Source organism: Ammodytes marinus (assembly GCF_949987685.1).
Source record: "Ammodytes marinus genome assembly, chromosome: 10".
Taxonomy (NCBI): domain Eukaryota; kingdom Metazoa; phylum Chordata; class Actinopteri; order Uranoscopiformes; family Ammodytidae; genus Ammodytes; species Ammodytes marinus.
In genome coordinates, this window is record NC_137214.1 from 15,662,320 (window position 1) to 15,781,803 (window position 119,484).

The window sequence follows — 119,484 nt, forward strand, 5'->3', positions numbered from 1 at the left end:
GGTTACCAGATTCTAAATAATAGCTTGCAGTCACCATGGCCAAGGATAGGATCCACAGGCGCAGGAATTTATGGATTTAGCAAATTGCTTTTCTATCCCCATTCTTCCCCCATTTGTCCATTTTGCCATCTCTCAGCCCAGGTGGGGGATGATGGAGAGGTGCAGGGAAATGATGGGACTGTTGCAGCCTGCTTGACTGAGCACAGCTGTCCTACGGCCACAGAGAGCGGGATGATGATGCTCCAAGGTGTACAACAACTATCCCTCCATCTGGGTCTCAGGAGGGACAGCCACTTGACAGGACACAGAGATATTTTTATTCCACCCTGAGGCGCTTTGATGCGACCTGTGGCATTTTTGTCCGACAGGAATTGCAAATGCACAAGACACGGCCAGACTGTTGTGAGTAATGTTTAAAAGTGGTTATGTCCAGGGCCAGAGCATACTGTACTAATCTGTTTATTGAGCACTGGCTTGATTACAAACAATATTTGCAAGTTTGTCATTGTCCAAAGAAACACACATGAAAAGACCAAAACCAGCTCTTAATATGAATTGAGTTCTCAACCCTGTCTTTAGCACTGAGCCCCAAGCCCATTGGTCCCTCCTGAAACCTTGAAAAGCCATACCGAGTAGGCTTTTTCGAAAAAATAAAGTATGCGGGGGGGGGGGGGGGGGGGGGGTCTGAACACAACCAACAAATCCCACACATGTACATTTAAAGATACAATTAAAATTTTGTTTTTGCTGAGCTTTGTAAGTTCAACTTCTTACATTTTTAGAGTGATGTACATGGTACTCCGGGAAATAGTTTTTAAAGTTTTTAGCAAATATAATGCAACAGAGGCAAAAAGTTAATTTGTTGTGGACTGTTTTCAGCTGTGAATCTCGAGCTGTGGCAGTAGTGTACGAAACCAGAACAGTCTATAACACAGCATAAGCTACAGTGCCTTTAACTGTAATAAATAAATAAATAATAATAAAAACAAATCGTAAAAAAATAAAACGTAAGCCCATGTTTATTGTTTTTTTTATTCCACCTCCAACATTGGGGTCATTAGCTTTGGGTACACAAACAATTGTTATTATGATCAATTCACTTTCATGGGATTTGTTGACAATAAACAGATAGTTAAAGACTATCAGCAGCCTTATCATTGCCATGTCAACTAACAAAGACAGACCGAATAATGATGTCACAATAATGTTTCTAATGTGAAAAAGTTTTGAAGATTTTAGAAGATTACTTGCAGGCGATTACATGTAAGTCAAGCATTGGTGTTATTCAACCAGAGAGTACACCAGCCAGCACTTAATTTGCTGAACCTATACCTCTAATATTGTCACAGACGTCATGCATAGTTACAAATTGAAAGATCAAACTAAGGCAAGAGGAAATGACACCACAGAGAAACTTTGAGTAAATCTAATCAACACTTTATGGGGCACAAATTGAGTGGATCATCAAGCATTTTCTAGTTTAGCAGAAGTTGTTTTTTTCACACTATGCAAGTGTGAGTCATAACAAATGCTTCTTCTGAAGGGAGGAAAATGAGCCCTGATATATGCCGGCTTTGCTGACTTTGTGCAGACTCCAGTGGGAATGCAGTACCATTAGTACTCATTATAGTTATGCAAAGAAGGGCAGCCTAAACAAAAGTCACAAACAGAAATCTTTGTTTGAATACAGAGAAAAGTTGAGTCATAAAAACTCTTTCACTGCAAATATTTAGGCAATATATGGAAAAACAAGCATTATGGTTTTCATCTGCCCAGCGCAGACCAGGTGACATCAATAAGGCTAAAGCTGGGGTCAACTGTAATTAAATTGCTTTGGCACTCTGGCTCCACGAGGTCACAACCTGTAAACTCATGGCTGCTTTCCTCCATGTAGCAAGACAATATGAGGGCACATTATTCATGATCACATTGCTTACAAGAAATAGCATTGTAACATCTGACCCACAATCACCTTTTCAATGTAAATAAATAAAAATGTCCTCAGTAAGAATATGTACAGTAATGCCACTACTGAAGTTGCTACGTTGCTAATTCTTAACGCTCGGCTAGATCGACCCGGGGCAGACTTTAACAGAGGGTGACATTTTCAGATCACTCTTCTGAATAAAAGGAGAAATGTAGAAAAGAAAAGCATGCCAGTGACAATCTTAAAGACAGCTTGTTCCCACATCACAGTATAAATAATGCAATCCCAAAATAAATGTTTAGGCTTCATCAGAGAAGACGAAAAGAAACCAGCTCCTCGCCCAAAGATTCATCTTTCACACTCCCATGGCTGAAAAGACAGACACAAAACAATGTCTTAACACAGTGATTCCAAACCAGGTTCAGCTCACTTGTATTTCAGGGGGTAGCCTTCCTGTGCAGGTGCTATGAGGTGTCTTGAAAAAGGTTGTCCACATATTAAGTGAACTGTTACCCCCTAACATCACACGTTGCAATTGTGATTGTGTAACTGAAAACTAGTTAGCAAAGAAGCAGTGAGGTCTACAGTACTGCGTCTCAAATTGGGTACTTCTGTACGTACACTTGCTATTTTGAGTGTATAAGTGCGTTCACACTGAAATCTATGACAAAATGCAGTGCAAACTTTTAGTTTTGCCACCGGAATAGGCAAGACTATCAATTCATCTCAAACTTGTGAAACGGCAACTAGGAAAAGTGTCAACAACATCAACAAGCTTGACAAATGTAAGAAGATTAATAGGCTACATGTGTATTTTTCACTGCCACTTGAAACACACGCATGTATAACCGCACGTCTTCACATGTCCTGGCCGCAGATTGTGGTGGAAAAGACAGGGAAGTACATTTACTCTAATACAATGAATAAATATACAGTTAAAGTAAAATATATGCAATTGAAGGAAAATGTATAGCCTGAAGTTGAACTCAAGTGTGCAAACCCTTGTCAAATGTTGTTCACTCTTAGTAAACTTAGGCCTCCCTGTATTTTGATAAGCTGTTGCACTTAGAGTACATTTATTTCTATGTATTTTGATAAACTGTTGCACTTTGAGTACATTTATTTCTATGTATTTTGATAAGCGTTCAAGGTTTGAAGAGTTAACCTATTGTATTTTCCTGAACTGATAAGATTGTTAAACACTTAAACAACAGGCAGCCTATGTTAATCAAATATATATAGGGATTTTTTGATAAGCTGGTGAACTCTATTTGATCAAATAAAGACAATATATGCACTCCTATGTCGTTGTAGTGTTTTACAGTATATGTAGCTATTGATGTGATGCTCATCAATTTTAGGCATTTTTTTCTGGCCCCTCATTTTGGATCATTTCCACCAACCGGCCCCCATTCAAAACTAAATTAATAGCCCTGGCCTAGAGGAAAGCGGGGCGACCAGTAACCTGATTCGATCCCCGGCACAGGAAAGGAGGGTGCTATTTGTAAACGTAGTATTGGCTGATATTATGTATCCACAATCTCTACCATTTTGTCCTTGAGCAAGACACTTAACCCCGAGTTGCTCCAGGGGCACGGCAATATGACTGACTGCACGAGGACCCCCCTCTGGAATTCATGTATGTAGTGTATTAGAGATCTGGGAGGGGTTAGCGGAAAGAAAATTTTCAATAAACCAATTGTTTAACTTACCATGTGTGAATCTAAATGTGTTAATTGACAATAGAGACTTAACTTAACTCATGTGAAAGATAAATAAAGGGCATTAAACTGGGATGATGGTGTGAGATTGAATCTACATTCTACCAAAGCTGGAGGAAAGAGTGTTGAACATGCATAACGTAAAACATGACCACAAGGCATGTAGATGGAGAGAGGCAGTGACAATGGAACATCCTCGTAATCCGTTTAGCATCTTTCACAATTATAGTTCACTACTGTGAGGAGACTTAAGAAACACAGCTTCCTTTTGCCAAATCTGGTGACAAAGAGCTACAATGTAATATGCAAGCTGCTATGGTCATCACAACGTATGCGTTCATAATTAACCATGATTAAACCCACTGTTAGCAGAATTATTCCTCTTTTCTTTTTCTATCTTTTATATTTTCGGATGTTTTGCATCAGCTTTCGAGATCAAAAGACATGCAATCCTGTCTGCATCAAATTGGATTGCCTGAAGAAAATTCAAATGTGTGCTCCGGTTAGGCGTTTGGGTTCTTCAGAAAAGGATCTTTCAGTGTAGGTACAGGAAGATTACTGTCCATGAAAATGACTTGAACTCATTTTAAATGAATGCAGCTTCAGAATGCTGAAGGGTCCTGCGGAATGACAACATAAAAATTCATATTCGAAGGAATTTCTCCGTAAGGCAGAATGTCACTTCATGGCCCATTTTAGGAAGGAAACATTATTCAGCATTTTATGGATCTTTTTCTTTAAAAAAATAAAATAAAACTCTTTCCCTGGACTGAGCCATGAGCACCAAGAGGTACTGGGATTAATGATCAAAGATAAAAGAAGACAAATGCCAGCCTGGTTGGCAAGAGTAAGGAAGGCTTTTTTTGGTGTTCAAAACTAAGATGATTAGGCTACATTGTTATGAAGGGAATTTCCCTCTTTTTTTATATGATTCCTTAAAGTGATTATAAATAGTAAACATCCGGATATAACTGTGACAACAAATGTAGGCTACAACTCACAAGCTGAAGCGATAGATCTAGACAAATTGTAATAATGTGTTACTCACAGCTCAAATACTTTGCCAGCCTCTCAGTAGGCCTACAGCCGTTAAAGAGCCATTCCCTGATTATTTTTTTGAACTCTTCTCAATAGGCTATTGGAAGTTGTATTACATTTCTTAAAGTATAGGCCTGTATTACCATTACACATCATTATTTAGCCGTTGTCTGGTGTCATCATCTGTCAAACATCATTATGAGTCAATGCAGGTTTTAATATCTTGTGTTTGAGGTCAAGGGGATATTTTATTTAGTTTAGATTTAGATTTTTTTAAACACAGGCTAGGCTACTGAGAAGCCAGATTAGCCTACTCCTCCCTCTGAATATGTATCTGAATTATCCCATGCTGCAGTGTGTTGCGTCCTGTGGAGTCTTACTGGGGCTTTAGACGCACACCGTGTAATTGTAACCATAATTACTCGCGACATGCAGGGTTCAAATCCAGCTCAACACTTGAGTTTCTCAACGCACGCCAGTCTCCGTCTATTCAAACCATAGATTGTAAAAAATCAGATTTTTTTTTTTAAATTGCAGAAAGCGAGATTTGCGTGGAAACTAGCAGAGTAATATGTGGTGGTGGCAAGGTAGGCTACCCTACTACTGGGATCCACAGAACAACCACACTTTGGTTTGATCAGTGAGGGAGCATTTTACTTCCTTTTACACCGCATTTAGAATGGAGAACTGAGGGAAATATGTGCGTCTGAGTCTGAGAGCTGCACGTTGTTCAGAATAACGGGAAAGAAAGAAATGTAAACGTTAACATAAGACGAGACTTCTACCCCCAAATGCTTCCAAAAAACATCCAATTGTGCCACTCTAGTTCTGACAGCTCCACCGGCAGGAAGCGCGCGCGCACACCCACTCACAGGCTGTAGTTATCCTGAAGCTCCTCAGGCTAACCTCCAATCCATCACACTGATGTCTCGTTTCAAAAAAATTAAAATTAAAACAGCTGCCAAACTACGAACAGGATACACAGAATCCTAACTGCAACACAACAGCAAACCTCTACAATATCTCCCCTCTACGTGCTCTGGAGTGACCAAAAGGCGATTCAGAAAGCCTGACACATTGTCAGATCACGTCCCTGTCTGTGTGAGGTTAACAGGGTTCTATTTGAACACATCTCCTGCAGTAAACACTTAGAAAAAGCAGCAGCAGCCTTGGACAATCTTACCTTTTATCTCCCCGGGACAAGGATTTGGCTCGGGTAGGACTGACAACAGCTCAGTTGGACGTGTTCTTGGAAAAACGGTTGAATTAAGCTACTCCCGCGGATGCAGTCGAGACGTGAGCTGGAGAAAGTGAGGAGAGCAGCAGCAGCAGCGCAGATAAAGATTTTAAACGGCGGAGAGGCGCAGACAGAGCGCTGTATACCGGCGGCGGAGTCTGCTTCTCTGACATCAGCGGACTTCTTTCTTTATGGTGGCTCCGCTCACTCACTCAATTCACGCCGAGGGGTTTTCCATCCGGTAGATTTAATTCATTGTTGAGACTCGTACATACGCTAGACATCACCTCAGGAAGCAGGAGTTGGATAGAGGGACAAGACCAAACAGAAAACTTCCGTGGTGCGTAATACGAGCTGCAGGCAGGGGGCTCTGCTCTGAAGTAACGGTCCAAAATAATGTCAGGAGGACATTTGGCTTAAGACTGAGAGAGCACACCCTCTGTGTAAGTCGTGCACTGAAAACTTCAATTAAAGCTGGGGTACATGATTTCTGATTGGTCAAAGTTAACATGAGCTGTACACTTTGACCAATCAGAGCGAAGCTCCGATTCTCTGTTCTTATTGGCTGTTGGGACTGTCCATTCACTTTGGCACGACGTTGTTGGTGTAGCCTACAGCGTGTCAGGGAGGGACCAAAGAGAACAAGTGGAGCGGTTGAGGTATTTGGATTCGAATCCCAACTGCCATTTCCCCCCCAAATCATATACCCCAGCTTTAAGCCTCCAACTCCTAAAAATAAAGCAGTGATATTAAATTTGGCGAAAGTACTTTTGGACATCCCATGATAATAAGAATTCACATTTCACAAATGGGAGAAATGTTTTTACATAAAAAAACAAACAAAGGAATAGTGAAATGTCTTGCCCTGAGATGTATAAATACTAAATAGTCAAGCTGAAACAATGATTCAATAAGTAGATCTGAAGATAATCAACAGCAACTGCGGTAATAGGTTTAAGTAGATTTTTTTTTAAGGTAACAGGTTCTAGCTTTTGAAATGTGAACACCTTTGGAGTTTTGGATGCACAAATATAAAAATTTTAGGGTGTAAACCAAGGCTCTGTCTGTAATTCTGTGTAATTTTTAATAAGTTCTTAGCATTTCTCATGGGCAAAACGATCCAATAGATTATTAAAAAATTGGTGTCATTGTACCGTTTACCTTTTGGCTTCCTATAGGTTCCTGTACCTTCCTCATGTGTTGATTCCACATTACAGCAATAGGAAGAAGTCAAATACAATTGTTTGGACAAATAGTTCCGGGTAACTATGTTTGGACAAAGATGATCACTGGACATACCTTGCATGCAGTGATTTCAAAAGTAACCATGGAGCCAGGGGCCCCATAACCATCCAGATGGCTCAGTTAATCAAAATGTTATTATCCATCTGGCTGAGCGACTGACACTAGTGTATAAGAATACAGATGCCATTTAATAGAAGCAAAATTCAGGTTCACATTAGGGGAAAAAACCCCAGACCCTTGCCTCGTAAAACCATGAGGTACTGTAGTATATTGTTATGACTATGAGAAGACGACAGATTGATTTTATTGTCTTTTAAGTAAAATCTTACACTTTTTTAATTAAGGTGTAAGAGTCAGGTTTTGCAGATGGCAAACTGTACAAGAATACAATACAAACATAAGCAGAAAGCTAAAGAAAAATGCATTTTGTATGTAGTAGCAGTTTCAACATCAATGGGTTAAAAAAAAATTCAATTATAGATTTATTGCAAAAAAACATACTGAAAAATAATAATTTAAAGTCCCATCAACATTAATGTCGATCATAAGCCATAAAATATTATATTTTGCTATTTAAAAGTTTGTGTGGATATTTCCCACTGACCCTAAATGAGTGTGTCTTACAATGGACCCCTTTCATTTTTTTTTTTTTTTTGCAATCAACATACTACTTTCTATGTTGAGTGTGTATTTGCTTAACTTAAATGTACTATTGACGTTGGTTCTGACAAATGGTCGTTGGGGCATTATGCTCTATTAGCAATGAATGGATAAAACTATACGTAAAAATACACAAACGCAGATACATCTATGTACACAAAAAGATACACTCGATCGCTTTCAAAATGCACACTTGGAAGAGATAAAAGAGATGAAATATGTACAAGTCCTTTTGAAAAATGGCCAGATGCAAGTGGTGGCGTTTTCCTCTCTACTGAGTTGAGTCATCTAGCTCTTCGACGTGGACAGGCTTTGCCCCTCCCCGTCGCCTGCCGAGGGCTGCCTGCGGATACTGCTCTGAATAAATTGTTGAAGGCCGTCATAACCCTGAGTGAACAAATAATCCAGGTACCAGCTCCATGGCTTCGAATGCTGAAACGCGTAACACACACAGAAACACACAGTCACAATCAAAAGACTTCTGAAGATATTTTTGATCGAAGCAATTTCTCTCAGTGTCTGAATTATGACTGATGCACATCAAACTACATGTGAGGTCCATTGCAAATGCAGGAATGAAAAAGAGACCCCACGTACCTTTATGGAGTTGAGGTCCATGTCCTTTTTCTCTGGCCAACACTGATAAAAAGAGAACATAAATATTCATTGTCAGCCCTTCCTATTAATCTCACAAGATCACGGCTGGATGTTGAAGGCAGCCCCCCCCCCCCAAAAAAAAAAGAAGGTACGTGTATTATTAAAAATGATGAAACCCACGTCTCATGCTGCATCCATTAATAATAAAGTGTCCTTCTGCATTAATGTATCTGCTATGAAAGATACATTAATGTCACATTTATCTCGTCTTGCCTGCAAGTCTATTAACAAAACTGTTCAGACTTGGTTGCACACTGATCTGCAGCTGGCCTCGTATAGTTTGAAAATAAGCAGCAGAAAAAAAAGGTACATAAGAGGAAATGTTCCCCAAACATATCAAATCCAGACATCCTGTACGGTCCACCCTCACCTTTAGGTGAAAGTCAACAGCATAGCTCATGAAGGCCGGGTGATGGATGAGGTCGAAGCGCGTCCAGTATTGTGGTACGTTGCTCTTGAGCAGCACCTCCTCTTCCAGCTGCACACCCATGCCTGGCTGAAACATCTTGGAGTTCCACAGGCAGTTGACCATCTCCACAATGTAAAGGTTGAACTGGCGGAACGTCTGACGGCTGATCTGAAAGGCCTGCTGAAAAATGGGAGGAAAAAGAAAAAAATCGAAATGAGAAATAAAGAAGAGAAAGTGAATAAAAAATAATAACTAAACCACTCGCCGTATCGGCAGGGTTTCACGCCTGATGGTTGTTGTGCTGATTAATTTGTATGCCATTTACCGAGTCCATTTTTCCTAATAAAAAGTGCCACTGACATTTTCACGGGAGCACTCTGGCAGCCTGACGTACTTGTAAATTCACATCCCGCTGTGGCAGATGTATTAAAATCAACTTTTTTAGTCCTCATCTGAGAGGAGATTAAAGGTTAGCAGCTATACGTGGAGGCTTATGAATTCCTAAAGAGCCGGGCTGAGAAATGTAAAATCTATAAAAAACTATCACAGTGAATCAAAATAAACAGTAAGGCACTTCAGAGGAGAGCAACAGCTGAATGCATGCAAAATGAGCTCTTCTAATCAAATGACTGCTAATGATTCACCCCACATCCTATGTCAATTATTTGGTGCAATGGACCAACATGTATTTGGACACTTATCACTACAATACAAGTCTAATTTCCAGAAAGCCATAGCAAGAAAAACATAATTTGCTTTTACCTCTGTGAGTTTTTCTTGACTCTTGGCTGATGTCAAGTTCACCTTGTACCTGAACAAAGAATGTTAACAGAGAAAAACAAGTGAACCCTGTGATCACGAATAACCTCAAAACACCATGTTCTCTAAGGTCTGGCAAAAAAAATACATGGCAATTACTTTTCTATTTCCCTCCGACATGGCATTTATGCTCAGCTCTGGTATAATTATTTCAGAACCCTGAGGTGTAGACAATTAGCCAACAGTGTAAGGATTTGTGTTATTAAATCCTAGAAGTTACAAATCACACTTGAATTCTCCATAAAAAAAGAGAAGCCGGCTAAAGTGCATTGCCTCTTAGCCCGTCATTATCATGAATCATGCACCATACAGTACATTAACATGCGAGTACAAAGAAGCCATTTGATTCCATTTATGTCCCGTCATCAAATATGCATACCCACATGGCATACAACATTAAGGGTGTTGCTAGTGTTTGCCTCTGGAGAGGCGTATTGTAAGTTGTCGCATATGTAGAGATGAAGAGTCTCCCATACCTGTACATAATGTAGGCTAGTCTGTCCAGGCTAACAGGGTCAGTGGCAAACAGGGCTGGGTAAAAAACTCCAGGTGGAGGCATCACCACCAGGGGGAGCCCATACTTTAGAAACGTGTCACACACCTGTGGGACGAGAGACAATGAGTAATAATACTCCATGAGAATCAATTAGTAATAATACTCCAACATATGTTTGAGTCCTTTAAATGAAGATATATTGTTTGAAATCCCCGGTAAAGCCCAGGCAGAGGTTGTTGTCTCTTGCCTGGTTAAGCTACAAAAGCAGATTAAAGCATCAGCATCAGCTCATTTACCGTCTCATAGAAGTCCAGGATGAAGCTGAGGAGAAGAGAGTGGCAGCCTTCGAGCTGGAGACCCACAGAGGCCAGCCGGCCCACAAAGTGAACCAGCTCCATCACTGTATCGTTGAACCCCGACAGAGTAATGATTCTGGCACAGAGGGCAAAGCAGACACACAGACACACACACACACATACACACAATTTAACCACAACACTATGAACGGTGCACAGTAAAAGCTGTAACACCGGTCAGCTGATTTGCTCTCGAAGCATGGAGTATATTATTGATTTGGGTCTCTGATACGACCGGAGGCAGCAACCAAATCAGACACAAAGGACAAACAATGAATCAGGGTAGATGTTTTGGGAGTGAGTACTAATACACAATTGATCATTTCTAAATCTATACTCTCCGAGTTCTACTTTGGCTGAGTACCAGAGGCGAGTTCTGAAGTGGCAGTGATTAAGAATGGATCTCCCACTTATTGTAGGTTGACACACGTGAGGATTTGAAACTGGCGAAGCCCTGGTGTTCAAACATAAACAACACCAACTAAAATCCATTCAGCTGGTAAAAAATGTAACCAGATATTAGGGCTGTTTCTGTCAGCAAGCACATTCAAATTAAATTATTTGATGGATGAAAAGGTTCAAAACAAAAGGGGAAAGTGTGTCAATACACACTCCTGCCTTAATTGCAAGTGTATAACTATTAATCCAACTGGGACACAAAATATATATTTTTTTTACTAAACTAACCGAGAGTAAAACATTTTTGAGGCAACACCTCAACACTTATTACATCTGAGAGAACTATTTGGGCATTTATTGGCACCAAAGTAAAAGCTAAAAGAGCTATAATCTTCACGCGCTTAAGTAAATTCACAAAGTGCTACAGGTGCATTGCTTGTTTACGCTTTAGGCATAAACAAGTAGCAGGAAGTAGATGTGAGACTCACATGGAGGTGTGGCTGTTGAGGCTCATTTCCAAGTCGTCCTCCAGAGCATACACTGAGTGCCAGGTCAGCCACTTCAACAGCATATTGTTTAGACACTCCATTAGTCCACACTGCATGCGCGCACACACACACACACACACACACACACACACACACACATACACACACATACACACACATACACACACACACACACAACACAAAGAGGAAAAGCAATCAGCAATGCAGTAGTTTAAAACACTAAGCTAATACAGGAACCATTATAATTGCTTCATTAAAAAAAGGCAAGGCAAACACTACTTATCTTTTCTATTAACTCATAACGGAGAGTTTTGTGATTTAAATACAGTAGCAGGAGCAAGCTTATTCTAGCTGTGCCTCAGAGAGAAATGGCCTACCTTGAAAAACAGAGAGGATGTGAAGAAGAGCTGCATGAGAGGCTCAAACAGGAGCTGTCCGATTTCTGAAGCGGGGTTGACAGAAGGTTACAGTTGAACCAATTATAGAATTCAATGCAACACAATGCAATTCCTAGGATATGGCACAATATGGTTGCAGGCCTTTTGACATGGGTACAAAAAGGGTTAGCTGGTACACAAATGGAGGGCAAGATTGGAGAGTTTAAAAGTTGTAAACAGTGTGTGTGTGTGTGTGTGTGTGTGTGTGTGTGTGTGTGTGTGTGTGTGTGTGTGAGAGAGAGAGAGAGACAGACAGACAGACCGACAGACACAAAGAAGGAACCCTAATTATATAGACGGACAGAGTTTCCAAGCAAAACTCACGGGAGCTGGGGACAACAGGAATGTTGCTCAGGAGGCCGAGGACCTCTTGGCGGAGGAGGGAACCGTCCCAAACATTGAGAAATCTGTACAGAAAAGCCTCGGAACTGGAAAACCCCTCCTGGTGGACACATTTAAAAACATTGTGAGGTCATTGTTTGACAGCAGGCGCTGGGTAAGCATGTAGGAGCAAGTTAATAAATACATGAAACAGTCGACAGCTGTGCGGTATAGAGTCAGTTATCAGGGCCTGAAGTGAAAACTGAGGCTCACCTGGAGAAAGTGCTGTGTGGACAGCAACTTGCTCAAAAACTGCAGTGCCTCTTCTGAATTCTGGTAGGCTCCTCCGTCGCCACAGAAGAAAAATTCTTAACCAGAAAATCAAAAAGGGCATTTAGTGAATGAGAAAGTCAAGGGAATAAAAAGTCAAAGAAAATAAACAAAAAAACTGAATATTTATTTTTTGTTGCATCTTCGAACAACCCTAGTCTCATATGCCAACGAGGTAATGCCTTAGGGTTCATTTCAAGGCAAGCTTTGCTTTGGAGGAATCTTCCACATATAGAAGACGTCTCCGCCGTTTGGTGGATGCTTGTCCTCCCCCTCCCTTACCTTCTTGGAGAGCGTAGCCGAGCCAGAAGTTGAGTCGCAGGAGGGCCGACTCATCCTGTACACAGTCCAGGTACAGCAGTGCCAGACTGGAGCTGAGCAGTGAGCCCATCTGAGCGGGCAGCTGGTGGAATGGGAAAATGAAGAAACACGTGCAAGAAAGTATGAGCATTCATAAATAGAAAGAAGTACAGAGAATACTTTTTTTTTTTTAAATCATATTGGCACATGATTATACTCACTCAAAATCAAATATTGCATCAAAACCAAAACACACAACAACACTGCTCAGTTTCAACAACAAAAAAATAATAAACTGATGCTCATTTCCTTGTTTTCTTTGAGTGGGCCACCAACCCGCTACTGGGCTAATTCATCAGTATCCAGTAATCCCTATAAAAAGGCAGTACTGGGACACTTCTACCATCACGCTGGATAGATTATACAGTCCCTACTTGTGCATGGACAGCTGCCTCCCAACATGGGGACTTTGTCAGTGTAGAAAATAAATGTGAATGAAGAGAAGATTGACCGTTAGTAGACACAACTCAGTTCTTAGATCACTATGAAACAGTTGTATTATTAAACTGAGACAGCATTCACAAAAAATATCTTTAAAAAAAAAAAAATTAAAAAAAAAATTAGACAGCATCATTCACCTTTTGATAACAGGAGGGCAGGCAATGAGGGAAGTAATCGTTGATCTTTTATCAATGTCTTTGCTGATTCATTTTATGTGCCTCTGTCTTTCCTTAGAAACGGTTAAAGTAGCGCTTTCCTGGCAATGAACAGTTAGGAATTGCCGTCCAAAAGCCTTATTGTTCACTATGGCTTTGTGTGCATTAAGGGGTGAATTTATGTAGCATGGCGCATAAAAGTCTGCAAGACATTTAAAATGACATATTAGTTTATCAGGACTCTAAATCTGCAGAGCAAATAGACATTCATGGAGAGGCCTCTTTAAATGACCAAATGCACTCTGATACATCTCACCTCTGGTCTTTTGCTTTCATTACTCATATAGGAGAGATAAACCACTGATGATATCTGTAAAGGGAACAATGGCCCGTTTAAAAAAGACAAACGATAAGCACTCCGCCCATGAAGCTGGTTTATGCTCTAATCTAATAAACAAATTACAGCCCCAGGCTACCTCTGCTGCGCCTTCTCTAGGACAAAACCCGTAAGTGGCCTAGTACAGCGTACAGACAGATATATAGCAGTAGCACAGCACCACCCTGTGGCCATGAGGCTATATCACATTTCCAACAGATGTCAACGTGACCTAATGGCATGGAGAAACTGGAATGTTTCATTCTGTTGCTTAAATGAATAATGATCTACATGCTTAATGATATCCCATGTGCTCCCAGTGTGCTGGGGCTGTGGGACAAGCAGCTGTACTGTGAAAGCTGGGGTAGATGGGAACGGAAAGAGTGAAATACAAAAGGGAGACAGTAAAGGAGCAGGGGCAACCCGCAGATGCAAGGCTCAGGGATTTGTCCGAGGAGAAATTACCTCTATACGGTGCATATTTTCCAGCAGCTGAGCAAAGGAGTGGAGCTGCACCAGCGGGACCAGCTTTCTGCTTGACGAAGGCTTTACCTGAGCGTCTTTATTGACAACAGAACTCATCGCTGGCAATTCCAGGTGGCCGTGTTTCTAAGTAAAATAAGAAAAGAAAAAAAAGTCAGGTGTATGTTAGTTTTTAATTGTTCATTTCCTGAAACTAAATGGTGCACTATGTGACTTTGACTGTATCAGATCAGGGAAGAGGCTGTAAGGTGTACCAAAACACTTTCCTCACAGGAAAAGTGGATCCATGGAGCACTGTTTGAAGTTAGAGAGCTACCAGAAAAGTTACTTTTTCACAGTTGTTGTTAACAGTAGCATGGCCCACAGCTCTTACAAAAAACCTAGTCTCTTTGGTTCCAGGTGTAGGGAAAATAATTTTGTTTTGATTTATGATCATATAATTATTCAATTCTAAGAATAACATGTACCGTAGTTTTCGGACTATAAGCCGCGACTTTTTCCCCATTTTTCGACCCTGTTATTACACAGCACAGTATATGTTCTGTAGCTACTAGGGATGTGCGTTAGTAATCGAGTACTCCTCGTTTCAAATGAACTCGATTGGTGGATGAGGAAAATCGTTTTTTTTTTTTTTTCTGTAGCTTTTAGGCCGGCGGGCGGCGGCCGCCCCTATTTTAAAATGTTATATAGTGTACAAAACGGCACAAAACGGATAAAATAAAGTTTAACAAAATTAAATATTTTGATGCAAGTGCAATAAACTGAGCGTTGTGTCAAACATCGACTGCAAATAAACTGCCACCTCCGTGCCACCTGTGTTCTCCACAGCACCGCGGAGCTGAACACGGTCTCTCCTTTCTTCTCCAGAACATTTTCAGGAATATAACTGTCCAATTATTTCAAAGCATATGATAAAGTTACGTTTATAAAAAGGGGAGATGACACCCGTTAGTTAGTAATGAGTAGACTCCAGGTGAGCATGCAAGGTGCTCTCCGCTTGGAAAGAAAAGAAGAAGCAAGGCTTACTTCAGGCACATTCGCTCCGAGCCAACAACAGTTAAGAAGCCTTCAAAAGGGAATATGGGGATAAGATTCAAAAACCGACCGGTGTAACGTTCCGTTAATGAGGAATTAGTCGCGGTAATTATTCACAGACACGGAGTGAGCATTACGCGGTTGGATATAGGCCTACAACTATCTGCTTTGGTGAGTTATTTATATGTATTTAAATTGTAGGACAATCATTTTATATTATCTGCTGCCCTTCTTATTTTAAATGGTGACTTAGGCTATTTTTTTTGTTACAACAACAGCCCATGCTTTTTTTCGCTTTTTTTCTCCCCATCGCAGACCTACTCGATCGGTTTAAATTGTGGCCCGTCTATTTAATTACTTTCAGTGAGGAAAATGTGTTTTAAACTTGTGGAAAAAAATCCTTAATATCATATGGCAACTGTGACTGTTTGACATTAGCATTGAGCGCTTTATTGCGATCAACCGTTGTTCTGTAGACAGATGGGTTGCGTTCTAAAAATAGAAAAAAGTTTAACGAGGAATCGATTGATCCTCGAGGAATGCAAGCGATCACACGAGTAGCGAAAACACTCGTGTCCATCCCTAGTAGCTACTATTGCACTAAATGGTAACACTTACGTACGTTATGCAAATATGCAACTTGTTTGTTGAAATGTTAATAAATGGGGGCTTCCTCAAGCAGCCATCTCTTTCCCGACAATTCCCTCTGTGCACGAACTCTTACATATGGTAATTAAACATTATAACACCTGCGGCTTATAGTCCAGTGCGGCTTATAGTGCGGAAAATACGGTAGAGTCAATATATATTTTGTAAACCACCTGCAGGCTCGGCAGATTAAATTGAATCCCCCTCCCCTGAAACAGCAAAGTACAACTTTAATAAAATGATAAAATCATGATAAACAGAATTCATTACACACATACACTTTATGGATGTGGTACTTTAATTACAGCATTATTTTCTGATGAAACGCTGCAATGGCATTAGCCTAACTGCGGTGTGGTAAGACTTGATTGCAAACACACACAAAGCAATGCATCGTAAATGGATCTCCATACCCTTTTCCTGGAGTTGGTCTTATCTTTAGTCGTGAGAGCCAGGCTGATGCTGGAGGCAACCTGGGAACCGTTCCTCTTCTGGACAGCAATCAACGCTGATTTCCAGGGTAAATTGTGGTTCCTAAACCCACTCTGTAGGGAAACAGAAAAACTACAATTTCATAGGTGCTTTAGATATCATGGTCATTATTACGAGCGGCACAGGCCATGTACAAACCTTCATTCGTGATGGAATGGAGAGTGTCACTAATTCAGGACAAAACACTTTGTAAAGTGACAGTAGGTGCAGGAGAAATGGCTGCCTTCCCTGAGGAAACAAGAGCAAATAGCATCACAATTATGAAGATGCATGTTGGTACTAGGGCCCGACCGATATGGAATTTTGGGTGCCGATGCCGATTATTTTCTGAGAAAAATTACGATAACGATTAAATCGGCCGATTTAAACAAAAATTTAAATCCCATAAATATATATTGAACATTTTTACTTTTTTGAACCCTTAAATATATATAAATACTTGTTACTGTCAATAGGTGTACAGGAACTTTTTATTTATTGAAATATGCATTATCTAAAAAAAAAAATTGTTACAAATATGTCTAAAGTGACATGACACATTTTCAAACTCAGAACATTAAGCATTTTATGTAACTGCACCCAACCCTCTGGAACTCCCTCCCTCCAAACATCAGCATCTCAGACTAAATAAACTTGTTCAAAAGTCAACTCAAAACTCACCTCTTTAAGAAAGCATAATTACACCTGACTCCACTCCAAACCTTATCTTTAATTTGTCTGTATTTTGTTTTCTTTTTCTATAAGTATGATTTTCTATATGTTTGATGTAAAGTGTCTTCGAATGACCTCCAATAAAGCACTATATAAATTCTATATAATAACTATAGTAATATCAACTACTATTAAAGGGGTAGTTCAGGATTTTAGACATAGGGCCTTATTCCCAAGTTAGCCTTGGTGTTCTTTATCAGTGGAGACAGTTTTCAACACATTTAATTCAGTCCTTCTAGTTGCAGAGTGCGCTCGTGCTAAGCTAGCGCACGGCATCGGGGGGATACCTAGCCTGCTACTAAAACAGTCTTACCCACTCCACAGTACACCCGAGGCCAATCAATTATAACGCCAGACTATCGATGTAAATGTCTGTGTTGATAGAATAATTTTTGAAATAAAACCAACCTCGCATATTGCATTTTGAGGGACTTTATTCCTTGTAGGCTGCGGCAGCGGCGGACTAATATCTAGGTTACAGGCTCTATAATAGTTTGTTTACCTGCTGCTGTCTTACAGACGCAGAGTACAGTGCACAAAGGAGTTGTATTAGCCTATGCAATAAACAAGATATGGCCACGTTTGGAGGACTTAGCAATGCGTCTGCTTTTGAAGACGATTATGAGGAATTTGTTGTATCCAACGAACCGTACCTGTACAAGCCGGAATACACTGATGGAGAATTGAGAGGGATGCTCAAAGGGCAGAAAGAGAAAGAGCGTCTGTAGAGACAGCCCCCGCTGGAGCTGCAGCAGAGAACCGGGACAGAATGACGGTAGACTGGTGGCAGTGCAGTTTCAGTTTCTGTCCCACGCTGCTCTGTTTACTTTCTGCTGTAGTGATTCGGTTACACAGCAAAGTAAAAGTCTGCTGCTGCTAAGAAAGTAGTCCCTCAAAATGCGATAATTCATGCGATGCGAGGTTGGTTTTATTTCAAAAATTATTCTATCAACACAGACATTTACATCGATAGTCTGGCGTTATAATTGATTGGCCTCGGGTGTACTGTGGAGTGGGTAAGACTGTTTTAGTAGCAGGCTAGGTATCCCCCCGATGCCGTGCGCTAGCTTAGCACGAGTGCACTCTGCAACTAGAAGGACTGAATTAAATGTGTTGAAAACTGTCTCCACTGATAAAGAACACCAAGGCTAACTTGGGAATAAGGCCCTATGTCTAAAATCCTGAACTACCCCTTTAACAGTCAAGAGATGACCAATGACTCTGCTATTGGTGTCAGGGGGAACTGTCAAATTTAATTTATTACAACACACCTGCTGCTGCTGTTAATATGCTATAAGGCTACCTCCGGGGCAGCAATGCATCTGACTCAACATGATTGCTGGAATAAATAATAATTAAAAAAAAAAATCGGCAAGAAATCTGCGGCCATTTTGCCGATTTTCGGAGATGTGCTATAATCGGCCGATTAAATCAGCTGGCCAATATATCGGTCGGGCCCTAGTTGGTACCAGACGTTTCCTTATAATGAAGATTACAAAAATAAACAGTTATATGGAAAGGGCCACTGTTTATGAGAACAATTAACGGATCATAGGAATAAACAAGTTTTAGCATTGAATAGATTTTCCAACTGTGTGAGGAAATAATGTCATAACTTTGATAAATGGCTCTAGAAGATGGCATCATATCAACAGAATGTTTACCAGTTTAGACTGTAGCTCCAGCAGCTTCCTGACTCTGAAGACTCGCACTACATCCAGGGGGAACAAATGAAGCAGTCAATAATGTTTGTAGAAGTGATGAGAATACTAAAAGGAGGAAATAATGGAGGAAAAACTGGGAAATGGCAGCACAAATGTGGATCATATTTCAGCTGTGAAATCTTTTTGACTTACCACTTTCCTTTCTGGTCAAAAGGTATAACAGATGGCAGATGAAAGGACTCTGTAAAAATATATGAAAATGATAATTACTTCATATCTCAGAAGTTGTCCGGGGGATCCAATATCACGTTATTGTGTTGCAGTCAGTGGACAATCGTTCAAGAGTGAACAAACAGCTCAAACGTGTAAGTGTAATAGTATATACATGAAATTTAAATGACAAATAAGCTTAGTGAACCCCATATGTATTGCTCAGAGACAAGTGTTAATGAATAGCATACACATGTCATGCCATTTAGATTTAGCGAACAATGCAAAGATGATCAGTACACACATACCAGATTTTCATTTGTGACAAAGCTGAAGATGAAGCCGTAGATAGCTCGAAGTTGGTCCTTTGCATCAATCATGTCAAATATGGTCAACACCCACTTTAGGAATAGTACCTGAAAATTGTTCATGCAAGTAAACACAAACATGGGTTAACTATGGTACCATCTTAGCAAAGACACATACAGAATCAAAAGCAGGTTAATCAATCCCAAATATTTTTTGAATTTCAACCATTTACTGTATTTACTTTTAAAACTTAAAAGGTGTGCATTCGTTTTTTTTTAATGACTGAATTACATCAATGAAGTAGTCTTAAAGTCTTGAAGTAGTCTTAAATCACATATTTTGTAATATAAGTCTCTCAACCCATTGTGACCAAAGTTTCCTCTTAAAGCTTTAATATTTCTATCAAACATTCTTATTTGCACTTACTTGTGTGCCGTTAGGTATTTTGCCAACACCTAACCAAACCACAGCTCGGACAATTGCCTCCTGTGGCACCACAGTGTCAGGGATCAGACACTTTAGCACACGGGGGCACAGAGAAGGCCCTACACAAGAAATGCACAGAATCAAAATCTGTTGAAAGGGAATACACAGACTCAAGCCTCATTTGACCCTGTGCAGAGTATGACAGAGTCATTACAGGCATATTATTTTTGCTGTTCCAATAGCCATGATTCCACAGTTGCTGCAACGTGGCGGTCTTACCCATACGGAGGCTCATGGCAAACTCCAGCATAGTAGAGATGGCCTCTGGGGAGAGTCCCTTACTGTAGCCCACCTTCTCCACCTGCACCAGGCTCCTCTCCACCTCATCGTTCCCCACCACAGGAGTACCTGCTTTAACTACAGGAGGGGAGAATATGCATGTTATGTTTTGTTTTAATTGAAAAGCTCTCACAACATTTCTTTCTCCAAAAAAATGTTGATTTATTTTTCTGCAAATATTGATATGGGACGACTGTTTATTATTATCATGCTGACCCTTAAGCACATGAAAACTACTTCCACAGTTTATCAAAGGTTAAAATCCATTCAGGAGTTTCATGTTTTTATCTTTGGATACCATAGCACCATATTGTTGCTTAGATGTCATCTAGAAATATATCCTGGAATCTCTTTGTACAATTATAATCTAAGTGAAGTCCTTTTGGTCACAGGACAGGAAATATATTTTAGTTATTTATGCACAATGGCATGAAATCCTTTCTTTAAGAGTTGTTGAGGATGCTACTGCTTACCCAGGCCATTTGGCTGACTTTAAGAAATTTAAAACAGTAGTTTTACAGAGTCGATGAGCGGCACACTACACTGGCAACTTGGCAACATCGGCTATCAATAAATTACATTCGTGGACTGATTAACGTAAACAGACACGGTTTTACTTCATTCCGTTTGTCCTCGCGGTAACGTTAACGTATAAATCCCGGGGAGTCCAACCGAAAGGCTTTTTGTAACAGTTAACGCCATCATCTGCTGTCGACCTGCCTAGTTTTAATCCTGGTCCTACCGTCATAGAAGTACTTCAGGGCCAGAACAAACGGGTCCTCCGCCTCATTCTTCCTTCTCTCATTTTCCGCGACTCTCAAACTTCTGTTACTGCTCCGGCTAGACACGGACTGGTCGCTGAGATCCGATCGGTCCGAATCCAATGGCCCCGATAAGTTTAGCGTTGTTGCCATTTTCTACATTGCTAAAACTTGAAAACACTGTGCTAGTCCCTGTTCAGCCATTCAAACAAAACTCAAATCTTCCGCGCGACCGTTTGCTCTGCGCTTGCGCAGTATGGCATATCCGCTCGGTTGCGTGCAAGGAGTTGTAGTCCTTTCCCCGTCACCCGCCAAGCATAAGGACTACAATAGTAATTTGGTGTCTATCTGAGTGCAGTTGCCTGGAAACCAGACACACACAGGGCAGGCTGTAATCTGGCCTAGTTTCATCTTTATTTAAAACTTTGATATATAGGTAACTTTTGACAAGGTCTCAGAAAACCTTACTGACCTATTTTATGAGGACCATGCGGTTGGTCTGACATGAAATATAAAAATATCCACTTTCATTTGTAATTTCAGAGTAAACATGGACACTGTCACTGTTTGACACTGAATATCATTTGGTTCAGAATTTTTGTTGACATTTTTCAATTGTTCTGAATATTGCAAATTAAAGTAATCCACCTACATTGTCAAGTGGCAAAAGGTGCCAGGGCAGCATCTAACAATTACTAGCTTTAGGCAAATTATCAATTCATCTTAGTATTATTCTCTCAAATAATTGCCTTTGTCTATGAAGTACCAAAAATAATTGCTGTCCCCAAAACTGTAAGCTATTGTCATACATACGGTAGGCCTATAAATGACCTACAGCCCAATGTCAGCCTTTTCACCAAAAATGTCAGTCAAACTGCAGTCAGAAATGATCTAACAGCAACATTTATATTTACAAAATAATATGAATTAATTCAGGGTATATCCCATATGATGCTTGGTCTTCATAACTACACTATTTCCATGATAAATCTGATATACTTACTATGTATTTTTCAGCAGGAAGGAATTAACCTGACAGGGAATGACTACGTTATATTACAAGATTACAACAAAAATTCAACATCACCCATTGTTGCAAAGGGGTTATCAATAAAACAAACGATATTTAGTCTCACCTCCAATTCTTTATTTCATGTCTATCATTTACAGAAATATTGTGAATCTCAAAAACTAAGCAACAGCATTATTTTCCGAGAATTAATCCCCTAACAAAATTATAATAGGAATGCTTTTTGTATCTTTAGAGAACAAAAATAAGCCAGAAACAGATAAGCATAATCTTTACAAGAGACAGTGATTAGGTTTACTGTGAAATACAAAATGTAGAATTACATTTTTAACAGGCAAAAGTACTTTTTTTTTTAAATGTGTTATGTTCTGCTGCACAAGCTAGCAGCAGACACCTGAGGCAAGTGCCTTCCTTTCCAGCTAAACAACTTCATCGTGATAACTGAACTGAAAGGAGACAGAGGGTATTCATCAGCTTATTTTGCTTTGGGAGAAAGGATCTCATGCGTACCTTTGCAACAACAAAAAATCTACTGAGATGAAATATGAACCAGGATTTGTATATCTTCTCTTTCTAAAATCGCCTTCTAGTAACACTGGTAGTACTAGTTGATGTTTAATTAGTACAAAATTATTTCAAAAGTGTTCATTTTGGTTCATGATCTTTACTTTTTTGACCAAATGAAACATGCTAGAATTGAAATTCGTAAATAATCAGTCTGGCCTACATACAGTATAAAAACAAATTAGAAAAAACAAGCTACAAAGACTCTTTCATGATTAAACAGCATTCTCAAATCAACTCGTAAACACATATGATATTCAAGCTTGGTTAAAAACACAAAACACATTTAACACAGTGTTGGACTGAAATAAATAGGGGTTGACTATTTGAGCTCAATTGTCCACGGTAATGTAGAGAGGATGTTATGGATCAGGAGTTCTCAAGTTTCACATTAGGAGAGTGCACAGGACACGAGTAGGTGAGAGGAATCAGTCAGCCAGCTGGATGGATGGGACACGAGATGTGTGTGTGTGTGTGTGCGTGTGTGTGTGTGTGTGTGTGTGTGTGTGTGTGTGTGTGTGTGTGTGTGTGTGTGTGTGTGTGTGTGTGTGTGTGTGTGTGTGTGTGTGTGTGAGAGGGGTGTTATTATTAGTGGGAGTGACTGTTTCCTTCACGGTCTGAATAACTGCAAATCCATGGAGGCGCACCGGGTTTCCTTTTTGTTGTGCCTCGGAACCAAAGTAGAAGAGGACGTTTTTTTAAGACTGCTTGACCTTGTTCTTTTCCTGGTCATTAATGTGCTGTTCCTCTCTGCTGTCCTCCCTCTCCGGCCTCTCGTCACTCTGGCGGGCTATGAGCAGTCGGCAGGTGAGCAGAATGCCGAAGACTAGAGCGTGGGCGTAGCGTTTGAGGGGGTCGCCGACCAGCTGGTGGAAGAAAAGCACAGCCAGCATGACCAGCAGCAGCAGGAAGTTGGCCACATCCTTTGGCCTTCCGGGCACCAGGGTGAGCACAACACCGCAGCCCACCTCCAGAGAGCCAATGATCTTACGGAGCAGGACTGAGCTGATCCCGATCTTCTTCAAGCCCGGCAATGCCTTGGCGTAGCTCTTGTATGCCCTTTTCTGCAATGAACACACACACACACACACAAATTCGTTTAACTATAAGGTCATAAAAACTCCCATGGGTGTCTTTTGAGTGAGGCCATTTAAGGACAATGTGTAAAGGTCAACATTCTCAAGTGTATTGTTTTAACGTCCAAATGCTTTCATTTCAATACTATGGTGGTCGCACAATTATTCTTCTGCATTTTCCTCCCTGGCTAAGGAAAACCTATAAACGTATTTATGTAATGATAAGAAAATCTCCTGATAATGGTAGTTTGGATTTAGCATGGAGCCTACACAGCTGTGATCTTCCACACAGGTGCATCTTTCAGAATTTGTTCAATGCGCAGCCATTGCTATTTCACTGTTGCTCTTAGAAGAAGCCTAGCAGATACAATATTTTATACATATATAAGAGCTAGCTATTCCTTACATATCTGCTCATTAACCGGCATGTGTGTTGTCATCGTAAACTAAATTACAGCATGTATTAAGAAAGTAGGCTATTGTGTATTCAACCATCGCTATTCATTGTTTCGGCGTTTACTATAGCTATGGCCGACACGTCGGGTATGTGTGTGTATCCATGCTAAATACTGGGTTTTACTTGTGTTAATATGAATATATTTCACGGTTTATCTTAAACACGTAGGCCAAGGCTGTGCGCTAACTTGTTACATCTCGTCTATGTATTAGGCGATACACCAAAGAAATCTCGTTTGGGAACAATGCTTCACTGAGGCAGATTAGTAGAAAAACCCTAAATCCAACCCATTCATTTTCCGTGTCTTTTACTATTTAGGTCAGCATCTCTTCACATTATTCGAGCCTGAGAGCCCCTTCGCGTCTGCAACCAAAACAGAACAATGGCCTTTACCCCCACGATACGGTTTACTCACCATTTCACTGTATGCATCTTTGCTTAGTCTCGGGGTGAGCTTAATGGTCCCCATAAAGACGAAGAATAAACCCAAAGCAAACGAGAGGGCCACGATGGTAACTGTCCTTGGTGAGGCCATCTTTCGTCACCGTGCGTGCAGCAGGCGCTTCCCACTGAGCTGAATGAGGCGGAGGAGGGTTCCCGGGGAAGATGATTTACCAGTGGGGGTGGGCTTTCCGGATGAGCGACAAAAATGGCGGCGCCCCGGTCCCCTCCGCATCATCCGGCATCATCACCGAGCTGGAGACTACTGTAGCCTATCGAAAGGCTGTAGCTCAGCTAACCATCTACTCACTCACACATAGTTTCACACTGTCATTATTACCAACTACTTCACTTATTGATGATAACACGAACCAAACAGAGCTTATAGTGTACATTACTACGCTACAATACATCTAAGTAGGCCTATGTTATTTCCTTTTTCCCCCTTCAGATCAGATGCAGATGTAGGCCTATAGTTTGAGGTTGCCAGGCAACCAGAAAAGTCACTCCACCTGGGTAAGAAATTGTTCTGCACAACAACAGCTCAGAAAATCATCAACATATCATGTCGTAGCCTGCTACATATCGTAAAGCACACTGAGGCAAATTGCCATTTGTGATATTGAGCTACACAAATACATTGATTTGATTCGTAACCAGCCAAATTAACAAGTCTAATTGTGTCATATAGCCTACTTCAAAAGGATACAATACGGAAATAGCCTATTTCAAATATTATTTTAGTAGCCTATTTTTTGTGCTAAACTAGGCTACATCAAACCACAGACGTAATGTTTCTCTTGAGTCAATTTTACAATTCCTGTCATTGCTAAAGTCATACTACTGAAGGGATATAGGCCTAACTGAACATATATGCCAACGATAAAAGCTGCAGCAATAAGAGTCTAATCTGTTGTGCCATCTGGTAAATAAAGAGTTTCTGCAGACATAGCCTAGGATCTGAAATGTGGTTTGTGGGAGATAGTCAAAATGAGTGGAAGGCTGCCATGGAAGAATGTCTTGACTTGGGATCACTACATTTTTGGGGAGAAACAATAGAACCCAGCTTATCGGCATAACTTCTGATAAACAATCATGTTCCTCATTTTTTTTTTTTTTTTATCCAAATAAACTTAGCCTAATTTACAGTTGCTGTTGTATGCAAACATACAGGCATGCAAGCGGTGACAAGATGTTTATTGTACAGTTTCATATAATTGTTCATCACTTCAACAGTGTCCCATACTCTGCCCCAGTAGGCTACACTATTAGTTTATTATGAATTCATTAGGCCTATTGTTATAAAAAAGGATACAGTTAAAAAATAAATTGTGGGTCCCTTACAATCAAGACAGTAGATTTATTCAAACAAAATCTCCCATAATATTTTGGCAAGGTACACATATAAATCTTTAACTTAAAAAAAAATCTTCATTTTATGTTGTATGTTTCTATTATTACATTATCACACAGACCTGCCCTTCATTACACAATGGAAATCTGCAGCTTCACTCCAAATGTTCAGGAATCAGGTTTGAAGTAATAGTCTTTAGAAAGTGATAAAAATATAGCAGTCCAAAGTGAAAGCTGGTGTAGTGTGTACTGTTGCTTTGGACCACTTCATCACACTCAGGTCCAAGGACACAACCAGGTGTCACTGTCACTGATCCTGACGTTCCTTCAGAGCCAGTATTGCTTTTTGGTAAAGATCTATCAGGAGACAGGGTCATCTTTTAAAAAAAAATGTAAAAGCAACAATTTCATCATCGCAGAGTCCAACATGAAATGTGTATTTGATTTGGAGGAAGAAGTGGATGAGGCTCACCAAAGGTTGCAGACAGGTCCACAGGTTGAGAATAGCCCCCAGACATCACCTCTGTGTTGATCTTGTTCTTCCTTTTTACTTTGACAACTTTTTTCTTCTTCTTCTTTTCCCCTTTAGCTAGACAGAAGACAAAGGCAATGTTATAGACATAAGTTTTGAAACCTAAAAAAAATAAAATTATAGGGTATTAACAACAGATTTTTAACCTTTGAGCGCAGACACGTCATTGTCAGGTTGTTCTGGCACGTCGACAGTCTCTTCTTTCACATTTGTTTTGCGTTTGGGTTTGGCTTTTTTCGGGGGGATCAGGGCGCTGCTGGCTTTCTTCTCTTGCTCTCCTTCGTTTGTGTCACCCTCCTCTTCCTCCTCTTCATTGGCTTCCTCTGGACCTTTCTCATCATCGTCATCGACTTTAATCGACTTCTTCTTCTTGGTCTTGAGCTTCTTTTTCAGAGAAGTCTCCTGTGAGCAAAACACTTGTGAGTTTGTTTATTGCAACATTAGCTTCCATTTTTTTATCACATTATTATATAGAAGACTTCACATTCATAATAATTAAAAAGAACAAAAAGCTAAAATACCTATAGGTTGGGGTTAGAGTCGGGTAGGGTATATAGCTGCAGCGACTGATCGATTAGTCGATCAAGAAAATAATTTTTGCATGAATTGTGGTGATCAGAGATGCCACAATTACTTAACTCCAGCTTCACACATGTAAATATCTGTTTGTTTTTTTAATTACATGTTTTATGATGTTATAGAAGCATGGGACTTCAAAGAATTGTTAGTTCGTACAATAATAACATGAAGATATTGTCCAACCTTTTGCAGCATGTTTCGAATGGGTCGCATCTTTCCTTCACTCTTGGTCTTTTCCTCTTTGTCTTTAGGCCGATGAACCTGGCGAAGATCTGACTTGCTGGATTGTGAACTGAGGTGATTGATTGATCAAAAGTGATAAATCAAGCTTAAGTTTACGGTGATCAATGCAATCTTTGTGTTGAAGAGAGTGAAGTGTTAAGACCTGTCTTACCGTTCCCCCTTGGTCTTTCTGCGCACTTTCTCAGTTTTCCAGGCTTTTTCACTCTCTCTTGGTTCCAGAGGACTCTTGCTGTCCTGAGCAATGCGAGTACACAGCTCTGGGTAATCCAGACAAACAGCACGCAGCAACCAGCGAAGGCCTCGTAGAGACTTTTTGTCTGACCAGCGCCTCAGGTCCATTAAGGCTGAACATGGCTCCTGAGAGGGAAACGGGGAAAACTTTTATTTTTTTTCTGTCTACCTGCATCCCTACTAGGTGAATCAGCAATTCTGGAGCATGCTTGCTGTCAAAATATTTGAATATCTCCTCACGATCCGTTCCTGTAGGCATGGTGTTGGCTCTATAAACTGGCTTGCTCCAGTGTTCCCCCTTTGGTAACATATCATTTGTTTAGTTGACATACCAGTTTACAAAGCCTAGGCTGTGTATTAACACCAGATTTATTTTCAGCCCACACACAGTATGGGCTTGTAGCAGATCGTGGGGAGATATTCACTGATTTTGACAAAAACTGATTTCTCCAGAATCGCTGACTCCATACTACCAGCAATAGATGCTTGTTCAGCGTGCTGTGGTGAATTTCAGAACAACACTTACTATATGGCAAAGAGAGCGGCTCTTGTTGACTAGCGTTTCAAGTGACAGAATCTCAATCAGCTCACCTCCCAGCAAAGCATTCATTTTGTCCTGTTTGTTAGCCAACCTAAAGAGAAAAGACACCAGTGAGTCACATTTTTAACTTTATCAGGCACCAGATGGCACTGTTTGCTCAGCAAATTACTGTAGGTTAGATCACACTTGTAATGTATGTATAAAGTTGAACATAATTACACTAAGATGGGTTTTCCTGCCACTCTTGGTTGCTTCAGCAGGTCAGCAAGAACCTCCTTGACCTCCTTTATCCTCTGCCTGTCAGTGGAGTCCACCACAAAGACGATCCCATGGGCCTCTCCACAGAGCCCCCTCCAAGCTCCTCTGGACTCTGCCGATCCTCCCACATCCAACAAGGTGACCAGGTAGTTCTCTACTCTCAGTTCATTTCGGACACAGCCCTGAGTGGGCCCTGCCTCCACACCATGGGGGACTGAAAAGGACAGGAAGAAAAGCTCAAGTTTATGATTTGTTGGTTTTCTGTTTTAAGGTGCTGTAGGAGGGACAGTTAATCAGTTTTTGAATGAACAATTACCTCTTAACATCCCTGTGATGGACGATGTCTTTCCTGCTTTGTCAAGTCCAACCACCAGAATGGTCACTTTCCTGCAGAGAGGTTTGCACAGTGTAGAATTTTACACAAAGGATTTACACATACACAGGATTTTACATTGGGGGGCCTTATCCACTGTGCCACGGGCACCCCCAATTCCAAACCTTTTAACGGTTATGTGGTTTTAAAGATTACCTGATCGGCTCTTGTATTTTGGAGATCCAAGTGCAGCAGTTGCTCATCAGGTTGAACATGCTTACTTGTGGTGAGAAAGGTGAGCACAGAGGCCACCATCTTCTCTGGAACTGATACCTGTAGACAGATGGTCAACCTTAGTAAGACTTCCACATAGACAAAACAGGGCCAGTCAGTTGGAGGTCATGGTCCAGGGCACAAAGTGCATTGTGGTTCTCTTGAACTTCTGAGACTTTAACAGATGGTTTGGCACCCAGGCAAAGCTTTAGCAGCATAGTGTCTCTCTGACTACCCAGACTATAAACTGTAATCAAGCATGTTTTAGCTCACCTTGATGTCAAATCTGCAGTCAATCTAATTGCAAACATAGATATTTTCTTGTATTTTTCTGTAGCTTTTTACTATGAACCTATAAGTAGTCCTAGTCTTGTATATCCCATGCAGCAGCCGGTGTGTCTGGTGCAGTCAGACACACTTGTGCTAAAATAAAATACTGTCTGTTCTTTCAGTCCTTTGTGCAGCGCTTCTGTTAAGGCTCCATAATCTGTTAAAGCCAGTTTAGTCTGGCCTGCTTTGACAGTGCTGTTTAGAAGCTGACCCATATTGGTTTAGGCTGTAGGATATGGTCGATTTCAATGTTTTGCACACGGCAGCATTTAAGACATTTAGATGGAGGGAAGAAGAAAAAATGCACCTTTTGTTGGAGATGCAGTATGTACTGTATATGCTGTGTATGTGTTTATATATAAATATATCATTTAACTTGCTTTACTAGTGTTAAACAAATATAAAGCGTGAACATCTCCCATTACGGCCTTACACAACGACAAACAACAAACAGCACCTTCACTTGCTAAGAATAATTTAAAAGCGCCTCAAAATATGGATTATTGAGAGGTAATGTTCATAGGGATATCAGAAATCACCTGTACAGTGAGCAACAGGAGTATCAAAAGCAGAAGCAATAGCAAAGAAACACCTGTTGGTATAATCAGTGAACCTACATCAGACCTATAGTGAGTAAAGTTTGACCTACAGTAAGTAAAGTTTGTGTTAAAATATAAATAATCTAAATTATTTTTAAAATAAATATTACATTATAATACTGTACAAAAATCTATGCAGATTCAATTCACATAGACATTGAGCAAATAGTACACATGGGAGATAAAAAGCAGTGAATGAATAGCTTCAAGCAGTGCTCTTTAAATCGTAGAACCTGATTCTACTCAATGTAGCCTATGTCTAATATTTTTATAATTATAATAAGTGCAAAGTAGAATAAGCTAGTTGTCAAAATTTAAGAATACTTACAGAAGTAAGTCTATGTCCATTCATTTGTTTGGGTGCTCGTCGCTACTGACATCTCGCACCAGTAGTCACCCACCTGCCACAAAAGTAATCAGGTTTACACTAAGCCCATGCTCACCCCATGTGGGAGGTTTAACCTGGGAAATGTTGTGGTGGCATTTCAACCAATCCCAGAGCCCAAAGAGCCAATCTTTAACCCTATTGGATGGCATGTTTCTTCTTTAATGAGACCAAACAAAGGTGTGTATATCCGTCCAGCACATCTAAATGTGTCTCATGGTGTCATCTGTGATCTTCTGTTCCTGTTAAAGTCTGAGAGTGGTAGCATGCAGAGCGCTTGGACAGATTTAGACCCCACAACGTTGGGAGATAATTACTATGCTGACGGCCAGGTGGTGTGACTGTGATGTACTTGAGACATGTTTACAGGTAGATTGGACCAAAGGCTTACTCACACACGTGTTGAATCATTTCACAACATGTAACATAAAATGGATTCTAGCTGACTAATAACAGCTATTTTGGGACTTGTGCTCTACTTTCATATGCAGGTTCATTAGTCAAAGTCAGCTTTATTATCAATTTCTACTATATGTGCCAGGCACACAGAGGGATCGAAATCACGTTTCTCTCCGACCCACGGTGCAAAACGATAAAATTAGATAAGATGAAATAAAAGTAATATATACAATAAAGAGTCTAAATAGTGCAAAAGGTAAGGCAAAACCGAACGGTATAAAAAAAAGTAGATCGATTGAAATGTGATAATAAGGGCATTACAATGTGCAGACTGTCGTGTATACGATTTTTTTATTTAATTTTAATTTTTTTATCTTAACATTTGGTAAGGGACAACGGATGAAAAATACTGTGGCTCATTTAACAGTGTTATTCCTGTTTAGTGAGAACAGTTCCTGTCAAATAAATTTAAATTAAATAATCAAATGTAAACTCAATACTGATACTAAACAGGGAGAAAAAATCTTTATATTTCTGGTTAAAACTTTCTGAGAATAAATCAACATAATTATCTGGCAGTAAATATTTATTTTCAGGTGCAACAGATCTTAACTTTAACCATTTACAGAGGATTTACATATTACAAAGGGACTTTACAATAATTAGGCCACTACAACATATTTGAATGCAGCACCACTAGATGGCCTCATAGTCATGAACAGGATAGTTATTGCCAGATTCGGTTGTAGTCTCTGTAAATGACATAAAGCCTATGTGTTCTCCTATTCCACAATCTAAGATGAATTCCCTCTGCAGCGAAAAGTATGATCACAACTGAACATACATCTTTTTGGTTTGCAGCCCCTATACACACCACTCCACAGCACTGATTATGTCATATCTTAAAGTCTACATTCGAAAACCTGAAAAGCTGATATAATGTGGAGTGGGGAGCAGAGCTTCTGCAGCTATAATGAAATCATACTGTAATAAATGGTCAGTGACAACTCTGAGACCAGGGCAGTTGTTTGTGTGCAGGCCTTATCTCATGATGTCATTAAAGCAACATCCAATCTGGCTCTGTCCTCCTCTGCTGAGTAGGCTCATCCCAGACGCTGACCACATCCCTGTGTCAGCTGACCCTGATGCACGCACGCACACACACACACACACACACACACACACACACACACACACACACACACACACACACACACACACACACACACACACACACACACACACACACACACACAGTACAAAAACAACTGCAGCTGCGGACCACACCCCCTGTCAACATTGCAAACATGTTTCAGATACCCCCTGACTGCTGATATTGCATTCTGAGTTACAGTCCGACTGCTTCTAGTTTAGCATACATACTGGAAACAGGGAGCAACAGCTAGTCTGGCTCTGTGCAAAGGAAACCTAATCTGCCCTCTAGCAACATAATTTGTTAATTAACACTATTTACGTGGCTTGTTAAATTGTTCAAACAAACATGAGATGAAGGGTCAATCTGTCTCTTTAGAGGTTATTTTGTTATCTGTCAGAGCCAGGCTCAATGTTTCCCCCTTCTTCTGGTCCATAGAAGCTAAGCTAACTATCTCCTGGCTGTAGCTTCATATTTATAGTAGGCTACTTAACTTTTCTTGTCATCTTTTGGCAAAAGTGGTCCAAAATGTTGAATTACTACTTTATGGATAGTTCAAAACAAAGTCAAAGGGGCAACTTCTCATGCAAGTCTTGAATTTGAAACGTAGACAAGCAGTGTAGGATTTCACTGACCTTATTGGCTGGCAAGACTGTGTACATGACTGGCGCTCTGTTATTATGTTTTTGTTGTCCACTTCCCCTCACTCAGCCTCTGCAGATTGAAGTCACTGCTTCACCAAACACATGCATTAGTAATGAAAAGCCCTCAAATCCATGCGTTGTGTCCACCCTCTTCACAATGCAAAGCTGGTGTTGCTGATGTACATTATAAATTATCTGATTAGACAGATAGAAGTCAGCATGCTATCTACTATCCTAGAAGTTGGTGCTCTTTCAGAAAGTTATTTCCTTTTTCAGTAAAAAATAAAATATGACCAGTTAGTAAAAACCCTTCATAAAGGAATCAGGTCGTGTTGAAAACATATAGTTTTGTGATGGAGATATTGAGTGTCACAACAGATTGGTTCCTGCTCGTGCACTTCCCAAACAGATAACCATTGTTTGAATAAGAAGTTGAGCAAACATCAAACCGATTCTGTGCAACCGGATCACTGACTGTTAATGTTGCTGAATGGGTTTAATAGTAATATGATAAGGAAATATGTGTGTAAAAAGGTGAATGAGAAGACAGAGACATTGAAGCTAATTTGGTCTTTGTGTGATTTGCTGCACCTGTTCACAAGCAGGCAGCCTGCAGGTCACCAAAACAAGACTATGTCCACCCTGCTGGCCGAAACTAAAAATGGACACATGGAGAAACTGATCTCTTCATGCTTGCTCTCTACTTAGATTTGGACCGCACACACACTGTATGCAATAAAAACTAGGTAACACTTTACAATAAGGGCACATTAATTAACTGTTAGTTAATGCTTAGTAAATGCTTTAATTAAACATTAATTCATAATTACCTAAGTGTTAATAAGTGCTTAGTAAATGCCTAATAAACATTAACTAAGTATTTACTAGCTGTTATGGTATGTAGCTGTTAACTAAGCATAGTTAATAACTAACCACACATTAACTAACCATTAATAACTAAGCACTAACCGTAAGTTAATGCTTAAATAGTATTAACTAACCGTTAACAGCATTACTTATTATTATTCAACAGTTAATTAATGTACCCTTGTTGTAAAGTGTTACCAAAAACTACAATGCATTTCTCACTGTTTTAGGAGCTGTAAATTTGGCTAAAGTAGTCCAGTGTTTTAAATTAAAATTCCTCTCAATTCTCAACAGACTAGGGCTGAGCCTGACAAGCCTCCGTGATTTCCACACCTTTTCCTCCTCTGCTCTAGTGGTTGTACTGTGGGCCTAGCCTACATGACACCACATATGGCTGCTCAAAATAGCACCCCCATGCTACAAACAAATGGATACTGTTTTAAAAATGGTAATATGTTATAATCCCCATCCACAAGCATTGAGCTTGTTCTCAATGCTGATAAAACCAAACTTATGGTATTTTCAAATTCCAAAAAGATTGTGTTAAATCAGAAAATGTTAACTTCCCAAGGTAATGAAATTGAGGTTGTAACTACTTACAAATACTTGGGATTTATGATTAATGACCACATCTCGTTTAAAACTCACATACAAAACCTGGTGAAAAAACTGAAACTAAAGTTAGATTTGCACTTTAGGAATAAGTCATGTTTCTCTCTCGAGGCCAGACGACGATTAGTCGAAGCTACCTTCTTGCCGGTTCTTGATTATGGTGATCTGTTGTACATGAATGCATCAGCTCACTGTCTACATATGTTGGACACTGTATACCATGGAGCCTTGAGGTTCATTACAAACAGCAGAGCCTTAACCCATCACTGTACACTGTACTCAAGAGTAAACTGGCCTTCTCTTTTTATGAGACGACTTAGTTACTTGTATGTTTTTATTTACAAGGCGATCTTAGGTAAACTCCCTGTTATTTGTCATCATATATATCCAGAAAATGTGTCCCCCATGCATTAAGGTCTCAGGACATGGTGCTCATGACTGTTCCTCAAGCTCGTACAGAGCTGGGTAAAACAGCTTTTAAGTTTGTTGCGCCGTCGTCATGGAATAACCTGCAGAAGCAGCTTAAGCTTCAGGACCTAGTAACTCTAAACTAATTTAAGGCTGTTGTTAAGAGTTTGAAGTTGGACTCCATCGGAAATTGTGAATGTTTTTAGTTAAGAATCTTATTTTTATGTTGTACAACTGTATTTAATATCGAACTTGTATTTTGTATTGTGTTTTATATGTAACTGTGTTCTGCTGTCCATCTTGGCCAGGTCTCTCTTGAAAAAGAGATTTTAATCTCAATGAGACTAACCTGGTTAAATAAAGGATAAATAATATCCATATTTTTATGATATACAGAAGGCTATATTCAACCATATTTTTTTATTTCACATGTTCATTCGCTTCATCCGGCCAGCAGTCAGTTAGCTTGGAAGAAAGGCTGGAAACCAAGGTAAGGTAACCAAAATATGTCTACAAGTCCCTCTTAAACCAACGGTATCTTCTTATCTTGGATTACTCCTATAGCCTATTGCTACTATACTGGTAGGGCAGCACTGGCTCAGTTAGAGGGGGTCGTCCACATCACACTGAACCCCAAAATGCTCCCTTCGGCTGGTAGCCTATAGGCCTAATCACCTTTCGTGGCTCCCTACACTTGGTTTGTAATTGTGTGTGTGAAAGGTGGTATAGGTTAGTTTATATATAGGCTACACAAATTGTATTCAACTCTCTTCTACATGATCACCCGTTTTCCTTTTCTATGATCTTTTTAACATTTGTAAAGCAGATCCACCTCCGTACTTTTTGATTAGGCTACATAATAATTAAAGCTCCCATATTATACACTTTTCGGTTATATTATACACCATATTATATGGTCTTAATGGTCCCTAATACGTTTTTCTTTAATTGTTTGCTGAAAAAAACTTTCAGATAATTTATTGTACTATGCTGATGTTCAGCTAATCTCACAATGGCCTATTTTTTAAAAAGAGCTGCAGCTCCCCTCGTAAATATACAATCTTTGAGCTCCCCCCGCCCCCTGTCCAGAAGCGAAGCCAGATACGCCTCGCCCTCTGTCTGTCAGGGCCGTGGACCAATAAGAAATAGGGGCAGGGACGTTGGAAGTAGGGGTGCGGGGGGTGCGGCCGCATCCCCCCTCACCACCGCCTGCACCCCCTCTCCGCCCCCCTACACTTTGCCCTGTGCTCCCGCGATTGCTCTGTAAACAATCTCATAGTCTAAGTCCTCTTTCCCATCTCCTGCTCCCTCACATCAACTTGACAGAGCATAACACTATAATATATATAGTTTATAGGCTATACAGTATACTATATAGGCTAGATTACATATGCCCGTCGCATTTCTTCACCGTGCCCAGGACGAGATTACGTTTGTGCCCCGCCTTCCCATGCGCACTTCGGTAGAGTCAGAGTGCTGAAGGGCTATAGGTTATCATTAAAAATCCAGTCTGCTAAGCGCCCTACCACAGGGGGGAGAGAGAAAGAGAGAGAGACGCGCTGACAGGATGCAACGTTCACCTGCGCACCTACTCCTCCAAGGTGTGTGCCGGTATCGTGCCAAGTAACTGCTGATAAGAATTGTGTCCCCGCCGGCCGGTGAGCGCGCATGCATCAAGTAAAGGCGAACATATTAACACTTCATAAGGTCGTAAAAAAGTCGGGTCGTCGTATATTCGGGGTCTAGTATTCGGCATCCAGTAACTGGAAGTGACTGCCCGTTACCAGAGCGGTCATTCAGCTTCAGGGCCTGTGTCCAACTTGTGTTCATTTGATTTTTTCGGGTGGAACCAACACTGGCTGTGCTCTCAGAAGCGGCGGGGGCATGCGTGTGTGCAATGGGAGAGAGAACGCTTCGTGTGGAGAGAAAAAAGAGGCAGGGGAAATCGCCAAAGCCAATGCAAAGCCTCGAGTCATTATGTTGCGAGTCAACGTATCAGAGGCAGGAATCGGCTGTGCGATGGACTTTTACTGTAGCTTGCACTGCTGAGGAGAGATTGCCAACTGCGCTGGCCTTTTACGCACCGCCAGGGCCGCCGTAATGTTTAGATATCATTTGCTTCAACGCCCTTATGATAATAAGAATGAGAGGCTTCATTAAAACGCTGTCCATGCGCTGTCTATGCGGTCGTTGTGATTGTAACTTTGTCGGCTGTAAACTGAAACTAACGGAGATCGCGGAAGCCTTCCCCTCGACAACGTGACGTGCACTGCCCCGGTTATCATTCACCGATCACAGCGGGGCTCAAGAATACAAATGTATGCAGAAAAGGAACAAATTGGTGAATAAAAATTCACCAGAATGCAGGAAATTAAGCATTTAATGCTCAAAAAATTCTGGGGTAGTACCCCCAGACACCCACTTATAAATTGTCACAACCCTATGTTTAATCAAAACCTACGTCCTTCAAATTCAAGATAAGAAAAAAAAGGCTATAAAGATACTTTGGAAAATTCATAAATGTTATTTTCTTTTATAGTTAGTTTTAATAGCTTAATTCTAATCAAATTATTTTAGATATAAATAGGCTATTTTATCATGGTTATAGATTGCTAATTTTACCAGTAGCCAACTGCTTTGTCTGCACCTCGACCAATTTACAGCACCCCCCCTAAGAAAGTAGTTCCAACGTCCCTGAATAGGGGTGTGGGCTGCACAGTGGAAGCTTCTGGCTTTCCAGTTTTTGAGGTCAGAAACGAGGAGAATTCTGACTGGAGTATATTGGGGGGGGAGGGGGGGGGGGTTTCAGAAAGGGGGAGAGTGAGAAAAGGAGAGATAGTTATTTTTTTATATATTTTGGCAGTCTCTAGGCACACCGTGGACCCATGGATATGTTAGAACACATTTAAAAAGTGCATTTAGCATAATATGTGACCTTTAAGTGTTGTATCATTTTGATCCACACTGTTTCCTAGGTTGTTGTTTTTAAATTGTTTGTAAAACAGTACATTCCCTTCTCTTTACAGTTTATTATTGCTTAGCCTATATTTTAAAATGGCCTACAACAACCACATTTGAACGTTGCACTATTATTACAATGTTTACTTAATATTGTTATTCAGTAATGTAACTGTGTATATTTTACTTCACTAAAATTATTAAAGTAAATAATATTTATAGGCTATGATTTCTATTAACATAGCCTATTCTATTTTTTAAATTGCTACTTGCCAGTGGCGTAGGCTACAAACGCTACAAAACCTGTGTTGTTTGTGCATTTTGTTTTTGTTTTTATTCCCGTTTATTTAAGTTTGTTTGTTTAGCCTACTGTAATTCATAGCACAGAAATGTCTTCCTTGATGAGTAAAGTCCTATATTATGATCTTACCTCATCTCTAATATATCTTACTTTGAAGGCCCGTCATTTCCGGTATTACCCGGTCACCCGTGTGGTTCGGGTCGACTTCCCGCAGCAGTGTTGTCAGAGCATCAACAAAAACAATAGACTGAAAGCTCAAACTGCCAGCTGTGTGCCGACACGGAGCTATCCACGCTTTCATAGACGCTTCGGGATGTGTTAAACAACGAGAGACACTTATATCGAAACTTTTCCTTGTGTCGCCGAGTTTATGTTATGAGTAGACGGCATGTCCATTCTGAACTACACCCTAAGGTGCAGTCACAGCGCTGAGCTCACTGCGGACAGAGAGAGACGTGTTTTCCTAGGGAATAATGTAGGTGGTAAAGCCATGTAGCCTACGACGGCCAAACCAAAAGCACTGGGGGGTAAGTTAGTGGAGCACACAGCCGTGTTCTCAAGTTGAATGAAACTTGACAGTAGCGATGATTGACTCGGCGCTGAAGTTGGGAAAGGGATTACTAACAAGCAGTGTTTGTTGAGCACGTTGCGGCGAGACGAGTCCGGTTGGAGCCGTTCAGCGTCTGCCTCCTGTAACAGCGTTTCTCTCTTACGTGGCGCACAGATCAAACCTCATACTGCCATGTTAGAGTTATCCGTGCGGGAGAGGGAGATCTCTAATATGGACCCGCTGGAGTTCCCCACGGACGAGCGTACCGTGCTGCAGGTCAAACTGAGCCGTGTGAAGCCGCCGCTCAGCGTAGTGCTGGCCACAGTGCTCTACTGCGCAGAGTTCATCACCGCCGCTGTGCTCTGCAGCATGTACCACAAGTCCGCCGACAGCATCTGGATGGGCTTCACCATCGCCTTCATGCTGCTGCCCGCCGTGCTCATCCAGCTCACGCTCACGTTCATCCACAGAGACCTGGGTCGGGACAGGCCTCTGGTGCTCTTCCTCCACCTGCTGCTGCTGGGCCCAGTCATCAGGTAGGTGAAGGGAGGGCCAGCTGGGGCAACAGGACAAATCACAACAAGTTAAAACAAACACACTTAGGCCTACATGGTGTTTTAGGTGGGCTACTTAACCAAGGTGTTTATCCAGCCAGTGGTAGATAAGCAAAAAAAAAACATTTTATGTTAAGTTTATAGCCAGAGTTATATCATCCCAAACTACCAATTCCAATACAGAAATAGTTGTAATTATTTTTTCAATGCTGATCCTATAAATAGGCCTATGACCAGTAATCGATTAGTTGGTTGACCAAACGTTGATTAGCAATTATAGAATATATGTATAGAAAACAATAAATTACCCCAGTCTCCAATGAGAAGTTTATACTTTTATTTGATTATTTTTGTAAATTGAATATTTGGGGTATTTTATTCAACAATATATTGAAGGGGTCACTTTAAGCTCTGCTAAGCTCAGACCTTTCTATAGAATAATTGATGATGAAAATACTTCTATTTAAAGCCCTAATGACTTAATACAGCATTTAGTCAGCATCAATGGGTTGCAGTTCTTTAACAAAATTGTACTAACCACGTACCAACTAGTGTTGTTGCAACATCTTGATGACTGGTCGAAAGGGACCAGAATGAGATTTGCAGATTGAGCTGATTTGCAGAAGAATCACACAACAGATGGGAGGTGTGAAGAACAGGAAGGATGACTGAACATAACCTTCCACATTGCTAAAGTGTTGAATAGACTTCAAGTGCAAGGAGCCCTGGCCTGAGCTGCTTTTAATTTGAAGTTTTCCTAGATCGTTAGGTCATGTCCTCTGGATCACGTTTGAACCACCTCTTTGAAATCAGTGTCGTGATAAAAAGCACATGATACAGTGTTAAAAGCAAAAGGTTTATTTCAAAATAGCAAGGGTTCCTCCGGAGGGGTCACTAGTGGCCATATACACGAGTGTATCTTGCTAAGACTGACATCGGTTCCTTAAAATCATCACATATTTAAGACACATTTGCTCCACAGTGGGGGAGACGTCTAAATTACATTACAGTGGGGTTAGAGGAGAGGCAGGCAGAGAGGCAGACAGTTCAATATGCATACATTGATATTGTAAACATGGGAGGGGCAGGCTGACCAGAGAAACCGCAGGGGGCTGTTTGCATGGACAGTGTGTTTATTCAGATGTATAGTCAGGCTGGCTGGCCCATCAGCAGGGGACGTCTTACAAGTTTCCCCACACATCAGTCTGTTGAACGACTCTGCAGACACGTCCTTCACAGTTGCGTTGTGTACACTGCTCAGCTGTATGCAGGGGGAGTGTGTGGTCTCAAAGGGAGGGTTTTCCAGAAAAGGCTCCTGTAAATAATACCACTTGGTTTATTCTTGGAAATCAAAGTTGTGGAAAAAGCAAGTATGACAGGTTGGAACAAGTTCTCTGGAATTCAAATCTACACTTGAAACTCTCTCTCCTCCTCTCTGTCCTTGTTTGAACCTTGATGTGTAAAGTGAGCCTTATGGTGCTGCACTGCATTGTACAATACAATAACAGTGGAAGGGTGTGTCGCTTCTATAAGGAAATACATTCACCCTTCTTTTCAGCTCTGTGCCTAGCTATAGGGTATATTCATTACAGCTTTTTGGTGAAGCCTAAACTATAACAAGTTCAATATATCTCAAAACTGTTTGTTGTTAGACAAAGATATGTAGGAAATCCCTTTGCTATGCCATTCAGAAAGATTAACATTGTGGACCGAGAAAGAGGCACTTCTGTGGCCAGCTACGCTTACTCTCCTAGAGATCTTTGATGCTTGATTTGATCCCATTCTTGTGCATTGTAGCAGATAAAACTTTTTTCAGACCACACTAGACTGACTCACATGGTTCCTGCGATACCGGCTGCGATGAATGCCATTTGCGGCGCAAACTGCCTCACAAATCATTACAATGAAAAGAGTATTTAACGGGAGGCCTGGCCTTTCTAATGATGCGGCCGGTGCTCCATGCAGATTTTCAGTTCCCACAGTCAATTGGAACAAGGTCGAGCACAGGGCCATAATTATCTATAAACACAAGGGAGATAAAGTCGCACACATCAAAGACCACCTGCAGCTCCAGGGTCTATTTTGATCTTAAGTTGACTGTTACCCAGGCAAAACTTTGAGTCAGACTACAGAAAGCAAGAATAAATGTTCAATTTGCCTGTAGTTTTCCATGTCAGTGATGTTTGACACATTGACCTGGACACTGTGTTCTTATTATCCTGATTAATAGCAGATTTAGACCGACAAATCAGACGATATAAGCTTTGTGAAACAGGGTCACTGTGTGTCTATCGGAGAGCCCCGACAAATAGATTTGAAGACTTTAAACAAATCTGCTTATAATGTATCGTTGTGATGGTTCTTTGAAAAATACAAGGGATCTGTATAAGGATTGTTGGTGTATATTATGTGTTAATGTTTTTATTTAAACGACTTAATATATTACCCGTTCTTTTTCTACTCACATATTTATATCATTATCGGCCTCCAAAACCTTGCATCATTTGCTGTTATAATTTGTGTAAGGGGAACCCTGTTTGAGTGTTTACAGCTCTTGGTGAGAACAAAAAAAAATTGGATGAAGCCTTTTGTTGCTCCAGGGAGGGAGCTGTGCAAAGTCCGATGAATTGACTCGAGTGATGTCAAAAATCGCTGCCCTGGACACGGCAAACAAAGCTGCTCAGGCACAGTGAAGCCTTGAAACAGATCCTGGCGTCAGCATTCGAACATTCATTAAAGCTCCCATATTATACACTTTTCGGTTCTATTATACACCATATTATATGGTCTTAGTGGTCCCTAATACGTTTTTCTTTAATTGTTTGCTGAAAAAAACTTTCAGATAATTTATTGTACTATGCTGATGTTCAGCTAATCTCACAATGGCCTATTTTTTAAAAAGAGCTGCAGCTCCCCTCGTAAATATACAATCTTTGAGCTCCCCCCGCCCCCTGTCCGGAAGCGAAGCCAGATACGCCTCGCCCTCTGTCTGTCAGGGCCGTGGACCAATAAGAAATAGGGGTGTGGGCTGCACAGTGGAAGCTTCTGGCTTTCCAGTTTTTGAGGTCAGAAAAGGGGAGAATTCTGACTGGAGTATATTGGGGGGAGGGGTGGGGGTTTCAGAAAGGGGGAGAGTGAGAAAAGGAGAGATTGTTATTTTTTAAATATTTTGGCAGTCTCTATGCACACCTTGGACCCATAGATATGTTAGAACACATTTAAAAAGTGCATTTAGCATAATATGTGACCTTTAACATGCAGATTGAATAAAACATTTTTTCCTGAGAAAGCTTCCGATAATCATTTAAAAGATATACTTCAGTCTTGATGACTCCAAACCGACATTAATAGCTTTCCTGGATTTTTCTGTTAAAAAGAGTGAGCTGCTAAAACCAAAAGCAGCTGGTATGGAATGTTTTGCTTTTAAAACAGCTCTCAACATCACATCACACATGGCGACCAGGATGTATAAGGGATCCTATTACCGCAGCTCTAATGTAAGCTTCAAGGACAGTTGTAACACAACATATCATATGGTTCTGTCCTGCACTAGTCCTGTGTTTTATTTCAAGATCTTAACCACGCTGTGCTTCTGTAAACAAATCACCTCTGCTGCAGCTTGGCTCGAATGGGAGGTTTCCTGTGTGACTCAGGATGGTGTAATTGATGATCTTGTGGTTGTGCAAATACTGATTACAAATCACATGTTTTTTTTTTAGTTGTTGTTTTTTTTTACATACAACTCCATACGATGCATATGTTTCATTGTTTTGGTGTCTAACAGGAAAAAGTAGACTCCAGTATCCACACATTGTGCAAACTTTAAGGGTTGAGTTGTCTGCTACATTGTGCACCTTGTCTAGACTTGTCTCCTCAAATATTGGATCCTGTTCTCTAAGAAGGGACAGGAATGACATAATACTCCTGTCAGCTTGGACCAGTCTGAGCATGCAGAGCGTCTTGCTCTTGGCGCTTTTCCACCGCAAATGTAGCTCGACTCGACTCAACTCGACTCGACTCAACTTGGTTTGGTAGCAGCACGGGTCGTTTTCCACCGCAAATAGTACCTGCTGAACGTGGGCGGGGTCGTCGTAAGGGGCTGAAAGCCTACTCCGGAGCAAAGTAGCAGAGCAGAAATTGCGAGCAGTTGTTGCACTATTAACTGAACCAACCGCCAAAAACACGGATGAATTTTTTTTAAGAAATACCCCCCCTTGTATCTGTTTGCTAAAAGAAGTAGAAGAATATTGCTACGGGCCATTAAAAGGGATGGTTGTTGTCCCGATGTGTGACTCTGCCACACAGTCAGCTGTAGGGATGCGTCACGTACATCCACGTAAACACGGGCATGATAAAGTTGACTGTTTAGTGCTTGTTTTAGGATACGTGTTTTCAAATGCAAGCCGTGTCTCAGCCTGAATATTTTATTGAGGTAATCAGTTCAGTCCGAGGCTTGTAATGTAATCGCTCGCTATCATGTCTGTCCCAGCTGGCTACTATTAGCCTAGCTGCTAGCTGCCCTACATGTCTCCTCTCGTATGATAAGTAACTTCCCCAACAACCAACACTGGGTGAGCTTAGCGAATATATGGAAAATAAATTCAGATCTGTGATGCAAATCAAATGAAAGAGAGCCAGAGAAGGCTGCACGCGGCGTAAATACACTCAAAAGTCCCGGAGAGTTGGGGAGAATAAACAACAGAATGAAGCCGGTAGTCTCTGGCCACTGATTGGCCAGACAATAGTCTCTGGCCAATCAGTGGCCGGCCGTCTGCCGACGTCACCTTTTACATACCTGCAAACTCGTCGCTTTTCGGCAAAAATCGCCGTTTAGAATCAAAATATATGACCCACGTGAATCGTATAGATCCGAAGAGTTTTTGTTTTTGGGAGGGGGGGGGGGGGGGGGTAGCGGCAGCTGCCAGAGAAGTCAGCCAGCGCTTCCCAGACTGGACTGTGTGGGCGAGTTACCGTAGTGTGAGACAAGGGAATATCGTTATCTTGGCAATAAAACATCTTTGGTAGACGTCATGAGTATTGTCCAATCAGCGTTAAGATCGGGCACAAGCATCACTGCTGCCGCTGTGTGTTCAGACTTTAGAATTGGCTAAAAGTCTCAATCAAAACCCTTTTGATAATAAAAAATTAGAGGCTTTGATTAAACACTGTCAATGCTTCAGAGGTTAATGTAACAGCCTACTGAAACAGAAACTATACGGAGGGACGCAGCTCACTGTAGCCTACAGTCCCTTTATTTAGTCGCGCTGCCAGTTTGCCGACATGGCTCTCTGTTAGACTCGAGACATAGGCCGTGTCTGAACTGCCATACTAGCGTCCTACATCCTACATACTCACCATCTATATACTGCATACTCTCTACTCAAAGATCGATTGTGTATGCGAGCTGCGTCTAAAACGTTCTCAGTTGAAGTATACTCAAGCAATGAAGAATTTCTTCTTCTTCTTATAAGATTCAGGCAGTTTAGACACTGTTAAGCTTATAACCGCCCTCTACAGGTTAGATATTGAACTAGATTTTTACAGTCCTGTGTTCATCATCTGTGTTTTAGACCTCTTGTTTTATAATAATGATGTTTTGAGGCGGAGGATCCCTCCGACGCTCTCTGTCCGGCTCATCAGCACTCAGCTGTCTGTGAGTTGAGCTGGACGAGCCGCGGTGTGTGGGACAGCGATCTGTTCTGATCTCTCTCAACTATAAGACTCACAACACTCATTTCACTTAGTGACTCTAATGTTGTTAGATATTTATCTTCATCTCTTATCTATTGTAAGAGTGTATGAATGACTGCACGTACAGTTGTCAGATCGCGGAACCCCAAACAATGTTGTTGCCTAGCAACTTGCTCGAAAATATTTCATTTTCCTGGGCGGGTAGAATTGACCCAGTGCATTGTGGGGCGGTTGAGTAGGAAAAGTATACGATCGATTCATACCCAAAATCTTCCCGGAAGTTAGTACTCATCCGGGAATTTCTCACATACCCAAACTCGCATACCCAACCGTCACATACTCAAATTGAAGTCAAAATGAGTATGAGTAGGACGTTAGTATGGCAGTTCAGACACGGCCATAGAAAAAGATCGCGGAAGCCGTTCCCGTAGACAAAGTTAACGGGCAGGATATCCCCGACTGATTTCATCCATCAAACCACAGAGTTTTTTCTGAGCGGCGTCTCACTCGCTCACTGGGTCTCCCGGGTCCCGGTGATTTTCACCGTGCTTTGCTGGGGCGGAGACTTTGTGTGAAGGTGATTTAACATCACGGTCGTAGACGAATGTTATAACTTTATGCTGCATAGTTTGCACTGCACTGTTGACCCACACAGGACTCTTAAGTGAAGCTGACAGTTTAATGAGCGCACATTGCAGAAATGAAGTGTCTGCAGTGCGCTCACAATCAGAGCCGACCGACAGCCCCACCCCGCCCCCCCAATTTATTTTTATTTTTTAGTTTGTGTGTTTGATATTAACATCATATTATTATATCATACAAAAATAATAATACAATGTTTTGATCTAGATAGCCTAGTTAATAGCCCAATAATTTAATCAGTTCATCTGGGAGGTAATCCAAGTTTAACTGATCACGTCACGTTCACGTCCAGTGTGTATTGAGTTTATTTAAAAACATTTGGAAATGGGGCTCAGATGCCCATGCACTGTATAACCTATTTCAGCCTCATCTGTGGAAAAAAAGATAGCTGGACAACAGAGTTCTTCTGCTTCATTCCTCTCACTGCATTTAAATGCATTCATTATATTACAGAGAAATATGTCCCATAAAAGAAAAAGAGCACCAAGCCCAACCCAGAGGACCCTGCATAATATTTTATTTTAAATGAACATTTTAATGGAAAATCCAAGAAGCTTCTAATTCATCCGACCCAGTGTCTCCAAATTATTTGTTCACACAAAATTCCTCAGATTTAGCCTCTTAATTTCCCTCTCAAAGTGCACCAGATTCATGCATTTCACTTTAAAAAGTTTTTAAAAAATCTCCCGGGGGGGCATACCCCCGGACCCCCCTAGGAGGGTCAGGATCTCAGCTGGCTATTATTTTCACCCAGCTGGACATTGGAGGCAATAGTGGAGAACTCTGGTTGTGTGAATGATATTTAACAATAGCCAATCGTTTGGACAGCGAAAAACACCCGACCCCCCTAGAAGGGACGGGTGTTTGTCACCTTTTTCACCTCCTATGAGTTTGCAGGTCTGCTTTTAGCATCGGCTCAGCTCGCTTGGAACCTAGAGCGAGGCGATACCAAAAAAGCAGCCGCTACGTGGTACCAGGTACCATGAAATTGCGGTGGAAAAGCCAAAAATGCGAGTTGAGTCGAGTCGAGTCGAGCTGGTACCATGCGGTGGAAAAGCGCCTCATATGTCTGAAGGGGTAACCCCATGCAACCAAAACAAGATGGTCTTGCCTTAGAGCTATTTAAAGAATTCCCTGAATGCTCTGCTGCTCTCAGACAATATCAGCATGTGAACTGTCAGGGGACACTATTGACTTCTTCCTAAGGCCATTCCTCTTCGACCATGTGGTATTTGTCACAGCATACTGCTGTGTATAGATTGCAAACACAGCCGGGGCCTGCGTGTTTCCTTTTTTTATGAATCCATGGAAGTGGGTTCATTGATTCTGTCTGCTAATGCATTCATCTGTAATGCATTTTTTCCCCCCTTCCCTAAGTGAAATCCAGTCTGCCTCTCGGTTGCTTTATAGTCCTAGAGTCCTAAGTGCACACTGGCTCATGTTCAATACCTTTATACTGCATCCTCAGCCCGTTGTGCTGCCAGATTTACATGGAAATGATGTAATTCAGGTTTTTGTGCCTTTGCTGCCACTATCGTAAACCTTGTACCATAAAGCTGAATGACTCTCATCTGCTTCTGGTCTGAGGGAGTGAATGTACTGTAAATGTTTACGGGTTGTAGAAATAAGAGGGCGAGACAAGATATTCCTTCCGCCTGCCTCTAGCGTCAGGGTCAAACTCAGTTCAGGGACTGGTAGACGCGGAAGCTTGGCACTGTGCCCCTATCTGCACTGGAAGGAAGAGGCAGGTACAGATTCCCCGCTAATAGCAGCTGAAGCAACGGTTTCTGAAAAAAACGTCAGACTGCCCTGACTCAAGAGACTGCCCAGACTCTGGAGTGTCAGGGCGGAACATAGTCGAGGCGGTTCATGTGGGATTCCGGAGCCAGCTGTGATTCTTATGTCCAAAGTTGGAAGAGTTTGGAGTAGAAGAAAACATTCCAGCAACAAGGGCTGGGGGTTAGTGTGCTGAGCGCAGATGTGGAAGCACTGTTTGTTAGGTCATTTTACAAGTATTCTTCGTCCCGTAGTGTAATGCTGACATTTTGCTGTTGGAAAGTGGAAACCTTGCACTTCCAGTTTAGGTAGTTTCCGTATTGCAGGTTTCTTTTCTCAATTATTTAAATAACTTTTGTGCCATTTGAGCCTCAACCAGTCAGACCACTTTTGAAAATGTAGAAACCCAAATCTGTCATTAACATTTGTATACGTTTAAGGGTTAGGGTTAACCCTAACTTTATTGAAAATGTCAGCAGTTTGCACGAAACCAACACAACAAGTCAAAGCAGTGAAAAGCACATTGTGACTGAACACAGGGCGCATTTACCTTGCAGACGTTAAGAGAACCACACCCAAAGGGATTTCAGTGTGGACATTCAGGGCTCAGGGAACTATGCCTTCTGTCTACTGACTGCCATCTGACGGATTCTCAGCATTTTGCATGTGTTACCTTGGAACAAAAATATGGGTCATAAAGGACTGCTTATTAGATTTTACATTTCTGAGATCAATGTTGTGTAGAGCCCAGGAAAAGTACTTGAATATCTCATTTGAAGTTCTTAGATTGAAGACAGGTTGCCATGGCAAATTGCTGACCTATTGAAACTTAATTATATAAATGTTTTATTTATTTTAACCCTTTGTTGCCCTTTAGATATTCCTGCTATGATGATTTATATTTTGACTTTGAAACACAAGACATTGCAACGTCCCATTGTGGTAACTTAAAGGTAACATTGCACCGCCCTCTGTTGGTGTGAAAACAGTACTCCAACAACCTGCATCACTCTTCTGTCTGGTCCTCAGGTGCATCGAGGCTCTGATGGTCTACTACAGTGCGGGTAAGAGGGACGAGCCTTACGTCACCATCACTAGGAAGATCAATCTGAAGAGAGCACAGGGGGCGCCCATGGAGTGGGAAATCAGCCAGTCGGAGCGCACCCTGGCCACGCACAGGAACGCCTTCAAGCGCACGGCGGTCATCCAGGCTTTTCTGGGCTCCACGCCTCAACTGACGCTCCAGCTGTACGCCACCATCCAGGAGAAATACTTGCTTCCTACAAGATGTAAGAACGATCGGGAGGTGTTCAGGGTTCATTATACTGTTAAACTTTCTACCATCAAAATGACTGCTTAAAAAAACGTTTCAACCCGATTTGTATTTTTAGAAAAAGGTTTAAAACCATGGCAGCTCCTTAAGACTGTGACACATTGCCTTCAATCCCATAGAGCCGTCAAAGTAGAGTTTGTTTCATGTCAGTGCTTGAAATGATATCTTTTTCCCTCACCATAGTTTAACATTTGATCATTTGATTCATACGAAGTTTGAGGTTCCCAGTTCCTTTCCTCATATATTATTACAATCTATTTGATTGTCATACTGTTGTTCTTGGGGGGAGTGTTTACTCAACCGAATCAAGGGTATGAGGACATGAAGGGGTTGTATGCATAGATTTTAAAGGCCCCTTGAAATTTGGGCTATATTTAAAAAACGGACTTGACCTGACACTTACTGGACAATTTTTTGAATGGTGTAGTGATGTGATGTTGATATTTTTGTGAAGTGTAACTTATCACCTATGTTTGTTTGCACAGTGGCTCTGATGATCATCACTCTGATCTCCATCATATTCGGGGCTGTCGTGTGCAGCGTTCTGGCTATTGAGATCAGGTACGACGACTACAAGGTGAAGTTGCGCCCTGCGGCCTACCTGTGCATGATCATGTGGAGAGGGTTGGAGATCGCCACCAGGATCGCCTCCCTGGTCCTCTTCAGCACAGCGCTCACATACTGGGTGATCCTGGTGGGCGTGGCTAACCTGCTCTTCTTCTTCCTGCTCCCGTGGGGCGAGTTCTGGGCCAGGAAAGGCTCGCTCACCGACGATGTGGAGAAAAACTTCTCCAAAGTGGGCACCACGGTGGTGCTGTCTATGTTCACGTTGCTCTACGCCTGCATCAACGTCTTCTGCTGGTCGGCGGTGCAGCTGGACTTCACCCACAAGGAGCTGATTGATCGTAAGCAGGGCTGGGGCCGCCTGGCCATGTACTACTGCGCACGCTTTGTGGAGAACTTCCTCCTCATCGTGCTCTGGTACTTCTTCAAGTCGGACTTCTACGAGTACGTGTGTGCGCCGCTGCTGTGCGTCCAGCTGCTGGTGGGCTACAGCCTGGCCGTGCTCTTCATGCTGCTCTTCTATCAGTTCTGCCACCCCTGCAGACGCCTCTTCAAGTACAACATCCACGACGGCCTGAGATGCATCTGCTGCCGTAAGGGAAGGGGGGGAGTGAGGGGTCGAAAGCCCAACTCCTACTCCACCGAAGGCACCATGGTGCTGGGGCTGGAGGAGCCGCTGGGGCTGCTGGACCCCCGAAACTCAGAGCCCCGCCCGGACCTCAGCACAGAGCGGGAGACAGATATTGTCGATGAAAATATGCAAGCTGTCTGAGAGGGGTTGGTTTGTGGGGAATTCAATTATCAGAGTGAAGTTCATCTAATGAAGAAACGCATCCCAGATGGGGCTGCATGGTGCACTACTGAACCAGACTATGAGTAATCAGAACCATTTCGTTTTTTAAGGTTAACAAGGGTTCCTTTTAGAGAACGAACATTTGCCTTTATCTCTTAAGTGCCCAAAACTTTATTCATTCATGGTCCTGAGAGGGATTCAGGTTAACTCCTGACGTCTTTATCGGGGATGATTACGCACACTTTGGGAACCAAAAAGCCCCCAGTGTGCAAAAAGAATGCAACGCATCGAGATATGCAGCGATACACAATGGCGGCCTTCAGAGAGCAGCAGTGTGTTGCGTACAGGATCAAGCCAGGTGTGCGGGGCAACGTGCCAAAAGACTGAACTGGACACCTCCACTTTAGTTCCTCTATGTTTTTCGGACCATGAACGCCCCATTTGCTTTGCACACTTTTTCATTCTGCACTAAACAGACTTAAAAAAATATATAAGACAAAGCAGGAGGGCAAGAAAAAGAATTAATCTTCCTCATACCAAACTGCATAAACCTGTTGCTATGAATGCCTGTTCACTGTCTGGGTGCCTTGATTGGAAGTATAATAAAAACAGGATTTCCTTTTGGGAATATCAGCTGTTTACAGACTGACCACCTATAGGGCTTCTACTTTATTGAGGTGCTTCAAAGTTTGCAAATGATTTATTGTTTGTGTCTTGTTTGTTCGTTCAGTGCCTTGACTACTACTGTTTTACTTGAAACTTAAATAAAATAATGCAATGTCTACATAGGGGAGAGTGGCCTAAGTTGTGCCACTTTTTACTCAAAGTGATTTTAAAGTGAGGCCTTGACAGTAAAGTCTCCAACTCAAATATGTACATGTATTTCAGGATGTTGTGCATCCCTGGCAATAAAAACTTTGGATCTGGAATAAACTGTTTAAGAAATACAGCTTTCGGGAAAAAAAAGTTGTCTTGTGGCACAACCTGCCCCCGGTGTGGTGTAAGTTGTGCCACAAGAGAGAATACCATGGGGTAAATTGTGCCATTGATATATATCTCATAAACTGTAATGCAAGACAAATCCATAAGACAATTACTTATTTAAGGTTTATTTAAAGTAAATATTTTACAAAGATTGAAGGTCAATTTTCTTAAACAAGGCCTAGCAGATCTAGGTGGTTTTGCCTGCAAAGCTCACAATGACAAAGTCACCATCATCATCTTTCTGGCCATCTGAACTCTCATCAGTGATATCGTTAAGTGGAATGGAGATGTCAGTATCTTCTGAGCTACTGTAGACGATCACTTTCTTTTTGGTGACCAGCGTATACAGCCATGCCACTGGCACCACTTTTAGAAGTGTACTTCGCACTAGTTGCTCCGTGCTTGTGGAACCAACTGCCACCTGACGTGATTCCCCCTCCATTTCTGCCTTTAAATCAAGGCTCAAACCCCATATGTACACCCTGGATTTTCCTCCCCATTAACTACCTCTGCACTACTATCTTTGTTTATATGTGGATGGCTGGGCTTTATGTCTTTTATTTAGTTTATTGTTATTTTACCTTCATTGTTTACCTACTGAATGCATTATGTACAGCACGTTGGACAGTGCAAACTGTCATAAATGTGCTTTTATAAATACATTTTACTTACTTACTTATAACTCACCTAGGCCCTTTGGGACAAATCACCCCAACCCCAGAAATGTTGATAATAAGCATGATGCAGCAGTTTAGGGCTGACATCGTGCTAACTAGAATCAAAGTGTAGCATACTAAAGCACTAAAACATGTGTCTAATGTTTTCAAACTGGTCTATAATTGTTCAGACACAATAATCAAAAAACCTTGATCATGGAAATTTTACTTTGAAAGGCAAAACACAGTTTTTTTTTAGCTTAAATGTGCATATTATTCCTTGTCTCCCTTCTTTACAGGATGGGTCAAATGGATGGCTCTTCTTAAATATGTGGTCACATTTCCAATTTCTTCCACGGTTTTCTAAAAACAAGGGGTGGCACAACTTGCCTTGCCTTGCCTAACTCAAACAATGACATGTATTTTCCTCAGTGAACTCATTGTGTAACAGTAAAACTTCCTGGATGTTGTTACTGCACTACATCCTCATTCCTTCCCTCCATACCCGTGTTCTCCTACCTGAGGAGAGGAATGCGGTTACGCAGCTCTTCGAGGGAAACCTTTCTCCTTTATGGCACGACGCAGCCACTTGTTTGCGCGCTTTGATTCCTTGATTATCATCACCTTTGCCCCTACGCGGGTGGGAGGAGTCCGCCGGTACACGAGGGTATAAGATGTAAACGTCCGGGCAGGCTGAATATGCAGGGCAGGTGCTGCGTGTTGAGGTAACGTAATCAGCATGGGGAACTGGATTATCAACAATGGGCTTACAGCCTTCATAATGGTGAGTTTTTCCATATTAACACTTTTTCCCAATTTCAGTTAAGTCATTTTTCAAATATAATAGAAACTAGCGTTGGGAGCGAGAAGTTACACTCAGCTTTGGAGCGCAAAAAACATACATGTCAGAGTTCAAACTTCTACAAGCTGAATTGGTGACTCACATCTGATCTTGGCTATGTTCCGCAGGTCGTCTGGATGGGCATCAACATCTTCCTATTTGTCTGGTTTTATTTCTTCTACGATCTGGGGGATCAGTTTTTCTACACGCGTCATCTTCTAGGGGTGAGTGGAGAGTAGCCTGCAGACGTCAGGAGGATGCTAGTTTGATCACTATCATGTTTAGTCACGTCACAGACATATGATTACGAATTGGTATGAATATTGTTTGTTTCTCACAGTCCGCTTTGGCCTGGGCCAGAGCTCCTGCAGCCGTACTCAACTTCAACTGTCTGCTGATCCTCCTCCCGGTGTGCAGGAACCTTCTGTCTCTGGTCCGAGGCTCCTTCGTGGTAAGATCGTGGTGTGAACAAGTTGACCGATACCAGGACAGGGCTAGGTGCAATTAGTTTCATGCATGCCATTCAAAGTAGCCTGAATGCTGTAGTAAACATAGCATTTAATGTTATTTATCTTTGCTTTAGTTTTTTTTCCCTCTTAGTTTTCTCCTTTTTAAAGTATGCAATGCAAATGGCTGATTCTCACTAGGCTATCTAATTATTTACCAAGAATTGGACTGTGTTATTGTAGTATTTTTATAGTTAGTGTTGACCTATTGTTAATAGTACTTATGTGATATTGTACTGTACATCCGACTGTAATTCATGTCTTCCAGGAAGGCATAGGTCAGGTCATAAAGGCTTTGGAAATCTGTTATTTGCCATTTGTTCACTTCCTTTTCTTCCTTTCTGTCTTTATCTTCTCAGTGTTGCGGCAGAACAATGAGGAAACAGCTGGACAAAAATATCAGTTTCCACAAGCTTGTTGCGTACATGATCGGTCTGATGACAGGTGAACTGTTGCATGAATTTTTCTTTCACTTTTGTTGAAATGCTCCCAGCGTGCGTGCTTGAGTTATAGCTATAGAAAAGGCTTCAACATTTCAGTTTGGAGCTGTAGATTTCTGCCCTGACTAAAACACATGCCTCTGGTGAATGACTTTTCCCCTTTGTGCAAACTTGTCTGACATGTAACTGAGCAGGGTTTACCTGCTTGGCCTACTCCAGGGTGAAGATGGCTAGTTTAAATTACAAAAGGTTTCAGTCTAGTTTAAATTACAAAAGGTTTCAGTCTATCTTGATGTTGCGGTCACTATCGTAAACCTTGTACCATAAAGCTGAATGACTCTCATCTGCTCTCCTCTTATTACTTCAAACTAAAAAGAGGCTTTTCCCACCCCAATATACTTCCTCCTAACAATGCAGTCGGAAGCAGGCAAATATACACATGGGTGAAAATGTTAAAAAAGGGTCATGTTCATAGGAGTAGAAGGCAAATAAAAGCCTAAACTAAATATTGACCCATGGTGTATTAAGAGAAAATCTATACCCCGACTGCGAACATTTGAAATCCAACATACAAAAAAAGTACAAGGCTGTTGTATTTATTTTGTTAATCAATCATATAAGACGTATTCAAGTCTCCAGCATCTCTTCCCAAATGGAGAGCAGTTTTCCGTAGTCAGTATGAATAAACAATGTGTCTCCTCTCTGTGTCCTGTTGACAGCTGTTCACATGATCGCCCACTTGTTGAATGTGGAGTGGTACAACAACAGCAGACAAGGAGATTACGATGAGCTCAGTCTTGCTCTGTCCAACCTGGAGGACACACACAACACCACCTACCTGAACCCAGTCCGCGTTACAGACCTTGTAAGTTAAATCGGAAGGAGTTGTATAGAAGCTACCACAATGATTTAAGAAAAAAAGGTGGAGCTACAAGATGTCATATTTTTAAGTGGTTTCAAAATATGTCGAGTTGAAACAAAGCTGTTTCTCTCAATAAAACAGTTCTGTTTAAAGTACAAATTCTCCACAAAGCGGAATCACTCCAAAAACTAAGTACCCCACAAAATTGCACTGGAGTACGATTGTTCAGTAAATGTGCGTAGATACTTGCTGACTTGGAAAAGTAGGAAAAATAAAGTGTACGACCATCTCTAGCAGCTGTTTATGTTAACACGCTGATGTTCAGGAGGTGTAATATTTACCATGGTAGTTTAACACGTTCGCATGCGTACATTTTTTAAATGGCACAATAACAAATGACAGCATCTTAGCCTGAGGCAAATGTTTATTAGTTTTCTAACATATTTGGCTATGAACCAAAATATTTGAAGTACAAAGTATGACTGTCTGAAAAGTCAGTGGATCGCAGAAGTTCTATTTACTGTCGAGGAGATATTAAGTGTGAACTAAATGTCATGACAGTAGCAGTCGGGACATTCCAAACTGGACTAAAAGTGGTGCACCATAGTAGCTGTGCTACTAGCATGTCTAAAAGCGTGGCTCACCGGTAGAGCACGTACCATAAAGGCTAAGTCCTTGTCGCAGCGGACATGGGTTCTACTCCGGCCCGGGCCGTGTACTGCATGTCCTCCCCCTCTCCCCATTTGAACTCTGTCCTGATCTATCACAAATAAAGGTGGAAAAACACCACACACAAAAGAATACAGTATCCCTTTTTAAGTGTTACCTGAATCAAACGAAACAGACAAAACACAGCAGTAACCATGAATCTCTCTTCTCAAGCATCATCCCTGCCTCTTGTTCTAGCCAAAAGAAAGCTTGTGTGTCCGCAGTCTCTCACCCTCCCTTTCCTCCGTCTCAGGACCCGCAGCAGATTCCTACCCATCTGGTCTTCACCACCATCGCTGGCCTGACAGGGGTCATTATCACACTGGCTCTCATCCTCATCATCACCTCGTCCATGGAGGTCATCAGACGCAGCTACTTTGAAGTCTTCTGGTACACCCACCACCTCTTCATCATCTTCTTCATTGGTCTAGTCTTCCACGGAGCCGGGTAAGGGGGACAACTCTCTGCTTCTTCTCCTGGCAAGTTGTTGTTGTCATTGCAAACAGTTTTTTTTAAATTATTATTTATTTTTATCATCTGTTTATTGTTGTTTTTTGTCAAACCCTTTTTTTCAATTATCAAACGGGACAGATTGAATATAAAATGTCATAAAAATGTATGTTCAACAGTCAAAACGACACAGAAGACGGAACAATTATGCAGTATTCATTAAAACACAGGGTAGCATTGTATAGTAATTATCGACACCACACCACAACCTGGTTACAGCAGCAGAAACCCAGAAGGGCTGCTTTGCTATTATTTGATCAATACAGGGTTGCCAAGTCTTATTAAATTTGTCAACGGAGCCTCGCAAAAGTGTATCTTACCTCTTTTGAGCTTCAGGTGCTCAACATTGGCACTCTTAACAACATAATGTAGGTTGGAGGGTGAGTCTGTTTTCAGTTTAATAAATGTAATCTACTTGCCAAAAGGGTAATGAACCGTGCCATAGTTGAAGAGAATCCTTTTTAAGAGGATGTCTTTTCCCATTACCCCAAACGGAGCCAATAGCGGATCAAGTTCTACCTGTGTTCCAAAATATCCGACAGATTTCCAACCTTTTTTTCCCATTTGCAGACGGATTGTCAGGAGTCAAACGACGACGGATCCACCACACAACTTCACCTTATGTAAAGACCGCAGTGCAGAGTGGGGACTGGTTCCTGAGTGTCCCGTCCCTCAGTTCGCAGGGGGGTTCCCTCAGGTTCGACTGTCTTTCATATCTAAAATACTTCACAATTCTTCAGGCTTCTTCACTCATCTGTAACAGTTTTTCCAATTTTTTTTAAATATTTTCTTTTCTCTATATTCTTCTTTTTTAGACGTGGATGTGGGTGATCGGGCCGATGATTCTGTACCTTTGTGAGCGTCTGCTTCGTTTCATTCGTTACATGCAGACGGTCAGATACAGGAAGGTGCGTTTGGGATTGGAGATTCCTCCCCAGAGTTGTTCTTCAGGCTTATGTAACCGTGACTTAAACTGTGTGTGTGTGTGTGCCTTCTTCTTTCAGATCGTTATGCGGCCCTCCAAGGTGCTGGAGTTGCAGCTGGAGAAGAATGGTTTCAAAATGGACGTGGGCCAGTACGTCTTCCTCAACTGCCCGGCCATCTCTCAGCTGGAGTGGCACCCGTTCACCATGACCTCTGCCCCCGAGGAGGACTTCTTCAGCATACACATCCGCTCTGCCGGGGATTGGACCGACAAGCTAATCAGCATCATGCAGCAGCTACCGGAGGGAGAACAGGGACCAAAGTGAGCACTCCTCTTCCTCTTTAGAAAAGCTGTTTTTATGCTGTTTCAGGCCACAATGTTAAAGGTGCATTACACAGTTTCAGGGGAGGGGTACTTATTTGCAGAGCCCATTTTCTCTACATAAAATTCTTAGAATGATAAAAATTCTATCACCATAAATCGAAACACAATTTGAGGCACTTGGAACCAAACGCAAGACAAGAATATGTTTGTAAACAAAACTGTGGGCCCTGCAGTGAAACAAACTTTTCAGGTAGCTTTCTAACTTCAAACAGTGTTTCAGGGTTCTAATTTTCCTGTGAGGAAAGTTTTTTTTTTTTTTTTTTTTTTTTTTTTTCCAGTTTTGAGAATATACTTAAGAAAATGTTCACTTCTCTGACACACCCAAAGTTACGTAGTGCACCTTAAGTTTTATTATGCAAGCATGCAATTATTTAATTTTTTTCTTTAAGATCAATTTTTGGCATTATTTTTTCAAGCTGTATTAGATAGTACAGAGTTGATATGGGGAGACAGACAGAGAGAGAGAGAGGGGGGATGACCTGCAAGGGCTAATATGGTATGTGCTCTATCCACTACACCGCTGGAGCGCCCCGCATGCAATCATTTTAACCTTTAAGTCAGGGGTCCCCAAACTACGGCCCGCGGGCCGCATTTTTTTATTTTTTTTAAGAAACAATTTTATCGTAAATATCTTGCAGGATTAGTTAAGTGGAAAGCCAGATGTATACATGGCTTTAAATTAAATAGGGATCTCGGAAAACATTCACTACTTCAGAAAGTAGGAATGAATACTAAAAGCAATAGCGATTATCTCCTAGATGTGTCAAACAGGAAAAACGATGACAGGATCGATGTATTATCGGTTGTTGTGCGTAGTTATATTGCCCTGGTAACAGTCTGTGTGTTTTTCCTCAGAATGGGTGTGGATGGACCCTTTGGCACAGCCAGTGAGGACATATTCCACTATGAGGTCGCCATGCTGGTCGGTGCTGGCATCGGAGTCACTCCCTTCGCCTCCATCCTCAAGTCTATCTGGTACAAGTTCAAAGACTCGGACCCTAATCTGCGCACCAGAAAGGTAATGAATCTCAACATGGACATTATGTCCCAATCAGTCAAACATTAAAACCTGTATATCCACTTGATTGTTGAGGGACAGAACCCGTTTCTTGTACTTGTTATTGTTTCTTCAGTTAATCATTCTTCAATAAAGAAATATGTGTTGTCACAAGTACACCCATGTTCGGAAGTCGACGAGTCACGTAAGCGAGGCCAACTCTTTTGTGAGAGGATCATTGTTCAAATCTGTTTTCTCTTTCCTGGTTTCAGATCTACTTCTATTGGCTCTGTCGGGAAACGCACGCCTTTGAGTGGTTCGCCGACCTCCTGCAGGTGCTGGAGAGAGAGATGGAGGAAAGAGGAATGGGGGATTTCCTCACCTACAAACTCTACCTTACCCAGTGGGATCAAAGCCATGTATGCGTGTGAATCAGTCCTCACTTTGCTTTGCTGTCAAAGGCCAAAAATCCAAGATATACAGTTTTGGGGGAATTTCATCTTTAAATTCAGCTGTGTTGTATTTTTTTTTTCCCAAAGGCTACTCATGTGATTGTTCACTCTGATAAGGACAAAGATGTGGTCACCGGGCTCAAACAGAAAACTCACTATGGCAGACCCGCCTGGGACAAGGAGTTCGAACAAGTCCGCAAAGACAACCCCACGTAAGATAAAAAAAATATTACATTGTTTTAAAGCAATGCTAGTGGAGTGGTTTCAGGAACGGCCTCTTTCGTCCAGAAATAAACATTTGTATTATTATACACTATTCTTCTCTCACTTTGCAATGGGTTGCAGTGATATTTTGTAAAGATTCATGCTCCCCAGATGATAAAGTCTGACTGACTTCTCCATGGTTGGCAGTATTTGTTTTGGCTGAATTGTCTCAACAACCTTTTTTGTTAAGACAGTCTGGTGTATAGACATGAAATATAGTCCAGTAATTCATATTTCCCTTAAACTGTCTTTATGGATTTTTTAATCTAGCGCAATTATTAGGTTAAAAGGATTTGTCCAATATTTTGGTTTATGAGCAAATACCTACAAAACGATTGACATTCCCATCTTCCTCAGCTGGACCTTATTGGTTATTAGCACAGTAGGGTCTAATTACCTTTAGTTAAACATTTTATAGTTAAACTCAAAGTATGCTGTGTCCAAGCATAGCCCCACAGAGCAGCGAGTATAGTTCGAAAAACCTGTTTTAAAACCCACTTATGCAGATTACACATCACCATCTTTGTTTCTTTTTTCCTTCCAATGCCCTTAGGTCTGTGGTGGGAACTTTCTTATGTGGTCCCGCAGTCCTGGCCACAGTATTGGACAAGAAATGTGCCAAATACTCAGACGTGGATCCTCGGAAGACCAAATTTTACTTCAACAAGGAAAACTTCTAATCGGCAGGAAAGCAGCATTAAGGTTTTTTTTTGGACTACGGTTGGTGGTAAATTTATTTCCTGACGTCCTATGACACGCCCGACTTTACTGCAGCTGTATAAAAGGCAGGGCATGTTGTTCTAGCAGCGCTCCTCAGGGACTGACTTTCTTTCAGCACATTTGAATTCATGATGAAACCATGAATCATCATTGCCTGGTAATCCACTATGACTCATGGTAATAGGGTAATTTACCCTCCGATTATTGAATACTCGCTGTACAATTCATTTGAAAATGCATTTCTGGTAAAGCCTTTTTAGTTCCTGATGGCCTGGGACTTAAGAGATAAAGGAAATATTTTACTGCTACATAGAGATCAGTGGTGGGGGGTCTATATAGGTCATCATGTAAAAAAACAAGCATTTTTGCACAAAGATAAACATTTGAATCAAGACAGTGCTTAAATGTTCTTCTTCAGATACATGTTACTACTACAGCAGCTTAACGATTATTTTCCATTATAGGCAATCATTTTCCATTTGGTTTCCGAGAAAAAAATAGTTTCCAAGAGCGTGTCAATACATCTTCTGCTTATCGACTACATTTTAACTCAAGCCAGGATATTTCATCTTTCTTAGGTGTACGGTTTCCACTTGAGAAAGTTTGCCTATGATCAAATACTGTAAATAACCATGGTGTGTTCTTAAATACATGTGACTGAGCTTAAATAAAGGTTAAATAAAGACTATTGTGTGAGTTTGAAATTCCAAGTGTTAACAATCAGCCACTTCCCTAAACCTTAACTGGTTATCAAGGAAACAGAATTCTTGCGAATAGGACAATGGTTTATTGTAACCTGTTGAAATCACTGACATTTCCTTTATCAGATTGATGACTGGTGAACGACAGCCAGCCAGCCAGTCACGTAGCCTGGGTGTAAACAGCCATTAATCATTTCTAAAGACGTGGAATGTCTGACTTGTTTTTTTTTTTCATAATAGGCTGTTTATTTTAATCCCCAGTGTTGTGTGTATATACTTCAAATAAAATCAATCTCCAATAAAAGCAATCAATATTGTTTTTTCTTTCTTTCTTAGTTTTATTGACAAAACAATCTCAATAACATGAAAACATGGCATTACCATCCAAGCCCTGGACTTTTTAATCTGTTCAGCCTCCTCATCCATTCACATATTTTCAAATGCACAAGCAACAGCCTTACTCTTTCACACAGATTATACGACTTTTAAAAAAAAACTATACAGTATCCTAACAAATGAGACATCTATGAGCTGAAGGTGACGGGGCGGAGAAGTTTTTCCTGAAATCAAAATGCAAAGAAAGGGATGGAGTTAATCCATGATGTTGCAAGAACACTTTAATATCAGGGACTTTCCCTAAAGATATGGAAACTTTGGTGAAGTCAAGGAAATAACAATTGTTCTACCTGATACCCTTTGGGGGTTTTCCTCAGTGGGACTGTCAAGGTCCCCCTCCTGCAGTCTTTTGAATCTGTTCTTTGAGGATCAGGATGCTCTGACGCTGCTCCGGGGGCAACATGGCGATCTGTTCTGGGGTCAGCTGTAACACCTGCATGATCAGGGCCGCCTAGATAAAAAACAAAAAACAAAAAAACATTTAATTTATCATACAGGTGGTAAAACCGTCACTGTTCTTTGACTGGAATCAGATTTCTGCTTTCAAAAGTCATGATCGCTGCTGTATGTACGTAAGCCGCAGCCGTGCCCCTTGTGCAAAACGTTCTAGGGGTGAATAGACTGAGCTGTTCTGTTTTACCAAACCCTGCAAAAGGCCAGTTATTGATCAAAGCCTGTTCTATTTGTGTCATCGTGGGGCTGGTAGACAGAAGTGATACCCACCTTCTCTTGGTCCTGTGTGGAGACCTGGCTCTGTCCCGGACTGAAGCCCCCTCCCGATGGGGGACCACCAGGACCCTGTCGGATGAATGTACTGTTAGTCACGCTCGCATAACTTTTAAGATGATTACATTTATTATTATTTTTAAATCTGTATTTATAGACTAATAATTGATGAGTAAAAAGGAGGAGGTATCAAATGTAAACGCTCAGTGTATTCCACAGAAACACGGGAAAAATGAGTCTTGAATGTACGGACAAAGACATTAGATGCAGCTGTTACCGGTCTTGCAGGTGGAGGAGCGTTAGGCCCCATGTTATGAGGACCCGGGCCCTGCATGCCTGATGTCATGGGAACCCGCTGCCCTGTCACTGGACCGCGAGCGTCCATCGCCCTCGGGTCACGACCTGCAGGAAAAAATACATAAATAAATAGTACTTCACTCAGAATACTGAGTGAATCATTGAACTAAAAAGGACAACTCTTTTACATGTGACGCCAATGGGAGTTATATACAGGTTATTACAAACAATATTAACATTAAAACCCACAAAGATACAAACGTGTCTTTCCTAGCTGAGAAAAGCTTCTAGAAACATTGTGACATGGATGACCTTAAAAAAGGTTTTGAATATAGGAGGATTAGAAACCAAGTGTAAACACAGTAGCGAGGGACAGTCATTGGTCGTGTCAAACTACTGGTCTCATTTGCAAAAAGAAAAAACTCTTGCTAAGACAAAGGACTTTTGTCTGGTGACATTTAGTTTGTCTGCAAAGGGACAGAGATTAAACTGAAATCCGTTACAAACAAAATGTCGACTACACACACAATCAAAAATGATTTTAAACTGGAATAAAGTCATTCAGGTTCTCAAATTGCAAAGCATCAGCTACCTCTGGTTTCCATAGGGGGTCCCCGTGGCTCCATCATGGGGGGCCCTCTGGGGTCACCCATCATGTTCCGTGGTTCACCCATGGGTGGACCTCTCATGTCCATTGGAGGTCCTCTCATATCCGGAGGGGGTCCAGTTGCCATTGGGGCCATGTGTGGAGGTGGGGCTTGGTGGGGTGGTGGAGCTCCCATGTAACCCCGGCTAAATACGAACAGAAACAAAGTGAAGGAAAGGAATTCTTCATCAAATTGAAATGCCAGAAATCACAAAAAGTAATTTTTCTCAACATGCAAAACATGGAACGCAACTTATGTTATTTGTTCCTTTAAGAGGACCTATGATGCTTTTTGACTTTTATGACCTATAAACGTTGTTATGATGATTCATAGTCATGCTTAACCATACTAAATTATCAAATAATGACTTACATGCATTTCGACGTATTCCCTGCTGACCGTCTGGGGTGTCTGTGCCGAGCACTAAACACTATTCTAGCCAGTCGAGAAGTCACGTGTTCAAAGCGGTCTACCCTTTGTAACTTTGTGACGTCGCATGTAACTTTGTGAAGTCACCACGCGGATGTTTCCATGTATGGTAATGCTGTCACTTCCCTGTTCGCCTCTGCCTCGCGCCCTTATAGGTCCATGCTCGCGCTTCCCGCCACTGAAAGTGTTCCGGAAGGAAGGTAACCAATCACAACGGAGTGGGGTTTGCAGGAGGGGGGAGGGTAGCGGAGATGGCCGATGCACAGGCGGAGGGAGCGGAGATTGCCGAAGCACACACACTCAAGTGTTGACAGGACGTGCTGGATCGCCAAAATAAGAGAAAGAGCTTCCCGAAAATCTACATAGTTTTTTGTGATGTGATTCGTGTCAGGTTGCTCTATAGCAGTGTAAAACAAGAAATTAAGACCAGAAAAGTAGTATAATAGGTCCTCTTTAAAAATGCACCTAAGAAACTGGTTATTTTGGGCTTTTTTCCCCATCAGGGGATATTTTTTTCTAAGTGATGGAAGAAGAAGCCACACTTAACTGTTGATATAGAGTTTCCAGCTGCACACCTCCAACTTCTCAGCAAGGCAACTAGCCTACTCTACTGCGTTCTACTACCGTGTGGGAAACTACTTGTGTCGCGTGTGGCATGAAATCAGGCTGCAGTTACGATTGAATGAAAACAGTTAAACTAGCTTCTGTTGCGTTTCTCATAAAGGAGCTGCACAACAAGAGTTTGCTCTGCATCCGGATCTCTGGTATTGATAGTATAAAAGCACACTTGCTGTTTCCACGGTAACCGCAGGTGTCAAAAAAATATCAGCGAGAAATAAAAATAACTTGACTGTCTTCAATGGATTCAGTCTGCTTGGGATTAGGTTAAATGTCATTTCATATGGGTGAACAACCGTCTTACTTGGGTTCTATGACCTCTCCAGTGACAGACAGCAGAGTTCCTCCTCTGGGGTCATTAGGTCCATCTCCCAGCAGGCCTCTGGGGATACCGCCTGGTCCTGAGAGGAGAAGACAACATACAATGAATCAACCACTGACAAACACTAACAAGTTTGTCCCAGTCACTGAGCAGGAAATGTTTTATGACCAAAGAACTAAGAATAGGCTCAGTGGGCTGAATTTCCAGGTCAGACAGACAGACACACACTCTCTCTCTCTCTCTCTCTCGGGTGAAACAACCAGCGCTGTTAGGGGTTTATAAAACAAACACAATGAATTACAGTGACCACGTAAAACTACTGCGGTCTGATGTCGCGAAACACAGTGGGACATCACGATTGGGATCAGAAGCACGGAAAGGCAGGAAAAAAGATGAGAGATCGATACAGGTCAATCAACGTTAAAAGGGAAAATATAGGTTCAACAAACATTAGCTAAACTCTATTACATCCACACATACAGTAAACACACGGTCTGATTTTGAGAATATTGTCCTACTTGTGTCTTGCAGCTCTGGTATACGGCCGTGAGAACATAATGAAGGGAAAGCATGCAGAGAATAGATCCAAGTGAAATAGGTGTGTGAGTTATATTTACCGCAGATACTATCCAAAGGAAACAATAGGGCACTGTATTTGAGTGAAGTCAAAAATGGCACGCTGTATGTTTACATGTTATGAAGGGCTGAATGTTACGCTTCAATTCAGCTTAAACACGCACATGGCAGCTCATTGTTTTTTTTAAAGATTATTTTTTGACATTTTCAAGCTTTATTAGACAGTACAGAGTTGAAATAGGGAGACAGAGAGAGAGAGAGGGGATGAACTGCAGTAAAGGTCCACGGACAGATTTGAACCCGCGACCATTGCAACGAAGGCCGCAGCCAATATGGTATGTGCTCTATACACTGCGCCACTGGAGCACCCGTGGCAGCTCATTGTTAACTGAATGACATGTCACCTCACTCGCTGTGTATTTTTGATTTAACCCAATGAAATTAAAACAAATCTAACCTCCCATTATGTGTCAATTTTGTTTCATTTTAATCCTGGCGATGAAAGTCACAGATTATTTTCTTGATCAACTGTACTGTTGTTTTTAAGAAACCATTAAAATATCAATTAAAAAGAACATCCAAGCTTTGAATCGAATGCCTTCATGTAAACATTAGACAGATTCAGAAAAAAAAGTGGAAGAGTTTGGTGGAATTCTACAAAAGGTATGAATATTAATAACTACATTTTCAAAATGCAATAAAGTATCTTATTTCAATTAGTTGCTAAACAAAAAGGCCTAGTTCACGTTGGTCAGGTGCAGTAAACCATGATGTTCAAACAGAAATGAAGGAGAAGAGTCCCAACCGTTACCACGCTAACTGACTTCATTTTTCCATGGCAACAGCACCATGTCTATAAAAAGCATGAGTAAATGAAAAGGTATATTGTGGTAAAAAAAAAAGGAAAAAAAAAAAAAAGTTTCAACCACAACATGTTATACATCACGTCTTAAACAGGAGATCTACAAATGGCAGACTCTGCAAAGAAAACACCTGAGTCAGAGTCATTTAATAGTGACAAGGGGATTTTTAAAGCTATTTGCATTCTGTCAAATATGAGCCCAAGCAGGACATCAAGAAGAGAAGATGCACATAAGACAAAGCACAGCCATAAACCTGGCCGGAGGATTTTTTTGTTTTTTCGCCACAATTGAGAGATACTTTGTAGACTAAAAAAAAAATTTATTTCTGCGTTGAGATCAGAATCCCTCCAGCACAATTACAGCAGGTCACACAGGTCAATCAACCAGCCAACCAGAATATAACAGGCTGTTTATGCCAGCGCATGAGTCCATTTATTTTACTCAATCCTGACCCTTTTTCTGTTTTCTTTCTGTGCACATACTTTGCATGCCAAAATGTCGGACTTTTCTACATACAAAGGCATTTTCCATTCACACACGCTTCACATTTCTAGTGTGAAGCATTAGTTTGCATTATTTTTTATCAACACGCCCTTTTTTTAATGTGTTTACTACAGACACACAGCTTTGCCACATTATTCAAGTAACCTTTTCTCCAAGGACCGATGCAGGCTTTTTCCCACTGACATGAATCAAAATCAGTTAAACTTGTGTTTAGCTGAAGGCTAAACTAACTATCTACATTACACTACGAACAACACTGAATGCTTCCTTATTGTAATATCTCTTCATTTCTCAACACTGGAAATAATCTTTCAAAAACAATTGTACTCCTGGCACCTGCCCCAAACCATTATCTGTTTACATGCAGTATCACCTCCCTCAAGAGATGACATGGCACATTCAGGAAAATGCTCCAGGGTTCCAAGCTGTATAAAAGAAAGCTTAATAACTATTTAAAGGGTTGACTGTGAAGGCAAAAAGGGATCACTTTAGACTATAGTATAATAATTAAAATAAAACTAAATCCCAGAAGTACTGAGTATCTGGACCATGGCCTCTCCATAACAGTCCTTTGACTTGAGTGGAGAACTGAGGGAGTACAGTGATACCTTGAGGCCGCTCGATAGCAGCTTGACCAGACGATCCTGTGGGAGAATGCTGAAGGTTTCCTGAGCCAGCATTAAAATGAAAAGAAAAGGAGACACAAGACTCAAGACAGCAAAGCAGCACTTTAAGAGCATTATGAAGCGTGACATTATAGTACGTGCACACACACACACGTGAAGAGGGACATTGAGGAAACTAATAAAACTCAACCAAAACAGACAGCTAAAAGAAGAAAAGAAAAGTGGGTCGGTGCTACGAAGAAGTTAATCACACTGTGTCGCTCATAAAAACACCTCGACCGATTACAAGACTCTGGTTCTACCTAGTGATCTCAGAGAGCCATGACACGTGTAAATCTTCAACATAAAATAATTCGGGCAGAGCCTTATTTTATGTTATTTGTTTTTTTTGCGGCGGAAATGCATTGCATCGGGTTTTGTCTGTTTTGGTGGTCTGCTTGACACATTCAACAGCATGCGGAACACAACAGAATGACAGACACAGACGATTTGAGTTACAGATGTTGCCACAAAAAGAAGGATTTTCCACAACAGCCTCAGTTGGGGATTGAAGAGGGCGCATGCGGTTTGATGATTACCTGGAGGTCCCGCTGGTCCTTGGCCAGGTCCAGGTACGGGCACAGGCATTGGTCCGGGCACGACACCCATGTTGGGGGGCTGCATCATTTGAGGGGCACCATTGACATGCATCCCAGGCTGCATTCCGGGCTGCATTCCGGGCTGATCAGATGACAAAATAAAATAATGTATGAACAAGGCATAGACGTCCAACCATTATATCATCAATATATTAATATGTAATTCATTCTGATCCACCTTTTTCCATCACACCTTGCTTGACTTGGAAAACTGACTGAAAGTGACAGAACTTAAGTTGTAACAATTCACTATATATGATCGAAAGAAACGTGTATTAAGGTGCGGCGCGGTTACACTTGACTTGTGTACAAACAACTTTTTCCCTCCATCTCCACTTAACTTTTATTGGAGCCCAGCAAAACGTATGAAAGTGAGTTCTCCAGCCACATTACAAACAGAGCTTAAATTATTAAATCTCCCACATCAGAGCCATGTCCTTTATCATGGAGTGTGGGACTATTTTGTTGGAGTGTTAAGTTACTTAAGAGAGTGAGGAGGACTGTTCTACTTACGCCAGGCTGCGGCTGGGACACAGGCATGCTGGGTGGTGGTGCGGGAGGTGGATTGAGAGGTGGCGCTACTCCAGCCTGCCCGCTGGGAATCAGGGTCGGAACTGAAGTTTGACGATGGAGCATTTTCTGTACATGGGGAGTAAATTTCACTGGTTTAAAAAAGTGCAGTTCAACTTTTGGCTCATTTGAATGATGAAAAAGTCACACCCAAAATAACCTCTTATCTTCTCATTTGCTTCCAATAAAAACGTAAAATCATGTAAGATTTGGCTTCTCTCACCAAGGCTATCTCAGGGTCAACGATTCGCATGACAACTTGGGCCTGCAGCAGCGCATAGGCCAGCTGAGGGTTCTGCAGCAGCATGTTCCTCGCCTCCTGGGGGCTGTTCTGCACACACAGCTGGAGAGGGAAATGGGAAATAACCGTAAGTTGGGTGAGGTCACAGTTACACAATTGATTAGCACATCCTGGCAAATTAGACATATCTCCTTTAGTTTTTGATACCCACTTTTGATTCAGATACAAAGTGGCAGAATCAGCACAACACATTAAACAAAAGAGATACAGCAGTACAGTATCTGACTGCGCCATCTGGACCCATCAAACTGACACAAGCAACGAAACAGACAGCCAACCTTCATCTGTTTCATAAGCTCAAACATCTGCTCAGGTGGCAGACTGGCGACAGCCCTGCTGATGGACTCTGGGGCTTCCTGTGGCTGAATGGTATCTCCATAGGGAGACTCGATAATGGGGGCTCCTGTCCCTAAACCTGTGCAGTAGAGACATGGCAGAGAACTGTAGAAACAGCACTTTTGGTTTGAAATAAAGCCACGAAATGGAAACGAACTTGCTTACTTTTGAGCTCTTCCTTGTTTTTCTCACTGGCTGCATTGTCCACACGCAGAGCCCGGCCACTGAACTCTCTCCCATTCAGGTTCCGCATGGCACTGAGGGCTGTCTCCTGGTCCTGATACTCACAGAAGCCATACCCCTTTGGCTTTCCTGTCTCCCTGTCATACACTAACCTGCACACAAGAATCATGCCATATATTAACAAGTCTGATTGTCCACATGTTTATAGTTTTACTAAAACAAGCTCGAAAAATCATCCATTTAAGTGTACAACATCGCTTTGTTCATATGACCTGGGAGAGCCGAACGTTAAGGCTCCACAGTGTTTAACAGGACAAACACTAAAGCTTGTATAGGATCTTTGCAGCACACATGTTAGATGAAATGTGGCTATCTTTCACTCACCTGAAACTGACAACAAGTCCGACTTCGGAAAATATGTCTTTGAGCTGTTCCTCTGTGGCTTCATACGGAATGTTTCCCACTGAAACAATTACGAATTATGAGAAACATTAAAAATCACAATAAAAAAAAAAATCACTTTCGCATTAAAACATGTTTTTTCTCTTATTGAGGAGGCCGACGATAAGTTTGTTACCTCGCTGCGTGGCTAACGGTATCATTAGCCGGCTAGCTATGTTAGCAAGCCTTAATGCAATAGTTGTCGGTATATTGACTCATTATGTAGCTAACGGAGTACAGGAACGTAGCGACTGCAAACCTACCAAACACCGATCGTAGTGACCGGTCCACGGCGGGGTCTCGGTTCGCAGCGACGGCGGCAGCAGCAGCAGCGGCGGCGGCGGCAGCTATATTCGCCATTTTGGGGAAGCAAATAGATGTGACACCAGGAAATTATAACTACGATATCCGTTAGTGAGGGGGGGAGGACACATTCAAATCGATTCAAATACCAAAAGACAGTGAGCAACCTTTACAAAACTCTCGACATTTGACATTTAACGCTACCAAAATGTTTTTTTCTTTAATAATTAGAAAGTCATGATGAATAATAATGATTTGAAAGCGGGCTTCGCCGAAGAGCAGACAGGGTCAAGGCGGTCAGTACACATCAGCGGTAGGAAAAGTAGATGGCGCTGTTGTCCGCGGTAAAGTTGGCTACATGCGGCATTGTGGCAAAGACAAAAATATGAAACGCCACAAGCTAGTAATTCCTTATTTTAAAGTTAGGAAGAAGAAAAAAAGTGAGCAAATGCACCCGAAGATACAGCTGTAGCACAACAGAAGATTTTGTGAGTAATTATTCGGGGGTTGGGAAGCTAACTCATGTTTGAATTGTTTATTAGCTAAATATTCACAACAAACATTTAGCCGTTGTTGTAATAGCTAACACCTGTGAAGTCTGGTGAAATGCTAATGAGGCAGATTTAAAGCTTTGAGGTCTTTGATATCAACCGAAACTCAGTTTATTAACTAGTTATATACTGTGACTGTACTGTCCCAAAATGAATGTTTGTCTAAATGTAGGCCTATTCATGAATGTAGTGAACATGTAGTTAAGTGTGAGTTGTCTGTCTGTCTGTGTGTGTGTGTGTGTGTGTGTGTGTGTGTGTGTGTGCGTGTGTTTGTTTGTGTGTGTGTGTGTGTGTGTCCCTATGTCCCCAGTTGTATATACTTTTAACACACACACACACACACACACACACACACACACACACACACACACACACACACATTACTTTAAATTTGGATAGGTTTTATGTTGTCAGGGACTTATTTTCTCAGAGCCCTATCCTTTTTCAGCTCAGGACATTCTCTGCATGTTATCCCCATCTTGTCCACAATTCAACTCTGTCTCTTTAACTGTCTAATAATGAAGGGTGATAAATACCCCTAATATATATATATACAGTGCTGTGAAAAAGTATTTGCCCCCTTCCCGATTTCTTATATTTTTTCATATTTGTCACACTTAAATGTTTTAGATCATCAAACTGGCGATTGTGATAAACTGGAACTGAAAACATTCGAATATACGGAGCACAATTTACAAGACATGGAAGTCAATATCGAAATATATATAAAATAACTTCTTCTTTAACAACAATGCCGACTGCGGCTATTACACATATGAACAAATACAATAAGACCATTAAGACAGATCAGAAACTACCCATCATTCATTTTAACAGTAGACGTTTGTATGCAAATGTCCAATACATTAAGGAATATTTACGTAAATTTTCACAACCATTTAACATAATTGCAATATCAGAAACTTGGATCAACCCTGAAAAGGGTGTGGACTTTGAAATAGATGGCTATGAACTTAACTACAGGAACTGAGAGAACAAGACTGGAGGAGGTGTGGCTCTGTATGTGGACAAAAACCTTAATTGCAAGGTGGTTGATGAAATGACAACTGCAATCGGAAATGTATTAGAATGTTTAACTGTTGAAATCTGCATGGGAAATAAGAAGAATGTGATTGTTAGATGTATTTATAGAGCGTCGGGTTCCAATATTGATATATTCAAGGAATGGATGGAAAAAAATTACACATTGTCAAAACAAAAGGTCATATTTATCTGTGGGGATTTTAATATAGATCTTCTTAATCCCAATAATCACAGAATACATTCAAGTACAGAAGAGTACGGCCAGAAGAGGCAATAAACGCTTTAAAAAATGAATTATTAAATCAAAATTGGGAACTATTATATGAAGAAAAAATATTGATAAAGGTTATGAAATATTCTTAGAGATAACTAAGGGATTACAAAATGCCTGCAAAAAGAAAAATACACTATATAAAGAATTTATAAAGCTTAGAACCAAAGATGCAGAAAATAAATATAAGAAATATAAAAATTAACTAACATTATGAGAATTAGTAAGAAAGAATATTACAGAAAAGTATTAGATAATAATAAAAACAATATTAAAGGTCTATGGAATATACTAAATAATGTTTTTGGAAATGGTTCTAGACAAGTTAATTATCCACATGAGTTTATTGAAAATGATATGACTATTGTTAATATGGATGATGCAGTAAATGGCTTCAACCAATATTTTGTAAATGTTGGACCAATACTGGCTGAAAAAATACCTGTTCCTGTGAGATCTGATGACAGGAATAATGTTTTCATAGACATTAATCCAAAATCAATGTTTCTAACAGCAGTGGAAGAGAGTGAAATTATAGAGATTGTCCATAAATGCAAAAATAAAACTTCTACTGACTATAGTGACATAATTGATATGAGAATAGTCAAAGAGGTAATTCACGTAATTTCGAAACCATTAACGCACTGTAATTTATCATTTAAAACTGGTAAATTCCCAAGAAAAATGAAAATTGCAAAAGTCATACCGCTGGAGACAAACACCACTTCACAAACTACAGGCCTAGTTCACTGCTTCCTCAATTCTCAAAAATCTTAGAAAAAGTATTTGCTGACAGACTTAACAAATTCATCAATAAACACAATTTACTAACTGACAGCCAATACGATTTCAGACCCAACCGATCCACTTCATTAGCAGTCATTGAGCTAATTGAAATGATTACAAATTCCCTGGACCAAAAGAAATATGCAGCAGGTGTTTTTATTGATCTCAAAAAAGCATTTGATACCATAAATCATGATATATTAATTAATAAATTAGAACGGTATGGTATCAGAGTGGTTGTATTAAACTGGCTGAGGAGCTATCTACAGAACAGGCAACAGTTTGTGAAAATGGGTGAATACGTGTTAGCTTGTTTGGACATTGCTTGTGGGGTCCCCCAGGGGTCAGTGTTAGGGCCCATTCTTTTTATTCTCTACATAAATGACATATGTAAAACATCAAATATTTTACAATTTGTGTTATTTGCAGATGACACAAATATTTTTTGTTCGGGAGAGGACTTGCAACAGCTTCTGGAGTCAATTACATCTGAAATGAGCAAATTAAAAAGGTGGTTTGACAATAATAAATTATCATTGAATTTAAGCAAAACAAAAATCATGTTGTTTGGAAATTGTAATTTAAATAGTGATTAAAATCATGTTAAGATAGATGGTGTTAATATTGAAAGAGTGTATGTAAATAAATTCCTGGGTGTGACAATAGACCACAAGCTATGCTGGAAACCTCATATAACACATGTTAAATCAAAACTGTCACGAAGCAGTCCTGGGAAAAGCAAAGCATATATTGGATCACAAATCACTGCATATTCTTTACTGCTCAATGATCTTACCTTATTTAAATTACTGTGTGGAGGTCTGGGGGACCACTTACAAAAGCTCACTGCTACCACTAGTCACACTTCAAAAACAAACCATAAGAATAATCAATAAAGCAGGATATTATGATCACACCAACCTCCTCTTTTTACTTTCCCGTATCATAAAGTTCAAGGACCTGGTTGAATATCAAGTTGCACAAATCATGTACAAAGCAAGAAATAAACTGCTACCAGGTAACATTCAAACAATTTTTTTTGATAGAGAGGGGGGTTATAATTTGAGGGAACAGTTACATTTTAAGACGCTAGCTGTTCGCACGACTTTAAAATGTCAATGCATTTCAATTGGAGGTGTGAAACTGTGGAATGGTATGAGCACGGAGCTAAAGCAATGTCCAAACATGATTCAGTTAAAAAAAAAATCAAAGCAATGATTTTTAAAAGGTACAGGGATGAGAGAGAGATTTAAGAAGGAAAGTATATTAAAAAATAATAATAAAAATAGTAATAATAAAAAATTAAAAAAATTAAAAAATTGTATATATTGTAGGGGAGAACGGGGCAATCTGAGGCATCGGGTAATGTGAGCCACCCCATGTATCTAGGCAACGGAAAACATTTGTGGTCATGTGAGATATATGTTTTCAAGACCCTCTCATTTCCCCATGGCCCTGAAAGAGAGGACCTCATGGTGCTGTGGTAAGCATGTTTTTTTCACCAAAATAGGTATTTTGCATGTAAAAGTAAATTTTCTTGCTGTCAACTTAATCAACTGTTGTGCCAAAGCAAATGTATTCACGTAGAAAAACTTCTATCATACGTGTTGATGAACTACCAACATATGAAACCATGTGATGCTGATAACTGAAGATTAGCCTGAAATGCTAAAGGCCAGGACACACCAGTCCGACATGTTCCGACTTCGCAAAAAATGGAGTCGGCCGTTTCAGGAAGCTCCAGTCTTCCCGTCGCGGTCAAAGAACACACCGAGACGACTGCTTATTTTCCGTACGCTCGCGGGACGTAATGTCTCCACAACAGCAGGCGGCGCTAATCTGTATTGTGGCCCGAAAAAATACGAAAGCCGGAAATGATTGGACATCTCTCTAGAGCATAAACATAGATAGAAATACGTATTTATATTTATGGACCATAAGAGCACAATTTTTAGCAGAGAGTGTCGAGCATGGTGTCGAGCAGTCAACAAGGGTTGATGCATGTGAGTACTCTCAAAACGAAACGAACAAACACATTAAAACGATGCCTAGCTGTTGTTAGCTGTTTGTGCTACCCGCCTCACTTCCGGGCTTCACTGATTCGCTAGCCCTCCACCAATCAAATTGCTCCAAATGAAAGACGGTCGGCCGCCGATTGAACATGTTCAATCGGCGGCCGACAGGCTCAAAACAAGCCCGACGACCTCTACGTCGGCCGACGTCACGGCACACACCAAACAGATTCGTCTTTTTTTTTGACGACGGCGATTATCGGGCTGGTGTGTCCTGGCCTTGAGAGAGGTAGTTTTTTCTCAAATTGTGGTGGTGTGGGAAAGTGAGCCAAATGCTGTGGGGGAAAGTGAGCCACTCTCTCACTTTCCCCCATCATAAGGCACAAGTTAAGTTTAGTCTTAAACATATTTTAATTAGGGCTGTGAAGCGATTAAAAAAAGTAATCTAATTAATTACAGGCTCTGTGATTAATTAATCTAAATTAATCGCATACTTTTATGACACTTTTATACCTGTTTATAAACAGCTGTATAGCCTGCTACAGTTTGTTTTTCTCAAGAATCTCACGATTCGATTCGATTTCGATTCATTAAGTCACGATTCGATATCGATTCGATTTGATATTGATTGAAATGCTTCGATATCGATTCAGTATCAAGTAGAAATACACAAGAAAGAGTAAAATAATTAAAATTTAATTTAAATAATTATCTATTTAATGTTATGCCTTGTGAACAAACAGCCATGGTATAACTCTCTCCTCTTGGAAATTGTAACATAACATCAGCACAATTGACAGTGCTGTATTAAATGTAATGTATTTAAATCATGTATAGTATTTCTTTCTTTCTCACATGACATCTTTGAACAATAATAACACATAAGAACCAGGTGCCTTCATTTCTGGTAACAAATAAAACATTAGCACAATACCAGTATAAGGTGTACAAAAGTGAAAAAAAAGTGCTGTATTGGAATTCAGCTCTCATACAAAAACGTAAACAGACACAAAGCCAGTGCAGGTCATATGGGTTTGCTGCTCTCTGCCCTTTTGTCGCCACTTTTAACAACTCGCACTTGTGTGGTGTGCATGCGCAGTGGCGCAGGAAATACTAAAAAACGTTTTTTTTTTTAATGAATCGATTATTAACTTTTATGAATCGATTCGGAATCGTTCGAGAGAGAATCGCAATGCATCGGAGAATCGATATTTTTACCCACCCCTAATATCATGACATCACACATACAGCCAAGAGCTTGGTCCTGCTGCAGCATCGTGAAAGGACCTCTTTTTGCCAGGCACCTGGCATGGTTTTGGGGGGGCTAGGGTTTAGCTCAGAGTTAAGCTGAATGTTAGCTTCCACACAGAAAAATTTAACTTATTTTACTTATTTAAACAGTCCCATTGTGCCAAAAAGTGATCGTGTGCCATAAAATGATTAAAGTCCACCATGTTAAAGCTATTGCCCAGTTAAACTGTATGTAGGGAGGGGGATCGGATCATTAATTTCTATTCATATTGATACCATTATCAAGACTCCATATTCCAAATCTTTATTGATACATTTCTATTATTTTGTTAAAAGAGAACTGGTATTATTGCTTTAATTGCTCATCACTTTAAACAGGTCATAATTCCATATTTAGGCCTAATATTTATTTTATATTGCTGGGAGTTTTTCACCCAAACTTTCTGTGATTAATTAATCGAAATTAACGCGTTAATTTGACAGCCCTAATTTTAATGTAATATTACATGACATATGTTTTATTTTAATGTCATACACATTGTAGAAAAGCCATCATGCCAAGGAAATACACCAGGAAGACGACTTGGGGCAACCACACGGAAAGAGCACCTTCTCATCTTTCCCTGTAACCTTCAGGGCTGGGATGTAGAGTAGGCCTAGTTGTAGAGTATGACAGGCTGATGTTATAATCCAGTTGGGTCTTCTCCTGTGTTCTGAGTCCCAGGCTGTTCTCGCTGGTTCTGATTTTCCTATGCTTTGACCCCCAGACACTAGCTGGCTCTAAGGGTCCTGTGTTCTGACCCCCAGACTGTGTTCTAATCTAACTGGTTCTATCTTTCATTTGAATCTTATTAAAACCTTCTGTTGTATTTGATTTTATATTTTGTTCAGAGTTACTTTCAAGTGTTTAGAAAATTTGCTTTGCTTACTTGACCAAACCCCATCATTCTTTTACTAGTCCGACATTAGTTCTGGAATATGTGGTACAATATGTGTTGTTATGGTAGTTTCAGAGTGGAAAAAGTAAGTGGATCAGTTTACCCCACAGCTGGGGTAAAGTGAGCCACATCACAACTTTTTTTAAAACAATCATATTTTCACTGCCCTTTGTCTTGAAAAAATTCTGCTAATGCCCATTTCTAGGAAACATCCTGAATTAATGGGAAATGTGTAAATTTGAGTGATAAATCATTTTAGCTCGCTTAGAGGGGAGCAAATGTAAAAAGTGGCTCAGATTGCCCCGTTCTCCCCTATATATACTCACCGGCCACTTTATTAGGTACACCTGTTCAATGGCTTATAAAAACAAAAAGCTATCAAATCAGGCAACGTAAAAGTGAATGTTTTGAAATGTGAATTTTGTCGCGTCCCACTTTAGAAGTGACGTCCCAGAAAAATCAAACTCAGTTCGAAAAAATTAAAAATGCAAATTCGCGATGCGAAATGACGGCGCTGGTGTGGAAGCTTGTATTGACTCTGTATATGTTCGTTAATAAACGGATTAATCGCACGAATAAAACGCGCCCGGTGTGCAAAGGCCTTTAGAGGGGAGCAAATGTAAAAAGTGGCTCAGATTACCCCGTTCTCCCCTATATATATATATTTAAAGTGTAATTATGGTGCATCATATTGAATGAATATTTGTATTTATATGTAGATATGTATTGATTGTATAGATATGTGGATTGTATACATGTATATATAGATATAGATATAGATATGTGAATTGTACAAATATAAAGATATAGATATATGGATTGTATAAATGCATATAATAGACATAGATATATTTTTGTATAGATATATGTATATACACTCAACAAAAATGAGATGGACTTAAAGATCTAAAATTCATTCCACATACACAATATTACCATTTCTCTCAAACATTGTTCACAAATCTGTCTAAATGTGTGATAGTGAGCACTTCTGCTTTGCTGAGATAATCCATCCCACCTCACAGGTGTGCCACATCAAGATGCTGATCTGACATCATGATTAGTGCACAGGTCTGCCTTAGACTGTCCACAATAAAAGGCCACTCTGAAATGTGCATTTTTTTGCTTTATTGGGGGTCTGGGGACTCAGAACCAGTCAGTATCTGGTGTGACCACCATTTGCCTCATGCAGTGCAACACATCTTCTTCGCATAGAGTTTATCAGATTGTCAATTGTGGCCTGTGGAATGTTGGTCCAGTCCTCTTCAATGGCTGTGCGAAGTTGCTGGATATTAGTGGGAAGTGGTGCACGCTGTCGTATACGCCGGTCAAGCACATCCCAAACATGCTCAATGGGTGACATGTCCGGTGAGTATGCTGGCCATGCAAGAACTGGGACATTTTCAGCTTCCAAGAATTGTGTACAGATCCTTGCAACATGGGGCCGTGCATTATCTTGCTGAAACGTGAGGTGATGTTCATGGATGTATGGCACAACAATGGGCCTCAGGATCTCATCACGGTATCTCTGTGCATTCAAAATGCCATCAATAAAATGCACCTGTGTTCTTCGTCCATACCAGATGCCTGCCCATACCATAACCCCACCACCACCATGGGCCACTCGATCCACAACATTGACATCAGCAAAGCGCTCACCCACACGACGCCACACACGCTGTCTGCCATCTGCCCTGAACAATGTAAACCGAGATTCATCCGTGAAGAGAACACCTCTCCAACGTGCCAGACGCCATCGAATGTGAGCATTTGCCCACTCTATCTGTTACGGCGACGAGCTGGAGTCAGATCAAGACCCCGATGAGGACGACGAGCATGCAGTTGAGCTTCCCTGAGACGGTTTCTGACAGTTTGTGCAGAAATTGTTTGGTTATGCAAACCAATTGTTTCAGCAGCTGTCTCAGTGGCTGGTCTCAGACGATCTTGGAGGTGAACCTGCTGGATGTGGAGGTCCTGGGCTGGTGTGGTTACACGTGGTCTGCGGTTGTGAGGCCGGTTGGATGTACTGCCATATTCTCTGAAACGCCTTTGGAGACGGCTTATGGTGGAGAAATGAACATTCAATGCACAAGCAACAGATCTGGTTGACATTCCTGCTGTCAGCATGCCAATTGCACGCTCCCTCAATGCTTGTGGCATCTGTGGCATTTTGCTGTGAGACAAAACTGCACATTTCAGGGTGGCCTTTTATTGTGGACCTTAAAATCATCAGTATTAAAACAACAAAAGACCTGACATATTTCAGTTGGTGTGCAATGAATCTAAAATATATGAAAGTTCAATTATTATCATTACATTATGGAAAATAATCAACTTTATCACAATATGCTAATTATATGAGAAGGACCTGTATATATAAAATATATGCGCGTGACATGCACGTTGTGTAATGAGAGTGCCAATTGTCATTGTTCCACCATCAGAGCCAGCCTTTTCGACCAGCTTTTTGATGCACCGACAGCAGACCTTGAATTACCACAGCCTCCACAGAAAATAGAATCAGCTCTGGATGTCTTGTTTGCAGTCCCTTTGTTCTTGCCCATTCCAGCTTTCTGTCCGTGAACTCCCAGATACTACTGTACTTATCCTGCACCCCTTGGCTGAAAATACTGTACGTGTAGGGGGTCAGATTTGTGTTCTCCCTGCTGGAGTCCACCACCAACTCCTTTGTCTTGCCAGTGATCAGATCCAGGTTGTTCAGTTCACAATGCCCCTGCACTCAGCCTTCTTCCCTTCACTGATACAGCCCTGGAGTCCTCTTAAAACGTGCTCAGGTGACAGGACATGGAGTTCAATATGTCTGTAGTGAAGAGTGTGAACAGAAAGGGTGACAGGCTCGCCCCCCGGTTTGCTGACCTCAGTGTCGGACAAATATCCCTGCTGTCTTACATACCGTGGCTGACCAGTCAGGCAGTCCACAATCCAGGACACCATGGTATTTCCACGCTTTTATCGTTTTCTTGTGTCTTTCTTTAAGTGCTAAACAAGTTTTTATCGTAGTAAACACAGCTTATTGAAAGGACAAGTGATATTTCATAGTATGAAGAGATATAGCTTAAACACTACATGTTGTAAAATACATGTCATCGTACACATTTAGCTATCTATAGTTATGCTGTTATGCATTAGAAAAACTATTATGCAGTTAGGTTTGTATGCTAGTATGCGTACTAAAAATTTAATTTATTTATTGTGTACGTTGCCCCATTGCTTCAGATTATGTAGTATCATAATAAGTAAATAGAGGATAGAAAATATATCCTGGTTCCACTGGGGCTCGAACCCAGGACCTTCTGCGTGTAAAGCAGACGTGATAACCGCTACACTATGGAACCAGCTGTGAATATCGCGGATCACGAAACATTTTGTATCGTGTATAAAGACCTACAAGGCTTTGATGTGATTATGTTTAGTACAGTGTTGTCTTTGCGATATGATAATCACAACGACGACATCGAAGGGGCGCTGACATGGACTGATCCTTCCCGGTACATTACGTTGAACTCTGCCGCTGCGGGCTGCGTGTCCTCTCGCTTGCACTCTAGCCCTGCATTGTAGCTGCTTGCGTTTGGTCCAGTTACGAGGCTTGCCCTCTTGGGACGTTGAGCTCTTGTGGCCGATCACTCGTTGCGGAAGCTAACATCCTGCGGGCTATGAATTAAAACAATTATAATTTTTGCGTCCTTTCCTTTATGAAATGGATCCAAACGTAGGCTACTGTATTGAGGAGCAAGCATTATGTTTCGTAGATTTAAAACAGCTGATTCGGCTAATCCTTAGCGTGGAGTCTTAGACCAAATAGGCCTATGTATATTTCAAACTGTTTCAATTATTTCAAAATTGTGAATTTGACTGTAAAATCTTTACATTGTTTCCCGTAAAACAGGATACTGTTTGCCGCCTCTAATCAGCTTAGGTTACCTAGGTGAATAGCAAATGACAAAAGGCCTACTCCTGAAGTCAAATCAAATCTGACAGGGAGATCCCACCCATTAGACATCTAGGCTATGTGTAGGGAAGCTAAGACATTAGCGAAGGCATATCATATGATGTTTATTCACATTATTAAAATAATAATAATTATAATAATACACTAACACTTAAATTATTAAATACAAAAGTTGGGGCTGTGCACACTGCAATGTCAACCAAAGTAATGTTTGGTTTATGTTTAATATTTTACAAATGACACGCAGCCCACCCCAAAAGTTTAAACATTACACATTACTGGTTGTGTGTGAAACTTAGTCAAGGAAAATAAATCTGTATATAAAAAAAACATGCTCTGACCTACATGCACCAGCCATGTGTCGCCTTTTTTAATGGAAGGTCAGCTATACACCAAATACTTTGTTCATGTAATCTACCTTTAGATCTACAGTTTCTCCTCAAACAGGCTTGTTTTCAGGCTATTGTATGTTACACTCGTTTCCCAGAGCGCTCCTGCAACAGTATTCTATCAGTTATATCTGAGCGTGTTTCCGCTGTTGCCTCTGCATCAAATGGATCTGTTCAAAGTTCAAAACTGAATTCCTAAACCTTCGCAGTCACAGGTTTCCTGCTCAATTCTGCTTTTGAGATATCCAGGCTGTGTAAGAGTGTTACTGTTTGGGGAGCCTTCAAGTGAGCATCAATCAAGCAAATTTCAAGATGAATTGCTGTCTCCAAATGTTCACAGACCTGACAGCCTATTCTATCCAACAAATAATTCTCGTCTTTCCTCTCTTGAAATTTGTCTGCCCCCAGCATCGTACCTCTTTAAAGTCATTTTGGCTGTACTTCTCCAGCTTCCTTAGGTGTCAGAGAAAGGAGGGCAGACATTAACTAATTGATGGACCGACTTGTTGTTTAGGATCAAATAGTTCTTAATGGTTTTTATTTTAGTTAAAGATATCTGTCACCTTGTGTGAGATACTTTTATGATTGGCTGCCAATCTAATGCTGAAGTAGTTTCAGTTATTTACAATATTCTAGTGAATCTCAATAGATTCCTGAGTTGCCTTCTGTCAGAAGTCAATTGTGCATTATTTACATCCACATTATCTCACAGTCTTCTTCTTTCTACTGTCGTTTGTTTATAGCAATTCTGTTGCCGTTACCTTCACCGTGAATTTGGATGTTGAAACTGCAGCATCACATACAGATTTTCCATTTTTTCCACCCATAAATGTCTGCTGTTAAAGAATTAACCTTGACAGCTCGGAATAACAGGAGTTTCAATTGCAAGGACAGACACAACTTCAGAGCCATCACCTGCCTTTCTTTTTTCAGACAGTGGCACAACATCTGGCAATCAGAGACATTTACACATTTCAATCAATCCTTGTGGAGTCTAGCTATGCAGGAAATTCAGGAAGTTAAGAATGTGCCGCTGTCTTCAAATACCCGCCACCTCTGAAACGTCATTGACACAACCCAAATAGAATCGAAATGAATTCAGTTAGTTTCCTTTGTGCTTCTAAAAAAAGTTAGAACATTACATATGAAAAAATCAGCTGCTGTGTCCCAGTTACTCAGGATAATCTCCAGACCACACTTTCAACAGTTTCCGTAGGGTTTTTTTAGTTGAAAGTACAGTGTTATATGGAAATTTTCCATGTGGTGACTGTAGGTTTCCCTTTTATTTTGTTGTGGTCAGAACTGTTAGAGAACATCTCAGGTACTCCAGTTTTATCTCTCAAGGCGCATGGATCATCACTCAAAGGCTAGTAAGACCATTTGTACTTTATAAACTTGTTGCAATGAGACATGGTCTACCTTAGGTCAGACCTTTGAATGCTTCCTTCTTCGTGTATAGTCACATCCCACCGGTTAAGTTTTAGCCTTTTAATTAGGCCTTGGACTCTAATAGCAGCTCTGATTTGTTCACTGACTTAAGCCTCTTTTACAAGCATCTAATGCAGTGTTTCCCCCAGCGCTTTGGGGCTAAGGCGGCCACCTTAACAACGCCAACCCCCCCCCCCCCCCCCCCTGACTACCGACCGACCAAAAAAATAAATAAAAAATGTTTAATTTTTAGTGATACAAAAATTTTCAGATACAAAATTTGTATCTGAACATAGCATACAAAATTGCACAACTGTAAGGTCAGTGTCTGTTGTGTTTTTGTATTCAGATAAACAGTTTCTTTAGTGGGTATTGGCATCTTTGAGAAAAATACCCCCAAAATTTTCGCCGCGCCACTGCGCACCGCACCTCCTATGCCCCAGGGCAGCGACCACCTTGACTAAGACATTTCCTGGGGGAAACCCTGTAATGAGTTGCCAAGAGATTCAAGCGGGCTTCCCTGGAATCAGTGTATGGAGTAATTATAGCACAATAATTAAACAAAGAAAACTTGATTCTTCCAGCTTTTTGCGCATCTGTCACAATTTCATAAATAATGATTAGACTTGTCCGTGCTCCACTGTTTTGTACAACGTCTATATACGTACTTTTGCAACACCTAGTCTCATTTAGTTCGCATGTATCATGTTGCCAAGAAACAAGGAATAGCTGTTTCTGATCTCTTTACCGTATACGTTTATCAAAACACCTTCACAATGTGTGAATGATTAGATAAATAATGCACCACGGCCACAGGTTGGTTAGCATTCATCAGCTTGAATTAAAGCTGTTAAAGACATTCTGCATGTATTTAATGTAATGTTATGTTAGACGGTTGCAGTATGGACTTATAACGAGTAAAAACATCTTATGTGGCAACAGACCCAAATGCTTAATTTCCTAATTTTTTGTAGTGACATTTTGCATTTTGCACCTGCACTTCGATAGCCTATGATATTCACCAAGGAAATGTGAAAAGGTTAATAAAAAAGTATTTTTAACTCCAGTCCAAAGTGTCCCACCAACTGTAGCCCAATGGATACAGTATATTTTAGGGTTATACTTATATTGATATTTGTACATTGAAAAACTAAATCAATCAATCAATTAATTTTCTTTACACAACCCATAACACAAATTTAAATTTGACCAAGAAATTTATGGGACAGGACATTTTAGTTAAGTAGAACAATAATCACCGCTCACTGATGGACAAACTAAAGAAAGGTGAAACTAAGTGGGTTCCTAGACACAAGCTTTTATGTGCATAAAAATATCCTTAAACATCGTGAAAAAAAATATGAATATTGAAAATAGAACAAGTAAATTACATTTGGGGATGGTGAAAAAGTTGGTAAATTGATAAAAAAAAACATAATGTGACAATTTGCAATGGAAACAGATTTACCAAATAAATGAGGATGTACTCACTGTGGCGTGAAAAATTATGGTAGACTTAAACATCAGATCTGACTGTGGGCATGAGGAAACTGTAACCTTCCTCAGATTAATACATCACACAAACCAACATCAATGCCATTTTTCCATCAAGTTTTCTACTAGCCTGGCAAGACCAGCCTGATCCCGCAAGCTTCAAATTTGTTTCTCTCCTGCAGATCAGTTTGGACTTTCTCCAATCTCTGTGGGGAGGAGCCCGGTCAAAAATAAGATCAGATTTACGACTAAATAAACCAATAAGGGGCTGCCTTCCACTAACTGATGGAAAGTGGGACGGGCCTGGTCTGACTGGAGGCTAGATTGAGGACTATATGAACCAATCAAGGGCTGCCTTACTAAAGGGATGAACGTTAGGCCCTGATTGGCCCAGTCATTTGTTGACCGAGCTCCTCCCCACAGAGATTGGAGGAAGGCCAGACTGATCCGTGGGAGATAAACAAATGTGAAACTCGCGATATCAGGCTGGTCTCACCAGGCTATTTTTGGATGGACCACAGAGCGAAGCCAGACCTATGAAACGGGAATGTCATTGATTGACAGAGTGGATGACCAAATTCAGGGGTTGGTTGGCCGCAAGTCATCGCGTCATTACTTGGTCCTCATTGGTTGTTGCCGTTTCCAAATTAATCTGTGCCAGCGGGTCACTGACACAGACCCAGAGAGGGAGAGGAGTCCTGAACTATCCGCGTAATGCACAGTGTGGTAGAAGCTATGGCATTAATTGCATATACACTCACCGGCCACTTTATTAGGTACACCTGTTCAATGGCTTATAAAAACTAAAAGCTTATCAGCCAATCACATGGCAGCAATTTAATGGATTTATTCATTTAGATGTGGTCAAGACAATGTACTGAAGTCAAACCGAGCATCAGAATGGGGAAGAAAGGGGGTTTAGGTGACTTTGAACATGGCATGGTTGATGGTGCACGGCAGGATGGATCCATACTTTCATGTTGTTAACGCCAAATTCTGAACCTGCCATATGAATCTCGCAACTGATATCGAGACTCATCAGACCATGCATGATTTTTCAATCATCTATTGTCCAATATTGGTGATCCTGTGAGAATTGTAGCCTCTTTTTCCTGTTATTAGCTGACAGGAGTGGCACCCGGTGGGGTCTTTTGTTGCTGTTGCCCATCTGCTTCAAGGTTGGTCGTGTTTTGCGTTCAGAGATGGTATTCTGTATACCCTGGTTGTAACGAGCGGTTATTTGAGGTACTGTTGCCTTTCTATCATCTCAAACTAGTATGCCCATCCTCCACTGACCTCTGACTCCAACAAGGCATTTTACGTCCACACAAATGCAGCTCACTGGATATTTTTTATTTTTCGGACCATTCTCTGTAAACCCTAGAGATGGTTTAGAGTGAAAATCTCAGTAGATCAGCAGTTTCTGAAATACTCATACCAGCCCTCCTGGATCCCTCAACATTGCCATGTTCAAAGTCACTTAAAACCCCTTTCTTCCTTATTCTGTTGCTCGGTTTCAACCTCAATAAGTTGTCCTGTCCAGGTCTACATGCCAGAATGCATTGAATTGCTGACATGTGATTAGTTATATGTGTTCAAAAGAAAATGAACCGCTGTACCTAATAAAGTGGCCGGTGAGTGTATGTCACATATCGAGCAAGCAATACAACATGCACACAAGCAAATTATTTTATTTCACATGAGCAGAAATGAGTACTGATACTAGAAAAGGACAACCCACCGTTAAAACCATGACTAATTCACATTTTAAGAGTAGGCCTGCCTGTACTTTAAGAAAACTGTGTTTTAATAAGACACCTATCTATGAGTTACGGCGTTGTGCGACAGCGGGCAGCGTGTTTGTGTGCGGTTTCCCTCCCACACGCTGCAGTCTCACAGAGAGAGAGAGAGAGAGACGTGGATGAAAGTAAATTAATTGCCCACTGTCTTAAGCTTGTCGCTTGGCGTGAAATAGGAATATATTTTGTTGACATAGCATACAGTCAGGGCGAGCCCACAGACACCGTGAAGCCTGTCCGTAAAAGATACTTTAAATCTATTGACCAAGGAGCCGACAGATATGCTGACCTGGTCAAACAAATAAAAGGTTAGTGAGTGTTGTATAACATAGATGGCCTCAAATAGAAGTCAAACCAGAGCTTATTTTGTGAAGAGCTAACTTTTTTCTTTTTTTGACACTCTGCAGAGGAATGTGCATCTTCACTAGCCTACTACATAGTAATATTAAGGAGACTACCTAAGTGGTCCAGCCTTATAAAAGGTATTCACCTAGTCTTGTACATCATCCCCTTACGCTCTTCTCCTACAAGGGTGAAATGTTATCTGACAGGAACATTGGTGCCACCTACTGCTTATCTCAATGACCCAACCCCTTATATTTGCATAACAGCAGCTGATGGAAACGCCATCAGCTGCATTTCTTTCACAGATTTTCTGAAAATTATTTTCAAATGTGTGCTTCATTTGGATGGAAACCTTGCTAGTGTTTGAAAAAGTACATTTGACATTTCCGTAGTTCAGTTTTATTTAGCAGCTGATATTTAGCCTATACGCCTTTAGCGATTTAGTTGCAATGAATGAGCTAATGCTGGCTGTTATAGTGGCCTTGTTATATTCTCCTTAAAGGTTCAGTAAGCAAAATGGTACTTTTAGCTAACTTCCTGTCAGTGACTGCAGTTAGCAGTCCCCTCCCTCGTCCCTACGTCACCACATTAATGCACTGCGGTCTTCAAGCAGCGAGTCATGTAGCATCATGTCAGATACTTAAGTGCGATAAAACATGATAAAAATCATCAAAACAGACATTGGGAAGGATTTTTACCTGCTCCGCAATTGTAGGCGCATAAACATTCACCCCTCTGTCGCTCTCTGCGTGCGCACAGGCAGTGAGTCGTGCTGGTTTGTAGTGTTCTCTCTTCTGATTGGACGTTCCATAGCCTACGTTCTAAACATGCGACCATGTTAGCAGTTGAAGGACGTGTGTTTAACATTAACCACGGCGGCCTGATGTCCCGTAAAAATCACCAAATAAAAGGAACGGCGTATAATCTAACTGGTCATAAAGTCCGCTGCTCAATCCAAACCCCCACACTTAATTTTGAGTGTATGAGTCTATTTCTGCCCCGGGGGAAGTTGTACAATTAAGTGGGAAAGCTAGGCTAAGCTAGGCTGCGACCGGATCGCCGCCGCTATTATTATCCTAAATCTGAGCATATATCAGCCAACCTGTCACACAAACACACACACACACACAGGTGAAGCAGTGAGCGGAGTGATTTTGTCAGTTTGGTTAACAGTCCTAGAGATGTTGGACTCAGTGCGCAGCGAGATCAACCGGCACATCACGGGGACAGTAAAATACAGCCCTCTTAGTGCAAGCCCCAGCACTTCTGCTCTCAATTCACTGGCCAGTGTTGTTGTTGTAAAGCACCTGACCGGCGAGGCACTAAATGTTTACGTCACACCTGACGCTGCTTACAAGCACCTCTTCCATTCCGGAACGCTGTGTAAAATGGCACACTGATGCGCCAGCATGCCGCCATTGCTTGGTTCTGTGTAAATAACACAGAAGCAAGTAAGGCCGGCATATTGGTGTGCTGTTGTTCCGTCAATATGCCGCAATCTCTGTGTAAAGGGGGCTTATATCTGAACTATAGCTTTTGCATGTAGCAAAACATTTATGTATCAGATTGTTTTGGGTAAGGACAAATATCGGTACTCAATATTGAGGGATATATTATCAAGGTGTCCCTTATTATTATCTTTGACTTTCAAAGAAATGTTTGCAACATTCATTTCAGATATACTACTCTTGCTTTAATGCACACCTGACTTCTTACACCCCTGAATCTGTGTCCAGCAGGTCCTCTCAATCCAGGCATGATAACAAAACTTGAAACACTTGATGTAACTGTTGCCTTTGTTTGTCTTTGATAAACCAGTGGGTTCACCTGCCAGTAGTTGGACACTTTGATTTTGAACATACTACTATTTTTTTTCTTTTTTAGAATGGATGGCTCCATTGGAAACTAAATCAGTCAGTGGTATGTCATGAAAAGTGTAATATAAAAGGCAAAACATGTGGTTTTAAAATTGAGGCATTTACACCGTTTATCAAATTATCATATTTAGTTTATCAGCAGACCATCAATATAATTTTAAACAGATGTGGCCCGGGTAATCGGACGAATTGTAATTAAATACATGCTTATTCAAAAAACGTTTCACACCGTTTCAAATTTTAAATGTTTGTTGAATATTTGAGTCTGCTCTGTAAGCATTATTTATCTGACTCAAGCGAAGTCCCCTGCAATTAAAGACTCAATCCGACCGAGCAGCACCAGTCTGTTTGCTATTCACCTGTAGGGCTTTACCCGGCGCTAGGACCCAGGGTGCGCGATTTTCATCTCCAGCTGCTGCAGACCGAAAACTGGCAATAAGGGAAGATCGCGAGGACAAGCCAAAATTGCATACTGTATTCATTCTGCTTGAAAATCACATCCCTGGCCCCACACGGAAGCCTCCGTGTAGACAACAATAGCTTGTTGCGCTGTGTGCAGGCTTTGTGGCTGTAGACAGCTCGGAGCGCAAGGTAAGACGGTGCAATACCATGCGATTACCAATAACAAAGGCGTTACGGGCGAGCAGGGGGCATTAAAGGGGGCATTGCACAACGCTATTGAGGGCGAGTAAAACTCTGCCAAACTTTGACCTGGATATCTGTATTTTCTAGTTGTTGGTGTCTTGCACGAGCCACAGTAGTTGAGAAGATGTCTCGCTGTTATCCCGCTGCATTATGTAGGATCGTGTGTGTCACATGTATGGACAGCCAAGTTGTGTATCGAGATGACACACTTGGGTCCATGCTGTCGGCTGGGGATGCAGTAGGATATCCAAACGCTGACACAGTAACTATATATGAAGTGATGCATTTCAATTCCAGACAGACATTTGCCACCATCCGGACGGCTCATCGGGCCATCCATTAAACTGGCAAACAAGAACATCACCCGTCACTGTTTTTGTGATCGGCTGCCATCCTGCCTTCGTATGTTGTAGAATTATTCATTACTTATACCAAGATGGAAGTATAATGCGCTTGATTTTTACTCAGCGTTCACCTCCGCCGCCTTTCCAGCCTCTACATTCAACATTGACCAGGTGAACCACGAACTTAGACGGGACATCCTCATCGCTGTAAACCATGGCGGCCTGATTAAGGTCGACTATTTCCAATATGACTCGCAGATAGATGACCATGTATGCCCACTTTGGAGACGACATTCTTCAAAATAAAAACCCGGCCTACGAAATAAACAACGTGCTTTCAACTGTAGCCTATCTAACGCAGTTCTCGCAGTGCATGTGCGGAATACCACATCCCTGCTCGAGAGATTTATAATTGCATGCATAACAAGTTTTTTATTAACCCCACATCTTCAGACAACCGTTGTGAAGCCTGCGAACCAAACTCGTCTATAATTGGTGAAGCCCCGAGCAGCCGGTCACTACCGGGATAGCTCTTGCACGGTCGTTGAGGTCTCCGGGTTACCCCTGCTCAGACACAATGCGATGTGTCAGCTGCCTGACTTTGTGATACTCCTGCTTTACACCGACAAGGTTCTCTACGGCGTTCCTCTTTTTTTATACTGATCGGCGTTTTTGGTTTCCCAATTCCACGTTTGGCCATCTGTCAACGATGTGGCTGCATGTACGCAGCCATTACTGAGCGAATGGCGAAGGGCATTTTAGAAGCTCTCATACATCGAGATCCACTCCGCGATAGGAAAAGCGGCGAAATAGTTTGAGCTCGCGCTGCTCTCCGCGGACTGGCAGGATCAGTGTCCTGCGCCGCCTCGGTGTGGTGAGGACTAACACCGATAGTGCCTGGTTGTAAACAAACTCTTTCTGCCACACGACGGTGTCAGCCTCGCTGCGTGTGCACGGTTATTTCCTCACCACCACAAGTGTTGAGAAAAAGTAGGAAATTAGTTGGCCTAGGGGAGTGGATACCCGTGTAAACAGCAGGCCTGCACTGCTTTCAGGATTCAGGTAAAACAAGTAGGCTAACCTAATTACAGAAGGAGAACCTGCATTGCTTAACTACTGTGTCGAAATGTGGTTATCGAAGAAGAGAGCTAAATATCCAGAAGGTGTTGTAATTTTTTGGGGGGAATCAGAAAAGACAATGCTGCATGCTGATTTGATGCTTCAGACTTTCTCTGCGTATGGAAGTTGCAGATGTGTTGTCACCTCCCGCATAATTACAAATATAAGCTCTGGGGCCTTGTAGGCTATATTCTTCTTGTATCCTTTGTCTTTGTATCCCAGCCATAAGTTACAGTCAGACTTACAGCTGACCTTGTGTTTCACTGTGCACATGCATGTTTAGAGATATTGCAAGTAGGAGTATTTTCTTACAAATTGTGTAATGGTGTATATAATAATAATAATAATAATAATAATAATAATAATAATAATAATAATAATAATGATGATAATGATAATAATAACAATTATTATTATACATGATATTTGTATAGCTCTTTTCTCAGTGCTCAAAGTTGATTCACATGTTCAAACACAGATTAAAACAATATACTTTATTAAGGCTTAGGGTAGGAAAAGAAAAGGTAGGCTATATGATGTTTCCTGATGTTCCTTTGTGCATCAGTTGTTTCATCTTCATTGTCAGTGCCTTGTATTTATAAAAGAACCTCTGTCTGTCCTCTGCTGTGTTGAACACAGTGCAGTTGATGAGTATTTCTGTACGGAGTGAAGCCTTGAAACCAAGTCCTTTACTTGGCCAAATTGGAGGTTTGTCTAAACTCAGCTAAAACCTGATACAAGAAATAGATTGTAACACACTCAACTGCAATATGTTTTTGACAGTGAACGGAAGATTTATTGCAGAGTAGGTGGAACTATATTTGTGTTCATTTTCATTATCAGTGATTATCAGTGGTCTTGCTGACAAAATGTATTCACATCGTCAAAACGCTGGCATGGCAAAACAAGGGTATCATGGAAAATCATTGGGGTTAGAAGCTACAGTTAAGTCAGTTCATAATATTGTCATGAAGAGGATTCAACACAGGACTCAGGTCACTGCAGGAATTGTCTTATTAGTTGTTTTGTATGTGTTTTCATTAAAGTACATTAAGAAACTGAGGGCGATATACACCTGAGAATAGCAATAGGCTATAGAGTTGGCTCTATACAGTTAATGTAACTTTGGCTTGCAGTGTAATGTGGACATATGAATACAGATGATGTCATGTAAGCCATGGACACAGGTGAGGTTTGGCAAACAGCCCACTGTCACCTGCAAATGTTTTGTGTTTCCAGGTTTTTTAGTACTGAAGCAAAGCCTTGTATAGGTGTTGAAGTATCATTCATGGCCAGACACTAATGACACAAACTTGACCTGAAAAAAAAATCCTCACTTAGTCAACGGTTTTGAAATCCTACACAAACATCAGTAGAAAAGGATAGCACCCCCTCCACCCCCCCATCTTCTCCTGGCTGCACCAGCCTGCAGCTTGCAACATACAACTGCCTCCAGCACCCAGAGACTTGCTTCCTCGTGTTAATTCCCCTGCAACAGACCCAAACCTCTCCCACTCTTTTTTTTTGTTGTAACATTTAGGCAATTCCGTTTTGCAGCCATCTCACATTGCCCGGCCTCTTGTTAATTGACCTGCCTTCCCGTGAAATGCAAACAGCCGCCCAGTGTGATCCTCAGAGCCGTCTTTGATTAAATAAATTCAGTTTATTACTTCGTTACCCCGATAAGCCCTTTTTTCAGTTTAGCGCACCGTTACACTCTTTGGTCGCGATCCCCCATTCCCCTTGAGCGGCTGGAGCTCGCGTTGCATGCTGGTATGTGCAGTCCTTACCCCTCCCAGCCTCTCCGGCGTCTAATCCTGGGCGTGGATAGCCAAGCACTACATCTCCCATGCTGTCAGAGAGCACCCTTCTGCCCCTCTCTCTCCCACCAGACTGGAGACTGGCGATACGAAACGGACTGTCTTGACGACCCCCCCTACCCTCCCCTCCTCCTCTTTCCCTATCTCCCTCCCGCCCCCCTCCCCCGGACTTTTAGAACCGAAAACCGTCGAGATTAGTGAGCAGCCGCGGACGGCAGAGGCGAAAGGCTGGCCACGGCCGTATCCGAGTCGTGCCTGTTTCGTCGTTCACATGCCATCAGGACGAGCGGGTTTGTAACTGTTTGTGTCATTAGACATTTTTTTTTTATCTCGCCTGCTGATTAGCTTAAGGAATTATTCAATATTACACAGAGAGACTCTCCGGGGTGAGACGGAGAGGAGAGGCTCGGTGGGTCGTGGAGAGGGGGGGGGGGGGTGCTGCTGCTCGGCGAATGCCTTTCAACGCCGAAGTGGTTCAGTCAGTCCACCAAAGGGCCGATACGAGACACGGGAGCACTCCGTGTTAGGTCTGCCGGGGATAAATAACAGTAGCTTTGCCTCAACACGTAAACCCACCGGGAGCGGAGCGAGGGCTTCGCGGGGACTCCGCTGCGCAGGGAGCTGGAAACATACCCGCGGTGCTGGTCACTGGAGTTAAATACATTGTTTGTCCGCCTATCCGTGGTCACTCCAGCAGCACAGTTCCGTGTAATAAGTTGTGTCACCCACATCTTTGAGTTGTCCAGCTGGATACTTTTTCTTGCGAGTAACTCCATGCAGACAGTGTGTTATCAGCGGTTGCAAATTGGTTGTTGTTAAAAAAAAAAAAAAAACGTCCGCTTGCAGACAGCGTCACCTGGTCGTGGGCCGATGGTCGTCCGAAATGTTGTTTGTTTGGCTCTCCTTGTGTTTAACGTGTGGATTTACATGGATTTTGACTCAGACTACCTTATCAGACTGAGATGTGATGTGACATATTGTGTCCCCACGACGCAGCCACTCGATGGGGATAGTCGAATCGCTTCTGTTACTGGTTGAAACATGCCCAAACGTCTGTCATCCATCTAGAAGATTTCAACCCGGTTCAGAGGGGAAGACGGGCTGCCCGTCCAGTGTGTAGGCTATAGCCTACGCCGCGTGTGTCTCGATCACCTGAAAGCCAGTTGCCATTCTCTCATTTTGGTGACCGCTCGCCATCTCCAGCGAGAGAAAGCGAAAGCCACCCGGAGCTCTCCAGAGTTTTTCTGTGCTGATATTTATAATACAGAAGAGCTCATTGTTTGCCACAGCATGTATGTGGTCTTATTGTGCACTTTTCAGATATGACATTAGAACTGTGTCTTTAGTGCAGTGGGCTGGACAGGGAACTGACCTGAAAGTATAGGCTACAGCGGAATACTTTGGTTTATTCGAGGCTTTATTTTTTTTATTTTCTCCTCAAAGGTAATGTTGTGCCTGACTTTGTTTTGTGAGCGGTGTTGCCCACGACCTGTGTGTTTGTGTGCGGACTGCTGGCTACATTTACTGGCCTACATCGGAGCCGATCAATTCAAATGTTGTGGCGGAGTAGAGCGCGTATGATCGCGGCACAAAGACAAACTAGCTGTAAGCAACTGTTGTGCGGTAATGAATGCAGAGCCTCCTTGAACTGAACGATATCTGCATCACTCGGTCCTTTTTGGTCCGTGCTTGCTGATTCCAACAGAGTTTGGTGTGTCAGTCAGTCATATGTGCATCATATTCATTATGTTTCACTGACTCCAGGGTGAAACATTTTGCATTCTCCCAAAGCTTTGACGTAAAAAACCTTTTTATTTGTGCGTGTCTGTGTTTGTTTGGTAGTCGTCTCATTTATTTGGAGATGTGCCCACCTTTATTAACACAGCAGGGGATGTTCTTGCATGTGTCATATGATAGCATTTCACATGTTTGTTCTCTGATGGCATCAGGATAGATGAATTGTGTGCGTATTACTATTTATAGTTGTGTGCATGGTTAGCAATTGTGTGACGTTTTTTTTTTGTTGTGAAAATTTATTTTTGTGTGAATTTTCTACACAGAAGCAGTGGGTAGGATTACACATGTAATATTTCAAAATACTAATGAGCATTTCACACCGCATGACCCCCACATATAGATTGTACTGAGGTCAGCTGCTTAATTGTTATCATCAATAATTAACTGTCCAACAACAGATAGTCCTTAACTATATGAGCAGGTAACAAAACTTTTGCCTAATTACAGTCATCCACTTTCACCGGTGCACTTGGCTCGGCCAGCACACAACATATTGAAGCTGCCCTTCACAAATGAGAAAGACCGTTTGGGAAGCCACAGCTGATATACTGGTGCAGAACTTATGGACAGGCCTACCAGGACGCAGGTCTAGGGCCCCATGGGTCATAGGTCAAATCAAGACTATCTGGTTGTGTGACTCACTGAAAAGACAAAGGGCTTCGTCAAAACTGTACACAAACATGTATTTTTTAAATCCAGAACCTATTTAGAGTCTAATCTAGTATTTATATTATGAATTCTTCCTAAAACAGCTTCACACTGTGTACTTAAAATAGTTTACAATTTAAATATCTTTGACAGTTTGGAGAAAGCGCACCTGCATCTCCGATTTTGGTTTTCCTATAATATCATGATTCATCTGTTGTAGTATTTTGAATGTCAGTAGCGTGTCAGTTTGGATATGTTGTGGCAGGAAGGTTCCAAGAGGGAAATAGTTTCAGCCAAACAACAGAACTTTAAAGATGAGATTAACCTGCCAAATACAACGGAAACTCATGCAAAACGGCTGAAAACAATGTGATGGGGGAGATTTGGTTTTGAATGGCCTTTTATGTGTCTCTGCCCGCTGGCTCATAATCTGTCCCTGTTGCAACTGATGCACTGGGTCTCCTTTCCCTCTCAGAATATCACATTTTTTGTAGGGATAATTCACTCTCTCCAGATCAATCAACAAATTGTTTGTATTCCCTGCATGCAAACAAATACAACCAAAGGGAACACACCTCTCTGCTACCCCAAATTGTCTCCCTGCTCTCAGGAAATTCTAACACAACTGGCCTCCCAGCCCGTCGCATGGAAAGAAAGCTTTCCATTTCCCAGTGCTGGTTACTCTGAATCATCTCCTGTTGCATAGAATATGTCTTATTTCTTCTTGGAGGATTAGATTAAAGTCTGAACAGATCTATCAGTGATCACACTAAGTGTTGTTTTTGTGTGTTTTCTGCAGCATATCACTGTTTCAAGGAAAACCTAACAGATTCATCTACCCCTGAGGCATGTTATGTTAAAGAAACACCTATGCAGGTAATTCTTTTCTTTTTTTCATTGCAGTGAGATTACTATATTAGACCATTCTTTACTATTTTCCTAATCAACACTGGCCTCATGAACTTCTCTTTTTACTCAGGTGGATCCTACACTAATGAATGTAGGGGATGGAGGCACGGTGAGCAGAGAGATCAGTGCTCCAAATAAAGCGTCTGCTAGTATGGTGGGAAATCCCCCCCAGACGCTACCCCCTGAGTTTAGAGGAGATGTTACCCTTAGTCAGCAAAACAAGACCACTCCAACAACAGACTGTAAGACAGCAAAAGCCTGCCTGGACACTAGCAGTTACAACCACAGCCCAGAGCATTCTCCTCCTCAACAGTTCAACAATGCACCAATGTCTGGTGCAGCCCTCACCAGCTCAGAGAAAAGAGCAGACAAGAGGGCTGAGGCCCCTAAACTCAAGGCTGATGGAGCAGGGGTCTGCCCCACTCCTCAGTGGTTAAGTGGCGTAAAAGTCAGCCGGGAGGACTCTCTCAACCCCTGTCACAGTAATGTGTCATCCAGTAAGAAATCCCACCCGCAAACACTAGCTGTGCAAAGTGTTCCACCTGGGTTTCCTTGCTCCACCATGTTTAAACCAGTCCAGCCTCTTGCCTTCCTTCCTTCCACTAATTTTTCCTCTCCACCTCTTTGTAAAATCACTCTTCCACCAGCATTGGGTCAAATTGCAGCATTGAGAGAAGCCACAGCCAATCATTTTCAGAATGAAATTCAGCCTCAAAGCTCAGGTGTCGGAGGGACACCTCTCATGCGGACCTATCCCTATCCGTTCTCTGTTGGCCGGACTCCAGCTGCGGAGAAAAGAGCAGGCTCATCGACGTCAAAACTTAAATCTAACCATCCATCTAATAAGAATGCCAAATCTCTAGGAGAACACAAATCTTTAGCCTCAGTGGTGGCCTCCCCAGCTATTGCCCTACCATTGCAGCACCCGTCATTAACTTCTGCAGCACCCACCTGCTACACGCTGTCTCCCACTGCTGCCATTTGCTGTGGCTCTGCACTGGCCAGCATCACCTCTCAGAGCAGACTGCTGAACCATGTAGAGCAAGGCAACAGCATAGACCAGACATCCATGTGCTCTCTTCAAATGACACCTCCCTCTGCTGCAGAGGACCATACAGCTTGCTCTGTTGAACCAAGAGATGTTCCTCTTGATTTGTCTGCTAAGTCAAAACGTCCAAAATGCATAAATGACCCTCCAGTTACAATGATTGAGCCTCACAATAATGAATCAAGTCAGAGAGATTTCCTCAACTCAAAGAGGACTCATTCTACAACCTATAGCTCGACCGGGCAATACCCCATCTTACCTAACACCCACAGAAATGGATCTCATCAAAAGCAATTAAATAGGCCTCAGAATCATCAGATCCAAGAACCAAATCCAACCTGGGGTAAGGGATCCTCACAAGACCTAAAAAACATCCCTGGAACTTATGTAGGTGTGGCTAGCCCCATACTGGCTTCCACTCTTAGGGGCACAGATGGAAAAGGGACTTTTGCAGATGAATTTCAGAGTTTTGCAAAACAGGAGTTTATATCTATAATCGACCAAGGAGAACATCTGGCCTCAGGCGGAAAGAAGCCATCCTGCCTGATGAAGAGCAATCAACAAGCTCAAAACGCCAAGCATGTTAAAAACACCAGCACAGCCATAACAAAGAACTGTCCCTCTAAAGGAGCCCTAACTACTGCCCTGTCAAGCTCCGCCAATGCTTCGATTCATCAGAAATCTGGACCTGGCAAAACAGCGGTGCCATATTCAACCACCGTTTTCAATCCAGCTTGGCAGAAGCGCCAAGCCTCGTCTGTTCAGAGAAAGATTGCGCAAGGATCTCCAAAGACCAAGGGCACCACAGTTACAGAAGGATCTAAGTTTCAGTGTGCTCAACACAGCCCGTCCAAACCTGAGGATGACAAGTGGGAGAGAATGAAGTCTCCCCTGTCCAACCTGGCGTCCATTGTGAAGCAGCAAGCTCTCGAAACGACAGGCAAGGGTAACACTCAGTCCTCGCTTGTTGCATCAGGAAAAGGTGATGGCGAAGACACCCAATCTAAACGTACTTCTTCTTTTGAATATCCTCCATGGTCTGTGGAAAAATGGGCTGGAGTGCCATCTCCAGGGGATTCGACTCAAGCTAAAAAGAGACAAGAGAAGGTGAACGCCACTGATCCTTTGGAGAATAACACTGAGTTAAACACCAGTCAAGAAGAACACATGGGACTACAAGCGAAGCAGGGCTCCTCAAAGCCTGCTGGCCAGTCCCACCTCTTTGGAAGCAATGCATCAACAAATGGGAACAGGATGGATAGCAAACTAGCCCAGGTGTTAGAGGGGGACATATTGAAGAAAGAAAATGGGGCATCAGACAGTCCTCCCAGTGACAAATTGGAGGGTATGGTTGCGTCTATTCTCACAGGCCAGCGTGCGGGAGGAGGCGACAAATTTGAGAAGAAAACAAATGGAACCAAAGAGGAGTCGCCAACCAAAGCAAAAGCTGCTGCCATCAAACAAAAGAAAACCAGCTCTAAAAAGCCAGCGAAGGAAAAGTCACCAAAGGGCCCATCAAAGAAGACTACAGGAAAGAAAAAGCAAGAAACAGAAAATGCTCCAACCAAAGTTTCCTGCCAAAAGAAGGTAAATAACCTGTGTGAATGGCTTGAAGTCATAAGCTTTATCTCCCTTAATGTAAAGGAAATGTTTATGTATCAAATACCTTTTTTAAGATTTGAACTACTAAATTGGCAATACAGACCTCCCTTTAATAATGTCCATGACTGATTTAATCTCAAATGGTTTACTTCAGTTACCTGCGCTCCATCTTCATGAAAGCTTTGTGATAAAAAGCATCCAACACCGTGCTCACTCTGTCCCCTGTGTATTTCAGCAGAAGAAACAATGTGCACCTGTGCCGGAGCAGAGTCTATTAGTGGGAAAACTTGCTCCACAGAGTAAAGAGCTGATTCCAAGGGACAAGATTAGTCCGAACAAGGTTGAGCAACCAGGCCGCAACAAACCAGGTATAGTCTTTGTTTCCTTTACTCCCGTGACAACTAATTCCCTTAAAAGTTCTCTATCATATGTGATCTATCAAGCACATTATATGATGCTTTCAGATGTGTCCGCTATGTAGCCTTGGATTGAGCTTCCAGTTAAAGGTTATGCCTACATCTTTGATAATGTTGTAGTTATATCAGTAGTAGTAATATCAGAAGTGTATCAAGCTAACACGAAAATGTCACACATAATATCTCAGTCATACTTCTGTGCATAGGAGCTGGTGTGACTATAACAATAACATTTGATTTGATCAGTTGCAGATAGCGGCAGCAGTCCTCAGAGGGTACACACTCCAGTCTCGCTCAATAGCTCTGCTGTATCCAGTAAGGAGACGGAGGCCATGGAGAGCTCCTTCCCCAGACTGAGGAGAGGACGGCGGCGAGCAGACGAGGCTCGACTCGACCTCTGGGGCTTTGCGACACCTTCCCCTCCACCCCCACCTATGCCTCCTCCCCCAGCTTCCCTGTCTCCACCCCCCGGGACTCCCAGCCTACCCGCCCGCCGTCCGAGAGGGAGGCCCCGCTCAAACCCACTGCCAGAGCGAATGTTTCACGGCAAGGGCAAGACGACCAGCGCAGCGGGTGAGACTCCTCCTCTTAAGAAACGCCAGCGATGTCGTAGCAAAAAGTATCAGACTGGGGAATACATCACTGAGAAAGACAAGCTAGAGGATGGAGAGCACCCTGAAGAATGTGACTCCCTGAGGCAGGACAGTGGAATTCCAGCAGGTACGCAGTTTTTTTTTTCTTTGGAGAAACTTTTTCAATTAACTAGTAAGCCCAATTTATATTTAATTTTTATACAATCCCAGGCTGAAATGAAAAGTTGATTGAGTTGTTGATGGGGCAGCAACGATTAGTCAATTCATAATTTTAGTTAACTGATGATGAATGAATCGTCTGACATTTTGATAATTGATTCATCTTTTAATTTGTTAAGCAAAAATGGCAAACTTCTAGTTACAGCTACTCCAATCAGCAAATTAAATGATAATAAAAAATGGTTAATCACAAATTGTATTAATCAAATAATTGTTTTATTCCTTAAACCACACTAAACATATTATATGAGTATGTATCAGCCTCACAAATAAGTTTAAATCGTTAGTGTTTGCCATAATACATGAATCCTTTTTTGGCTCTGATTGCTTCATAGAGTAAGTTATGTATTTTGAAAAAATCTGTGGAATAATTGTTCAACTACCGGACACTGATTTCTTAACATTGGTCTACAGTTTCTCTTTAAAAGCAGCAATGACATCATTTGATGTTTTAATCAACTTAGTCCACCTGATTTCAGACTTTTTATATATATATAACATATAGCAGAGAACGACCGCGGGCTGGAATCGAACCCGGGTCCGCTGCTGGTCGAGGCCCATGGGGGGGACGCCCTACCAACTGAGCTAAGGGCGCCCCCCAGATTTTTTTTAACACGTTGGTTATTAGCGAATTGGGTCAACATAAGATAAAATACATACCGTATATCCATACCCTGGATATTGTTCTAAATATACTGGTTTTATTTACTTCAGAACAAAACAGCCGGGGAAAGTATCATGAAACCCTTGTCTATTCATGAAAATATATTTTTAGAATGAAAGAATAAAAAATATTATTTTGTTTAAAAGATTGCTCAGATCTATTTAATATTTTTATGAAGACATGCATATTCAAAAAAGGTAGATAGAACATTATGAAACCATTTGAAATTATGCAAAGACTACAGTAGACATTATATAATAATTGACAACAAAACTTTGAGATAATGTAATATCGTACAAACACCAAAGATTATCAGGTTAGCCTTTATATGCAATTTACAGCTTCATTTCCTGAGCAGCCAGCTGTGTGTCATGTCCACATTAGCAGGGCCGCATTAGGAACCTGTTGATGTGGAAAAGACACATGCCATACAGTATGTGGAAATGTATAGAAATAGGGCAAACCTGAGTCCACCATTTGCAAACAGCAGAGCAGCTCTGAGACAGCAGTTACCCTGTTTCAGCAGATAAGATGGCTAGGCCAAGGGCCATTGGTTCAGGAAGTACCAAGCTCTCTGATGTCAGCTCAAAACAACTTCTAAAATACTCCATGCTCCATGGTAGGCTTGGCAGATGACAAGAGTGTAGTGGCATCAGTACATCATAGATAAGATGGGTAAAATATTAAGATTATTTATCATTTCAGATCCACAGGCGCACCAGTGTTCAAGTCCCACTGCCTCCAGTCCAGATCCTCCTCCACAAAGACACTTGTTTACTCGCTCTGGGTCGGTCCGCTACCAGGAGAGCGAGGAATCTCCAGAGTGCAACGACAAGCCTTCAGGGAAGAGAAAGTTCAAAAGCAAGCACTTAGGTGACAATGATGAACCGAAGGTAAGGCTCTTGCTGATGCTGCTTGCAGACATGCGGCCCATATCAAAGCATACAAGGTTGATATTGAACGAGGTACAATGTGCCATGAATATATAAGCTTACAGTGCCCCCCTGTGGCTAGATCAATGCTATGGATGTCACATTTATAATGGCAGCTGGTTTTACACTGCGCAGGTGCTTGATAAATGGAACCGGTCTGCTTTAATTTTACAGTGCATTATAAGACATTTCATTACACACAGTTCTCTAATCAATAAATCTGTATTATAGACCAAGAGCAAACGCAGCAACTTGGCCAAGCGTGGTGCCTCACTTGCCCTGGATGATGATGGTGCGGATGTAAAAAGAACAGGGAGCCCGCCACCAACTTCAAAAAGTTTGCCATCATCTCCACCCAGTAAGAAAGGCCCATCTGGAAAAAACAGCGGTTCAGAGTCTTCACCCAAAAGGCCCGTTCCTCCAGAGGTGCGTCGGCTTATTGTCAATAAAAACGCCGGGGAGACGTTACTGCAACGTGCTGCACGCTTGGGCTATCAGGTAAAATCCATCTGTTAACTTGTGCATTATCGACATAAATGGCACTCTAGTAAACATTAATGTACCTCTTTGAATAATTTAATGTGACACATACTATCTGTCCTCCCACTGCTCTGCAGGATGTAGTTCAGTACTGTCTGGAGAAGGATATCAGGGAGGTCAATAGACGTGATAATGCCGGATACACGGCTCTCCACGAGGCGTCCTCTCGAGGCTGGACTCAGATCGTCCAGATGCTGCTGAAATATGGCGCTGATGTCAACTGTAGCGCCCAGGATGGAACACGGTGAGGCTTTGAAATGCACAGCTTTAAAAATTGTGGTTTTAGTTAGTTCAGTTCAAAATCAAGCTTAAAGGTCAACTTATTAGCTTTTTGGAGCCATCTGTCAAATCTCACAATCTTCGTTGAGCAAATGGAGTTTGCTAAAATGTGAAGCAGTTGTATATGGTCGTTAATACTGTATAGTGAATGTTTGTATTGCTTCTTTCTTTTATTTTTTATGTTTTTTAAGTAATGCAAATGTTATTAATAAGAATGAAAATAAATGTCTTGTTGTTACTTGTTACATTCACTCTCCTGAAAATATACAAACCATCAGTTGTCGGGAGCTGTAATGAACATAGTGATATACTCTAACAAGCTGTTGATTATATTCTGGCTGCATATCTTTTGTAGTTATTCTTCCGGTTGACTGTTTGAGGTTTTTTACTTTTTCAGTTGAAGAGTTTCCCCCTTAATAAACAGTTAGTCTCACCAAGGGGGTCCCCCTTTGTTTTACTGTAGTCCATCTGATACTCCATGTACAACAATCCCTGAAAGTTGTGTGTGTTTTGTCTTTTCTTTCTTAAGGCCTCTTCATGATGCAGTAGCCAGTGATAACCTTCCAATAGTCTGGTTGCTTCTGAACCACGGTGCAGACCCGACTCTGGCCACATACTCTGGACACACACCGGTCAAACTTGCACATAGCCCGAGCATGAAGACCTTCCTCATAGGTACTCTATTTTTCTATTCAAATCCTTTTACAAAAGTGGAACTTCTTTTTGGATGAAAAAACACATTTCCAAATTGTAAGTGCTGTTTTACTCTAGGCTTAATTCATTTCTCAATCATCAACAAAAGATAAATGTCTGCAACGCAATACAAAGACTATAATAAAGCTAATTATAATGGGACATGAAAATAAATAATTAAACTTGCTTGTCATTCCTTATCAACTCGTAACTTAATCCATTAAAGGCATTCCAAGCGATCTCCAGCGAACACTCAGAGAACGTTTTTTTATGTTACACTAACCGCGGCAATAGTTTAAGTTCAGAGCAAGTTGCCGGGCCGGGCTGACAAATTATATTTCGACACGCAGCTTAACATTAGTCGTGTTTCTTTTACCGTCTGCTTGGCTGCAGTATCAGTGTTTACTGGAGTGCGTTAGACTCACACATTCCGTCTCAGGTAAATAAAGAGATGAAGGCTCAGCAGCTAATACAACCACACGCCTATAACCGTCTGTTATTTTGTTAAGACAAATGCAAAAGCAATCCCTGTTATCCCATCATATATTTTGCTCGACTCTGACAACAGGGACAAGCATCCATGTCAAGTGGTGTCTTCACATTTTCTTAGATTCACACCTAATCCAACAGTGGTGACATGCAAACTTTACTCAAAGTATAATACAAGACACTTTTTCTCCTTCATTCCAGACTATTTCACAGACCTGGAAGGCCGCAAGGAGCAGGATTCCACTTTACCCTGGGATTTCTACAGCAGTTCCCTGTTTGGTAAGTCCTTAGTCTGTCAGTCCCCTACTCAGTCAAATCTTCTATTTCAGTTTGTAAACTTGGTGTGGGGGAGGAGGGAGGGGGTTGAAAAGGTGGTTAAACGCTCATTCCTTCCATCTGCTGTCGAATTGATCCTCAACTGAGAAATGACCAGGATGCTTCAGGGAAATGATTCCAGTTTGTAGGCCAGAAACAGGCTCGGCCATTAGGACGTGGATGGCTGTTAGCCTCGTGCACCAGCTGCAATGTTGAGTTGTAAACAGTCACAAGGAAGCAATTATATTTCATGGGAGAACTAAGGTTGACTAAAAAGAAAGTGGACTGCAGCTTTTTTGAATATAACAAAAACATATTGGTTATGTATCAACTGTATAAACTTTTATTTCTCTCCCCCTATATGTTATCATTCTTTATTTAAAGTCTTAAAATGTTTCTTTCCCCCTCCAACTACTCTGAACCCTAAAGCTAGAATAATTTACATCTAACGCGGCAGTAATGATGAAGAAGAAGAAGACTAGCCCAGCGTTCCAAATCGCACACTCTTTCTTTTCTCTATTCTACATCCTACATTTGACCATAAAAAGAATCTAGTTAGCATGCAGTAGGCATACAATTGGGACATATTTTTACTTATTTATTTCATCCTAACATTGCGCCTTGATCTTGCCTCTTGCTTTTATATCCGTCACATCCTCAGTTGTTTTCATATGGATCTCTGTCGATGTGACGTCACTTCCGGTGCGCACTGGATTGTGGGTCAAAATTGCCCAAATAGCATGCTTTTTTCAACACTAAAAATCTCGGACAGATGTAGTCGACATCCTGGTATTTTTAAGCATACTAAATCTGACCACAAGAATTGGGACATCCTAAATATTTTTTCTACCATACTAAATAGCAGAAAGTATGGGCAATGGAACGCACGCAGGGCACTTTTCTGTTTCCGTTCTGATGCTGATTAAGGCAGGCCAGTCAGGTGAAGAGCTGGGATAAAGGGAAGAGGAGAAGAATGAGTTGCGGAGAAATTATAGAAATGCCCAAAAGGACGCTTAGTATCAGTTAGTTTGATACATTAATCATCAGGTTAGTCCTTTTAAATCATGCATAGTGATTGTCAAATTTCAAATTCTAACTTTATGTTACATTATTTCCTCCCTAACAACTTTATTTTATTGTTATTATAATAGTATTGGCCCTTATGCCAATATTTGTTTTGTTAAATGTTGTACACATTGCTGAAAATATGGTTTAATGGTAATTTAATATCTCTCCTCATAGATTGAAGATACCTGGCTTTAGAAGCTATGTGTCCTTCATCATTGTACAGTTTAATAAACCGCCCCACAGACATAAACTTTGCCCAAGAAAGATAATCCCATTATCGAAAACATGATGCTTTAATTTTGGTCAAAGTATCTGTTTCATTGTATACCAAGTTTTCATACCAGCGAAAGCTTTGAATTGAATCAACTTAAACTTGAATTGGAAAATATATATCATCCTTTAAGATATGTCTCTACATAGGCGCTAATTAACTTCAAGCTGTGTCTGACACTGTAAAGTTTGTATTCCTTTTTTTTTTTAATCAGAATCTTTTTATTTGGTTTTTGGTATAACAAGTGCCAGGTTGTTATTTTGTTACAAACAGGTTGAAATGAAAAGAACAGATAAAAAACAACTTATGACACTTCAAAACAAACAATAAAAGAAACATAAAAATAAAATTAAAAAAATCCCTCCAAGTTTGTATTCCTTTGAACTAATCCCAGCATCTGCAGCAGTCACATACTGTAGGTATCATGGTTGGTGTGAACAGACTGTCCACTAGAGGGCGTCCAAACCCTGCGTATCTTCTGACCTCAGTTGATCTGTTGTCCACAGAGACTGAGCAGGAGCCGTGCTGGGACTTCCTGCTGTCGGAGCAGAACCAGGAGCTGCGGGAGGATGACATAGGGAAGACTGAGCCGGACTCAGACAAAGACTGCCTTCTGTTTGAGTTCTCATCCGAACCTCTCTTACCCTGCTACCATGTCCAGGTGTCGCTAACGCAGGGGTGAGTTCACAAACATGAATATGTAGAAGCTGCTAAACTGAATGCTACGTTATTATGATCATCATGGAGCTGTTGGTGCGAACTGTTCTAAAATCCTAGTTGACTGTGTGAAAAACTGTCAAATGTGTTTAAAGCTGGTTTGCTTTTCTGTGTCCACATTACAGTTTTTTTTTTCGATTGCTAACCCACAGTGGGCACAACTGTAGCTCAAAACTCTAACTACAGTCTGCACTACCAACATTCACTGGAGCTGAACAGTTCACTTCACCTGCAAAATAGGCTCAGTGCAGCAAACACTATGAACCAGCCTCATTGAGATAACACATACTGCCACTCAGAACACACCCAGAGTATAAACACTAGCATCAAACTCCAATACTCAAATTACAAACTTTTAATCTTTACAGTTTGAATAATTTGAGTTACTTCACACAAATAACGTAATATTTTCTTTGAGGAAAGACTGACATTATTCCATGAAATTGTTTATTTTATAACATAGCAATTATGTTTACGTATAAACAAAAATAAATGGAAATCAGAAGTTTGCTTCGATAGATACGTATTTTATATATTTTTTTCCCAAATATAATTCTAATACAGAAATCAATTCCTGTTGTCATTTACTATAAGGATGCAACTGTTACGTAACTGTTTGTTTGCTGAAAAATCCGTATTACATATGGAACTTTAGATCTTTGCAGATTGGGTTGCACTCTCAACCTTGCCTCTCTCAATGAGAGACCATGATTCACAACAGGGTCTATCAGTGTAGCCCTTACTGTATTTCATCAGAAATTACAGCTCAATGTCTTCTAGGTCTTCCTCCACACAGCCACACTCTCACTGCCACACTTCTCCCTCCAACAACCAACAACATTCATTGGTCCGTTTCCAAAAAAGTATTTTTTAGCCTTCCCTATACTGTATATACAGTATGTTCACTAACAAGTCTAAAACAAGACACCTTCTTAGTGTTCAGTTGAAATTGTAATCCGCAGTGTTTGAAATGCACTAGTCTGAAATCCATTCTGTTTTGAATGTGTGGTTTACAGTTGTGGCAGCAGTGTGTTAGCATTTGAACAAAGTGCTAGAAATCCAGTGTTGTACAGGTCGTGGTTAAGCCATGAGATAAGCGTGTAGAGTTTTGAAAATTGTGTTTAAGCAATGAAAAACGAGCTAGAGTTTGGTCCACATGAACTGCTGCTGTGCATAGTGTTGTTAGAGTTTTGCACATGTCGCTCCAGTTGTGTCCACTGTGGTTTAGCGATCGAAAAAAAACTGTAAGTCGCTCATTGCTGCTTTTTGTGGCCAAAGAAGCTGCTAGTGCTTAAGCTACACTCAGCTAAATGAATGCAGTCTAATGCAGCAGCGCTCGCTGGAGAAAAAAAATATCCTACATGGATTTTTTTTTTTTGCAGAAGAGATTTTGATCTTGAAGTGACAAACTTTAAATTAAAATTTAAAGATAATTTTTTCATTGTATACTTCAGTAGAATTATATACCATAGTGCCAGGGGAAGAATATCTTATCACTTACTTACTTACTCTATGGCTAATGTCAGACATATTTGCCCTTTTTCTCGCAGCTTTTGCAACTGGTTCCTCCTGACAGACGTCCTGAAGCGCCTGAAGATGTCGGCACGGATCTTCCGGGCGCGTTACCCGCACCTGGAGCTGGTGAGTGTGTTGTGCGCCGAGCTGTGGAGGCAGGTGTCTGTCAGCCAGGTGACCAGCTCCACTCTGGCTTCACTCTGCGGAGGCAAGAACAAGGAGGAAGAGGAGCAGGAAGAGGATGCAGAGGGACTGGTGGACCTGGTGCGATGTGTGCCAGAGCTCCAGAGACTACTGGGCTCCTCCATTCACATACTGCAAGAGGAGGAGGAGGAGACACTGACTAACACAGGGAAGCCTCGCAGCCGATAGCCTCTCTTTCAGCGCTCTTCAAGCTCTTGTAACATTCAAGCGTCAAGCCCCATGTCCTTCCCTGCAAGCAGCAGCAGCTCAAAGGAAAACCTCTCCGTCCGTTGTAACGGGGGTCGCACGGTTTAACTCCAGCTACAGTACTGACTTGACACTCCACTATAACCTTTGACCTCAGAAGGTGATTTAAGTGATCACAAGGACCTGCACATGGGAGTGGTCGGTGCTGAAAAATCAGCTTTCAGGTTCCTATCTATAGGTATATTTGAATACATGAGAACTATTGAGAAAAACCTTTTTTTTTTATTGATTATGTATGTACATGGTAGTGTATATGTATATCTTGCCATCAGGGTTAACACATTTGGTTATATAAATGTATTCTTGTGGCAAAAGGACAGATTATGTTTAGGACGTTTTTTGTCTTGAGTTTTATTCCCCGAAGAGAAAGTGCTATTTTTTTGATGGGAGGTAATCCGAGGCTTTTTATCTTGGTGAGCTCTTGCGTAAAGCTAAGACACTGAAGTCAGGGAGGCCACTGGCCCGGACGGTTTCTCTTGTCAACCTGGGAGAACCTGGAGACCTGCAGAGAACATACGGCACATACCATTTACACATAATCACCCAATCTCCCAGCTCATCTCCATTTCTTCCCCCTACTTCTTAATTTTCCACTCCGTCATCCCCTGAGCGGTTAATATAGGACGGACCTAATGGCTCCAGATATTCTTTTCTCCTCCACTTCTCCTACAGTTAGACCTGGCAGCACCCAGCTGTCGGGAGTACTCACTCGCATTAAAAAAATCACATATTTTTGGACCTTGAGATTGAGAGTTTGTTTACAGAACTGGACAGATGGTAGTGTTCTCCACTCCCCAGGTTGCACTCCTCCTGAACTGATACAGAATCCTGTGGATCTCTCTCAGAGGAAAAAGTAGTACCAGCTCCGGAGTCGCCCTCAAACTGTCCCCCACCTCCCAATAAGATGTTTCCAGATCCCAGAGTGCTTTGTGTTGCAGTGTTTACTTTACACTGTTTGTTGTGCTTAATTTAATAGTCATTAATATATTTGACCTCTTGTGTATCGGACAAGCCTATCTATTGAAACAATGCTTTGTATGGTTGGTGCTTCATTTTGAAATGTACTTATTAGGATCCCTTTATTCTGAGATTTTCCTCCCTTCCTCAAAAAAACAGTATTTCAAAACAGCTAAAGTACAGTTTTATTGTACTGGTGCTAAGACAGATTTTGTGTTGACAATCAATGATGTTTTGGTTTGAATTCACAAACTAATAAAAGATATTTAAGATGAAGAGACTTGAGGTGTAAAGAAAAGTATAGTTTAGTTAAAGAAAACGGGATCACAGCAAGACTGAAAGACTGAGCAGTGTGTGAGATCTTTATTTGTCTTTTATTTGTTTCTTTTATAAGAAATCAACAAGAATAAAGCATGATTGTGAATCATAGTTATTATCTTTTTGTTTTGGCAGTTGGATCATTACAATTAATTAAATGTTCAGAGCAGAACTCTCCGTCACACTTATTTCTAGTGATCCTTGTGGATAATTTGCCCCTCAGAGACATTCTACCTGTTGACTAAATAACATTTCAAAATATTTTATAAAAATAACTGAAGTCTGAAAAATCAGCAAAAATTTGAATCGGCAGCCAGTGTTTCTGTGCTGCAAAGATGTTTTTAATGTGTGTGCAAATGAACTTTTTGAGATCCTTTTCATGTCTGCTTATGCCACTCAGCTAGTTCCAAATGCAATATGTTATTTTTGATTGAAGAAAAAAGTAACACAATCTTCCACCTAGTGGTTTTGCTGATTCTACCTTACGTGGTCTGGAACGACCAGTTTATATACTATCTATGAACATGAGGCTAAAGTTAAAACATTTTTATAGATTGACTATCATCTGGTCTGACTTTATTTTATCCACTAGAGGGAACCAATGACGGGGACTCAGTTCATAATACACTGAGAGCAGCAATGTGATGCCTGTTTCTCTTTCTGTATCTCATCTCAGTGAGCTAATAAGACTCATGAGTTACCGGGTTCTATTATTAGGGGGCCAAGCCCGAGTAGGGCCTGGGACCGCGTTTTGCAGAGCAACGCGGTTCCATAGCCCTGCTGGGCAGGGAACCCTATTGTTTTTGTTGGGCCTTTTACTATTCTTATTATACTTCTCCACATAAAAGTGGTGCTGCAGCCCAAACCGTAAAGGCTTGGGACATGCCACTTGCAGGGCTTATCCAGGTCCGTGCCTGGTACGCAGACAAAACAATTCAGACATGCCAGCCACTAGGTGGCGCTACAACAATAAAAAAACATGTTTGGGGCTATAACTCCCACATCGAAAGTCCGATAGTCAAAAACTTTATATCCACAGATGCCCACAAGTCAGTTGCATCTTTTGAGATAGGCCACGCCCATTTGCGTATATATACATTTTTCGCTACATCGCAAAAACTGTGTCAGTCACCAAAACATACTCCCCCTACAGTTTTCGCACGATTTGGACGAAACCAAAAGCATTATGCTCTCCCGACTCCCACGAGCAAAAGTGGGTCAAATAGTTTTTCTACGACCATCGGAAGACCAAACGGTAGCGCTTTAAAGATTCGCGAAAATTCCTTAAAAAAAAAGGGGGGGATTTTCTTGAAACTGAAGGGAGACTATCATGGGGCATACTTGAGCTTATGGCAAAAATATGGGAAAGAAATTTTTATGTGGGCCGGACTTATTAAAAAGAAGAGTTTTTGAATTTTTTTGCCTGTTTTTGCCATTCTTTAGGCGGGAAAATGGGAAAATTCAAAAAAGTGTCTTTACAATGGAGAGGTTGACAATTTGATTTTGCTATAACTCCCCAACCGAACATCGCGTATTCAAAAACTTGACATCCACTTGTTTGGTACATTGAGCTGCATCTTTCTATCTAACGTAGTTTTGCGAATGTCATCCATAGAGGGCGCCAAAACCACAAAAAGCAAAGAAAACGCGTTTGGGGCTATAACTTCCACACCGAACATCCCACAGTCAAACACTTTATATCCACAGATGCCCACAAGTCAGCTGCATATCTTGAGAAAGGCCACGCCCATTTGCGTATGGGATTTTTTTTTCGCTACATCGCAAAAACTGTGTCAGTCACCAAAACACACTCCTCCTACAGTTTTTGCCCGATTTGGACGAAACCAAAAGCATTATGCTTTACCGACTCCCACGAGCAAAAGTTGTATAAAGAACTTTTCTACGACCGTCGGAAGACTAAACGGTAGCGCTTTAAAGATTTGCACATTAGCTACCTTGTACCAAACTGCTCCTAAATCCAAAACGATTCATCCTATTAACACCAAACTTCACACATGTTTGTCCTATGGTTCTCAGGTTGGTTCTACTTTTTCCTTAAATTGCTCCAAAAGGGGGCGCCAAAAACACACTTGAGCATCTTTCTCTGCGATTTTTTTGCCTTTTGGTCTATAACTCCCAAACCAAACATCCCACATTCAAAAACTTTACATCCCCGGATTCCGTGAAGCGAGGGGCCGGCGCCGCGGACGACGACGCCCGATCCCGAGTCGCGTGGGAGGCTTGGCCCCCGTTCACAACTGCTTGCAGTTCTAGTTCCACTTAACATTATATTATTGTTCTGTTATCTGAAAAAAGGCATTAAGCTACATAAATTACTGAACTTCAAGCCCTTGTGAGAGCAACCTTATGATAACTAAAGCTTTATTTAATAATTCAAAAAAACAAGTGCCCCCTCCGATACACACCACCACCACCCCCTTTCTTTGTCACTGATTTTACTGTTCAAAACACGATGGGGCCTCGTGCCGTTTAGCAACAGGGCAAAATACCAGGAGGTGGCATCATTTGAGACATGTCAAGACTTCTGTCTAGCCTGCAGGGTAGCTGTTTGTGTTGTGAAAGTCTGCTCTCGGTGACTGAACACCAACCTCTTAATTTTAACATAATTACCCATTAAAACAAAAAACATAATCCATCTGTTCAAATGCTTTTATCATCTACAAGGATGGCTGAACAATAATACACTATTAAATCACACTTACTGATCATTTTTGAGCTATTTTACTCTCTGTGTTTACCTTCCACTGTGGAACTATGAAAAAACATATTTACATATTTTATTAATTAAAGAATACAAATCAAGAATCAGCTAAGCAGACGCTTGTTTCTCCTCACTGCTAACATCTGAATTGCTCTAATATACTGTAATTCAACATTTGCCCGGGGGCATATGGTGCTCTGTTTGATGTCTCTGTGTGATGGAAAAACACAAACATGTTTCATTGTACTGAGATGTGACATACCAGTCCCTCGCAGGGCCCCATGGTACAGATGGCCCTGACCACAGTGCAAGCTGTACAGTCCCCCATGAGGTTACTACAGTTCAGTTGCTGCAGTGGCAGGGTTTAATCTACCAATGGTGGTGGTAGCATGTGGCTGCTGCTGGGCATGAGACTGTTTATAATGGTGACAATGGTCAACATGACCCATTAATGATTACACATGTAGTTTCACCTGTAGTATGGATTTTTTTTTATATATATATGCTTTAGAGTTTGGGGTTCGAAGTCTAAAGTTGTTATTGTATTATTTCTTTAGGGCTATCTTCGTCCAGGCAGTTCACGCTGTTCCAAGTGACTTGATCATGTTTCTGTTGGGAAATTCTTGACTCTACTGTAAATCAAGCTCCATTACATCACACATGGAGTTGAGCTCTCTGGGCCGCCCCCATTCACCAAGCCCCTGCCATGCCTCGCAGCTCATTGGCCCCCTTTGTCGGGGCAGTAGTATCTGATTGGATAAAAATGAGGGCAAGTCTGCACAAGACCTACTGACAGACTGACATGAAAAGAGGACAGGAGGCCAGCCTGGTGGAGGTTTGCATTGTCCTTACATGGAGACACAAAGGGGCTGAAGGAAAAGAAGCCTTTATATATGAATGTACATGTGCATCCATAAAGGAGTGTAAGGAGAAAGGGGGATGGGGAGTCTTTGTATTTCAAACTTTTAATTAGGCAACCAATCACCTTTTCCTCCTTTATCTTTCTGCTTCTCTTTTTCTTTTTCCATCTTTCTTTCTTTGGCCAAATCCTGTCGTTTAAATCCACTCCAGGCAACTCATACAAAACCTCTTCAAAATGCTTCTCGGGTTGTTACTTTGTACCGTCTTGTGTATTGTTTGTCATAGAAATGAGTTCCTCTTGAAGCCTCTTGCATTGCTTCTGGCTCACTGACTGAGGAAAGCTGTTGTCTCTGTTGAAGGGGCTAGGTTCAGGTTATGCAATAGTCTTCTTTAAAGAAAAATAACACACACAGAGAGAGGGAAGTCCTTCTCACTCAGCTTGCATATTGAGTTCAGCTTGGACTTTTCTTTCTGTTCTCATTGAAAACAGCTTGCTGCTGACCAGAATCCTAAATGCTCAACAGTGAATATATTCTGGCTCAATCGTCTTCTGGACGTTTGGGGAATGTTTTAGTGCTCAAGGCAAATCACACTTGGTTTCATCCTGTGAGACTTCACAGGGCATCTTCTGTTATGATCAGCAGTATTTAGATGGATGTGTTCCCTCTCTCCACAGCCATGGTCCCATGCAGGATCGGTTATATGGCTCTTCTACATTACATCGATAAATCTTACAAGCTGCAGCACTGCTTTGAAATAACACTATCAGAATGGTTGTTCTTGTTAACATCAAGACATCTATTGGTGTTTAAACAACAGCAATCTCTTGCTCAGTAATTTAACCTCTACAGCTCTAAATATATCCCATAAGAAAAAAAAAGCACTGTCACATATTGCCCCTCGTTGTAAGGTGGTCGACCTTGTCCAGACATTTTATATAGCTTTTAGACGCAGCCAACATTTCAACCAGCCTGCATGTGCCAAAGGCACCCAGTCATGGTTATGAAACCTGACCAAAATTGAGACATCTTTGCACTTTGTAAAGTAGTCTGGTTGCATGCAGGAGCATGTTGTCTGTCTATGGCTATACATTAAAACATATCGATAAATCTTACAAGCTGCAGCACAGCTTTGAAATCTGAAAAGGGTTTTTAATGTCCTTTGTTCTTGTTAACATCAAGACTTCTATTGGTGTTTAAACAGCAGCCATCTCTAAAGTTTTACCTCTACAGCTCTAAATATAACTTATAAGAAAAAAAGCACTGTCATGCATGCCCCTCGTTGTAATGGTCGACCTTGTCCAGACATCTGAGATATGTTCTGGATGCAGCCAACATTTCAACCAGCCTGCACGTGCCAAAGAGACCCATTCACCCAGACACAGTTATGAAATCTGGCCAAAATTGAGATATCATTCAACTTTGTAAAGTAAAATAGATGGGTGAAAATGCTCAAAAGTGCAGGTGCAGATCATGTAAAAAGCTTAAAATATATTTGCAGGTAAAATAAGTTGAAACTCTGAAAGGAACTCATTGTGTCATCGAAACACCTGGAGCTCGAATCAAACAGTATGTTCCATCTCAAGTGTAAGAGGGGAAAGCATCCGAGGGGTCAGCCAGTGTCTAAGCCATCAAAGGGACTCAAATGTCAGCTGACATAAGCTTAAACTGCAACTCCCGTACAATACTTAAAGTATTTACAGGAGTTGAACAGAAGGTGAAGCTCTAAAATAGTGCATAGTGACAGTGGACACTGATGCACTGAGAAGAGCTGATGGGTCAATGAAAGGTTAGAGCGGAAAGCAGTTGAAGTCGCTTGATGTGTGAAATTTGAATTTAAGAGATGTATGAAGTTGACCTGCCAGTTTGGTGGAAAGCAGTGACACACAGTGAAGAGCAGCAGCTGAAAGCAGTTACATTTCATTCTGAGGATTAGGAGCTAAAAGTAGCTCAGCTGTCAACTTAAGTTAATGAGATGGACAAGATTGAATCGTCTGTCGACATCGAAGTCGTGAAATCAAAAGTAATGTCAGTCAACCTGTAATAAGCTCACTGAAAGCAGTTGATTCGTTAAACTTAAAGTGTTTGAGCTAAAATCAGTTAAAGGAGACCTGCAAAAGAAACAACAGACTCCATTGTGTGAATCCTTGAGGTCTAACAATCATGTCTAGGGCATTTCCTTCCTTATAAAACATTTACAAAGGCAAAAATATTTTTTTTAAGTTTGAACTTTGCATTTTTTTCATCAATTCTTCTTTGCCTATATTGGCGGCTTACCATGTTTCTTGGAGCAACTGCCACCTGTCAATAAGGGGACTAATATGGAACCATTAGCCGGACTGTTTATCACCCCTCCGGCCCCCCTTAGAGGTAAAATAAACAACTGAAACTGAAAGAGATGAAAGCAGCTTAACATTTAAAACAGTTATATCGGGTCAGTCTCCGTGTAAGAGTGAGTAGGCCTACAACACAATCTCTGTTCTTTGCCTCATAACATTTTGACGTCATGTCGGTTTCTTTTCGGATTTTTTTTTTATTACTGCAAAAGTCTGTCGTCAAGAGAGAAAGCTTGAGCTTCAAGCTGCAAACAAAATTATCTGATGTTCAAAATCTGACTTTTTGTTTTGTTTCGCTTTTTTGTGCATTGTATGGCCTGTGGCTCCGCAGACAATAGAGGGCTTCATGTTCGTGAACGCACTCGCACACACAGTCCCTTGTCTTGCAGATTAGATTAAATGTTGCAGCCGCCCAGAGAAGGACCCAGGATAACTCAGTCTTTATCTGGCTGTGGAACCCACTGACAATGTCACTGAGAGCAGAGGATCACACCCTGATAGTTATAACCCAGCTAGCTGATTACCACAGGAATCACAGGGCCTGACATTACTTTAAAGACTTAAAGTGCAGCGACAGGGTAATTTGTAAAAAAATAAAAAATTACAAGCTAAAACAACAAACAGCTTTTAGTATATTTTTTATTGATTAATTTGTTTTTAAACGTCATTGCTTGTGTTATTACTTTATTTTCTCCCTGTACTTTTGTAAAGGATCCTTGGGTTTCTTGAAAGGTGCTATACAAACTAAGCTATTATTATTATATTATACGTATACAGTACGTTATAATGCATAAATCCATTACCTTATCCCAGTGCATCCTGCCGTCTCTTTTTAAATTTGCTTCCTAAACAAATGCATGCACGGCCGTCACGTGCTTGGGCAGAGGTGTCAAAAAAAAACACTACCGGGTTTGCCCAAAGGTGCCGCTAGATTCAATAAAAACTGAGAGTTCCTCGTAACTACTTTAGAGTAAAAGAGTAAAGCCATATAGGTACTTTACTTATCATATTTTTAAAGAGTCATAGTAATATCTATACTTAAATAAAAGCTGTGCTTGTAACACTATTGCAAAATGCTGACAGAATCATCTTGAAAAAAATAAATGAGCCATTCACGTCAAGGAAAAGGATGATATACGGACCGAACAGCATATAAAGGATTTTACCCCTGTATGCATGTGTACATTGTGGGCATGTCCGAAGATTTTATTTACCTATAAAAGCAGCAAATAGAGTGATTGACTTATAACTTTGTGTGAGCCAGCAGACAAGGCAGGGCTAACGGGATTGTTTCCTCTTGGAGACACTCTGTGTCAGGCTATAAGCTGCTCCAGCTTGACTCCACACCCCCCCATGCTTACATAACATAATACATTCCTGGCCTATATGTGCTGCATGGCGCGCACATAGCCTACTGATCCTGGTGTGGCGTGACAGAGCAGGATGCATGTTCTCTGGGGTTTACAAGTGTAAGACTGTGGGTAGATTCCAGATTCCTTTTCTGTGGAAAAATGAAATAGGCCATATTGTGGTCTGAGTGAATTCAGTTCTTTATTTTCTCATCTCATTCGAACCAATGTGTCACCAGCAAGGAAGCCCACTGTTACCAAAAAAGAAGAAGATAATTGATCCTTTTCACCTAAACAGGGAAGACAGAGCTATCAGTCTATTCCAGGTCTAAGCATATATTGAAGGGAAAAAGCTGAGAAGGAAGTGTAGGGGTCTGTGGGGGGTGTGCCTTTGTGTATAGGGGTTCAGTGTGTAGACATGGTGTTCCCAGCGTCACATCTGTGTCTCCATGCTGACAGGACAAAAGAGCACATGCCGGAAGATTGTAATGCAGCTTTCATCTAAACCACTCTAAGACTCAACACACAGCATTTAAAGTTATATCTTTCTTTTGCCATAATCAAAGGTTGACTTTCTCCAATGTCAACATATGTTGAAAGATAATAACCCTGAAAAAAATGATATCTGTAGAGAATCAGCCTATGAATGTTAATGTGTAATACCAGTAATCAAAGATTTAATCAGATCCTTGAATTAGTAGCCTACTTATATAACAATGTAATGATACTTTATGAAAAGTATATTTCCCTCTGACATGTAGTGGAGTAAAAGTAGATACTAGCATCAAATAGATATAGTCAACTTAAGGACAGATAACTCAAAATGGTCATAAGTAAAATAATTACATTATGTGCTTAGTTTCCACCACATTGCAGAACCGTCAGATAAGCATTATCATTCACCTAATCCAATATGTTCTGTACTGACGTGTCATTTCAGTACAGTATTATATTATATAGTATACCTTGTTTCTAATGTCAGTATATTGTAACCATATGGGAAAGCATGATTCTGGTTCTGGTGACCTAAACATCTGACAAATGAACACTGGGTTCCCCCCTAACAAGGGATTTTTAACATCATGGATGAACGCCCACAGGCCATACCTCTGTATGCAGTGACTTCTAACATTTCTTGTTGGAAAATCAGTCAATAGACCTACTGTAGAAAAGACACAAAAAACACAAGGGAAAAAAACGTTAACAGAGCGGAAAAACGACCACAAAGAAATGCTACATTTCCACAGAGAGACAAAAAAAATCCACAAAGAGAAGCAAAATGACAATCTCTTTTAGTCAGGGGTCTGGCTGGGTGGGGGACCCATTTTCTCTTAATCCAGTCGTGGCTCTAGGTTATTTGGAGTGAAAAGTACCAGAATTCGATTGACATAGTTTCATATGAGCATATTTAAAGTTATTGATTTGGCATCCACATTACACCTAATAAAACATGTAATGATTCATTATTAATAATGTACAGTTTATTGCCAAGAGACAGGACTTTAAACTTGAATTTTAACATAGTGAAACGTTTCTAAACCCGCCTCTGGTCCTACTTGGTCACAGCACAAAGTTCACAAAACAGACTCAGTTTTTCACTTCCTTGTACGATCTGCTTCTAGTTGCACATACTTTCTATTATATTAACTGTATTTAACTATATTCTGTTAGTGGAGAGCATGCTGCATCTATGCTGTCTGGAAGATGTGAAACACACAGAAATGTTAATGACATCAGCGAGCGTCCCGGTTCTTATTACTTCAGCAGCACAACGCAGCATATTGTGAGAGTGAGCCGAGCACAATGATGTGGGATTCACCCTCTTTCACGAGACAATTTAACACCATGGGAATGTCCTAGCAACGCTAACTCCGCCGCAGGCATTACACAACAAAAAACCTGTTCGAATCACAAGCAACGGTTACCTAAAACACATACTGGAGGGCCCCTTCAGGTTTAGTTGGTGGGATGTGACAAAGTACATTCAATGCACTGAAGAACAGCTATGAGGTACTTGTACTTTGCTGGAGTAATTCTCATTTATGCTGCAGCATACTTTTTAAGCATTTTAGAGATACATTTAGTACTTTTTACTCAGTTTTTTTGGGGTGTTTATAGTTACTTTGAAGTTGATATACTCTTTTTGTCATACAAACAGAGCTGGACCTACCCAATCAGTGATACAAGCAGTCGATTAGGGCCCCTTGAAATATTATTTTTTTTTGAACATGAGGAAAGGAAAACTGACAACATTTTGTGCCCTGTATGTTGCCAATAAATAGTGACAAGATAATAAGCTCAGAGACGGACAAAAGTGAGCATTTTGGTCAGTTGTCCCATACTGAACAAACATTCCCAGGATTATTTGGTAAACAAAAAATCTAAAGAATTACATTTTGTGGTTGTACAAAATGAATGAACAATAAAATAAGTTTCTTGTTCATGAACGTCAACTCAAATTGGGATAAGTAATTGCACAAGCCCTTCGTGGACAGTTTGCAGTACTAAAAAATAAAATAGATATTTGGAGGTGGGTTTCAAAATGCACCAAATTGTCATTATATTGCAACAGCCATATGGTTTACTGTTTCAAAAAATGTCTCACATTTAGAAGTACCTCATAAGTAGTCATAAGGAATAGCACAAATGTTTTACAATTCATCCCATGTACAACAGTGCTTGGATTTAAAAAATAATCTAGTTGGTTCAATGCCATGTGAATTGGCAACATGTTACAAAGGGCCTGAAACAAATGTATCTTTAGGGCCTCCAAAGGTCTAGGCCCAGCCCTGAAATAAAAACATACTCTGTCAGTGGCCACTTTATTTGGTACAATAAAAGGTAATTTAGAACAACAACTGTGTCATAAACTGTGTCTTCACTAAGCTTATCATTTTGATAAATATAATGATGATAATAAATGAAATTGTTGGGGAGATGTTATTTCAGCTGTTCATCAGCACAGAAGAAGGATGACATTGGACGATTATGCAAAAACACAGATTTAGTTGTGTAACCAAGAGGTTAATTTTTACCTAAGGAATCGTCCAATATTAACGTAACTAGACAACTTATCATACAGACATAGGAGTGTATAAAGCACTTAAAATTAGGTCCAGTGTGACTGGTAATTCTACCTTTACTTGAGAAAAAAATGGACATTCATCTGAAACCAGACAATCTGACTCAATACACAGGATTGAGAGTTGCAATCTTTTGTTCCATAATTAAAGGTTAATAGAGACCAAAAGTGAAAAATTATATTGTAAGAACTTCAGAGAACATTATTCTATTAAATTAAATTAAATCATGCATTCAAAATCCTACTTTAGTAAAAGCATTATACTCTCTCTTATCATTAAGAGTAGAAAAAAATATTTGGTAAGTTCGAAGCCTACTGTTTTCTTTCCAAATTCAATTTGAGTTTCAGGCTGACACGTATTTGTCAATTTTGTTTGAGTTCACTGAAATATGCCTGGATATTAAAGCAAACAATACAGTGAATGCTCCCATGGTGTTTGCTCAGGGAGCAGTGCTGTCACCACAGAAATGTGAACCGATGATAAAAGTGAACAGGGTGCAGGTGTGGCAGCCAGGTATATTTTAGTGTGGTGAGTTAAGTTTCACTGCTAAAAAGATATAACTTAATTTAGAATCACATTATTGACCTCAGACATCGCCCTCAAGGATCTGTATCAGATTGACTTGACCCGATCATAAAGTAACAATCTGTCTGTCTGGGTCTTATTACAGTCAGGTAGAGTTTAATAGCCTTCGCGCAACAGACACAGTTACTGAACTGATGGAAGGCAGTGCCAGAAAAGGCACAGCAGACTCTGCCAAGTCAGTGATCACGCAGCCTTGTGCTGGCAAGCTTCAAGAGTCCTTTCAACACTAAATGTCCAAATGTCCATGACCCATTTAAACCTGCAGTGTGTAGAATTTTGGGTTTTATTTCCTAGCAGATTTTGTAGAAAGTAATTATAATATCCATAAGTACATTTAATTTAGTGCATAATAGCTGAAAAAAAATTTGAATTATTTTTTTTTCCCTTAGAAAGGGTCTCATATATGTCCATATTTCTGCATATTTTGGACCAAGGCCTAGTGCCGCCATCTTGAAAGTGTCATAGTTGGAATGTCATCAGATGCATTGTTTAAAATTTAGAATTGTTCTTGTCCTTGAAAGCCACTGTAGCTTCTGTTATTATTCGAAAGGGTTGGGGTTACCCAGGGAGTGTTGCATTCTAGGACTTTGTAGAACTTACTTGATGATGTCATATTACACACTGCACCTTTAATGTTCTGTCCCATTGCCATGAACCTAAAGACTCCTGCAATACCCTAGCCCTGACAAAAAATATCACACATCTAAGCAACTATTTCTGTTAGGGTTCAGATTTTTATAAAGCCAGTCATACGCAGATTTCTTGTCCTCATTTATGATTTAAGACAATGGACTTTGATTTCAAATCTGTTCTGAATGTTAGCAACCATTTGCTATCAGGTTTCTCAAGACGTCCACGTGAGATGGTCGACTTGCGCATGCCGCCTGTCTGTATTACAGAATATCCATGTCATGGTTCAAGAACTTAGAGGTTTGCTTGGTCAGAGTGTGCAAAGGGGAAACACAACTTTTTAAACTTTTAAAGAAATATTACTCATTTACTGCAAGAAATATCAAATTTTCTGTCACATACACTTAACTTTCATATTTCATTCCAATATTTGTGTATAACCCGAAAAATATTATCAGCAGTTGAGACATCTCCTAGTGTTTAAGGAATAATTAGACCTATTTTTACTGGCGGAGAGTGACATGATACAATTCATTTATCTGGCTGTAAAGCCCCTGTAAACCTAAATCCACAAAAAATTCTAGATATGTAATTTGGTGAGTTAGTTGAGTGATAGAAAGCATCTGAAAAGTGTTAGGCAGATTTTTCTATCCAAATTATAGATATTGTCATTTAAGTTTGATAAACTTTTCAGAAATTCGATTTAGATGAGGCCGGCTATGACACTGAGTATTTTGAACCAATCACGTCAGTTATCTGCCTGAACCTTCTATAAAAACAATGACTGTTGGCATGGAGACCATTTGATACGACCACGCCCGTAGTCCTGTCAAACGGACTAAACAGTAAAAAAGCTGTTTAACTAAGTTCTATAATATTTATGAACATTTATTTTAAAGATTTTCGTAAAAGCTCATTAAGATACCGAACTTTGATATAATGTATTGATTCAAACTATTTTAGACAAGGTTTCCAGAAGCTTTAAATAGGAACCCAAAGCCAGCAGACGTGCTGAGATTCTCTGACCCACCAACTGAAATCCTCTGGGGTCAAAAGGTCATAATTAAAACGCATTTTGATTTGTGCAGCACCTCTTTCAGGTCTCTGGCCCAGCAGTTCTCGCAGCAGCCATATTGCTGCAGCCCTATTGATGTGCTGTAAGTGAGGGCTTCTGGGTACACAGCTGGAGAATCTCAACACATCCCTTTCTTGCAATCAAACCCTACGAATACTCTTATTGGCTGTTCAT

At 41.1% G+C, this 119,484-nt stretch overlaps 7 protein-coding genes across 7 annotated transcripts; 3 read left to right on the plus strand and 4 right to left on the minus strand.

Moving 5' to 3' along the window:
* Window positions 1–7,536: 7,536 nt before the first annotated feature.
* Window positions 7,537–21,124, minus strand: cenpi (centromere protein I; the record flags this gene model as incomplete). Its single annotated transcript, XM_080035020.1, has 20 exons — window positions 7,537–8,260; window positions 8,426–8,467; window positions 8,856–9,074; window positions 9,657–9,705; window positions 10,190–10,314; window positions 10,506–10,641; window positions 11,453–11,562; window positions 11,851–11,915; window positions 12,235–12,352; window positions 12,505–12,599; window positions 12,844–12,964; window positions 14,359–14,502; window positions 16,473–16,604; window positions 16,690–16,779; window positions 18,927–18,973; window positions 19,119–19,167; window positions 19,445–19,552; window positions 19,872–19,990; window positions 20,151–20,288; window positions 20,953–21,124. The coding sequence occupies 20 exons, from the start codon at window positions 21,122–21,124 to the stop codon at window positions 8,117–8,119; spliced, it is 2,223 nt and encodes a 740-aa protein (XP_079891146.1). The 3' UTR covers window positions 7,537–8,116.
* A 2,139-nt stretch (window positions 21,125–23,263) lies between these two features.
* tmem35 (transmembrane protein 35) lies at window positions 23,264–24,633 on the minus strand (the record flags this gene model as incomplete). The annotated part of the gene is made up of 2 exons (XM_080035741.1): window positions 23,264–23,629; window positions 24,514–24,633. 2 exons carry the CDS (start codon window positions 24,631–24,633, stop codon window positions 23,264–23,266), a joined length of 486 nt encoding a protein of 161 aa, XP_079891867.1.
* Window positions 24,634–26,199: 1,566 nt separating this feature from the next.
* Window positions 26,200–30,139, minus strand: arl13a (ADP-ribosylation factor-like 13A; the record flags this gene model as incomplete). The annotated part of the gene is made up of 10 exons (XM_080035189.1): window positions 26,200–26,249; window positions 26,365–26,481; window positions 26,571–26,826; window positions 27,187–27,295; window positions 27,398–27,603; window positions 28,004–28,109; window positions 28,238–28,490; window positions 28,593–28,663; window positions 28,806–28,922; window positions 30,120–30,139. 10 exons carry the CDS (start codon window positions 30,137–30,139, stop codon window positions 26,200–26,202), a joined length of 1,305 nt encoding a protein of 434 aa, XP_079891315.1.
* A 7,613-nt stretch (window positions 30,140–37,752) lies between these two features.
* On the plus strand, window positions 37,753–50,319 carry xkrx (XK related X-linked). The gene is made up of 3 exons (XM_080035303.1): window positions 37,753–38,604; window positions 47,761–48,020; window positions 48,550–50,319. Exons 1-3 carry the CDS (start codon window positions 38,261–38,263, stop codon window positions 49,398–49,400), a joined length of 1,455 nt encoding a protein of 484 aa, XP_079891429.1. The 5' UTR covers window positions 37,753–38,260; the 3' UTR covers window positions 49,401–50,319.
* A 1,299-nt stretch (window positions 50,320–51,618) lies between these two features.
* nox1 (NADPH oxidase 1) lies at window positions 51,619–59,671 on the plus strand. The gene is made up of 13 exons (XM_080035235.1): window positions 51,619–51,845; window positions 52,031–52,126; window positions 52,243–52,353; window positions 52,768–52,852; window positions 53,568–53,713; window positions 54,672–54,865; window positions 55,499–55,625; window positions 55,744–55,836; window positions 55,933–56,174; window positions 57,093–57,255; window positions 57,507–57,653; window positions 57,774–57,898; window positions 58,504–59,671. The coding sequence occupies exons 1-13, from the start codon at window positions 51,801–51,803 to the stop codon at window positions 58,628–58,630; spliced, it is 1,701 nt and encodes a 566-aa protein (XP_079891361.1). The 5' UTR covers window positions 51,619–51,800; the 3' UTR covers window positions 58,631–59,671.
* Window positions 59,672–59,700: 29 nt separating this feature from the next.
* Window positions 59,701–68,210, minus strand: cstf2 (cleavage stimulation factor, 3' pre-RNA, subunit 2). The gene is made up of 13 exons (XM_080035236.1): window positions 68,108–68,210; window positions 67,788–67,866; window positions 67,386–67,555; window positions 67,163–67,299; window positions 66,807–66,926; window positions 66,527–66,652; window positions 65,954–66,095; window positions 62,789–62,885; window positions 61,383–61,582; window positions 60,771–60,895; window positions 60,491–60,565; window positions 60,058–60,218; window positions 59,701–59,931 (listed from the first exon to the last, which is right to left on the minus strand). Exons 1-12 carry the CDS (start codon window positions 68,202–68,204, stop codon window positions 60,093–60,095), a joined length of 1,494 nt encoding a protein of 497 aa, XP_079891362.1. The 5' UTR covers window positions 68,205–68,210; the 3' UTR covers window positions 59,701–59,931; window positions 60,058–60,092.
* Window positions 68,211–93,516: 25,306 nt separating this feature from the next.
* On the plus strand, window positions 93,517–106,669 carry bcorl1 (BCL6 corepressor-like 1). Its single transcript, XM_080035715.1, has 11 exons — window positions 93,517–93,551; window positions 93,655–96,219; window positions 96,470–96,602; window positions 96,897–97,370; window positions 98,832–99,019; window positions 99,290–99,556; window positions 99,676–99,842; window positions 100,407–100,552; window positions 101,261–101,338; window positions 103,220–103,391; window positions 104,981–106,669. Exons 1-11 carry the CDS (start codon window positions 93,546–93,548, stop codon window positions 105,315–105,317), a joined length of 4,533 nt encoding a protein of 1,510 aa, XP_079891841.1. The 5' UTR covers window positions 93,517–93,545; the 3' UTR covers window positions 105,318–106,669.
* Window positions 106,670–119,484: the final 12,815 nt, after the last annotated feature.

Coding starts and splice junctions, on each gene's coding strand:
- xkrx (XM_080035303.1), top strand. CDS start 38,261: ATGTTAGAGTTATCCGTGCGGGAGAGGGAGATCTCTAATATGGACCCG. Junction 38,605..47,760: donor CTGCTGGGCCCAGTCATCAG/GTAGGTGAAGGG, acceptor TCTGGTCCTCAG/GTGCATCGAGGCTCTGATGG. Junction 48,021..48,549: donor ATACTTGCTTCCTACAAGAT/GTAAGAACGATC, acceptor TTGTTTGCACAG/TGGCTCTGATGATCATCACT.
- nox1 (XM_080035235.1), top strand. CDS start 51,801: ATGGGGAACTGGATTATCAACAATGGGCTTACAGCCTTCATAATG. Junction 57,256..57,506: donor CTAATCTGCGCACCAGAAAG/GTAATGAATCTC, acceptor TCCTGGTTTCAG/ATCTACTTCTATTGGCTCTG. Junction 57,899..58,503: donor GTCCGCAAAGACAACCCCAC/GTAAGATAAAAA, acceptor CAATGCCCTTAG/GTCTGTGGTGGGAACTTTCT.
- cstf2 (XM_080035236.1), bottom strand. CDS start 68,204: ATGGCGAATATAGCTGCCGCCGCCGCCGCTGCTGCTGCTGCCGCCGTC. Junction 66,927..67,162: donor AGCTTATGAAACAGATGAAG/GTTGGCTGTCTG, acceptor TTCCCTCTCCAG/CTGTGTGTGCAGAACAGCCC. Junction 62,886..65,953: donor AGGACCAGCGGGACCTCCAG/GTAATCATCAAA, acceptor TTCTCCTCTCAG/GACCAGGCGGTATCCCCAGA.
- bcorl1 (XM_080035715.1), top strand. Junction 96,603..96,896: donor ACCAGGCCGCAACAAACCAG/GTATAGTCTTTG, acceptor TGATTTGATCAG/TTGCAGATAGCGGCAGCAGT. Junction 103,392..104,980: donor CAGGTGTCGCTAACGCAGGG/GTGAGTTCACAA, acceptor TTTTTCTCGCAG/CTTTTGCAACTGGTTCCTCC.